Consider the following 136629-nt stretch of genomic DNA (forward strand, 5'->3'; position numbering starts at 1 on the left):
CTGTTGCCTCCCCAGGACCCCACCCTACAGATGGTTGGTTGCCTCACTTTACCAGAGTCTGTTAGCCTGTCAGTGTGGCTCTGTCTCTCCATCCTGGGAAGGCTGGGGCCCCCTTGTCACATGACCAGGATTTGCCAGTTGGGGGAGCATACTCAGCAGAGGCTCATAGATCCTTCCCTCGGCTTCTCCTCAGCCTGTCTCTTTCTCTGCCCTCCATACCTCTGATTCAGTTTCTACCATCACCAGTGACCTCTCCGTGGCTAAACACAATGGACACCTTTTCTCAGCCTGACTTTCTTTTCCTTGACCTCAGGCTCCCTTTGGACGCGGTTTCTTCCCTGGCTCGCTCAGCCTCCTGCTGGGTGTCGTCGTCCCCCCCCCCCCCCCCCCCCCCCCCGCTGTGAGCTCTCTTCTCCTGGCAGACAGCCTTCTCTGCTCCCTGACATGCAGGTGCTTATCTGCAGGGCTCCCAGGAGCTGACGGAGGCCATGACTGTTTCCTTATCACCCATCCTTCCTTTGTTTTTGTTTTTTAATTATTTATTTTTATTTTATGTGCATTGGTGTTCTGCCCTGGGTGTCGGGGTCCCCTGGAAATGGAGTTACAGACAGTTATGAACTGCCATGTGGGTGCTGGAAAATTGAACCAGGGTCTTCTGGAAGAGCAGTCAGTGCTCTTAACCACTGAGCCATCTCTCCAGCCCCGTCCTTCCTTTGTTTTACATTTGGTCTCAGATATGCTACCTGATGTCCCAGGTGCCCTTTACACCATCTTGCCCAGAATCGAAATCCTTGCCCATCCTTCCCCAACATCTCTCAGGGAACCTTCTTGTCACTCAGGCCCCAAGCCTGAGCTTAGAAGAGGTGTGGTGTCCTTCCTGCTTTCACATCTGCTCAGTCTGCAGGCCAGTTTCCTTTTTCTCCAAAGCATAGAACGCTTGCTCTTGGCCTTCTCACACCTTTGGCCCCAGTTCTCCTTCGGGGACCGTGGGGCTAGCTTGGGGTTATCTGTCTTCTTTAATGCCACCTTTGCTGGCTTCCTAAATCACACCGAAGACTCCTTGTCAACCCCAGCCAGACAAGTAGCTTGAGCTGCAGAGTCATGTGGGATCACAATACTGGGGCCTTTATGTCTTTCTGGTTTTGTTGCCACCAGCCATCCTCCTGGGAATAGCTTCTGTCATTGGGTACCTAGCTCACTGGCTTTGGGTGCATTGCCTTAGAGAACCCTCTTTGCCCCTGGGAGGCAGACTGCCTTAGGTATCCCAAGCTGACTCAGTACCATCTGTGGACCTGCTTGCCCAGGTCCCCGCTTGAATGGGTGGGCACCTCCAACACTGGCTATACGAAGATCCGATTCACCTGGAGTCAGGGACAAACTGTTGTCTGGGAAGCCTGTGGGTCGGAGGAATAGCCTGGAAGGATCGGAGAGGCACAGCCAACCAACCACTCAGGCTACCCAGTATGGGATTTTAGCAGAACTCCAGGTTAGGGACAGCTTCTGTCCCCCTTTTGCTAGGCTGATTGCCCTAACCTCAGCTCCACAGACACTCTAAGCCTGTCACACCTTGGCTGGGAAGGGGTGGGGGGCATTCTCCCCTGGTTACATGTTCTGGCTGCCCCCACCCCCAATAACATCCATAGGCAGTGGGTACCCTCTCTGAGCCCTGAGTAGCACCTGTAACATGGTCCTGATGTTTGTTAGATGCCCAAATGCCACTTGCAGAGCCTGTCCCCTGTTCTTGGTCTGAGACCCAGAGGAGATGGACTATGGCCCAGGCAGCTCAGCCGAGATCCCAGGATTTCCAGACACCTCCCTCTTGGTGTTTGTTCCCGTGTCCCTGCCCTGCTGTAGCCCCGGGAGGCTGGAGGGTGTGTGGAGCCACGAGATCTGTACACACTGTATGTCTGGGGAAACTCTTGTGTTGCTGTGTCTGGCAGAAAAGCCTCAGGGTTACTTGGCACCTTGTCCATCTTTGGCTCCAAAGGACCTCACACCTCACCATATCTGCTTCTTTCATGTGGACAGTCCTAGCTGTGGGGGACAGAGGCCTGGTCCTCCCACACATCATCTGGTGTGAGTGCGTGCGTGCGTGTGTGTGTGTGTGTGTGTGTGTGTGTGTGTGTGAACGCACACTCGTGCACCTAACATACTGCTTCTGAACTTGCAGCCTTTATCCTCAGCCTTCTTGGGCTCTGAGATGAGCCTCTCAGGTTGTGGAAGTTTCTGGAGCTAGGCAGGTTCATCTTCTTTCTCTGAACCATTGCTCACCATTGTACCTCCTGGGGGATCCTTTCTTCCCCAAGTGAAGGAGGTTTTTCACCACCAGAGCCAGAAGGGCTTTTGGGAAGTACCTTTAGGGTGGGCAGTTGATGGGGCTTTGCGGTGGGCAGCTGGCTCCCACTGATAGGTGGTGTTGGTGCCTCCACAGAGCGTGGAACATGATGAAGCTGGTGATCTCGAGGGCAGACGAGCTTCGAACTCATGCATCATGGAGAATGGACACCAGCTGGGTACAGGTAGGAACCTATGGAAGAAGGGAGGTGGCTGGGTAGGTTCAGGGCTCAGCCAGGCATCTGTGCCAGCCATCTCTTGGCTGTGGGGATGGGTGTTTGAGACTGAACCCCACCAGGCGGAGAGACTGAAGGGGAGAACTTTTAAAATAGAGAGAGCTAGGCATAGTGGCGCACGCCTCTAATCTCAGCACTGGGGAGGCAGAGCCAGGCGGATCTCTGTGAGTTTGAACCAGCCTGGTCTACGTAGCGAGTTCCAGGACATCTAGGACAGGCCCTATCTCAAAAAACCAAACCAAAACAAAACAAAATAAATAAAATACTCTGAGAAGTAGGAGTTCAAGGGAATGAGCTTCCCTATTTCTGGAAGAAAGTAAGCCCAGGTTGAGAAATCGTCCATTCATAGAAGTGGGTGGACTGACAGGCAATTTAGTTATTTCCTGAGTTGGCAATCTGGGGAAGTGGAGGAGAATCAGGTCTGAGTGGTGCAGTAAGACTTACGTGGTAATGGAGGTAAGGGAGGTTGGGATGGTCAGGGAGGCTTCCTGAAGGAGCTGGGAGGAAGGCTCTGGGAGCTAAAAGCCCTGCTTGCCAGAATGTGGGGCAATCAGGCTTCTGTGGCTGCCACAGCTGACTTATCCTGGTTGGTTACATGTTACAGGTTCAGCCAACGGATCCTCTGAGGTCCAAACCTCCTCGGCCCCGGAGGTCCCCAGGCCACGCCCTGTGAGCCTCTCCCTGCGGCTGCCCCACCAGCCTGTCACCGCGGTCACCCGAGTCTCTGAAAAATTCTCTGGGGAGACCTCAGCTTCAGCTCTCTCACCCACATCTGCAGCCATTCTGGGGGGCTTCAGCCCAAGCCCTAGCGAAGCCCTCAGCCCCTGGACTCCTAGTCCCACTGGTATGACGAGAGAGTGGTATGGGGGCCAACCCCACCTCAGGGGGGGTGAGAGAGGACAGGGCCTGGGTGGGGGTTGGCAGGAGACTTAGGACACCCAGGTCAGACCCCAGCCCTCCTCTGTCACCACATTTCCTGTTTCTGTCTTTCCTTGGTCCTGTAGAGAAGAATTCCTCTTTTGTGCGGTCTTTGTCTGGCTCTGGGTATGGAGCGGTGACAGCAGGCAGGAACAAGGACAGGTGAGTCCGCTCTGCCTGGGACCTGAGCTGCCGGGGTCTCTCTGGGCTGACTGTCTAGGGACACTCTGCCGAACTGGGGCTGTGGGCTGGCAGGCGGGGTTGGAGCTGGGGAGGGAGGTGACCAGGGTTAGTATGTAGAGGCTTGGTTGCAGCTCGGTCAACTTCTCTGACCTTCAAAGCAAGTCCATTAAAAAGTTGCAGGTGTGTGTGTGGGGGGGGGGGGTAGGGGGGATGGGATGGGGTGGGGTGGAGTGGGGGTGGGTGTCTCAGCCTCTGTGGGAGGAAGCGGGGGGGGGGGGGGGCAGGATGACATTTGACTTTTTGTTCTCCGTTCTGGCTGGGGGACCTCTGAGTGAGGTGCTTTCTGCCATAGGAAGAGCAGGTGCCTAGGGGGAGGCCCAGGGTTAGGCAGACAGCAGGGCCTTCCCTTGGGGTAAGCCTAACTTCAGTTGACTGACTGGGCGTGAGAATGGGGGCGGGGTAGCAAGATGGATTTTTTTTTTTTTTAAATGATAAAAGGAGAATTGTGACTTCCTGGCAGATTATTCCAGGGGGAGAACAAAGAGGGTCCTATCTAGTTGTGGTGGAGGAGGGGGCCTGGGTCTGGCTCTGGGTATACCCCTTGCCCTTCCTAGGCATTGACACCTACTAAGGGGCGGTGGTTGTGCCTTGAGAGGGGCCCACTCTACCTCCCTAGTTGGGCCCGCTGGCCAGGCATGCCACCAACTAACTGCAGCTCAGTTCAGAAAACCTGCAAAACCAGTTGGGACCTGAGCAGGTGGGACCTGCTCCCCCACAACCCCTCCAAGGTCTAGGGGTCTGTCATAGGTATAGGCTGTCTTATGCACACTCAGTATGTATGCATACTCTACCTGGGGCCCAGGGGAGTGCCTAGTGAGGGCCGGTTCTGTATTCCTGACTTCATGAATCTCTCCTCAGCCCTCCATTGGTGACCCCACCACAGTCACCCCCATCCTCGCAGCCTCCAGCTATGACGCAGGCCCCTCGCCAGGGAGAGCGTCGCCGGGAATTGGTGAGGTCGCAGACGCTGCCTCGTACCTCAGGGGCCCAGGCTCGGAAGGCATTGTTCGAGAAGTGGGAGCAGGATACAGCAAGCAAGTATGGATATTCACCCCCAAACTAGCTTGATGGGCTCCCAGAGCAAGCCCAACCACAGCCGTGCTCATGCAGGCATGGCATTAGCAAGGCTTGCTGGGACCCTGGCTGTTTCCCAGTGGGGTGTTCCCAAGATCAGCTCTCTCAGGCAGAGCTCAAGGTCAGGGCTGCTTTATAGAGGTGACTGAGGTTGAGGAGTTCCTTTTGTAGGGGAGAAGAGGGCGGTGGGGCTTGGGACCAGGCCAGGCTAGTGAGAGATGCTCCCCTCCATTTGCAGGTAGCCCAGTCTTCTGCTCTGCCAGTGTTCCTAGGCCATCCTTGCACTTGAATTATTGCTTCTTCATTTTCTGGGCATGGCCGGGGAGTCTGGCCGGGGAGTCTGACGGGGGAGGCCTAGCTGTGGGGGCTGGCTTTTCTTGAGGACTGAAGAGATGCCACAGTGGGACCCAGGGGCTCACCAGCCACTCCTTATTAGAGAGGAGGTCCTTGGACCACAGCCTCCTTTGCAGATGTATCCAGTGCTCTTGCCAGTGCGTTGATGCCTGCTGAGTGCAGGTTGCTGCTCATGCTTCTGTGATGATCCAGGAGGCTCCCACTGCCCCAGCAACCTGCCCTTGGGTCCTATGGGAGCCAAGAAGGAAGCAGGATGAAAGGGATGGAAAAGGATGGTCAGGAAGAGGGCAAGAGGTCCATGCCATTCACATCCTCTGTCTCAGGATTACCCAGTGATCCCTGCTTCATGTAGGGACGATTCACAGGGGTCCTAGAAAGCTGGGTGTGGATAGGAGGCTGCATGGCTGGTGTGTGGCACTGTGCTGTGGCTGTAGCATGTGGGTTGAGTACTGACCAGAAGATACAGGAATGTTCTCTCCATTGGCTCCCACAGCAGGCTTGTCCTCTCTCCACAGGGGCAAAGGTGAGACCAGGGCCAAACTGAAGAGGTCGCAGAGTTTCGGCGTGGCCAGTGCCAGCAGCATCAAGCAGATCCTGCTAGAGTGGTGCCGCAGCAAGACTGTGGGCTACCAGGTGAGCGGGCCGAGGCAAGCCAGGCGTCTCGCCTGCCCTGGACTTGCTGGCAGGGCAAAATCCTGCCAGGCTGGGGAGGGACGGGAACCAGGAGGTTCATGCTTTCCCCGAGAGGTACCCAAGCCACCCACAACAGGTGCTTAGAAATTCTACCTGAGCAGACTGGTGTAGCGCCCCTCCAAGGGCGAGGTCCAGCAACAGCGCTGTTCTTTGCTCGGTGGGTTGGGGCTGGAGAATCCTGCTCGGAGTTGAATTGGGCGCCAGGAGTGGGGGGGTCCCTGCTGACCCCCACTTTCTCTGCTGCAGCACGTGGACCTGCAGAACTTCTCCACCAGCTGGAGTGACGGGATGGCCTTCTGCGCCCTGGTGCACTCCTTCTTCCCTGACGCCTTCGACTATAATGCTCTGAGCCCCACACAGCGGCAGAAGAACTTTGAACTGGCCTTCACCATGGCTGAGTAAGTATGGCAGGTCCCACTGGCTGTTGGTCCCAGCCCAGACCCCCCCTGAGCGCAACTTCTGCCCAGGGTAGGAAGGTCAGGACACACGGGACACACAGGACAGCACTTGACAGTGAGCTGAGGGGCCTTGAGGCCATCCAGTCCGTCTGGCTTTCCTTACATGAATGGGGAGACTGCAGCTGGTGAGGATGTGCTCAGGGTCACACGTTACTCAGTGCTGGAGCTGTTTCTGCTGTTCCTGCTGGGTGTTTAGCCTCTGCTGTACAGTTTGGGAAACCAGCCACAGACAGAGCCCGAGGGGCAGTGGGGCAGGGGCACTGTGTACATCCCTCAGGCTGGTGTCTTCGAGGTCCTCAGCAGGAAACTGGGATTGCTTGGTGTATTATAAAAAGTGGATGGTATTTCCCTAAATACTGTCATAGCATGGACTGTGAAATTACCTCTGGACTTAGGCTTATTTTTTTTGTTGTTGTAACAGAACATTAGAGGCTAAGTGATTCATAAAGAGGTTTATTTCAGTACCTGGTTCTTTTGTTTTTTTGTTTTTTGTTTTTTTTGAGACAGGGTTTCTCTGTGTAGCTTTGGAGCCTGTCCTGGAACTCGCTCTGTAGACCAGGCTGGCCTCGAACTCACAGAGATCCGCCTGGCTCTGCCTCCTGAGTACTGGGATTAAAGGCATACGCCACCACCTTGTATGATGTATGATGTTGTATGATGCTTCAGTTCGTGATGGAAAGCCGAAGGCCAGGTGTCACTCATGTCAGAGAGGTGGGACAAAGGGAGCATGGCACTTTATAACAACCTCTACTTGAGATAACTAACCCACTCTTGTGAGAACCACATTAATCCTTGCATAAGGGTGGCTTCCTGATGTCTAAATGACTCCTAAGAGCCCCACTACCTTTCAACACCATCATAGCAGGGATCAGGCCTCAACATGCGCTTGGGTGGGGGCAAGCCGTATTCAAACCATGACACTTGTATGTCCCACTTACAGGGAGAGGATCCGGGGAAAGGGAGTGCAGTTCTGGGATCAGGATGTGCTTGGAAAACCCGTTTGGGATCTGGTTCTCGGCTAAGAGCCACCCTTGGAGCATGAGAGCTGTCAGGACCCTGTGGGTCACAGGCGTGTATTCCAGCTGGGTAGGGCGTGTATTCCAGGTGGGCAGGGTGTGTATTAGTTCCTTTTTTATTGCTATGACAATAAAATCTGATAAAATCATCTGAGGAAAGAAGGTTTTAAAGGGACTTTTTTTTTTTTAAATGTATTTATTTATTTATTCATCTATCTTGATTTTGTGGCTCACAGTTTGAGGGAGTCAAGGCAACAGGAGTAGGAGGCAGCTGGTTACATTGTGTCCCCAGGTAGGAAGCAGAGAGAGGAGGTGGATGCTGGTGCAGGAGGCAGCTGGTTACATTGTATCCCCAGGTAGGAAGCAGAGAGAGGAGGTGGATGCTGGTGCTCCGCGCATTTTCTTTTTCTCACTTGGTCCAGGGACCCCGGCCCATGAGGCTGAGCCACTCACCTTCAGGATGGGTCCTCCCTTCTCAGTTATACCTGTGTGGAAACGCTCTCACAGACACACCCAGAGGGGTGCCCCCATGGGGCTTCTAAATCCAGTCCAGTTAACAACAGAAAAGAGCAGTCTCGGGTGTGTGTGTGTGTGTGTCTTATGAAGGCTCTGAGGGTGTGGGCAGGGATAGGAGACCGGGCAGGTGCGGTGGGGCAGCACCCTCTCTGGAGCCGCACTACCTCTCAACACCGTTACGTGAAGCACTGTGCCTCAGCACGGTTTGGGTGAGCACAAGCCAGATCCAAACCCTGGCATTGCCTTGTGTCTATGACTTACTCCTAGGGGGGCAGTGGAGGGAGAGTGCTGTAAGCCCTGGGCCTGCTGTTGCTGGTGCTGAGGCTACCTGAGATGATCCAAGCTGCGGACATGAGGATGCATCCCGCTCACTCTGACCTGGCTGGGAGGGGCCTGCCCAGATGAACCTTTGACCTCCTTGTTCCAAGGCCTCTTGTTGGTTAACCCCAGTCAGAAGGCACGAGGGTCAGGGCATCATCACAGGCTCCCGAGGCCGAGAGAAGGACACAGAATGGCACTACTTGGGGCTCCCTGATGCTTTCTGAAGCGTCGAGAGAAGGAAGGGCAGCTCCAGAGATACTGTTCATTATGCCTTTGTGCCTCATGCTGCAGCCTCTGAGGGACAGTGTTTGTCCTGGTTGAGTCCTGGAGTCCCCCATCTTCACTTGTCCTCGAGGGATTGGGTTGAAGGAGGCCCCACCCCAGGTTTTCCTTGCTATCTTTAGTCTATGTCCAGCCCCAGCACCCAGTCCTGACCCTCCACGCTAGGACCTGAGCCTGGACAGGGAAGGAGGGGATGACAAAGGGTCTCATAACCCATGCTTGGTGTTGGAAGCTCTTGGGGAGCCATAGCCACTGTCCCTCTCTAGGATGGAAGTGCTTACTCTAGGGGCAGAGTGGGAGCCCTGGTTAGGAGCTCCTCAACCTGGAGGCTTGGGGATAGGGGCCCATGCCTGTGGTGTTGATTTGGATTCTAGGTCCCTCTGGGGTCAGAGGAATGCCTTGTGTACTTTCAAAGCCTTCCCTTTCTTGGCTGCTTGGGATTAGCTGTCATCCTAATAGCAGAAACAGCTTGGACGAGTGTGTTATGCAACTGGATCCAGACGATGGTGGACCCCAGCCAAGTGTCGCGGCATGATGTCGGGAGGGGTGGATCATAGGAAGAGGCCCAGCTGCTTGAAACTCAGGAATGGCGGCTGTCAAAAAGCAGACTAGAATGTGTGGGATCAGGGCTCCCACTCAGGTACCCCCAAACTCACCCCAGTCTGAGAGGCCAGGCTGGCTTACAGAATTCTTGAAGCCTAGAGGGCTGAGCAATGCCAGCTTATGCCCTGGCCACCTTTGGCCACCTGGATCCAACTGGCTTGTAGCAGGAAGAGGGACAGTCTTGGGCAATGTGATGGTGGCCCTGTGCCCCGGGTTCTAAGGAACACAGCTTCCCTGGGCAGTTAGGACAGAGTGCCTCCAGGATGTGCTTTCCCAGCAGGAGGTTTGCGAGCACAGTCTCCAGACACCACACAGATGTTTCTTCTATTCTCAACCTGGGGGGAGGGTGGTGACCGGGCCAGGCTTTGGCTCCCTTCTCTCCCCAAGCAAACAGCAGGATAGGACCTTGGCCCTCCCTCCCTGTGGCCTGAGTCTGCTCCCAGTTGGGGAGGGGATCAGAGTGTGATGGGGCCTCTGAGATGAGTACTGGCTTTTTTTTTCTGACTGCAAAGGGTGGGGAGGGCCATCAGAGGCAGGTCTGTGTGGGGAGCTTACTCAGAGCCTGGGAAGGTACCTCCCCTTATGAGTCATTTGTGAGATTATCTCTCAGGTACAAGGAGGAGAGGGCTGTGGAGGTGGGCTTGCTCCCAGGGCCTCCTGGGAAGGCAGCTGCTTGGATCCCTGGTTTCTTGGACAACAGCCGGCTAGAAAAATCTGCATGGGACACCTGCCTGAGGATATTGGAGCCAATGTCAGCGTCTTAGGTTAGCCAGCAACATCTGGGTGGATACATGGTATCCTTGAAAGCCATCAGGAGCAGCTAGTACCGAGGGAGGCACAGAAAGACAGTTTTGAGAGCAAACAGCCTGAGCTGAGAGGAGCCGGATGTTCAACCAAGGCTTGACCTTCAGAAGAGAGAGAACCTCAAAGCTATTCATCCAGGAAAGGAATGTTTCCAGAACCTTCCATGAGCAAGTCTCTTCAGGGCAACAAATGCACCAGGAACCTTGGGTGAATGTGTATGCTGCCCCTCCCCTCCGTAATTTCTGGGCCCAGAGGTTCCTTGTGTCCTAATCTGTGTGAGTGATGCCTTGCTGACAGCAGGAACATCCTTTGCCTGACAGGTGTTTAGGGCCTGGAACAGGGGCAGAGCCGCTCCTTTTATGGAAGGGGCAAAGTAGGGCGGGTGCCTGACCCTTCTGCACCTTTCCTTCTCACCCCTGCTCCTAGCACAGGAAGCTGCAGGAAGCCGCAGGACGCGCAGCCCAAGGCGTCCCACTTGCCCTGCGCGGAATGCGCCTGCTCTCCAGTTACACCCAGCAGAAGGGGCTTGAGCGCTATTTGTAGTGCCCATGTGTCTCTGTCTAAAACAAGACAGGAGGCAGCAGTCCCACCCCTGGTCTGCATTTAGGACAGTCTTAAACGTTACCCCCAGCCCCTCCTCCATGGCCTGGGGTAGCTGAAGATACAATAAAGAGTAAGAGAAATCCTTCAAGGTACGTCTTCATAAGCCAATGTAATCCTTGCTTCAGGCTGTGGGATGACATTTGAAGTTATCCCTAGTTCTGTGGACTTCTCCATGTAGTTTAGATTATTTAAAACAAGCCTGGATCATTTTAACAAAGACACCTTTAAAAAAGATAAAATGTAAAGGCCAACTGGGGCCTCTAATATTTTGAGACTTACATCTTTTGGTAAAGTCAGCAGTAGCCACCGCTATCTTGTATTCCGTCTCCCGAGAGAGAGATTTGCAACACACTCAAGCAAGTGTCCCCATGCTTTCCTATTTGGCAGTTTGAGGAGTATTGTTGCCACTGAGGCTGGCACCACAGTGTCTCTGAAGGAGCATGCTCTTTTTTTTTTTTTTTTTTTTTTTTTTTTGGTTTTTCAAGAGTTTCTCTGTGTAGTCCTGGCTGTCCTGGAACTCGCTTTGTAGACCAGGCTGGCCTCGAACTCAGAAAGATCCACCTGCCTCTGTGTCCCTAGTGCTGGGATCAAAGGCATGCGGCACCCCCCCCACCCAGCCGTAGGAACATGTTCTATCTGCAGGGACAAGTTGGGGTGAAAGGGAAGTGTCAGCTGTAGGTCGGACAGTGGCATCAAAGACAGGGATGGTGTTGGATCTGGAAGCTGAAGAATTTGGAGCTCCTCAGAGAAGGAAGGGAGTGAAGGGCAGAGGTGGTCTAGGAAAGAAAGTGCCGAGAGATGGTGGCTGCATGTTGCGTGCAGAGATTCTCTGCTTAGAAACTGCACCCACCGCCATCTGCTCAACTCAGAAGCAACAGGGGGATGGGCTGGGGACCGGTTCTCCGTTTGCCTGCAGGGAAGACCAGCATCTTGTCCACGTCTTGCCATCAGGGCGGTAGAACATGGTACCAGGATGAGGCCTTCCCTTCCATCTTTGTGGCTACCCTTATTTGGAAGACTTGCTTCCTGGGCAGGGACATGGGGGTGTTGGCTGGAGCGTGTTTGAAGCCTCTCGAAGGAAGGAGGGGATTGCTTGATGTCTTTTTGATGTCACAGGTCAGGAACATCTGGAACAAGCCAGCAACTCTGAATAACCATGAGGTGGGCTAGAGAGGAGTAAGAAGGCACTCAGAGTGTCTTCTGTGCCCTGTGAGGGACAATTAGGGACACTCAGTTGAGTTCAGGGAAAGACACGGGTGCCAAGGTTCTAGTCCGGCATGTGAAAGGCTTTCTTGTGGTGGGGGAGAGTTAGCCAAGAACCATCTTGTGGGAATAAGCGGCGAAATGTACAAGGAAGCAAAGGAGCATCTGTGCCTTAGGGACAAGTTCCTGGTGGCCTCCTGCAGAGGGGTCAGAACAGTCCCTGGACCTGGGGGAGGGGGAACATGTGGAGGGAGAACCTTTGTGGGGAAAAGGTAACGTGTGAGTTTTCTTCCAAAGCTAAGGTCCTGGGCTTCCAGGGCTGTCCTCACTTAACATGAGAGACCATCAAAGTGGCCGTCGAAGCTACCAGCGACAGTGATGACCCTCTGGTTGCATCTGGGGGTGGTTTGAATGCACCTGGCTGTTTCTGAATAGCAGGCCTGAGAGAGAGTATGTGGGAAGCTGAGGTTCTCCCTCCAATATGGGGTTGGGGTACCAGATGGCAAGTGATAGGGTTGGAAGGTGAACTCAGGTCCCCAGCCTCTGAAGAATCCAAGAATTTTTAATTATTGGCCACAGAACACCCTTGCATGCCGACATCTCTGACACCAAGGCCTGCCTTTGTCTGTCTTGGGGAGAAAGAGTGCCAGACTCACTTGTCACCTCCATGTAACCTCTGGGTTCCCATACAAGTCACCCTCTGCGGCTCCAGGGGGAGGCGAGGCGAGAGGCGGGGATGGGATCCGGGACAGATGTCTCCATTTCACCTTGACATTTGGTCTCTGGCCAGCTCTCCAGAGCAGAGCCCAGCAGTGCTAATGTTACAGTCTTTGTCTGGGGGCACGCAGCTCAGGGATCTGTCCTGGAACAGTGTGGCATGAATTGTGTTGAGCTGGCTGCAAGTTCTGGGATGGGTCTGAGGATCCCTGGCTTGCTGGGCTTTGGAAGGCAAGGTACATAAAGACAATATGAAATCGTAGTCTTCCAACAAGCCTGCCTGGAGTCAGATGAGCGGAGGTGGATCCTGACTACCTGTTCAGGGAATGGATTGTCAGCGTTGACATCTGAGTTGGCAGTGTGTAGTTCATATCCAGGTCTCTTTTTTCCCGTTATCTGCTCTGCAGAGAGGAGGGGGTATGCACATGAATGTATGGTTGTGTGTACCCAGGTGTGTGTATGCAGATGCCAGAGGTAGATGATGGTGTCTTCCTCTATTGCTTTCTGTCTTAGGGACTCGAGACAGGGTCTCTCACTGGACCGGCAGCTCACCATTTCAGCTAGTCAGGTTAGCCAGTGAACTCCTGGGATCTGCCTGTCTTTACTCCTGCAGTGCTGGGGTTAAAGGCATGTGCATCCATGCTCAGCTTTTTATGTGGATGCTGGGGATTTGAACTCAGGTCTTTGTGCTCTCATAGAAAACACTTTGACCCACTGAGCCATCTCCCCGGGAGCTATTCTAATGAGTTTACATTTTTAGTACTGATACACTTTTTTTAAAAAAAAAATATGTATTTAAGATTTATTTTATTTTTATTTATATGTGTGTATGTGTCTTTGTGTGTGCACGCTCACATATGTGCAGGTGCCTAAAGACGACTAAGAGGGCATCAGGTCTTTAGTATTTTTGGTATAAGGTGTGTTGTATCCTTGAATGCAGAGCCTGTGGTTACAGAGGGTCATTGGCATTGTGTGTTTGCTGAGTCATGGTTAAAATCACCTTCCTTACTGTGGGTCGTGTGTGTGTGTGTGTGTGTGTGTGTGTGTGTGTGTGTGTGTGCGCACGCATGTGTGTAGGCCAAAGGACAACTTAGATGTCATTCCTCAGGTGCCTGGAGCTCATCAAGCAGGCTAGGCTGGCTGGCCAGTGAGCCCCAGGCACTTGCTTGTCTCTGATGGCCTCTCCCATCCCCCCAGTGCTGGGAATACACGTGTGCACCACCACGCCTAGCATTTTTTTTTTTTTTTTTAAACATGGGTTTGGGGGATTTTTACCAAGTCCTTGTGTTTGCAAGGCAAGCCCCGTGAGTTTTGTTTTGTTTTTAAGACAGGGTCTCATTGTGTTACTCTGGATGGCCTAGAACTCACTGTGTAGACCAAGCTGGCCTCAAACTTAGAGATCCATCTGCATCAGCCTTCCAAGTGCTAGGATTAAAGTTGTGGGCCACAATGCCTGACTGGATCAAGATTTTTTTTTTCAATTTCTTATTTATTTATTTATGTATTTATTTATTTATTTATTGTATACGCAGTATTCTGCCTGCATGTATGCCTACAGGCCATTACAGATGGTTGTGAGCCACCGTGTGGTTGCTGGGAATTGAACCTTGGACCTCTGGAAGAGCAGCCAGTGCTCTTAACCACTGAGCCATCTCTCAACGCCCCCCCTTTTTTTCCAAATTTTAAAAATTATGTGTAGAAGTGTTGGTCTACATGTCTGCATGTGGTTATATGCCCATGAGTGCAGGTGCCCCAGGAGACCAGAAGTAGTCAGATACCCTGGAGTTACAGGCGGTTGTGAGTCATTTGATGTGGGCACTAGGAACTGAACTCAGATCCTCTGGAAGAGCGGTAAGTGTTCTTAAGCCCTGAGCCATCTCTCCATACCCTGGGTCATGTTTTTTTTTTTTTTTTTTTTAACTTTATGTCAGAGCTGGGCATGAAGGCACATGACCATAATCCTATCATTTAGGAGATTGAGACAGGAGGATCATGAATTTAGGGCTAGGCTGGGCTACTCGGCAAGCTCTCATCTCAAAAACTCTCAACTAACTAATTAACTAACCAACTAAAGAAATAGTTCTGTTGGAGGAAGCAGATGGGTGAATTTATCATTTTGCTTTAATTTTACCTTGACTTTCACAGTCCTTGCTGACTTGCCCCGTGAGAACATGTGTGATATCTTTACTTCTATATGCACTCCATAGGTGGTTTGTGGCTGTGGGAGTCTGGGAAATGAACGTCACAGCTCCCAAGGTTCTCTTGGAGTACTCATATTCTCTTTTGGTGTGCACTTGAACACCTCAGGCCCCTGGAGAATTGGGGGACACCGACACTAGCCCAGTTGTGGGGCTGGTTGTTCGCTGGGACCAGTGCTCTGATGGGGCTTTTGTGTTTCAGGAATCTGGCCAACTGTGAGCGCCTCATCGAAGTGGAGGACATGATGGTGATGGGCCGCAAGCCGGACCCCATGTGTGTCTTCACCTACGTTCAGTCACTCTACAACCACCTGCGTCGCTTTGAGTGAAGCTGGCAGCCTGGAGAGGCCAGGAAGAAACGACTGTGGGGGTCACTCAGGTCCCCCCAGGCAGCATGACCCCCAGGGGGCCTCTGTGGTGTGAGCTGCTGTTTTGTCCTATGGCGTGTGACCACGTGCCCCTCACACTCAGTTACTGATTAAAAGTATTGATGAGGCTAAGCTGAGCCCCACAGCCTCTCACAGCCCAGGGCTGGAAGGCAAAGGAAAAACCTCTAGAGTCAGAGAAATTGGTGCTAAGTGATGATCTTCCTGCAGGGAATTCCTCATGTTCTTCCCTCTGGTGAATTTGATACATTGGCTTGACAGGGTTCCACTGATTACCAAGTTTTCTTCTTCTTTTTTTAATCAAAACACTCAGATTTTTTTACTTCCTCACACTATTTTGGGTCCCCTTTCCCTCTTCCTCTGGGCCACTGCTGGGAAACAGACTCCAGTTCTTGGGAAGAAACAGTTTATCACACCCAGATCCTGGGTAGCAGATGACCTTCACATCACCTCTCCTCTATGGGGAGGTGGCGAGGTTCCTACCTAGGTCTAGAGGGACTTCTGGCATTCCCAGGAGACCCCACAAGTGTTCAGTTAGGAGAAGGTTACCTGGACAGTACAAGGGAGGAAGGCTAGGACCCTTCGAGCTGAGAGAGTTCCCATTCGCTCCAGGTATTTTTGAAAAGGATTTCATCTGTACCACTAAGCTGTTTGTACATAAAAGATGTGTCAACCTTTGCTTGGGTTTGTTATTTCTGTTTGGGAAATGGGGAGGAGGGTTGGACAATAAGAGACTGGATGGATTTAAACAAGGATCTACTGAAATCATGCCTTAATAGTGTATGTACTTAAAGCCACTTGCCTGAGAGGCTGAAAAATGAACTATGCTGTCTACCAATGTGCTTGTCCCTCAGCCATCTATGTTGTTGAAGGATTGTGAACAGAAAATTTACCTCCTGCAGATCTGTCCCTTAGATATTAGCAAATATATTATGATAAAAAGTGGCCCAGGGTTGACGGTTTTGAGTGATCATTGTTTTTGTGTGTGTTTCTTTCATTTTTTACCATGCAAGGGGTTGAGGGTGGGGTGGGGTAGAACCTAGGTCCTTGACTATGCAGGCAAGTTCTCGCCACAGAGCCCCACCTCTTACCCCTGGGGTGGTCCCTTTCATGGGACCATCGAGGAGTGCTGGCTTCATTTCACAGATGTTTGGCAGTGGAATTTGAATAGGAAAACCATTAGATTCCACAAAGCTGCAGCCCTTAGCTTATTCTTCCCCAAGACTGGAGGTTCATTTTATAATTGAGTTGGATTTTAGCCACAGACTTTTAAAACCTCCCTTGAAGGACCTAATACGAGCCTTCATCTCATGGAACTCCCTCTAAGTGTCAGTGCACGTTTGTGGGGTCACCCCGTGTCCCATGTGTTGGGTATTTAGGACAGAACGTCCTCAGGGACCCCTGGGGCTCTACGGCAGAACTTGCTCATGACTTGAATAGTATCTTCAGTGGATCTGCTTGCTCAGACTGCAGCCTTGCTCCATCTTTTGAGTTTTCCCACAGTGGGAACCGTTCCCTTCCTGGCTCTCTTAGCATTTGTAGGCTTGGAGAGCCCTATTCTTAGCAGAGGCACATACTGGGGCTTAGGGTTTCAAACTTAAAGCCAACGAGGGCACACTAGGGCTCTATAAACAGCATGCCTATATGTCACTGACTACTCACACACGGCCAACCAAGCTCTCCTGAGTGGCAGACATGGCCTTGTGCCTCTCTGCACATAAAATACAGCAGGTCTTACTGGGGCAAGGAACTGCTTCTCAGGATAGGTGTCCCACCTTCAGAATATTACAGACTAGATCTATTCGTGATGATTGTTGGTTTGTTGATTATGGTTGTTTCTTGTTTGCAGCCTCTCTCTCTCTCTCTCTCTCTCTCTCTCTCTCTCTCTCTCTCTCTCTCTCTCTCTCTCTCTCTCTCTCTGTGTGTGTGTGTGTGTAGGGTTATAGTCTAATGTTTTGGACCAGGGGTGGTGGTGCACACTTGTAATCCCAGCACTCAGGAGGTGGAGAAAGGGGATTCTGAGTTTCAGTCTAGCTTGGGCTACAGAGTAAGACTGCGCCTCAGAGAAGGGGAGGGGGACTTTAAAGTTGATTACATCTAAGACAAAGCATGAAGCTTCAAGGCTTGGAGGGAGATAGAAAAGTCCTCTCAACCTCAAGACATTCTGAGATGTCTGTGTTTTGAAAATATTTTTCTGTGTTGTGTGTTGAGTATGATCCTCCCTTCCTCCTTATCCTCCCTTTCCCCCTCCCTCTCCCACCGATTCCCTTGGTAGTTTCATTTCTATCCCATTTAATGTGTACATACATGGTTTTATGTGACTACATAAAATCCGGTAACCACACATGAGAGAAAACAGGACACTTGAGACGGGCATCTTCAGTTGGGGGGACACGAATGTCCTCTATTTGTGGAGACTGATTCTTGGTTGCCTTTTCCTGTGGTGACGCAGGGCTTTGCATCCTTTTTCCCTTCCCGAGTCATTTCCTGGAGCTGTTCGTAAGAGTCGTCTGTTTTTTTCCAGAGAGAGCCCCTCACCTGGATTTTGTTAAAGCTTATTAAATCTGATCAAATAGTCTTACGCGTTTCCCTGGCGGGACCATTTCTCCAGAGCCAAGATGGGGTTTCACTTTTCCGTCAGCTGCTGGTGTTTTTCCACTGCAAGTGGAAGCCTATAAGCACTTTCTGGATATGATAGAGCGTGCTCTGGTCAGAGGAGACCACGCAGGCCAGGTGTGTGGGGAACAGCTTGTTAAAGCCAATGAGTTTCGCAAATGTGTTCGATGATGAAAAGTTCTCGGCTTTCTCATTGGCGGTGGTCAGACTCTGTAACTGGAGGAGACCAGAGTGAGAGAACACTTCATTTCTGCCCTTATGATCCATTGATGTGTCTGCAGAGGAACTTGATAGATGGACGAAAATGCTGACTTGGTAGGTCTGTTCAGGGTGGTGCAGCTACCAGTGGTGTAGAACCACTGTAGTTTGGGTTTCTCCAGTTGGTGACAATCTGGCTTCGTCCTGGTGACATCATACCCATTTGGGCTGCACCTCGATTCCCACTTTCCCTTTCCCAGCTGTACTCTCCTATCTTTGAGATCAGCATCTGCTCAGTGATGGATGTCTCTGATGTGGTCATTTCTGATCTTTCTTGCTTTTACTGTTAGGTTTGGACTTGCCTTTGGAGCCTTTGATGGCTTATCTCTTGCTGTTTAGACACCAAGTGGCTCTTGACCTTCTTTGAAAGAGCATGCTAAAAATCCTAAGGCCCGCCTTCTCCCTGGAAAGCCCCAGTTGGGGAAGAACATCTGGGAAGAAGGAATCTTAGGGGTGCTCCCATCTGTGTTCCCCAGGGCATCTGAGGGGAGGTCCAAACAGTTAAGAGTGGGGACTGGTGGGGCCACTGCTGTGGCCCACAGCACCAGAGACATTTCAGACACATCCTGGCCTTTGTGTCCATGCTGGAGTCTTGGAGATTCCTTCTCTCCTGGGCATCTTGGTCCTGCTCCCAAGGCAGTTCATATTCTCTCTTCCCTCCCGTAAGTCAAGCTAGCTTTGCACTACCACATAGGTGGAGCTACTACAGTTCTCACAAACCCCATAGTTTTGTACATTTCTCTCTCTCTGACTTCTCTCTCTCTCTCTTTTAATTATGTCTGTGGGGGAGGGTCAGAGGACAGCCATGGGAGTTCTCTTCTTCCACCATGTGGGTCCCAGGGATCAAACCTTTACCCACCGAGTTGTCTTGCTGCCCACCCGAAGCTTGTGTTTCTCCTACATCAGGAGTTTATAACTTGCTCACTGTGTGGACTTTGGGGAGACTGTTAGTATCTGACTTGAATATTTTGCTTCCTCCTCCCCGCCACCTTACCTAAAACCTGGCTTCTTCAAGGGGTCATCATTTCAGCCAGTGGCAGCACCAGCACTGCCTGGGTGTCCATGATGGAGCCTTGGGGGTTCCTTGTCACCTGGGTATTTCGGCCCTGCTCCCAAAGCAGTTCACACATTTGCCTCTGCGCACTATGAAGTGGGTGTCTGCAGTCCTGAAGCATCCGAGCCAACTGCATTTTTCAAGACTTCATTGTGACATTTCTAATTTGCAGAACTGTTGAATCATGTCACAGACATCTCTACCCCACAGCTCACATTCTGCTGACTGTATTCTGTTTCTCAATATACAGCTGTTTTATCTGTTTTTACTGAGCTGTTTGAAAGTAAAATACAGACATCACGAAATTCACCTCTGGACTGGAGAGATGGTTAAGAGCACTGGCTGCTCTTCCAGAGGACCTGGGTTGAATTCCCAGCACCCATATAGCAGCTCACAACTGTCTGTAACTCCAGTTCCAGGGGATCTGACACCGTCACACCAATGTACATAAAATAAAGTTAAATAAATTATATATAAAAAAAGAAATTTACCTCTGGTTGTGTCCACAAAGATAATCAGCATTCTCAGGGATGGAGCTACAGCTCAATGATACAGTGCTTACCTTGCATGTACAAGGCTCTGGCTCTAATCCCTAGCAACATACACACGCACACATGCACATGCATGGACGCATCTCATGCAAGCAGTGTATCCTTGTATTAAAGAAACTGAACATTTGTTCTTTTTTTTTTAAACCAAGGTTTCTTTTCAATTTAAACAGTTTAATTTTTAGTTAGGTATATATGTGTGCGTGAATATGCTTGTATGTGTAGTGCCTCTGGAGGCCAGAAGAGGATGTAGGACCCCTTGGTTGTGAGCCACCTGACATGGGTGCTGGGATCTGAACTCAGGTCCTCTGATAGGACAGTAAGCATTCTTAACTGCTGAGCCATCTCTCTAGCCCCAAACATTCTTTAAATTTAATTCTTTAAATTAAAAAAAAATTGAAAAAATTTCTCTCTCTCTCTCTCTCTCTCTCTCTCTCTCTCTCTCTCTCTCTCTCTCTCTCTCTCTTTTTCTTTCTTTTTGAAACAAGGTTTCTCTATATAACAGCCCAGGCTGTCCTGGAACCCACTCTGTAGACCAGGCTGGCCTCAAACTCACAGAGATTTGCCTGCCTCTGCCTCCTGAGTGCTGGAATTAAAGGCGTGCGCCACTGCCATCCTGCTCAATCTTGAAATTAAAAAAAAAATGTATACTATGTGTGTGGATGGTGTGTGTGTGTGTGTGTGTGTGTGTGTGTGTGTGTGTGTGTGTGTGTTTTCACCACATGCATGCAGTGTCCATAGAGAGCAGAAGAGGGTGTTACAGATGTTTATGAACCACTACATGAATGCTAGGGATGGAACCTGGGTTCCCTGGAAGAGAAACCAGTGCTCTTAACCACTGACCCTCTCTTCAGCCCCAACACTCTGTCTTTTAATGTGCCAACTTCTCAAGTTATTCCTACACACACCTCTGGCTATTAGAATGCCCAGGATCCAAGCAGATCCAATGAATTGACTGTGATAACTCTTAGTTTCTTTGAATCTGGATTAGATCCTCTTTTTTTTTTTTTTTTAATACATTCTCACTATGTAACCCTGGCTGTCTTTGAACTCAGAGTGCTGGGAGTAACTCCTGGCCTCATCAAACTCTTCTGTAGAACCCTAGCCGGGTGCCCTGTAGACTGTCCCACATTGTTCTGTCTGTTTCCTCCAGATTAGATGGATTTGCGTGACCATGTTGGACCACCCAGGCCCTGGGTATTTCTTTGGTAGCACATGAGGCACAGACAGGGTAGATTCGCCTGCTGCTGCCTGTTCACTGGACTGTGTTCAGTCCTGCTTCTCTGCACCCTTTCCACTGTGATTAGAACTCTGACCCTGTGAGTCCTGAGACCCAATAACCTTTCACCCAGTACCTTTAGTTTATTTGCCGGAGTCTATAGTTATACTGGGGGTTAAAAATTATGATTTAAAGAGCGGGCATGGTGGTGCACACCTTTTATCCCAACACTCGGGAGGCAGAGGCAGGTAGATCTCTGCAAGTTCGAAGCCAGCCTGGTCTACAAAGCTAGTTCCAGGACAGCGAGAGATGTTACACAGAGAAATCCTGACTTGAAAAACAAAGCAAACAAACAAAGATAGATAGATAGATAGAATTGTGATTTTAAAATTCTGTACTTTTTCTAGTGGATTTTTTATTATTTATTATTGTGAGGGTGTTCGTGTGTGTCATGACATGCATGTGGAGGTCAGAGGTCAACTTTGTAGCGTTGGTTCTCTTCTGCTTTACATGGGTTCTGGGCTTGGTCAGATCATCAGGCCTTTACACAGAATGATCCTTTTTTTTTCTTTTTTTTTGTTTCTGTTTTTGATTTTTCGAGACAGGGTTTCTCTGTGTAGTTTTGGTGCCTGTCCTGGATCACACTCTGTAGACCAGGCTGGCCTCAAACTCACAGAGATCTGCCTGGCTCTGCCTCCAGAGTGCTGGGATTAAAGGTGTGCACCACTGCCTGGCAAAAGGTCCTTTTTTTTTTTTTTTTTTTTGGTCTTTTGAGACAGGGTTTCTCTGTGTAGCTTTGCGCCTTTCCTGGAACTCACTTGGTAGCCCAGGCTGGCCTCGAACTCACAGAGATCCGCCTGGCTCTGCCTCCCGAGTGCTGGGATTAAAGGCGTGCGCCACCACCGCCCGGCCAAAAGGTCCTTTCTTTACACGAGAGCCATTTTGCTGGCCCTGTGGACTTATTTTTCATTTTGTACTGTAATCACCTAGTGTCAATTCTTTTTGATGCTCAAACATGTCCAAAGTTTGTCCAGTGAGAGAAGACAGCTCTTGTGTCTTTCCCCATGTTCTCTTGACTCTATGAGCTCTTCTAAGATGTTCCAGAGCCGGGCGGTGGTGGCGCATGCCTTTAATCCCAGCACTCGGGAGGCAGAGGCCGGCGGATCTCTGTGAGTTCGAGGCCAGCCTGGGCTACCAAGTGAGTTCCAGGAAAAGGCGCAAAGCTACACAGAGAAACCCTGTCTCGAAAAACCAAAAAAAAAAAAAAAAAAAAAAAAAGATGTTCCAGGTTGACCCTTTCCTCAACCCTCCCCAGAACCAGCCATTTTGCCAAGTAGTCCGAGTGTCATATGCTGGGGAATTAAGACCCAGATCTAAGTGGGCTCATTCCCACTGCATTTCATGCTCTCGTGAGAATAGAGCTAAGATATTTTATATAGAGAGGCTTCAAGTGTAGGTACCAATGGCAACAACCCCAGTACTTCATCTGTATCTTATTCAGTTTACTATTCTTCTTCTACGATAATTTGGATTTACCCCAATTTCAATCTATTTATGAAATTCTGCTATAATATGCAACAATGGTATCGGAATTTTTTTTTTTTTTTTTGGTTTTTTCGAGACAGGGTTTCTCTGTGTAGCTTTGCGCCTTTCCTGGATCTCGCGCTGTAGACCAGGCTGGCCTCGAACTCACAGAGATCCGCCTGGCTCTGCCTCCCGAGTGCTGGGATTAAAGGCGTGCGCCACCACCGCCCGGCGGTATCGGAATTTTTATTTAGTGGAATTAGGGTATGGAACCTCGGGCTTTGCACTTACCAGGTAAATACTCTCTCACTGAGCCACACAGTCAGCCCTTTAAAATGTTTCTTTTTTGCATTTATGTGTGTGTGTGTGTGTGTGTGTGTGTGTGCGCGTGTGTGTGTGTGTGCGTGTGTGTGTGTGTGCGTGTGTGTGTGCGTGTGTGTGCGTGTGTGTGTGTGCGCGTGTGCGTGTGTGTGTGTGTGTGCGCGTGTGTGTGCGTGTGTGTGTGCGTGTGTGTGTGTGCGTGTGCGTGTGTGTGTGCGTGTGCGTGTGTGTGTGTGTGTGTGTGTGCACATGCACCAGCCACAGCGCATATGTGGAAGGTCAGAGGACAGCTTGCAAGAGCTGCTTTTCTCCTTCCACTATGAGGTTCTAGGGATCGAACTCAGGTGGTTAAGCTTGGTGGCAAGCACCGTTACCTTCTGAAACTTCTCAGTGGTCTAAAATTGTCTTAAAATTTGAGATAGGGTGTTGATAAAATGACCCAGATGTAGTGGGTAAGCCATTCCAGCTTTGATCTGGAAGTTCCAACCCCCATCGAGGCTTCAGTAACTGTCACGCCTACAAGGCGGGCCTGAGAGAGGACCCTGAAGACCCGAGATCTGGGTCTTGGACCCTGGACGCTGGAGGTAGACCAAGCAGAGTTCTCCAGAGAACACCACCAGACTGCGCTACACCCTTCCCAGACCCTGTAACCTACCTATCCCTTCATTTGTAAGTTATGCCACTAAATAAACCTCCCTTTTAACTATGTGGAGTAGCCTTAATAATTTCACCAATACCCAGACTGGCTTTGAACTTATTTGTTAGCCCAGGCAAGACTCGAACTCATGGCCTTCCTGCCTGAGTCTCCCAAGCCTCTGGGATTATAGGCCTGCATCGGTTTAGTGTCAGAACTTTGAAACAGAGCCAGCTAACAACATCCCCACTATGTGAGGTTTGGTTGGTTGGCTGGCTGGTTGGTTTTGCCTCCCCGCTCCCTTAGACTGTTTGCCTAAGGATGCACAGGATAGTGGATTCAAAACTTCTTTTTCTTTCTCTTGGAAGTCATGAGTCTGGTATGTAGTTAAGTGCATTTGTGTCTATTTATTCTACTGATGTATTGCCTCTGTCATTTATTTTGTGTATGTGCAAATTCTTTACCACCTCCAAAGTCAAAGTGTTATCAGAAGGTGCACTGCCTTCACATTCCTCCATCTGTTTCCGCCCTCTGATTTTTCTCTGACGTATCCTGAGCTTTTCTCTTCCTTTCTTCTACTTTAAAAAAAAAAAAAAAAAAAAAAAAAAAAGCCGGGCGGTGGTGGCGCACGCCTTTAATCCCAGCACTTGGGAGGCAGAGCCAGGCGGATCTCTGTGAGTTCGAGGCCAGCCTGGGCTACCAAGTGAGTTTCGGGAAAGGCGCAAAGCTACACAGAGAAACCCTGTCTCGAAAAAACCAAAAAAAAAAAAAAAAAAAAAAAAAAAAAAAAAAAAAACCTTATAAAAGAACAGCATAGCATATACAGGTGGCCACACCTGTAAATCGTACATCCATGTATTTAAGTAAACATAGGTGGAACATACTTTCAAAAGTTCCATCTGTATGGAACATATTTAAGCATTTATTGTACAACTATTTGCATAACATTTACATGCTATTAGGTAGTATAAAGAATCTAGAGATAATTTAAAGTATGTGGGACTGTGTGTAGGCAAATACTACCCAATATTATATAAGGAATTTGTGGATCTGTGGGTTTTGAGGATCTGAAGAGAGCAAATCCAATGGCACAGGGTACTAAGATAGGACTGAATTCTTTGTTTTATTTTGAATTGTATGTGTATGCATGTATCTGCATGTGAGTAGATGCTCATTAGAGCAATTGTCCTAGACAACCAGAATAAGTCATTGGATCCCACAGAGCCTGAGTTACAGGTAGTTGTAAGCTCCCTGATGTAGGTGCTGGGAACTAAACCTTGGTCCTCTGGCAGAGCAGTCCATGCTCTTAAACATGAGCCATTTCTGTAGCCCTGACAACAGAATTCTTATAGCTGTATTCATCAGCTTTCTGTTACCTGAATAAATCCACTTATAAAGTGAAAGGGATTCTTTTGGCTCACAGTTTTGGAGGTTTTATTTAGGCCATGGTTAATGCCCCTGGCCAATGGGCCCCACTGCTTTTGAGTCTGGGGAGGCAGCAGATCATGGCAGGGATGACCGGGAGGAGAAGAGAGCCCTTCATCTCAGAGACTGCAAGAGCCAGAGCTGCATGGTCCTCTTCCAGAGATACAACCCAGTGACTGAAGGATCTGCTAGGCCCCATTTTGTAAAGGCTCTGTCACCTCCCACTAGTGTCACAGGGTGGGGACCAAGCCTTTAACAGGGACATGTGGATCCAAACCATAGCAACTGCCCTTTTATGCTTATTCACCAGTGAGATCATGTCAACGGCATCTCATCTCTATTCAATACCCATATAGTACTGTGGTGTGTGACCGCCATACAGTTTATCCACCCAGTCCCCTGTCGAAAGTCTCTAGGTTGGTTGATTCCAATCTTTGTTTTCTTTTAATTTTTAAAAACGTGTGTGGGTGTTATAGCTGTGCATCACATGTGTGCTTACAGAGATCAGCAGAAGGTATCAGACCCCCTGGAATTGTAGTTCAGACAGTTTTGAGTCACCATATAGGTGCTGGGTATTAAACCCAGGTCCTCTGGAAGAGCAGCCCATGCTCTTAACCACTGAGCCATCTCTCCAGCCCGTTTCCAGTGTTTTACCAGATGAACAGTGCTGAGGTGAGCAGCAGCCTGCATTTGTTGCATTTGTGGGAGGGGCCTTCAGGTTTAACTTCCAAAATTGAGTGTTTTGTTAGATATTGTTCCTCCCCACAGGAGTTGAACCGTTTTGGACCTCACCACTAATACAGGAGAGTCTGCTTCTGTCTGTGATGGGTTTCTCCAGGCCTGTTGCGAGTGGGTGGGTCATCATAGTCATTTGGATTATGTTTTCATATCTATGGGATATTTGCTTTTTTTTCTTTTGTTTTCCTTTTTTTTGTTTGTTTGGTTTTTGTTTTGTTTTATTTTGAAAATGAATCATTTGCTCTTGTCCATTATTTTGATTTTCAAAGCTCTTTTATGTTTGGCGAGTTCTATACTTCCCAGCTCAGCTCCCTCCCTCCATGCTGCCTGTCCTTGTTAGCTTGGACCTTGACCTGGAGTCATCAGGGAAGAGGGAATCTTTTTTTTTTTTTTTTTTTTTTTGGTTTTTCGAGACAGGGTTTCTCTGTGTAGCTTTGCGCCTTTCCTGGAACTCACTTGGTAGCCCAGGCTGGCCTCGAACTCACAGAGATCCGCCTGACTCTGCCTCCCGAGTGCTGGGATTAAAGGCGTGCGCCACCACCGCCCGGCGGGAAGAGGGAATCTTAAGTGAAGAGTTACCTCTATCAGACTGGCCATTGGGCATGTCTAAGGGGGCATTTTTCTGATTGCTGTTGATGTGGGAGGGCCCAGCCCGCTGTGGGTGGTACCATCTCCAGGCAGATAGGCCTGGGCTGTACAAGATGGTGTAAGCATGGAAGCAAGCTAGTAAGCAGTGTTCCCCCCGGTCTCTACTTCAGTCACTGCCTCCACATCATTCCCACCTTAAGTTCCTGCCTTGCCTTGCCTAGATGATGGTCTGTAAGCCACAGAAGCCTTTCCCTCCCTCAACTTATTTTTGGTCAGTGCTTTATCACAGCAACAGAAACCAACTAGGACACGGGCTGTCACTGAGCTGGCCCCTGCCACCCCTCAGATGGGTCAGAACAATGATCTCCTCCTGGTCTCCTGTCCCTTGCTTGACCTTGACCCTTGGTCTGTGTTGGGGTTAAAGCGAGTGGTTTTATTATTATTTATAATTTTTTTTTTTTTTTTTTTTTTTTTTTTTTTTTTTTGGTTTTTCGAGACAGGGTTTCTCTGTGTAGCTTTGCGCCTGTCCTGGGACTCACTTGGTAGCCCAGGCTGGCCTCGAACTCACAGAGATCCACCTGGCTCTGCCTCCCGAGTGCTGGGATTAAAGGCGTGCGCCACCACCGCCCGGCTATTATTTATAATTTTTAACATTTCATTCATTTGGGAGGGGGTGCTCGTGCCATGCCCCGTGTGTGACAGTTAGAGGGCAGCCTGTGGGAGTGGGTCGCACCCTTCTGCTGCGTGGGTCCCTGGGGTTGAAGTTAGGTTGTCAGGCTTGAGGACAAGTGCTGTTACCTGCTCCTCCATCTCAGTAGCACAAGAATAACCTTCAAACGCTGATCCATGTATCCATTGTTCCTGGGATAAGGAATTCCTTAACAGGGTGTTGAAAGTTCCCTCACTAAACCAGGTGTCTCCAACCCCAGCTCTGACCCGCCCCCCTTTCTTGAATCCTTTGGTTCTCAGAGCTCAGTTGAAACATCATGTCCTGGAGGAGGCTGTGTTGACTGTGTTGACATTCTCTTCCATCACTCTCCAGGTGCCATGGGCTCTGTCAGTCCATGGCTTTGTTTCATCCCAAGACTCGAAGCTTGATGAGGGCAGGATGTATCACAACTAGGCCAGACATGGTGGTGTAGCCCTTTAATCCCAACACCTGGGAGGCAGAGATAGGATCTCTGTGAGTTTGAGGTCAGCTTGGTCTACAGAGTGAGCTCCAGGACGGGCAGGACTACATAGAGAGGCTGTCTTAACAAAACAAACCAGGGGCTGGAGAGATGGCTCGGCCACTAAGAGCGCTGACTGTTCTTCCAGAGGTTCGATTCCCAGCTCCCACATGGCAGCTCACAACCATCTGTAACTCCAGTTCCAGAAGATCTGACACCTTCTTCTGGCCAGGCATGTACAGACATATATGCAGACAAAACATAAAATAAATAAATCTTAAGAAGAGAGACCATTTGAAAAAGGGGCGTTGAGTTATTTGTGTTTGCACATGTGTGTGTCTGTGCTTGTGTGTGCACCACAATGCGCGTGTGGCGGCCAGAGGATAACCCAAGGGAGTCAGTTTCCCCTCTACCATGTGGGTTCTAGGAATCTGAGCGCATCAGACTCAGCAGCAGCCTCTACCCACTGAGCCATCTTGCTAGCCTGTTAAGCACTTTTCATTCATGTGTGTGTGTGTGTGTGTGTGTGTGTGTGTGTGTGTGTGTGTGTGTGTGTGTGTTTGTGTGTGTGTGTGTACTCACATGTGTGAGTACTCCACTGCTCATGTGGAGGTCAGAGGACAACTGGTGGGGGTCGGTCCTTCCTTCTACCATGTGGGTCCTGGGATCGAATTTAGGTCAGCAGGCTTGTTGGCAAGCACCTTTTCTTGCTTAGTTCTCTAAACCTGTGTAGTGGATGACCAGCTCTTTCCCCTCAGCAGATTGCTGGGTGCCAGGCCACAGCAGGAGTGGGTGAATGAATGGGGTGTTCTGACCATCCTAGGACCCAGCTGGAGTTTCTGAAAGATAAATGCTCATGTTCAGAATTGGTCAGGTGCCACCTAGTTTCTTTCTAATGGGACTGTCTTGTTCAGTATTGCTTCCTTCCCGGTCACCAGAGAGTTTTGAGAGACGAGAGGAGGCTCCTGGGACCTGAGCGATGGTCCCAGCAGCACATATCCACGAGTGGAGTTGAGGGTGAGTAGCGGTAACTTAGCTGCTGGAGCCTTGAGCAGAACCCCCACTGGCTAACCGGCTCAGATTTCAGCTCCAAAGGGCAGCATCACTGCTGTGGACAGGAGGTACAATTAGTGTCGCCACAGAAACCACCAGCCCTCCTCTCATCAATCATTATTATGAGGTTGGAGTGGGGGAGTGAGAATCAAGTTCAGTTCAGAACAGAAGGGTGATGAGAGACCTTACAGAAAGCTGCCACAGTCTGCCAGGAAACAGACCCTCCCCTGTGCTCCCCCCGACCCCCACCCCCGGGAGAGGGTGGGCAGGACAGGCTCCCACCTCTTAGGGAACCGCAGAACGCTCACAAGGGCAGCACTTTCTTTTCTTTCTTTAAAATTTTTTGAGGCTTGATTTTAATTTTGTATGTATGCATGTTTGCCTGAATGTGTGCATCTGAATACATTGTGCACCACCTGGCTATAGTGTCCGAGAAGACCAGAAAATAGCATCAGATCCAGAGACTGGACTTACGATGACTGGGTGCTGGAAATTGAACCAAGGTCCTCTTGGAAGAGCAGCCAGCACTCTTAACCTCCGAGCCATCCTCTCCAAACCCCGGCATTTTCTCATGAACAGAACATTGCCCAGCCCAGTAAACAAGAGGGTCCCATGCTGAGTCACATGACAGACATCCAACCTGGGGCTGCCGCTGCCACGTGGATGGCGCCTCGTTCTATGGTGTCCACAGTGTGTGGCGAGGGCATGGACTTCGCTCATGTCTGCCCACTGGGGCCTGGGACACAAGTTTGTTCAGGGCCGCTGTTTGCAGATCCCGGGCCTGTACTATAGTATCGTTGTCTCATCCACTGTAAGACTGCCCCACCCTAAGGCAACAGTGAGACACCGTCTGCCAGGCCACGGAAGTCACGTTAAGTGGGCTTTGTCAGAACCAGAACAGGATTTGGGACGCAACTAATCACAAATTGAGAGTTAGTTGGCACAGTGGTGTGGTTCCCGGTCTGCAAAGGGTTAACAGCGCTGGGTATTCTTGCCTCGGCCACAGGTTTCCCTTTTGCCCTCCCAGGCTACCCACCAGTAGCATCTGGTTCTTTAGGTCCCAGAGCTGTGTCACTCGGAGAGCAAGAGAAGAAGCCCATGAGGCTCTGCTCAGAGCCCACCCCCTTGCACCCTGCCCCTCCCCAAAGTCCCCCTCAGCCAAGGCGTTTCATTCCACGGGCCATCTGTTGGGTTCTGTCTGTTACTTTATCCGGCTCACACTGCTTGGAGAGGGTGACTAAGGGAAACCGGGTATTTTCAGCCAGGGGCCATCATCGTTGCTGGATCAAGTGTCTTTTTGGTGCCCTGGATTTCAGGACAGGTGTGTTTTTATTCAGGAAAAACAGAGCCCTGAAATTAGAAGGCTAGATTTCCCTTCCAAAACATCTCCCTCCCCCATCCTCCCAGCCTGTCCTACTGGTGATGGCAGCCACTGTTTTGGTTGTAGAAGAACCACAGAAGCCTAAACCAGGAGGCTGGGCTTCCGATCTCTACCTCAGCATGGACGCGTAAACTCACAGAGCCTTGGTTCCCTCCTGTCTGTGTCGAGCCTCAGCCTCTCCAGCCTCCAGGGACTGGCTGGAGGGCCTTAGTGAGATGCTCCAGGGACTTGGAAGGGCAGAGGTCCTCCCAGGGAGACCACAAAGTACTTGGGTCCCTGATGTGTGCAGGGTGGCCTCCCTGTGGTCAGAGCCCTCTTTTAGGCCGGAGATACAAAAGAGAGAGTACAGAGCTGGAAAGAAGGTCAGGCTGAGCTGTTTTCCAAAATCACACCTGTCGTGTGGGCGGGGCACTCTCTTAACTTTTGTTTTTGTTTTCAGAGCTGGGAATCAAGTCCTAGGCCTCACACAGGCTGGGCAAGCGCTCCACCACTGGGAAGCATTCCTAAAACTCTCACCCATCTATAGCATCAATGCATGGACATCAAATTCACATCTTTTCAAAAACTAATTATTTGGGGGCTGGAGAGATGATTCAGTGGCTAAGAGCACTGGCTGCTTTTCTAGAGGTCTGGGGTTCAATTCCCAGCACCCACACAATGTCTCACAAGCATCTGTAACTCCAGTTCCCGGGGATCTGACACTGTCTCTGACCCCCTTGGGCATCAGGCATGCACATAGCGCACAGATGTACATACAGGAAGAAAAAAAAAACATACACATAAAATAAAGTTTTTTTTTAAATCAAAGTCATAATGCACATAGATGAAATCAAATAGTGATGGAAGATATTAAACAATACCACTTTATTCTCCTTCACTTACCTGGGTCCTAGAAAGAGCTGATCTCACCTTTTCTGTGTTTTCTCTTTGTAGTTAATCTTGTGTCCAACTGATGTTATTTTATTCATGTTTCTCAGTTTTTCCTTTGTAGACGCCCATTGGTTTCCTGCTGTGGGGGATGAGAGCTTGGCTCTCCTACACTGTGACCCCATCACTTCCTTCCGCTCAGCTCCCGCACCGTGGCCCTATCAGGACACCGGTTCATTTGATAGTGTTTGCTTTATTATGAGTTTGCAAAATGTCCTACAACTGAACTCTTATCTTCTCCCCCAAACCCTGCCATGGCTGGTTTAAAAACACGTCCTGTTCTCCATCTGGAGGGGGAATCTGGTCCCCTCCTTTCAACATGCCCACTGGATTCTGAGGGACAGAATCTTGCTGAAGTAACACTGTTCTGATGGACACCAGGTCATAAAGGGCTGGTTTGGAATTCTGAGCCCCTGGGAAGAGGTCTGGCTCTCTGGAAGCCATCAGACTGGAGATGTCTTAGGTGGAGATCACACAAAGATGCTCCAGGATCCCCACTGGCCTGCCTGTGGCTCCCAGACTCGCCAGTGGTGGCATCAGATAGGGAAATGGGAAATGCTCTGAGAAGATCCAGCCTTACTTTCCTTGACAACTGCCTAGCACGTGCCATGACCATATGAACTAATAGCCACCGCGGATTCCATCTTAGGCCACTCAGACTAGATTGGTTCATCCACAGGTAACAGGAGCAACAGCTCGAACCATGGCCTTCCCGTCTCACTAGACTGTGGCATCATCCTTTTGGCTCATGCCATTTTTGATCTTTCTCTTTCATACTCTCCCTCATTTCTCTCCATTTTTCATACTCTTCCCTCATTTGATATGTTAAAAACACACTTTGGCTCTGCCTTTAAAGTCAGTTGATAATCTATTGTTCTCACTCTCTCTAATGCTAGCAACGTTGTACAAGCTGCCATCATCCGACTGAGATAGCATTATCACTTTTCATCTAACTGTAGCATCCTGCTGCACCCCAGTCTCTCTTAGAGTTTATTCTAAACATATCCGGAATAGCTACTCTGGTCATGTTACTCCTCTGCACCCAACTGCAGCGGCTCCCTTCTCAGAGAGAATGCCTCATGGTGGTCTCTTCTGCACTCAACTGCAGCGGCTCCCATCTCAGAATACCTCACTGTGGTCTGCACACATCTGGCCCCTCAAATCTCCGACTTTACTGCCTCCCCTTCCCTCTCCAGTTAGCCCCAGCCCCTTCCCCTTGACAGTCCTTGATTGCATTCAGCTTGTTTCATTAGGTCCTATGTATAAGTCAATCTCAACCTGTATTTCCCAAATGATTGATTGCTTTAAAAAAATTACCTAGAAATCTATTGTCAGTTGCTCCTTCTACCCCCAGGTTATTTAAACATTTCTGGATACTACTTTCTACACTTTAAACAGATCATTTTCTTAAATCCCTCGGGCACTTTCCTTCTGGTATTTGCTATTTTCTTGTCCCTCTGGCTGCTTTCTATCTGCTGTCATCCTAGGAGTTCGCTGCTCTCCAGTGTGATGGTCCAGCAACCCTTAATCATGCAGTCTCTCTTAGATCACTTTCTCATTTTGTTGGTGCACGTCCTGCAGTGGCTTTTTTGATGAAATTACTTTTATTTATTTTTATAAATAGGTGTGTGTATGCTTCTTTGTATGTACCACATGTGCATGTAGTGCCTGTGAAGGCCAGAAGAGGGCATCAGATCCCCTGGAAATAGAGTTACCAGGAGTCGTGAGCTGCCTAATGGTGCTGGGAAATTGAACCTGGGTCTTCTGCTAGAGCAGCAGTTTTCATTAGCCACCAAGCCATTTCTTAGCTTCCTGAAATGCCTTCCTTATTCCACCTTCATATTATGTTAGAAAACCCCTATGCTTATCACTCTGCTATAGGTGCACACTTCACATTACACTGATCATTTAGTTACAAGTATTCTAGTCTGGAAACAAATTTCACACTTGAGTATCTTAAAAGGATAATTTTCTAACTCCTGTGTGGCTACTGAGAAGTCCAGCACCACCCAATTCCCAATTGTTTGTATACGGTCTCTCTCTGGATGCTTTAAAAACTTTTCTTCATTCTGGGTATTCTGAAGTTTGTGCTGATGCCTCTTGGTCTTTATCTGGGTCTTCGTTTAAGTGTGCCAGGCACATAGTAGGGCCTTTCAATCTGGAGGTGTCTGGATATTTTTAATTTTAGGGAAATGATACTTAACAGGCCTCCAGAACTTAGCACAACTGATGATGTGTTGGAGGCACTATTCAGATCTTAGACCCCAGTGCCTGGTAAGGCTCAGGATGGCATGGTTTGGGCAAGTTCCCCATGTAGCCACCGGCCAGCAATACAGACTTTCTATTCAGCTTTAGGAGTGTCTCTGTGTGTCCTCTGGTAGAATTGCGTCACATAAATACTATTTACAATACTGTCTTTATTATAATTTCCTTCCTTAGTTTTTTTCTCTGTTCTCTATTAAAATATTTTTAGTTGAAATTGGACTTTCTGGGCAGTTTTTTATTTTTATTTTTATTTTGTAAATTTTTTCCCAGACAGGATTTCTCTGTGTAGCCTTGGCTGTCCTGGAACTCAGTCTGTAGATCAGGGTGGCCTGGAACTCAGAGATTAACCTCCATAGTGCTGGGATTAAATGTGTGTGCCATCACCTACCTCTTGGTGGGTTCTTTATTATTGTTTGTTTTGCTTTATTTTTAAAGATTTATTTATTTATTATGTATACAGTGTTCTGTCTGCATGTATGTCTGTACACTAGAAGAGGGCATCAGATCTCATTACGGATGGTTGTGAGCCACTATGTGGTTCTGGGAATTGAACTCAGGACCTCTTGAAGGGCAGCCATTGCTCTTAACCTCTGAGCCATCTCTCCAGCCTCCTTGTTTGTTTGTTTGTTTGTTTAAGACAGGGTTTCTCTGTGTAGCCCTGGCTGTCCTCGAACTTGCTCTGCAAACCAGGCTGGCCTTGAATTCATAGAGATCCACCTGCCTCTGCCCCCTGAGTGCTGGGATTAAAGGTGTGCGCCACCACCTGGCTAGTTCTTTATTCTTCTCTTTCCTTGGTTGTAACAAGTTGAACATTCCTAACCTGAAAGTCCGAAATCTGGCATTAGAGCTCCCATGACACTCAAAATGATTCTGACATTGGAGAATTTTCTGTTTTAGGAATTTAGATTAGGGATGTTTAGTCAACAAATCAATGCAAATATTCCAAAATATGAAAGCCCCCCAACATTTTCAGTCTAAGCATTTTGGATAAGGCATACTCAACCTGAATATTAATATCTCCACCACAAGATGTAGACTGTGTTGGCCAGCTCTCTGTCATTGTGACAAGACACCCGAAATAATTAACTAATAATAAATAAAAGTCTCTTTTGACTCACAGTATCAAAAGTTTCAGTTCTTGGTCATTGGGCCCTGTTACTTTGGACCTGGAGCAATACAATGCATTATGGCAGTGGTTCGTGGTGGGGTGCATGGAGGTGTGATACAATGCATTATTGCAGTGGTGCATGGAGGTGTGATACAAGGCATTATGGCAGTGGTGCATGTGGAGGTGCATGGAGGTGTGATACAATGCATTATGGCAGAGGTGCATGTGGAAGTACATGGAGGTGTGATACAAGGCATTATGGCAGAGGTGCATGTGGAGGTGCATGGAGGTGTGATACAAGGCATTATGGCAGAGGTGCATGGAGGTGTGATACAAGGCATTATGGCAGAGGTGCATGGAGGTGTGATACAAGGCATTATGGCAGAGGTGCATGTGGAGGTGCATGGAGGTGTGAAGCGAAGAGAGAGAGGAAGGATCCAGGGCTCTAATATCACCTTCAAGGGCATGTCCTCAGTGACTTGTTTTCTTCCACTAAGTGCTGCCTCCTAAAGGTTCCACTGCCTCTCAGCAGTGCCACAGATTAGAGACCATGTCTTTACAGACAGGCCTTTGGGGGAACATTAGGAACCACACTCTGGGTAGAAAATGGGCTTTTCAAAAAAATTTTTTAGATGAAATATAATTACATCATTTCCTCCTTCCCTTTCCTCCCTTCAACCCCTCCCATTTCAAATTCATGGCGTCTTTTTCTTTGTTTTTACAAATGTGTATGAATCATTTCAGTTTGTATAATGCTTCTTGTATGTATAATTTCAGGGATGACCATTTGGTAGGATCTTCCAGGGGGAGGACATTATAATGTGTGTGTGCATACAACATACACACACATTTGTAAACATACACACATTTGTAAACACACACACACACACACAAATGCAGTGCCTGCAGAGGCTCGGGAGCTGGAGTTGCAGGCTCTTGGCCAAACTCATCATTTTCCTCATTTTATTCTCTCATGGGTTCATATAGCTTTTATGTCTTTATTTGCCACTTGTCAGGGTTGTAGAAGGATTCTAGAAGGTAAGCAGCCCACCAGGCTAAGTCAGACGGAGTTGCATTTTAAAAACAGAATTGACTGTCGTACTCAAAGAAGGATGGGCAAGATATGCCTTTCCACTCGTTTGCACATGGTGAAGCTCCCAGGAGATGAGCCAACCCATGGCATTCCCATGGCATTCCCAGCAGTAGGCACTGCACCCACTACATAGAGTTATCGTAAGCTAATCCAAGTGAAACGCTTTGCATAGCACCTGGCATCTGACTGTTCGAGTGACAGTAATGATAATGAGTTTTAAAATGCTGGGATGACCTTAAGAACTCTGGAGACTTGGGGGAAATTCTGTATATCCTAGACTCAGGCCCCAAGCCAGAGGTAGCCCTTTACAGGCATTTTTTTTTTTTTTTTTTGCCCACCAGTCACTGACCTCGAGGCTCTGAGGATTCCTCCTTGAGAGAAAAGATCCATTCTCCCTGGGAGTTGGCTGCTAACATATTGTTTCACTTGCTAATTGGCTTAAGCACCACCTGAAATGCTCTTGTTTTTGACATGAACCTGTGTCTTTGCAAATCATCACTTCGTTTCTTCCTGTTCTTTCCCTCCCTACAGATTTCTCCCACTCATCCCAGCTCTCTTCTTACAACGTGAAAAATCACGCTAACTGCCGGGCGGTGGTGGCGCACGCCTTTAATCCCAGCACTCGGGAGGCAGAGCCAGGCGGATCTCTGTGAGTTCGAGGCCAGCCTGGACTACCAAGTGAGTTCCAGGAAAGGCGCAAAGCTACACAGAGAAACCCTGTTTCGGAAGAAAAAAAAAATCACGCTAACTTGTAACAAAGGTAATTGGGCTATTCAGTCCTTATTACAATTGCCTAGAAATTTCTACAGTCTGTCCATCCAGGTTCTTCCCACACCCCAGACAAGGTTTCTTTGTGTAGCCCTGGCTGTCCTGGAACTCACTAGGTAGAACAGCTGGCCTCAAACCCAGAGATCCCCTGCCTCAGTCTCCTGAATGCTAGGATTAAAGGTGTGTGCCACCACACCTGGCTTCATCATACTGGTTTTTTAAAAAAAACATTTTATTAAAAGAATTGTTTTTGTGTGTGGGTATATGCATACCTGTGTGGGTGCCCAGAGAGATCAGAGGGGGCACTGGCTCTCCTGGAACTGAAGTTACAGGAGGCTGTGAGCTGCCTGATGAAGGTACTTGGAACTGAATTCTGGTGTTTTCCAAGAATAGTATGTGCTCTTAACGGCTGAGCCATTTCTTCAGCTCCCAACAGACCAGTTTAAATCTCAACCCTGCCACCAAAGATCTCTCTGTCCAGTGGGCAAAGAGTCCTGTAGGGACTCAGTTTCCTCATCTGTCAAATGAAGATGACACTAATAACATCTAGCCCCCTGAGCTGCCCTGAGGATTGAAGAGGTAACCAGCCCTGTGCAGAGTTCAAGGAAGCTGACCACCACCATCGTCCTCTTTCCCAATTTAACCGCCCTGCAAAGCTTGGAGATCCAGGCACCACAGGAGAGGAGGCTCCCTACGTGTGGGAAGCTTTTCCAAGGGCTGAGGCAGAGGAAATGTGATCTTGATTTTGTTTGTAGCTTCTCCGACACTGCATAGCAACAGAGCAACAACCAAATAGAGCTGGCCCACCTCCCGAGGCTGGCAGCTTACTTTTTAAAAATATATGGTCAAGACTTAAGAACCAACCCGGAAGCTTCTAGTTTCACATCACATCGACACAGATGTTATAGAAAGGACAGTATTTGATGTTTGTTTTTCTCACAGTGGCTCTCATCACAAAAATACTGATCACAAATTCCCTTCCTCTGTGCTCCTGAAACGAGGTTAGAAGCTAGTCACCATACTGCCCTCTAGCGAATTGTAGTGATTTCCTTGCGTTTGGGAGAGGTGTCCCCTCATTCTTTCCTGGACAGCCAGCTGCAAAGAAGCAAGCTTGGCCCGAAAGGATGGTTTGGGACATTTTTGTTGGTAATAACAGTAACCCTTGAGGGGCTGCTGTCTTCACTCTGAACCGCTGGAGACTAATGAGGAAGCTTGTGAATGCCCAGGAGTCATTTATTACTTGTTATTCATAGTATTGGACTCATTGGAAGATACGGCTTTGCTACATATCAAGACTCTTTAAAAATGATCTCATTTTCAGTCATTTGAACTGTGAGGTCTGAGTTTCACTAATATTCTGTTCTTGCAGAACTAGCTCTTCCATCCAGTGGGTCCAGAGGCTCTGTTACTCTAGTTTCCTGCATATTCTCAAGCTTCTCCATTAGTCCCAGTACTGAAGGACTGAAGAGGGCAGCCTCTCCAAGAGTTAGTTAGCACCAACAAAAATGTTCCCCAACATCCTTTTGGGTTAGTCCAGTCTCTTTCTGGCTGGATTTGCTAATGGCCCAGAAGACAATCAGGATACACCCTCACCCCGATAAGTTACCAAGGTGGACCGTTTTAAGCCATAAACTGCAGAGCAGCTGTAGCACAGGGAACTCCTCTGTCTCTCTTCTTCTCTGCTGGGTAACAGGAAGATGTCACCTGACCAGCCAGGCAGGACTCTTCCCCCTGGTGCACGGAAGTCATCCTGAGATGTGGCTGCATAAACACATGACAGTTCTTGTCTTCCATGCTTTCCCCGGTATGTGTCCCAGGCACTTCCCAGTGGTCCCAACCTCCTTCCCTATGTGTAGTCACTTCATAACAATGTCGTCTGTCAAAAAGATACGTAAGTCCCTCCACGCTCGGCCTGAGTCTAATTGCTTTCTGCCATCTCTTTGTGTGTGTATGACAGAGCGGGTCAGGGGCTTGAGTCACTGATTTTATTTAGTTTTGAGACAAGTATCACTATGTGGCTTAGACTGGATGATAACTTGCTATGTAGCCCATGGAGGCCCTGAACTCGGGATTCTCCTGCCTCAGCCTCCTGAGGGCTGAGACTCATGTCTGGCTTTTGACTTGGTGTGTGTGTGAAGCTTCCAGGAATGTTAATATTCTATAATTCTAATATTCAATAAGTTGTATGCTTTCTCCTTTTACTAATTTAGTTTTCAGGTTCCTAGTCACTGCATAGAAGAGAGGATGAGGAGGAGATGGACTTCCTTCTCCACGATTCCACATGCAGACTGACCATGAGAAGGGCAGGTGCTGGGCCAGTGGCCTCCACTCTCCGGGAAAGCATCTCTCAGTGGGTTCTGCTCTTGGCTGTTGGTCCTTCATCAGCCTCGGCTGCTGTGCCCCAAAATGGCAAAAGGCAAACCAACCAACCACCAAGCAGTCCAGCGCGTCCTTACTCTGCCTCCTCTTGACTTTCAGGCAGCTTCAGGTGCCTCTGAGATGTTAATCCCTGAGGCAGAAACCCAAGCCGCTTTCCCCTCAGAGCTGCTAAGGACAACAGCGGTGATGGCGACCAGGCACCTTTCTTCTAGAACACAAGGGGTCTATTCACCAGGCACACAGTCGCAGCACAAGACACCATTCTTGAATCCCGCTAGCAAGGGAAATGGGTCCAAGTGCAAAGACAGTCTCAGACTCCGGTTGTTTCCTGCTGAAAAGTGAAACCCCAGGGAGGGAAGGCCACCGGAAGGAGAGAGCAAGCACCCATTCTGCAGCCCGACTGGGCAGGTGTGCAGAATGGTGGGATGCACCTTTCACAAGCGGCCTGCGGTTGTGATGTAGGTTGCTCGCCTCCTTTCAGAGAGGTGCTGCCAGGGTTCAGCAGCAGGCCCGTCAATGCCGTCAGGAAATGTGAGGCCATGCCAAACAGGGAACATATTTGTGTTTTCCATGGTCTGGACCACGGATTTTGCCTGACCCATATGAGTGCCAGGAGACAAGTATTTACGAAGAGCATGTGTTCAGCATTCTGAGCTGTGCTTTAAAATAGAACATGGACAAACAGCCTTGATTTGTGAAGCCAGTAAGGCTGTAGTTAGAGTTTAAGATGATTAGCAGGAATCAGTATGTAACTTTTTTTTTTTTTTTTTTGGTTTTTTCCAGACAGGGTTTCTCTGTGTAGCTTTGCGCCTTTCCTGGATTTCGCTCTGTAGACCAGGCTGGCCTCAAACTCACAAAGATCCACCTGCCTCTGCCTCCCGAGTGTTGGGATTAAAGGTGTGCGCCACCACTGCCCGGCAGTATGTAACTTTTACTATGCAGTTCTGATTTCAAAACACCTCTCACAATTCTAGAGACCACACTGCGGTTCAGGCTTGGGAGAAAAGCTGGGCCCATGCCAGGATTCATTACCATCTTGATCTGTTGGAAACCTGGCCTTTGGGTACAGTCGGTGTGCCAGAGAATTTTTTTCACTAAGAATGTCGACAACTCTATCTCCAGACACACTCCTTTGAGTGTGGAATTCTTCTTCTAAGACTTGTTAGGCACAAACTTTATGTGAAAAAAAAGTTTTTTTTTTTTTGGTTTTTCCGAGACAGGGTTTCACTGTGTAGCTTTGAGCCTTTCCTGGATCTCGCTCAGTAGACCAGGCTGGCCTCGAGCTCACAGAGATCTGCCTGGCTCTGCCTCCCGAGTGCTGGGATTAAAGGCATGCGCTACCACCCGCCTGGTGAAAAAAAGTTCTTTAAGGGGGAAAAAAAGCCCTTAAATTTTCTTTTCCTGGAAGATCCAGGTATCCTCATAAAATATAGCCCAGAGCTGGGTGTGGTAGCACATACCTGGAATTCTTGTACTTGAGAGACAGAGTCAGGTGGATCTCTGTGATTTCAAGACCACATAAACTGACATAAACTGCAAGTTCTAGGCCAGTCAGGGAAGCATAATGAGATCTTATCACAAAAAAAAAAAAAAAAAAAAGGGCTGGAGAGATGGATCGGTGCTTAAGAGCACTTACTGTTTTTGCAGAGGTCTTGTGGTTCATTTCCAGGACCCATATCAAGCAGCTTACAACTGCTTGTAACTCTAGTTCTAGGGGATCTCTGGTGCCCTCTTCTGGCCTCCAAGGGTACCTTCATACACATGGTACACATAAACTCATGGAGGCACACACACATGTACATATAAAAACATCTTTTAAAAATTTCTAATTAATAGTTTTTTTGTGTGTGTATAAAATTTAATTTAAACATGTCTATTTTATGCCAGGTGTTCTCAGTGTTGGCCTAACCCTGTCTCTAAGTCAATGTTCAGCGAGTATAATATATTGAGTGTATGTGTTATCATTCTTTATGACTAATAGAAGAATTAATTTCAGAAGGAATTTTCTTTCTTTTTCTTCCTCCATAGAACTGAAATTTCTTTGTCTCAGGCTGGAGAGCTGGCTCAGTGGTTAAGCACACTTACTGCTTTTGCGAAAAACTTGGGTTCAATTCCCAGCACCGACATGGTGATTCACAACCATCTCTAACTCCAGTTCCAGGGGTTCTGACTTCCATGGGCACCAGACATGTACATGGTGCACACACACATATATACTCAGGCACAAATAATAAACAAAATATTTTTAAACATTTCTTAGTTAAGGAGATAAGAATTACATATAAAGGAAAATATGTTTATAATGAATGAACAAATAGGGGATTTCATCACAGAAATAAAAACTTAAAATATATTTAAAAATATATTAGAGATCAAACCATTCATAGACTTATAATACAATGGCAACAGCAACAGCAATAACAAAACAGTGTAGCTCAAGATAGATCAATAGAAATTATTCATTTTGAAGGATACAGAGAAAAACATTTGTTAAAAAAAGGGCAGGAGGAGCCTGGTGGTGGTGGTACACACCTTTAATCCCAGCACTCAGGAGGCAGAGGCAAGTGGATCTCTGAGTTCAAGGCTAGCCTGGTCTACAGAGCAAGTTCCAGGACAGCCAGGGCTACACAGAGAAACTCTGTCTTGAAAAAGAAAAAAAAAAAGACAAAAGCAAAAGAAGAAGAAAGAGAAAAAGTGTGTGTGTGGGACTGGGGCCCTGGTTCAGTCAGTGAAGAGTTTGTAGTGTAAGCATTAGGATCTATCTGAGTTTGCATTCCCAGCAGCTACCAAAACACTGGGCAACGTAGTGCTGGGAAGGCAGTGACTGGCCCCCTAGTCTGGCTGAGTCAGTGAGCTCCAGGTTCAGAGAGAGACTCTGTACTGAGAGAGAGACTCTCAGTAAGGTGAGGTTCTCAACTGCACTACATGGAGCCAGCTAGAGCTAGAGGGAACTTAACCTTTCCACTCAGCACAGAGGTGGTAGCAATTTAGGAAGGATTCTCTGTATTTGTTTCCTATTATTTATTTCCCACTCTTGCATGTATGTGTCATGATGGTTTTGCTTTTGTTTATTTCTCAGTTAGGTGTTAGGATTGTTAGGTTTCTTTCCACAGTTCACTGTACAGCATTCTTCACTATACTTGACCCCATCTCACACACACCCCACATCTTATTTAACTTTTTTAAACTTTCATTATGTGTATAGGTGTTTGGCCTGTATGTATGTGTGTGGGGGCCAGGGACAGCATCAGATCCCCTGCGACTGCAGTTACAGTGGTGAGCCACCATGTGGGGGCTGGGGATTGAACCTGGGTCCTCTGGAAGAACGGCCAGTGCTCTCAACCACCGAACCTCTTTTCTAGCTCCACTTCTCATTACTGTGTCTTCTCTTTCTCTCATTCACATCCCCTCCTATTTTGAGTTCTTCGTTATAAATTTCCATAGCTTTAATAACCTCTGAATTCTGTGACCCATACCAGCGTCCCAACTCCCCCTCCGAGCTATGTTATCACCTCAGTTGTTTGCCTTTCAGAGTTGATCTGGTCCTTCACATCTCTTCCTCCCACCCCTGACCTTATTAACTAAAATCTGAGCATAAACCATATTGTCCTTGTTGTTTATCCTCTAACAGTTACTGAAAAGGTTGGAGTTGTGAACTGGCCAGTGCTGCATTAGCAGTTGCTCTTACAACTAATATCCTACCTAGGGAACAGATGTAGAGTTTACAACAGGCACCCCAAGCTTCCAGGTCTATTCGAGGAACTGTTTTCTGAGCTATACATCCAACTCTACCATATTCAAGTCCCATTTGCACACTGCAAATACTTCAACTGAGAGACAACAGCTGATTAAAAAGTAAACCACATGTAAAAATAACACTAGAATTTTCCTTCTTTTTTCGAGACAGGGTTTCTCTGTGTAACAGTCCCGGCTGTTCTGGAACTCACTTTGTGGAGCAGGCTGGCCTCAAACTCTCAGAGATCCATTTGCCTCTGCCTCCCAAGTGCTGAGATTAAGGGCATGTGCCACCACCACATGCAGAATTTTCTTTCTTATTGCTTTTGAGTTTAGGGATATTGCCTGAGAGTGAGTAGTCATCTTGGGTCATTGTCCCTGAGTGTTCCTGGCCCATTTTCCGGCATAGTTTTTCAGGAGATTAAGACAAGCAAAAACTACCAGCATGGTGTGTAGTATTTATGGCTGTCCCTGACACCAAGAACCTGTTCAGCAGTTTTGATGTTAGTTTAAGCAAAACCATGTACCTTGCAGCTTGGATGAAAGTCACTTTGTCTTGACCCTGACCCTCTCTCTAACTTCCACCAATCTTACCACCATCCTTCCCCGTCCCTCTGTCAGCAAGTCCCCCAGTAAGCTTTACTGTGCATGGTTCCGAATCCACCACCCTTCCCCTCCCCCTGTCAGCAAGTCCCCTGTAAGCTTTATGGTGCATGGTTCCGAATCTGTCTGCTGCTTCTTCAGTCAAATGGCATGTCAAAAGTTTTACACAAGGTTTTCCAGAAACAAAGCTCAAGAAAGAATGAGAAATAACCATGATTACTCTTCAACTCAAAGGTAGATGCCTCTCCCGAAGGGTTAATGTTCAGGTGCAATACTGGTCTATTGGGAAAACTTAAAAAGAAAGGGCTCCCTTCACTTTCCACACTTCTGACTCAAGTTATGAAATGCATAAAGAACCAACAGCTGAGAAATACTTAGCTGAGCATTTGGGAAGCAAGTGTTTCACGTTGTCATGGATTCCAGGGGACCCTTGCGATGACTTCAGCGGTCTTAGCATTCAGTTACAAAGAAAGCCATTCCAATTTCTTATTTTCCCTTTTGGCTGAGAGGATCACTTAGGAATTCAAGTGAATTAGAGTGGGAGGAAAGAAAAATAGGAATATCCCCCCACATCCCGCCATGTGTGAGTGTTTATGCACATGCGTGAGTGTGTGTGTGTGTGTGTGTGTGTGTGTGTGTGTGTGTGTGTGTGTGTGCATGTGGAGGCCTGGTCTCTTCCTTCGTGGAGGTGGGGTCTCAGCTGAACCCAGATCTTTCTGACTGGGCTAGTCTAGCCAGCCAGCTTGCTCTGGTGATCTCCCGTCTTCACTTTTGGAGAGCTGGAATTACAAGTTTACTTCTACTGCCTACCATGCATGTCTTTATGTGGGTTCTAGGGATCTGAACTCAGGTCCTCATGCTTGTATGGGAAGTACTTTATCCATGGAGCCATCTCCTCAGCCCAGGAATGTTTCTTAATCTTCTGAAGATGAAGGGCTATGCAGTGTAAGAGCAACAGACTTCAGTGGGACTGATCCAGTCTTTCAGTGGATTTAGATCACTTAAATGCCGCTCAATAGCCATCCCAGTATTTCTCACTAAACTCATGTAATCAACTGTTTTGAAGTCTTCCTTGAACATCAGAAGATGTGAGGTCCATTGGCTCAGTACCACGCTGCTTGTGAGACTGTGTACAAACACAGTACTATGTCAGCCTTCACTTTCCTCCATAAACCGGCAGAGTTGAATGATGTGGTCTTCAAGCCTTATTTTTCTTTCCCCCTTTTCATTTCTGAACAGAATTCAGTGTGGCCACTCCTAGGGCTAAAAGGAATTTCTTCTAATAGAAAAACAACATCCCAGCTCAGGCAGCCAAAAGACTCCCAGTGGGCAGCCTGGGTCCTTATGGTCCGGTCTGGCCTGCCTGAAGCATCCACAGGCCTGCCTGGTGCTTTGTGGCTCCAGTTGGGTGGGTGTCAATATGATGAGCAAGTATATGGTGGTGAAATGGGAGAGAAAGAGAGGCGGAATGGTTCATATGCTGTGGAAGAGGCGGTTCTGAAGAGGCGGGGGCTGTGAGGAATGGGCAGATGTGGGTGGTCTGCTTGCCACCCAGGATCACGGTGACATCCAGGCCTGGGCTGCTACCTATGGCCATGTCAGGGTCCGAAACAACCGGAGTCTGTGTTAACATCCATGACCCATGTTGCCACCAAGGTCACAGGGATACCCAGGGTGTGGGCCACCACCTGTGGCTGTTTCGGTGTCCAAGAGCTGTGCCGCCACCAAGACCATGTTGGTCTGAGTGGCCTGTGCTGCCACTGGGGACATGATGACATCTGGGTCTGGGCTGCTAATGGAGGCTAAGTCCTGGTCCATGGCCCTGCAGCAGCCAAGGTCTGTGTGTTGATGTCCATGGCTTCAGTAACCACTGAAGGCCATGTGGATAACCAAGGTCTGGTTAATCACCTGAGTACATGTTGGTGCCCAAGGGCCATGCTGCTGCTGGGGCCATTGCTAATCTGGATGGCCTGTGCTGTCACCTGGGGTCAAGGTGACATCGGAGCCCAGGCTGTGGCATAGGGCCACATCTGGGTCCATGGCCCTACTGCAGCCAGGGTCTGTGTTGACGTCTATGGCTCCTGATATTTTTGAGGGCAATGCCAATGCCAGGGGTCCAGGCTGCCACCTGGGGCCATGTTGGTGTCCGAGGGCCACACTGCCACTGGAGCCATACCAATCGGAGTAGCCTGTGCTGCCACCTAGGGCCAAGGTGACATCCAAGTGCGGGCTGCTGATGAGGACCATGCCTGGGTCAGTGTTCCTACCACAGCCAGGGTCTATGTTGATGTTCGTGGCCTGTGGTGCCACCAAAGGCCACATGGCTGCTTGGGATCTAGGCCACAAGCTGTGGCCATGTTGGTGTCTGAGGGCTGTGCCGCCCCCAGAGCCATGCCTATCTGGGTGGTCTGTGCAGCCATACGGGGCCATGGTGTCATCCAGGCCTTAGGTGCTGCCGTGGGCCATGTCTAGGTCCGTGGTCCAACAGCAGCCAGGGTCTGGGCTGATGTCCATGGCTCGTGTTACCTCAGGGGTCATAGGAACCATGGGTGTTGAAATCGTGCTGAGCCAGCCCCGCCCCTCACTGGCCCCGGGATAGCTCACCCTGACCCTTGCTGTACACTGCAGCAGGAGAGCGGACCCCCCCCCCCCCCCCCCCCCCCGCAACACACCCAGGAGTGATGGCCCCACCCCTCACCACAGGTGTGGGAGAACTGCCCCCCATGGCATTGGCCTAGGAGAGCTGGCTCTGCCCCTTGCCTGAGGGGACAGTCCTAGTGACCTGGACCAACCAGCTCAGCTGCCACCCAGACCCACATCCTGGGCCTTGGGTTGGCCCACCCTAACATCTGCCCCATCTATGACCTGCTGGAGTGCACTAAGGGACTGGTCCTGCTGAACGATGGCTGTGGGAGCTCCATGACATTGTGTGTGATATCCGAGAGGTGTTTCGCTGAGGGCCCAGTGATGATGGTGTGTCAGGGGCCTTGAACCAGACCGATGACTCATTGCAGTGAACATTCCGTGAGTGCGGCTGACCGGACAAAAGGATGACTGCCGCTAGGATGAATGAAGAGGTGAGTTTTTTGTTTGTTTTGTTTTTATTAACTTTGGGGGCAGGCTGCAGGGCTAGGGGGCAGATATGGAGTGACTGGGAGGTGAGCAGAATTGGGGTGCATGATGTGACATTTCCAAAGAGTCAATTAAGAATTATGAAAAAACCCAAACAAACAAACAAACAAACAAAAACTATCCCCTTACTAGCTGCATCAGTTCTGAACAGGACCATGGGGCTTTGGAAACCCAGCATTCTAAGCCCTGGAGAGTTCCTCTCAGAACTGAGCCTCAGATACTCCTCCATGTGGGGTGGGTGTGGGGGAGTTGCTAACTACAGGTTGTAGGGCCCATCCAAGCTTTCTGATGCAGTAGGCCTGGGCAGGGCCCAGCAGTGTGCATTCCCAACAAGCTGGAGGGATGCCAAGTTGCTAGCAGTGGTGGGCTTGGACACACACAGATGCAGGTGCCTCTCAGCTTACTCAGGCTACACTCACCTGGACAGAAAGGAGTGGCGGTGTCCTGGAATGAGAGCAGGCAGGAAATTTGGATGTCAAATTGATCGTTTTTCTGCTCCCCCCAACCCTGATTTTGGTTATTATTATTTTAGCAAAGGAACCTTTTCAGTTTTACATTATTATTATTATTATTAATGTCTCTCCTCCCTGCCTCTCCCCTCCCCACTTTCTCTCTGTACAACTTTTGGCCGTCAGTTCTTTCCTCCTACAACGTGGGTCCTGGAGAAGCACTTTTTGCTCACGGAGCCATCTTGCTCATCTCAGTTTTGCTTTTTTAAATAAATCAAAGCCCACGGCTGGAGAGAAGACTCAGTAGTTAAGAGCAAGTACTGCCCTTGCGGAGGACTTGAGTTTGGTTCCCTGCAACCCACCTTGGAGGTCTCATAACGGCCTGTAATTACAGCTCCGGGTTATCTGACGCCCTCTTCTGGCCTCTACAGACACTGCACTCATGTAATAAAAGCTTTAAAAAGTGAAATCCTGTGAAGTACCTCAACATACAAAAAGATGAAAGTGATCCGAGCTATTTATTACATGAATTCACATATATAATATGTACAGACAAGAAAGCTTTATAGCAAATATTTAAACAACAATTGCAGACAATAGTAACTTTTGGTTTATATCAATGTCATATACTCGCACTTTACACGTACTAATTTATAAATATCCACTGTTTCACAACAAATACTGTTATCCCTATTATATATCTTCCACCAGCCACACAGGGGGCATATGTTCTAGAGACACGTTCTTAGACTATTTTGCCTTTGTGTGGACATCCAAGAGTTTACTTACAGACTGGATGGGAAACCCAGCACAGCGCTGGGCTCCATGGTACACACACACACACACACACACACACACACACACACACACACACACACACACACAGCACACTATGGCTCCTAGGGCCATGATGGACAGAAAAGCAGGAGACTGAACCAAATGCCAGAGAAAAGGTGCAACCAGGAGAGCGAGAAGCATGAGGCAAGAGGTGAGCAGCCCCAGGCTTGCAGTTTTTACGCTGAGGTTCTGTTTTCATTAAGTAGGGGTGCACCGTAAGACAATGACCGCAGAACAGCACAGTAAACACACCCGAAACAGCCGTTTATGCTGTGCAGTTCCACAGCGATGGCCCTGAGGTTTCTTACCACAAATCTGAGTTGGTCCCCCTGCTTCCTTTATCTCCTGACTTTCTGAGATTTTTACCTTTGCTTTAGTGATTTTTCCCCCCAAAATGTGCAATGTTAGTACCAGCACATTCCCCAAAGTATTCTGCTCTCATAAGATAGGTTTTGGCTAGGTATATAATTTCAGATTTCAAATAATTTTTTTCTCTAAAAAATTTTTCTAAACATTGTTCTAAATTAACAACTTGTACTGGATATGAAAAACTTGTTACCATTTCAAAATTCCTTTCTGTACCTTGGAATTAAGACATTCTACCAGAATTAAGAGTATACATATATGAAAGGAGTTAATTTCAAATAGGTCTTTCAGATTTGAGTCCTCAGTTTAAGGGTCTTTCTCTGGTGAGCTGAGATGACGGGCGTGAGCCGCCACACCCAGCTCGCTGCTGCTTTTACATCGTTTTTAAATTTTATGCCTTTCTTCCATCTTATTCACCTTTGTGGTTGCTTTCTACCACACAGACAGCTCTAATCTCCCATTTCCAGTAGTAGTCAAAGTCTTTTAAAATAAATATGCTTCCTGTAAAGTAAACATGCTTGAAGGGTGCGTAGGTGTGTTAAAACTCAAGACCGTGGCACTGAAAGGCTGACGTTCCAAACCACACAGTTTCAAGATCACTTAGTAGTGCTGTCTTGACTGAGGAAAAGCTCATTTCTTGGTGAATTTTACGCCTTGGGGGAAGATACCTGACTGAAACTCCACTCTTGCCTCTCTCTATCTGGAGACACGCGTGCACCGCGTGTGTCGCCGGGCTTGCAGGTCCCGCCCTCCTCAAAGCTCCTTCCGGTCGTCTTGGCGCATTGACCACCCGCAGAGCCCAGTGTGTAGCTCGGTGGTCCCGGGCCATCTGCAGCTGGAGCATCGCCAAGCCCAACCCCGCAGTACACCTGCAGAATCAGACTCTGGGACCAGGAACCCCGAGTGACCCGGCCTCCTGCTCGGTGTTTGACGTTTTCCGGGCAGGATCAGACTTCGGAGCATCCACCGTCACAGCTTCAAGTTTGAGCGGGTCTCCCTTTCGCAAAGCGCCCGTTTGCGCTTGCGCAGTCTTCCAACCAGAGGAGGCTTCCGCGTCCGGTTACCATAGAGACAGCAGTTTTCCCTCCTGGTTCTTTCAGAGCCAGGATCTCCAGTTGGGGTAAGGAGATCCCCGGCTTAGATTGTGCTCTTTAAGGCATTGAGGTAAGTGAACCCCGATCTACTTCACTGACCCATTCTCCCTACCCACAGTCATGTGTCTTTTGGGATCAGCCATCCGCCCTGATTTAGGTCCCCTCTCTGAGACTACTCACGCTTGTCCAAAGTTAAATCTTAGGAAGCCATGCTGAGACAGACTCGGGAGAGACCATAGGAGGCACTGGATTGGGGAGCTCAGGAGTGTCTGAGAGGGCTGCGTGGGCCCTGGTGCTCAGCCTAGTCAAGATCTGACTTCATCTTTGGTTGTGAAGGCTTCAGCGGCCCCTAGGATAGATGCTAGGGTTGTAGGGCCCAGAGGAGGAGCCCCTCAGGATTCAGCTTTGTCTATGGAAGGCAGATACGATGGTTGTTCAGAGCCAGGGGACCACATTTTCTTCTTTCCATGATTGCCCACCTCCACCAGCTGATTTCTCCTATGTTCTCCTTTGTAACACAGTCACAATGCCCAGATGTTGGCTTACAGATGTTACAGCTGTTTGTTCCTTAGATAACATGTCTGGGTTCATGTATTTGGAAGAACACTGCTTGTCTTAGAGTTTCTATCTCTGTGATGAAACACCATGACCAAAAAGCAAGTTGGGGAGGAATGGGTTTGTTTAGCTTATCCTTCCATATGGCTGGTCATCATCAAAGGAAGTCAGGACAGGAACTCAAATATGGCAGAAACCTGGAGGCAGGAGCTGATGCAGAGGCCATGGAAGGGTGCTGCTTACTGGCTTGCTTCCCATGGCTTGCTCAGCCTGCTTTCTTATAGAACCCAGGACCAGCAGCCCAGGGATGGCACCACCTACCATGGGCTGGGCCCTGCCCCATCAATCACTAATTTAAGAAAATGTCCTACAGCTGGATATTATGGGGACATTTTCTCAATCGAGGTTCCCCCCCTTTCAGATAACTCTAGCTTTGTGTCAAGTTGAAATAAATAAGACTAGCCAGTACACTGCTCTGGGTCCAGCAAGCCCTATGAAAACTCGTTGTTCTCCAAAAGACATACAGGGGAATATTAATAGCATTCTTGTGATAGCCCTAAGTGAGAAGAGTCCACACATTCATCAGCAATAGAAACAGGCTGATTTTTTTATAGTCACTTGGCACACTACACAGCAGTGAGAATGGACGAGCTACATTATAAGCAGCCCGACCACTGTTATGGACACGATGTCAAATAAAAGGTCCCAGGTGCAAAAGAATACGCTGTGTGTGGTTCAAAACCAAAGGAACTTATATGTAGCATCAAGATCAAGTTAGTGGTCACCCTGTGTGTTTGGAGTGGCAACTAGGGACTAGAAAGGTTTGACATGTTGGTAACATTGATTTCTTGATCTGGGAGCTGGCTACACAGATATGCTTGGTTCAGATTATGATCTGTGCACATTCCAGTGTGAGTGTCACATTTCGATGATGGTGACGACAGCAGAAAAAGACCCTGTTGCTTTCATTTAATGCGAAATTGTCTGTGTTTGATCAGGACTTTGGAAATCTCAAATGGCCAAGCTACTGCAATCTCCACCCAAGTTCCTTCCTGCCGAGTGGTATATTGCTAACAAAAGCCAATACCACAGAGCAGAGGCCCAAAGGTCCCGATCTGAACGCCTGGTGGCAGAGAGCCAGAGGCTTGTGGATGAAATCGAGAAGACCACCAAGAAGTCTCAGAGTGATGTGAACAAGAAACTTGGTAAGACAATGTGCTTCGTATGTTTGTGACTGCATCCTGATGAGGTTATTGGGGGCTAGCTCGAGTGCCATTGTTTGGTGTGGCAATGTGTCATTCTTGAAGTATGGGGGTGGACAGAACATTTTCTGCAGGTTCTGTGTTAAAGACCGGTGCCATAAGACAGACACAGTAACACCATCTGATTTTCAGCCATCCATCATTCATTTGATTCCCATTCATTGATAGCGTGTATGGACCACACATTGGGAGCACCACAGGGGTTGAGCAGAGCCTGTGCTTTCATGGGTTCCCACCTTGAAAGGTGAAAGGTATGAAAGTCATTGATCAATATAGAGCCAGATAAATGCTGAGTAAAGAGAGTTAAGCTGGGGGCGGGGCAGGAACTGGAGAACTGGGCAAATTCCTAGAGATAAACACTTGAGCTGCATCTTACAGGGAGAACAACTCAATCTTAACAATTCCATGCTGAAAAACAGCACGTAAAGAATGGTGATCTTGCCAGGCAGTGGTGGCACATGCCTTTAATCTCAGCACTTGGGAGGCACAGGCAGGTGGATCTTTGTGAGTTCGAGGCCAGCCTGGTCTACAGAGTGAGTTTCTGGACAGCCAGGGCTACAAAGAGAAACCTTGTCTCAAACAAACAAACAAACAAACAAACAAACAAACAAACAAACAAAAAACAAAACCCAAAACCAAAAACCAAAACCAAAAAACAAAACTTAAGTTCAAGACCAGCCTGGTCTACACAGTGAGTTCCAGGACAGCCAGGGCTATATAGAGAGACTATGTATTAAAGAAAAGAAAAGAAAAAACAACAACAACAAATAAATTAAAACCATCAAGGGGCTAGCAAGATGGCCTGGCTGGCAACCTGAGTTTGATGTCCAGAACCTGGGTAAAAGTGGAGGGAAAGAGCCAATTTTAAGAACTCGTCCTCTGGCATCCACATGTATGCAGTGGCACATGTGCCCAGATGCACACATCATGTATCCATGCAAATAACAGCAACACAACACAACACAAAATAAACCAAAGGGTTGGGGTGTGGCTCAGTGATAGAATGTTCGTCAGGCCCTAGGTTCTACCCCAGCACTGAAACCTAACAAAGCCTACAGAACGCCTCAGAATAACGCTAACAAAAGATGTGCAGAAGTTCTCCACCGAAAACTACGACCCGTTACTGCAACCAGTCAAAGAGGTCATAAACAAATGCAGGATTTGGAAATGAGTGCATAGACAAATTCAGTATTTTAGTCACCCCACAGGGTGACCACTAACCCGATTTTTAATGCTACAAATTGACCTACAGATTCGACACAGTGCCAATTAAAAACACCTCCGGGCTTCCCGACGAAACTGGCTAGCTGCTCGTAAAAAGGTAGAGAGGCGTGGCTGACTCCAAGGACAAGCCACACCCCAACCCCTGCCTCATCACACATCTACAAAAGCGAATCTAGGTGTGTGCATAGCTAAACAGGAAAGGTAAACCCATGAAACCTTCAGAGGAGGGCTTTTCTTTTCCCCTGACAAATTCTCACTCTGTAGACTAGGCTAGCCTTGAACACTCAGTGGTTCTCCTGCCTCAGCCTTTTGAGTCCTGAGATTATAAGAAGGAGCTGCAATTGAGAGGGTATCCCCCACCCGTGAGGAAGAGGGGAAGAAAAAAGAAAGGAAAAGTGCCCAGTGTTGGGGAGGAAGTGGGACGGTGGGCGGCAGGCACAGTTAGAACCCTTTCGTCGCCAGCGGAAGGATCGGTGGTACAATCACTTTAGAAAGTGCTGCCCGTACCTGCTGAAGCTGGGTGTGTCTAAACTTTCACACTGCTGTTGCACTTTTAGCTATGAAACCTAATGTCTATTTGCAGATCTATGCTGCAGTGTTCCTTAACACTGGAGTGGGTAAATAGCACCTCCCCTAGGCAGCGAAGAGGCTAGCAGATCTGCAGTTTAATGCACCACCACAGAGGAATCTCACAAACCCAAGAAGATGTTGAGTGAAAAAAAAAATAAAATGCACAAATGGATCTCTCTCTCTCTCTTGGTTTTTCAAGACAGGGTTTCTCTGTGTAGCCCTGGCTATCCTGGAACTCCCTCTGTAGACCAGACTGGCCTCAAATTCAGAGATCTACCTTTCTCTGCCTCCCAAGTTCTGGGATTAAAGGTGTGTGCCACCACCGCCTGGCCACATTATTTCATTTTTAGAAATCAAAGAAAAAGTAACTTATACTATGAGAACTCAAGAGCGGTGTGTGAGGAACAAGGATGAGAAAGAGCCAAGCGAGGCCTTTCTGGATGCTGATAATGTTTCCTGAGTCAGGTATTTGGTCCTTAGTGCCCTCACTCATTACATTTTATAATATACTTTTCTAAAGATGCAGTTTTCAATAAAAGGATAAAATAACTTTAAAGTTTCTGTGCTGGTTTTGGTGGTACGGACATACCAGACTGATGTCTGTCCTTGCAGGGTTTCCGTCTGAAAGTTGAGATGAGTCCAGCACACAGAGCCCTGGGGTGTGGGTTGACCCATAAGGGTCTGTCAGACAGGAGGAGAGACAAACCGCCTCGGCCTTGTTTAGTGACCCTTTGACTTCCTGATCCACGGAGCACTAAGTCTTCCTCCCTTTTGGCCTTTCTCCAGGACGGGAAGCCAGGGGGTGCCTCTCACCTGGTTCACCGGCCTTCTTTCTGGCCATTTCTTCCCCTTCCTGACTGTTGACCCTTCTCTTTCCATTCCCCTCTTTTTTTTTGGTTTTTCGAGACAGGGTTTCTCTGTGTAGCTTTACGCCTTTCCTGGAACTCACTTTGTAGCCCAGGCTGGCCTCGAACTCACAGAGATCCTCCTGCCTCTGCCTCCTGAGTGCTGGGATTAAAGGCGTGCGCCACCACCGCCCGGCCCGTTCCCCTCTTATTGGGACATCTCACTGTTCTGCTCTTGGCCCCCTTAGTCTTTTCTCCTCTTCCCTCTCCTTCTTTTTAAAAAAGATTCATCTTTTATTGTTGTGTGTATGCCTGTGTGTCTGAGTTTATGTATACTATGTGTGTGCAAGAACCCACAGAGGCCAGAAGAGGGCGTCAGACACCCCAATCTGGAGTGACAAGCAGTTGTGAGTTACCATGTGGTTGCTGGGAACTGAACCCAGGTCCTTTGCAAGAGCAGCCAGAGCTCTTTATTGCTGAGCTGTCTCTCCAGACCCAGCCCTTTCTGTACTCTTTAGAAACTGCATCACAATCCTCTTTGTTTTACAAATAGAAATTGTCCCTACCAGAATTCTTTTATGGAAGCCATACTGCTTGCCATATATTTTTACCTACATTGCTTTATGCACCTCAAAATAAATAGACTCCAAGATGAATGCAACAGTGTCCCCCAAAACTTGATTGTATGACTCCTTAGCTTGCTGAGTGTATCCAGGCTATCCTTTCATCGACTTAATCCTCCCCCCATTAAATATGGCCAGTATTGTACAAGATGGTTCCAAGGATAAAGTTGATGAAGACACACTCATTCTAGTACAAAAGAGCAATAAAAAGACCACTAAAGTTATTCCGGACTAAGACAATGGCAGCGCACACTAATTAGCGACAATAATTTATGGATGAATTTTAACAACAGAAGCCATGGACAAGCCGACAAGGCAGGATGTGGGAGTTGATGCACAGAGTACTGAAGTGGGAGCAGCGAATGCCAGGCGAGTGAGCCGAAGCTGTGGCAAGCCTGAGGGACCTTGAATTTGGACGGCTCTGTCCAGTGAGTAGCCCATGAGAAATCAGGAGGAAGCGAGAGGAATCAGGGAGTCATTGCATGTCGCAGGGGAGCAGCTGTGTGGATGGCGCTGGTCAGAGAACGTGCTGAGGGAGAAAAAAAGGGGAAGGGGACAGAGAGGGTCAAGGGCGGGGAACAAGAGGATGAGGCCTCGAGGTCGTAGAATTCAGGAAGTGAGGGTGTTGTGGGTGAGGATGCCTTCCATTGTATGGTGCTTGTCTAAGCCTAGAAGAGGCTGAAAGGCAGGTGGAAAATGGATTTGAACTGGTGACTTGAAGACCACTGGTGGCTTCTGAGGTAGCAGGTCTAGTAGGGCAGTGAAAAATGCACAGGATGGAGGCCAGTTTCAGAGCAAGGAGACTTCGGTTTATGTGACGGATGCAGGCCCTCTATAAAACTCCAGCCAAAAGTTCTTGAAAGCTTTGCCCCTAGGACAAGGATGGGTGGGGATGAAGCCGCAGCAGAAAGTGATGGACAGTTAATGCTGGAAACCGGAAAGCAAAAAGCAGCTACACACACAGGGACACTGGACTAATTGATTCATGGTGTAGGAACCTTGAAATACACAAAGCTGGGTGCATCCAGCTCCTGCTGAGGCTGGAGATTCAAGACAGAGCTGGGAACGCAATGTTGAACATCTTTAGAAAGAGCCCCTTTTCCGTTCCAGCTTGCCCTCACACCAGCAGAGCACCAGAAGTCAAAAGACTCAGTGAAGGGCTGGTTTACAGGACACTGGTAGCCTGGCTCCAACATGTCCCCCTCCTGACAAGGGATTTCTATGGAGAAATTAACTGCCTTGAAAAAGAAGGCTCTGCAGATAAGCGTGTTTGGAGAGTCTCCAGGGAAATGCCTGGGGCCCTGCTTCATGGCTCTGTTCAAAAAGCATTCTCATAGGCAAGCATTGTCCTCACAGACAGGGCTTCCAAGCAGCATTTCAGCACGACATCTGTCACATACCTAAAGAAGATTTCCAGCCTGGCGCACGCGCGTATACACACACACACACACACACACACACACACACACACACACACACACACGGACACTCTGGAGGCAGTACTTTGTTCAAGCAGTGAACAGATCTTCCAGACCCCTAATCTTCTGCAGCAGCCTTGGAAAAGAGACATCGAGGGAATGGAGGGCCTTGGAAATGAAAAACAGAAAAGCAGGAGAACATTAAATATCCAAAGAAGCTTTAAAAGATAAAATTGAATAATTCTCCAAGAATAACTAAAAAGGAGAAAGGGGAAAAAAGATAGGAAACTGGAGGCTCAGTCTGGGAGGCTCAGTGATCAGTGGGGACTCTGGAGTGCCAATGGAAACAATAGAGATGAGAAGGAATTATCCATGAACAATTATATATATGTTTGAGCAAGTTGATGTCTGTTATCTGGCACAGGAAGATTGACACCGGTGTGAGGTTTCAAAGCACCAGGAGAAAGAGACATAAAGTTCACATACAAAGAATCCTCCGGGGTCAGAATCATTTCATTCTTGTCCACAAAACTCTGAAAACCAAAAGGAGGCAGAGAGACATCAGAAATCTGAGTGAAAAGGTTTATGTACTACAAGCCAGTACGGAACTGAGCACCATACAATGCAATAGTCGTGGTAGAAGAAAGGGGTGCTCAGGCTTACAGCTTTTCAAAGGTTTCAGCTCCTACACACGCATGTCTTAGGAAGTTCCTGGAGGGTGTGCTCCTGTGTGTTGAAGGGGTGAATTTGAGGAGGAAGAAACACAACTCAGGAAATGGGACTCCAGTACCTGAGAAATACCCAGGGGGTTCCTGGAAGCAAGACCAAAGGGTGATGGGCTGATGCAGTGGTGCAGAGCAGGTCACCTGGTCACAGCAGGAGGAGAAAGGGCCCTGTGAGCGATATTCCCAGAAGGGAACCATCATCAGTTCCCTAAGTACTAGACTAGCTGGGGTTGATTGACAGGAAACTAACTAGCAGTTCTGTCTGAAAGTTTGAGGAAGCATTAGTAATTAATTAAAAAAAAAAGTGAAGGGGTTACTTTAAAAAAAGATTTTATTTTTATGTGTGTCCATGTGTCTGTGTATGCACACGTGAGTGCAGATGCCTGTGGAGACCAGAAGAGAGCAGTAGATCCTCAAAACTGGAGTTACAGGCGGTTTTGAGCCACCTAATGCCAGTTCTGGGAGCTGAACTCTGGTTCTTTGCAAGAGTGGTGCTGAGCCATCCCTCCAGCCCCTGAAGTGGTTGCTATAGTAACCATCTTACCATCTGCATGTTTCCTATAACTCATCCTCTCTGAGAAAGAAGTCATCCGGGCTGGGGAGATGGATTATTGTGTAAGACTGCTTGCTGTGTGAGCATGAAGACATGAGTTCAGATCCCCAGCACCTGCATAGAACGTTGACTACTGTTGGTAACCCCAGCACTGTGGGGGAGGTAAAGAAAGGAGAATTATTAGGCCTTGCTGGCCACCAGGTTCAGTAAGAGAACCTGTCTCAGAGGAATAAGGCAGAGATTCATAAGGACACTCAGCATTCTTCTCTGGCTTCTGTGTACACATGATATATGCACACATCCACACACGTGTACAAATACACAGCACGATACAGCACACACACACACACACACACACACAGACACACAGACACACACATGCTGACTCATATTGTTTTCAGTAGAGGACATTGGTAATTACACAATCCATAACTAATAAGTTTAAGATTCAAATGTGAAGCTACTCATTCTGAATTCGTTAGCTCTTACGCAGCTTGCTTTATAATCGGCCCTCTTTTATGTTGCATGAATCTTAAAGAGTCTTATTAATAAAATCAAACCTGAGCCAGGTATTGGGGTGAACTGGAAGATCAGAGAACCAGAACAAGCCACAGCTAACCTCACCTGGCCAACTTCTCAGCTGGTCTTGTTTCCTCAGACTGGAAGCCTCTGTGTCCTCATATCCGAATGGCTCTCAGCTGAACTGTGCTGCTCAAAACCTAAAAGTTTAACCAGCCAAATGCTTCTAGTTTCTGGTCCTCACGCCTTATATACCTTTTTGCTTTCTACCATCACTCCCTGGGATTAAAGGCTCGCTTTTTGGGATTAAAGGCGTGAGTCACCATGCTTGGCTGTATCCTTGAAACATGGATTTCTGCCTCTGGAATGCTAGGATTAAAGGCGTGTGCTACCACTGCCTAACCTTTATGTTTAATATTGTGGCTGTTCTGTCTCTGACCCCAGATAAGTTTATTAGGGTGCACAATATTTTGGGGAACACAATACCACCACACTTTTACTTGTACTGTTTAATGAATTTGCCTCTAGTCAGGTGTGGTGGCATAGCTCATAATCCCAGGACCTGGGAGGCTGAAATGAAAAGATTGAAAATTCAAGGCCATGAGCTGGGTGTAGTGGCATGCACCTTTAATCCCAGCACTCAGGAAGCAGAGGCAGGCAGATCTCTGTGAATTCAAGGCCAGTCTGGTCTACAGAGTGAGTTCTAGCACAGCCAGGGCTGCACAGAGCAACCCTGTCTTGAAAAACCAAAATCAAAAAAAAAAAAAAAAAAAAAAAAGGAAATTAAAGGTCAGCCTGAGTTACAGAGTGAGATACTCTCTAAACAAACAAGCAAGCAAACAAACTTACTTCTTTGGCTTACCATAAAAATGAAAATGAAGTGGGCTGGAGAGATGGCTCAGAGGTTAAGAGCACTGGCTGTTCTTCCAGAGGTCCTGAGTTCAATTCCCAACAATCACATGTTGGTTCACAACCATCTGTAATGAGATCTGGTGCCCTCTTCTGGCAGATAGGCATATATGTAGGCAGAACACTGTATACACAATAAATAAATAAATCTTTAAAAAAATGAAAATGAAGCAATAATGCAATTATAATTGTATCAAAAAAGAAAGTTATGCAAGAAGTTTATCATAATATACTACTGGACTCGTGTAAACAATGTTATATATTCAGTAGACAGTAGGCTAGTGTTTGATAAAATGTTGATATAAATAAATTGGGGTCTGGAAGGACCAGAAGGCTGTTGTTTTGAGTTGGTTAAAAGGCAATCCAGGGGTGGAGGACACAGTTCAGTGTTAAAGAGCTTGCCTAGCATGCTCAAGGACCTGGGTTCAATTCTTAGCTCTGAAAAAAATGCAAATCATTATCTTTTATCATGAAAAATCAACAGTAGTATTAAACTAATGGTGAACGGACACTGATATGAGCAAGTGCCAGAAAAAAAATGATGGGAGTGTTGAAATCAGCACTCTAAGAGGTGGCCGAGGGGAGGAGGGAGGCAGACGCAGACTGGGTCATGCTGTTTCCAAACAACAAATGCATTTACATCTTTGATACAATTTCAAAGTTACAGGATTAGAGCGATGGCCCAACAGTTAAGAGTGCATACTGCTCTTTTAGAGAACCATGTCGGTGACTCCCAACCACCTATGACTCCAGCTCTGAGAGAGCAGACCCCTCTGGCCTCTGCAGGCACCTGAACTCATGTGTGCCCATGCACACGCGCGAGCACGCACACACACACACACACAGAGTTATCAGCTAAAGGTGGTGGTGCATACCTGTTTTTCCAGCACTCATAGGCCGAGGCAAGAGGAAGGAAAGTTCAAAGGCAACTTGGGTTACATAGCAAGAGTGTATCATGAATAAATAAATATATATAAATAAATGAATTATTAAAAATAGAGATTAGTCGAAGAATTAGGGTTTTTAGAGTGTTAAGTATTCTGTTGAGTGTAAGAAGAAATATCTTGCTTCCCTTTTGCTAATAAACATGTGTTTATTTATTTTTATGTATGTCTTTTTAGACATATCTTTGAGACAGTGTCTCAATGTTGCCCAGGCTGGTTTGCATTTACTGTGTAGCAGAGAGAGAGAGTGACCTTGAATTTCTGATTCTCCTGCCTCTAGCTCCCATGTACTGGGATCACAGCCTCGTGCTACCATGCCCAGTCTGTGTGGGTGCTGGAAATTGAACCCAGGGCCTCCTGTGTGTTAGGCAAGCTCTTTACCAACTGAGCTACGTTGTAGCTACATATGTACTGATCAACATGTATAAAAATGTCAAAAGAACTGGGGGTGGTGAAGTATATCTTTAATCCCAATACATAGGAGGCAGAGGCAGGTGGATTTCTTTGAGTTCCAGGCCACCCTGGTCTACAGAGTGAATCCCAGGCCATCCAGGGCTACATAGTGAGACCCTGTTCCAGAAAACAAAAACAAAAACAAAAAAAGATGATGGTGGTGTCCCTAGAAGTCCAGCTCTAAGAAAAGAGAAAATCTCAGGTAGTGTCATGAAAGTCTCCACAAGGTGTCTAGGGTAGGGGTGGAGCTCGGTGAGCAAGCGAGAGGTCTGGGTTCCATTGCCAGCACCACCGCAAACGTGCACACACGGTTGGCTCCACCAAGAGCCGGCACACTCAGGCGTGACTTCTGTGTGCCTCAGAGCAGAGACAGGAGGAGGTCAAATTCTGGAAGAAGGAGTTAGATGACAAGCTTGAACAGCTCGTCCACCAGACAGATGATCTGCTCATCTACAAGATTCGCCTGGAGAAATCCCTGGAGAGCTTTAAGGAGCCCCTGCACATCACAGAGACATGCCTGGCCTACAGGTTAGTGACCTGATGCAGGGGACTCGGCGCCAGGTAGCCAAAGCCGACTGTGCTAGACGGTGGGTGGAGTAGGCAAACCGGCAGGCAGGTGTTCTGTGGGAGCTGAGATGGAGCCTGTCTTGCCCATGGTGTCTGTGGAGGGAACACCACATGTGGTTCATGCCAGACTCTGCTGTCCTCTAACTAAAAATATAGGTGAGTGTCAAAGAATTACAAAAACGCCGGGCGGTGGTGGTGCACGCCTTTAATCCCAGCATTTGGGAGGCAGAGGCAGGAGGATCTCTGTGAGTTCGAGGCCAGCCTGTCTCACAGACTGAGTTTCAGGAAAGGCGCAAAGCTACACAGAGAAACCTTGTCTCGAAAAACCAAAAAAAAAAATTACAAAAACCACAAAATTAATCTTAAAATAGTTTCTCTTTCTGTCACCTAAGAATGTTTTGAGATTTATTTTTAGTGTGTATGTGTGTTTTTAAAGTCTGCATGTATGTCTGTGTACCAGGTGTGTGCAGTGTCAGAAGAGTCCAGAAGAGGGTGCTAGATCCCCTTGGAACCAGAGTTACAGACATTTTTAGCCATCATGTGGTTGCTGGGAATTGAACCCAGGAAAAGCAGCCAGTGCTCTTAACTGCTGAGCCATCTCTCCAGCCCTACAGTGGCCATTTTTAAACGCTTAAAAGTCATGGGAAAGGGGGCTAGTGAGATGGCTCAGCAGTTAAGAGCACTGGCTGCTCTTCCAGAGGTCTTGAGTTCAATTCCCAGCAACCACATGGTGGCTCACAACCATCTCTAGTGGGATCTGTTGCCCTATAGTATTAGAGTCCCAGGCTTTTTGTGTTTTGTTGCCTCAAGAACATGAGTTTTAATCCCTAGGCTACCTCATGATTTGAGATGGCAACCTAAGCTCCAGACAGTCTTTTTTCCAGCAAGTAGGAGTAAGTAGAGTTTGACATTCACCATTTCTCTGTACTTGTGTCCCATTGGCCAGAATATAACCACATAACTGGGCCAGTAGAAGCTGGGAAATGGTTGTCTTCAGTTGGGGCAGCCAAGTGCTCCGCTAAAGTATCAGGGGTTCCATTTCCAGGGAAGAGGGTGAGAAAGACACCCCCACAGCTGCTGGGAGGCGCAAGCCTGCTGGGATGCACAGGGCACCCTGCTGTCTAGAAAGTACGGACACACTTCTGATGATCAGTAAATCCAGGAATAGGATTATTCTCTTATTTTCTTAGGCAATGCCAATTTCTAGACCTGTTTCCTAGTCTAGTTGGAGAGTTATGATGAACTGATGAGTCTGTGGTGTTTTGTTTGTTTTGGCAGGCTCTCATTTTGTTGCCCAGGCTGACCTAGAACAACTTACATGCAATTTAGAAAAGTCTAGAACTCCACATCTTCAGTGTTGTCTCACTATGCCTGGCTCTTATTGGTGGTTTGCTCTAGCAGAGGCCCTTTCAACCCAGGATATTGTCCATTCTGATTTTTTTCATTTTCATTTTTGACATAGAGGCATGTGTAGCTCAGGTGGGCCTCACGTTCACTATGTAGCTGAGGATGATTTTGTATTCTCTTAACCACACTTTCTCAGCGCTGGGGTTACCAGCAAGTACCATTTATCTAGTTTACATGAACTAGCCATCAAAAGCAGTACTTCATGAGCACCAGGGCAAGCGTTCTACTGTATCCCCAGCCCCATACTGACGTTGGAGTGAACGTGACCAAATCTTGAGTCTTACAGGCCTCTCCAAGCTTCAAACCTTGTAATTGCAGCCCTGAGTCTCAACAGCTTCAAGGTAGAGTTCAACGTCCTTAGCTTAGCAGAGTTTGTCATAACTGGGCCCCAGTGAATTCTCCAGGCCCTGAAAGAGAGGAACTTGGGAGCACTGAGGCCTCGGCAGGTTCCCAAACACACGGTGTTCTTTCTCAGTAGAAGCCTGGTTCCCCCATGACCTTAGCCCTGATCCTGTGCAGCAAGCAGTCAGTGGTTCCCAGATGGATTTAGAGGGCATGCGAAGGCAAGGGTGGGCAGAGACGCCCCACCCTCAGCAAGCTCCTAAGCCCAAGGCTAACTATAAATGCAGAGGGTGCTGAATAAGTGAGCATGTACTATGTACCAGGGGCAGGAACACTGCTTTCTATCATGTCCATTCCTTGGCACACCCTATGAAGTACTAATAGTTATCCCCACTTACAGAAGACACTTCAAGACACAAATGTTACATAATACACCTCAGGCTCCACAGCACGTGGTTAGGGGATTCCCCTAACCCAAGTATTACCAAGCAGAATTGAAATAACAAAGTACCCGGCGTGGGGTGGTTTGGGGGAGTGGTGTATCGTGGTGCTTCTGATCAGAAGTATGTGACATTGAATGAGTTCCTTCACTCCTCTGAGACTCAGTGTCCCATACGTATTTTAAAAGGCTGAGTGGAAGGGTTGGGGGTGTAGTTCAGTGGTAGCACAGTTGGCTAGTATGCTCCAGGGCCCGGGGTCCATTAAGAGGGAATTAAACCGATCAAGAGGGAATATTTACATTAAAACAAAACAAAACAGCCCAGGGTTGTCACATAGCCAGGGCTCAGTGGTGGAATACCAGCATTGATATTACTTGTTACTAACACTCTAGCAGAACCTTTTTTTCTTTCTGGATTCAATTTCTTGTCTAAAAACAAGACTAGGACCAAGGAAAGACACACCTGTCTTTGAAATTCTAGGTCAAAAGAGAGTTGTTTGCAATGAGTACGTAGGCAGGAGAAGACTTCAGAGCAGATGGCCAGATTGAGCAGGAAGAGGCAGCAAGCAGGAGTCCCAGCACTCAAGGGGACCGGCCTGGGATACATAGGGAGACCCTGTCTTAAAAGCCAACCAACCAGGCAGCCAGCAAGCCATCAAACAAAAATCAACAAATCCAAGGGTCCGGGTGGGGGTAGTGAGGCGCGGTCGCTCATGTGTGGTTTTCAGGCCAGGTTTCTGCACGCGTTTCGGATATTTTGAAGAGGCACAGGCACAAAGTAGTGTCCCACGCTCCTGCCCCTCCCCACCAGGGAGAAGCGAGTGGGCATCGATCTGGTGCAAGATGTCGTGGAGCAGGAGCTGCTGAAGGAGGCCGAGATCATCCGCGGCGTCATGGCCCTGCTGAAGCGCACGCTGGAGGAGACGACAGAGCAGATCAGGTACCGCAGACCGCACCCGAGTTCGGGGGGACCGATGTATCGCACCCCACAGACGGTTTGCACCCCGAAGTGGAAACGCTAGTGTGGAGTCCGGGTTCCTGCCTCCCTCACTGGCGCCCCCCGGTGGCGGGCGGATTGTGGCGGCACCTCACCAGAGTGACTCACTGGGGTCCTTTGTGGCCACGCTGACCAAGCATCAAATGGCACGTGTGCGCATTGGGGACGTAGAAGTGGGGCGCAAGGAGAGGCCATGCTGAAAAGAGACAGTTTCAGCTTCGTTTTCCAGGGCCTCCCGTGATCCTGCAGGTGTCACAGGCCCTTCCCAAGGGAGAAACCCGCTTTACCTTCTTCCTTCAGGCTGAACCGCTCTGCCAAGTACAATTTGGAAAAGGATTTGAAGGATAAGTTTGTGGCTCTAACTATCGACGACATCTGCTTCTCACTCAACAATAACTCACCAAATATCAAATATTCTGAGAATGTTGTGAGAATCGAGCCCAAGTGAGTGGGGCCCTGCGGCTGGTATAGGTGAAGCTGGGAATACCCAGGTCCTCTCTCAGTCTGACAGGGCCAGGGGATGCCTCCTGTAGCCCCTTGGAGCTGGGAGGCTTGGGGAAAGGCATCTGCTGAGCAGTTTTACCCTGCCCCTGCCCAGAACCTTCTCTCACTTTAAGAAAGACTGGTAGAGCATGTCCAAAGACTTATAATGTATTCCTGTTGTTGGTTGCTTTTGTTCTTTTGGGGGGCCCGCCACCCAGCTCCCAAGTAAATCACACACGAGGCTTATTCTTATAAATGTCCAGCCTTAGCTTGGCTTGTTTCTTGCCAGCTTTTCTTAACTTTAAATTCGCCTGTCTACCTTTTGCCTTTGGGCTTCTATCTTTCTCTATTTCTGTATACCTCTCATTGTTTCTTACTCTGTGGCTTGCTGTGTAGCTGTGTGGCTGGCCCCTGATGTCTTCCTCCTTCCTCTCTAGTTACTTTCAGATTTCTCCTTCTATTAGTTCTTTCTGCCCGCCAGCCCCGCCTGTCCTTTCTCCTGCCTCGTTATTGGCCATTCAGCTCTTTATTAGACCATCAGGTGTTTTAGACAGACACAGTAACACAGCTTCACAGAGTTAAACAAATGCAACATAAACAAAAGTAACACACCTAAAAATAATATTCCCCAACATACTCCTTCATCTATTTATAGTTTAACAAGTGGAAAATTGTAAAAACTATAGTAATGGGTGAATAATAACTTCCCACATCAGTCCTTTGCCAAGATTACCACAGAAACACAGGCACATCCAACACTCAGGCCCATTTTGTTTACTTTGCAAAAACTGTGTGTGTCTTTTATGTAATATCCAATTTGTATTTTAAAAAACTATGTGTGTGGATGGCTGGGTACACTTGTGCCCATGTGGAGGTCAGAGGACAACTTATGGGATTGGTTCTTTCCTTCTACCTGTGGGTCTCAGGGATCCCACTCAGGTCGGTAGACTTGGTGGCAGACAGTTTTGCCTGTTGAGCCAGCTTACTGGACCCTTAACTTGTAATAAGTATTGTATTGTAGAGCTAACTCATTCATATTTGATTTTTTATTAAATATACACACATAGAGTACATACAGCAAATACCTAATACAAAATTGAATGATTATCATTGTATCAGTATTTTTTAATGTATGAAAAATAGAAAGATAAAGTACCCCCGGACTTAGCTTCTCAGAATAATAAATGTTTAGTATCTCACGATCTTGGGTAGGTTGAGAGGTCAGACATGGCTTAACTGGTGGCCCGGCTCAAGGTGTCCTTAGGCAGAAGTCCAGCTGGAGGCTGGGGCTGCACCCATCTGAAGGCTGGACTGGGGAGGGCTTGGCTTCCAAGGTGACTCATGTGATGATGTGGGCCTCAGCTCCTGGCTTTGTGAACTTCTCCAAGGACAGTTCATGGCATGGAAGCTGGCGTCTCCCATCCCAAGTGATGGAAGAGAAAGAGAGGCGAAGGGTGGGAGGGAGACGGTCTCAGAAAAGCCGTGGCGCTTTTTATTATCCCAGCCTCAGAAGCGGCATCTCATCTTTGGACTTGTGAGAAACAAGTCGGCAAATTTGTTCTCATCCTTAAGGCAAGGGAGACAGGGACTTCCGGGGACTGCCTGTAGTCACCAAGTGGAGAATCCTCAGGCAGTCCACTGGGATGCAGGGAAATAACACCTGCCACCCTGTTACCATAGAAACCTTTTGGCCCACCCTCCTCTTCCCTCTCCTCCTCCTCCTTCTCCTCTCCTTCTCCTTCTCCTCCTCCTTCTTGAGACAAAACTTTTGATGTAACCCAAGCTGGCCTCAAACTTGAGATCCTCCTGCCTCAGCCTCCCTCAGTTTCCTTCTGCCTAATTCTTTTTTTCTATGCCCCCAAAGTAGACACTCTCTTGACTTCTTCTAATAGAGTTGTTTGCCTGCTTTTTTACTAAATAACATCATGCATTCTGTGGTGTGTGCTTATGAATAACAGTTTTTAGGAAACTAGAGAGATGGCTTAGTAGTTAAGAGTGCTTACTACTCTCACAGAGGACTCAGGTTCTATTCCCAGCATCCACACGGTGGCTCACCACCATCTGTAACTCCAGTTCCAGGGGATCTGATGGCCTCTTCTTGCCTCTGTGGGCACCAGGCATGCACGTGGTGCAGACATATACACAGGCAAAATAATCATACACATAAAATAAAAGTAAACCTTCAGATAACATTTACTAAAATACTTATCAAGGTTACTAACAGTTCCTCATCAAACTAGCGACCTGTTCACCTCCTGGCTTCCCTCACTCAGTGTGCTAGGTTCTAACTATTGTCGCTCTTGTACTTTGTATTGAAGCTTAGTGTCTCCAGCTCTGTGATCTCGACTAAGTTCATTCATTTCTCTGAGCTTGTTTTCTCCTCTGTGAAGCTGGGGTCATAAAAGTAGCTTAGTAGGCTTCCTGGGGATGAAATGAGGTGACGTCTTTAGGTGCCAGCTCAGTGTCTGGCACCGACATGGGAGGCTTCCAAAGATACCGCCGTTGGTGGACTGCCATCGGCTCTGCCCAGTGGTGGAAAAACATCCTGGGTACTTGTGGGGTGGCGGTAGCTTGGTTTCCAGTAATTCTCAGAAGTTGCCCCTGCTACCCCAGCCTGAGTGAGGAACTTGTGTTGCAGCTCCGTGAGTCTGGAGGACTGGCTGGACTTCTCCAATGCCAACGTGGAGAGGGCGGACAAGCAGTGGAACAACTCCATAACGCTGAAGACTCTGGTGGACCGCATCCTGTCCCAGACGGCCAATGACCTGCGCAGACAGTGCGATGTGGTAGACACGGCCTTCGTAAACGGGCTGAAGGAGACCAAGGATGCCAGGAACAAACTGGCTGAACATCTGGCCAAGGTGGGGTCCCTGGGGACACACTGGATTCATGAGGTCTTCTCGTGGACCCATGAAGGTCTGTGTGTGCTGAGCCTCTGCTGACACTCACCCTGCCGATTGGCAAGGAGACAGAGCCCAGAAGCAGGAGAGTGGAGGCTGGGATCTGGGCACAGCCTTATATCCTCCTTATATAACGTGCAGAGAAGGGTCCTGAACTCATGTGCTCAAGTACCCCGTTTCTCCAAATCTAGCTCCAATTCTCTGGTCAACTGTTCCTGCTAGTTGCTCAGTGTCATATTGACAAACGTCTTCTAGGAGTCAACAGTAAAATGTCTCTGAGGCGTAGAACTTGCAGATTCCCACGGTGTAAATATTCCCACCATGGTCCATTTCAGACTCCCCGTTTAACAAAGAGCTGGCAGAGTCGCTGAGAATTTAACCGTCAGGGCACACAGGATCCAGCTCCCACACACCTTCCTTGCTTCAGGACCTGCGTCCTGACCACAGAGGGTCAGTCTGAGCTCAGAGACATGGAGAAGTAGAGTCTAGTGGGAATGGGCTTTACTTTGAACTTAAAAGATGGAGACCCTGAGAATCTGGCAACAGTGAGCTGAAGGACTTAAGCAGATCCTTCTAGCTCTCTGCATCCTTTAGCCAAGCTGTAACATGGGGGGCATGCCAGGGCTTCTGCATGGAAGGGTGAGGTGAGGTGGAATACAATGCAAGCACATTCCTCACTTGTGTCTTCTAGTAGCTGCTTCTAAGACACTAAAAAGAAGTAGGTGAAATTGATTATATATAACATTTTACTTAACTTCCAATACAAAAATTATTTTAGCACATCATCAGGTACTTTGTATTTTTATGATTAACTCTTTGGGGCTGGGGAGGTGGCTGAGTAGGTAAAGTACTTGATGTGCAAGCATAAGGGAGTGCCTGAGTTTGGATCCCCAGTGCCCACGTTAAAGGCGGGCACAGAGGCACACACTGTGGTGGATGCTAGTGCTGGGGCAGGGAGTAGGGTGGCGTGGTGACCTCCCTGGTCAGTTTTACAGGCTGAAAGGACAACATTCAGCTCTCATTTTGTTTACAATGAGACAACAGCAAAGCATATTTAATCCTCTGAAAGATTTACAATTAAGTAATAATATTTAAAATAATCAAATGCATAGGTTGGCAAATATTTTTCTATAAAAAGGTCAAATAGTAAATATTGTAGGCATTATGGGCCAAGAGGCATCATTCAGTGGTATTAGGTTGGTATTTATACAACAAGGAAAACAACAAATTTCCAAAAAGTCTTCATTGACAGAAATTCAGTAGTAACAGTAATCATAGTGATGGAGTGTAGTTTTTAAACAATGGTCTACTTCTAAGAAGAGAGGGATTCTGTTGGGAGGAGAATAGCTTCTTGCTTTGTTCTGATGCAAAGTTAGCGTTTCCTAGGAAATCCCTTGCAAAGCATTCCCTTGCCAATGCTGATTTGTAACAAGCTGTTACATAATTCATCTAAAAATATCATTTCATTCAGATCTGTACTGCCAGATGATGTCAAAACGTCTGAGCAAATGATTTTAATTGGCTCTGTTCATTTCTTGGGGAACGCTGGTGGATTTCTGTCAGCTGCTTCCCCTGATACTTGCCTTTTAGCATGTAAATCCCTCAAGGCTGAGGGTGAGGTCACCGCTCCTTCACCATGCTGTTAAGTGAACTCTAAAATGTGAGCAATTCCTTTGGCTTTGAGGTCAGAACCCACTGCTGGGAGTTGGAAAATGTCATTGCAAATCTATGCAGGAAAGGAAATTTTCCTTCCTGCTTTAACTTTGATAGCAAGGAGGTGTGGAGAGCAGCTTGACACCAGGTGCCTGAGAGGTGACTGCGTCCTAAGCTGTGTCCCTTGGGGCTGTCTTGCTTCAAAATTTTAGGTCAGGCTCAAGGAGGACTGTTTTTGAGGCTGTATGGAAAGCTAATTTCCAAAAGCATTTGTTAGCAATGGTTGAGGGTTCTTCTTCTTATTCAGGAAAATTCCAATCTTAGCCCTGGGCTAAAATAAACCATAAGAAAATGTAAGCACGGTGAAATCACTGAACTGCGGAGCCGTGGAGCACACAGAACCACTGAGCTGCTGTTTCTAAAGAAATGGTGTCAGTCAAATCCGAGAGCTAATGAAGTTCACTGTTGACGAAGCTAGCGCAGCAGCACATGACAGCCAAATGTTTGTGCAAAGCACATTTAAAAATTACTGTGTGTATACGTGTGTGTAGCATATGTGTGCTTGTGTGTGTGTGTGTGTGTGTGTGTGTGAGTGCGTATGTGGAGGTCAGAGGTTGACTTTGAGTGTCTTCTTCCATTCCTTTCTACTTAACTTTTTGAGACCAAGTCTCTCATAGATCCCACTGACTAGCAAGCTCTGGGGATCCTCTTGTCTCTGACCCCCAAACCTCAGTGCTGGGGCTGCATGTGCGCCCGGCCACATCCGGCTTTCACAAAGGTGAGCAATGGGGCTCTGAACTCAGTTCCTCAAGCTGGTGTGTAGGCACTTCAACTGAGCCAACCGTCTCCCCAGCCATCTCCCCAGCCTCGACAAAGCACTTCTTGATGGACAGTTCAGTGACTAACCATAGGCTTTCGATAATTGCGTCCTCACAGCCTCTGTAAACTTGTTCGGCCCAGTCCATTTCTGCTCAACATGTATTAGGACCACGACATCTTAACATATTCTACTTTAGGTTGTGTTGATAGCAATTTCTGAAGTGTATGTGTGTGTGTATGTGCACAAGTATGTGTGTGTGAGTGTGTGTGTACGAGTGTGTATGAGTGTGTGTGTGAGTGTATGTGTGTGTGTTTGTGTGTCCAGAGGTTAATGACAGATGCCTCCCTCTATTACTCTTCCCCTTATGTGTTTTTTAAATTTAATTTTTTAAAAATTCATCTATTTATTTTACATCTGGTCTCTTACTGACTGCACCTTGACCTTGCCAATTCGGCCAGACTGGCTGGATGGCCAGTGAGATCCAGGGAACTTCCAGTCTCTGTGACCGTTCCCCAGGATTGGGGTTATAGAAGAGCGCCACTGCTCCCAGCTTTTATGTGGGTGCTGTGGATCTGACTTCGGGTCCTCCTGCTTGCCAGCAGGCGCCTTACCACCGAGGCCAGGCACATTTTCTCATCTTTTTGGAAGTGGTCATATCGTGTAGAGTCCTTGTAGAGGCTAACTCTTCAGTCCCATCCAACACAGCATCGACACTTCCCCGATAAGCAATATTGAACGGTGTTAGACCACCTGACAACTCATTACAAGAAAAAGGAAACCGTATGAAATTGACTGTTAGTTATAAAAAAAAAAAGCGCGTATTGGTTTTACTCTGGTCCCTGGTCTATTTTTCGAGCAACTGTTTTGCATAATGAACAATCTTGAACAAATTTCTGTTCTTTGGACGCGTTTCCTTTAGCTGCTGCCATCAAACATGATGCAGTGAGCTGGGAACGGCTTCCCTGCTTGGCGACGAAACAAAATTGGAACCCTTGATTGCGGCCTCCTTTTCACTTTGAGACACCGCAAATGATGAGATTTTCTGTCTGTCTGTTTCCTGATCGTTGCTTTCCTGGGAGTTGAGAACATTGTGACTAATGCAGTGTCTAACGATGCCAGTGTCCAGTGTTGCCATCCTGCGTCACTGTGTAACAGATGCATTGATCAGACTCCTAACCCATCAACCCTGAAAGCTCCACTGGGCCTTTAGCACGCAACACTCGGGTTTCTTGTTTTAACATGATGTGTACACAGCGGGCCTTAGTTTGAAAAGTTGTGTCTCTTTCAAAATTTATACTGAAACCCATTCTCCAAGAGGTAAGTCCTCTAGCAGGCGTTCCTCGGGACCATCACAGAAGGGATGGATGGAAGTGGGCAGACCCTTGCCCTCCGCCTTCATGGGTGGACACAGCAGCAGGGCGCTGTCTCAGGGCAGAGAGAGCTGCCTCTGCAGACACGGTACCTGCGAACTGTGAGAAATCAATTCCTATTTCTTATCTGTTCCCCAGCTCTTGGTATTTTGAAATACCAACAGGAGGGGACTGAGACACCGGTAATGGAACAATGAAATAAGATGTCACTGGTGAGAAGGTGGCTGGAAAACCATGGCCCTCTAACTGCCTGGCTGTGATTGACAGTGCCCTGGGCAACACTGCAATGCAATGAGAGCATCACACACAGTCTGTCAACACCCCTTGACTCTGTCCTTGTTCAGAAGTGGCCATAAATAAACCAACAAGCCTGACTGCGTCTCAATGGGACTTTATATAGGGACGCTAAGAATGGTGCTTTCTATAATTTACCTGGTGCAAGGCATTCTGCTTTGGATTTTTTTTCAGTCCATTAAAATATAAAACATTTCATAGAATGCAAGTTCATCATGAGGTGTAGGAGGAAAGATTTCAGAACATCCATCTGATAAATCAGAGAGGGATCTGGGCAGACACCCCACTAATAACTCTCTCCTGGTCTGACTAAGCACATACTAAGACGCTCATCCTCTTATGGCATCAAGAATATCAGATTAAAACAAAGAGAAGACCCCATGCACCTGCAGGAAACCCAAGACGACAGTATCAGATGCTGCTGAGGTTGTCGGCCCAAGCCTCTCTCTTACTCATGGCCTGTGGGAATGCAAAATGGCCTGGTTCCTCACAAAACTCTTCACCCCTTTACACGATCAGTCTCATTCCTTGATTTTTGCCCCAGTGAGGTGAGAGCTTCTGTCCACGTAGCTGGTGTCTATGTGGTAACTACTCCGCAGAAGGAATAATTGTCACGAACGAGTTTATATCCTCTGGACATACTTCCTTTCCTTGCTACAGACAAATGATTTAATTAGTTGGTGAATGACTTTCCTTGCTCAGCTCTCCTTCCTGGAGACTTAATTTTCTTGCAGTCTCATTTTCAGTTTTTGTCTCAAAATAAAATATATATATATATATATATATATATATATATATATGCAATTAAGTAATTGATTTAGCCGCAATCTTAAAATGAAATTTTAACATTTTATTTACTTATCATTTACTCACTTTGTGTGTGTGTGTGTGTGTGTGTGTGTGTGTGTGTGTGTGTGTGTGTGTGCGCATGGAGGCCAGAGGATGAGATGTGGGAAGCCAGTTCTCTCCTTCTGATTTTCTCTGAAAATTGAACTCAGGTTGGCGGGCTTGACGGCAAACGCCTTAACCCCCTGAGCTGCCTCACTGGCCCTGAAATTCTATTTTGGAGACAATATTAGGACGTTTAAGAGAACATATGACTCATCTTTTTTTACTAATTAGATGGGAAGAAGGTTTCTCTCATTACGCTATTTGAAGTATCCAAATATGCATCAGTTTATAAATGGAGCTGTAAACAGACAAAGGGTTTTAGCTAAGTTTGAAGTCAAAGAAACTATTAATCACAACCAAGTAAAAGAGATTAACATTTGCCAAATTCAAACTAATCATTTATTTATTTTATGTGTATGAGTATCTTGCCTGAATATATGTCTATACTTAGTGCCCACAGAGGCCAGAAGAGGGCATTGGATCTCTAGGAACTGGAGTTACAGAGGTTGTAAATGGTCATGTGGGTGCTGGGAACTGAACCCAGGTCCTTTGAGAGAGCAGCAAGTCTTTTTAATCGCCGGGCTACCCTCACCTTTGCTAAATTTCAAATAGTATTAAAAAAAAGTGAACTTTAGAAATCCTTTTTAAAGATCGCTTTTATTTTTATTTATGAGCATGTGTGCCACATGCACGTGAGTTCCCTGAGGAGGCCGGAAGAGGGCATTGGACCAACTGGAGCTGGAGTCCCAGGGTTGTGAGCCATCTGATGTGGGAGCTGGGAATCAACTCCAGTCCTCTGTAGAACCAGCAAGTGCTCTTAACCACTTAGCCACCTCTCTGGCCCTGAACTTAGGGAGAGTTAAGCAATTTAAGAAAACCTAAGTATGGTGTACGGAATTCATCTGAGTTCTAATCTTCATAAGTCAGCCTTTAAAACACAGATGAGTGGGAATCAGGATAGGCAGCTATGCTAGTAAGGAACTGTGGAAATCAGAAGGTTAGGCAGCCACGATAGTAAGCGACCATGCTCTTGGTGTGATAAACATACTGTGGATGTGCTACATGAAAAGCAGAATCCTTTTATTTTAGAAACATAGACTCAAATATTTGACATGGAAATGATACAATACCCAAGGTTTACTTTAAAATAATTAGGTTGCAGCCGGGTGGTGGTGTCGCACACCTTTAATCCCAGCACTCGGGAGGCAGAGGCAGGTGGATCTCTGAGTTTGAGACCAGCTTGATCTACAGAGTGAGTTCCAGGACAGCCAGGACTACACAGAGAAACCCTGTCTCAGAAAGAACAAAATAAAAACAAGTAGAATAAAATAAAACAAGTAGGCTGATGGGTAGGGGTGGGTAGAGAGACGTGAATGAAATAAGATTGGGTATCTTTTTTTGGTCAGTTTTTGTTTTTTGAGACAGGGTCTTACTGTGTAGTCCTGGCTGTCCTGGAACTTACCACATAGACCAGGCTGGCCTCAGACTCACAGAGAACTGCCTGCCTCTGCCTCCTGAGTGCTGGGATCAAAGGCATGTGCTACCATGCTGAGCTAGGCTATCTATAGCCTGCCTATCTATCTATCTATCTATCTATCTATCTATCTATCTATCTATCTATAGATGTAAAAGAGGTTCATTAGCCTGCCTACCCTTCAGTATGTGTGGAATTTTTCATGATGCCAAGTTGAAAAAAAAAAGAAAACTCAAGGAGAAAATTTTTTTTTTGGCAGTGTTAGGGATTGAACCCAGGGCCTGTGTGCATGGCAGGCAGGTCTTCTGTACCGGTCTATCCTCATAACCCTAATGAAATTCTAATTTAAGAAAACAGAATAATGTACAAGTTTCTTTCAGTGCACAAAGCAAAATATTCGTATAGGCACTGGGGAGATGAACTTTGTAACCGTGTAGGCAAGAGGCCCTGAGCGTGTGTTCATAACTGGCTGTATTAGCTACCTTTCTGTTGCTGTCATGAAACACCCCTACAAAAGCAACTCAGGGAAGAAAAGTGTTTATTGTTGCTGGCAGTTTTAGAGGGGTGGAGGGTAGAGCCCTCTTGTCAGGGACATCTTGGCTTGATGACAAGATCAGGAGACTGGTGGCTCACAACTTCATCCACACACAGGAAGGAGAAAGAGAGAAAGCAGGAAGTGGGGTGAGACCATAAACCCTCAAAGGCTGCCTCTAGCAAGGCTCTACCTATTAAAAGTTCCATAACTACCCAAACACTACCACCATCCAGGGACCAAATGTTCACATACACGAGTCTATGAGGGACATTTCTCATTCAAACCACTACAATGGCCAAGCCCTTGCTGAGGGCATTCTCCGGGGAACTCACACCATCTGTGTGGGTGAACTGGTAATGGGGGCCAGTCAGATGCGCTTGGTGCCTGGGGCTCCACAGTTGGACGAGCATCTCTGCTTTGGCGACAAGTGATCAGACTGTCTAGGGTTCTGCTTAGGTGGGAATGTGAGGTCGGGTCTTCTTGATGTGCATGGTCACGACAGTTCCAAGGGGCACAGCCTCATCCACTCCAATCCTTTCCGTCAGGTTATGGAAGAGATTGCTTCCCAGGAGAAAAACATTGCCGCTCTTGAGAACGCCATCTTGGACCAAGAAGGGCCGGCTAAGGTAGCGCACACACGCCTGGAAACCAGGACGCACCGGCCTAATGTGGAGCTGTGTCGCGATGTCGCTCAGTATCGGCTGATCAAGGAGATTCAGGAGATCAACCATAATGTTGCCAGGTGGGCCAGCCCCTGCTGGGATCTGACGTCAGACGGATGTGACGTCAGACTGTGTTGTAAATGGCAGGGAGGGGCCCAGCTGAGGGTGCTGCTGGCTCTGTATGGTTGGAAGGATGCACTTCCTAGACACCAGGTTGGATAACTCCAGCCAAAGCAGCTGTTATCCGTGACGCAGATCTCAACCCCAAGACATTTTGTTACAAAGTCCAAATCCAGATGTTTAGATAGTAGCTGCCATTTTAAACATTGGCTTTTCTTTTCCCGTGGTGAAAATAAAGCCCAGGGCTTACCACTGAGCAGTGTCCCCTAACTCTTGTTTTGAGACCAGTTCTTGCTAAGTAGTTCGGGCTAGTCTCGAACTTTCTACGTAGCCCAGGCTGGGTTTTTAAGTCATCATCCATCCCTTGAGTGCTGGGTTTACAGGTGTATACCACTATATCCAGCAAATCTGTGTCATAAGCCTGCCTGCCTGTGGCCACCAGCCAGAAAGCACTCCCTTGAGAAGCAAGCAAGGGGATGAGCACTGTCAACTTAACTGAGCATCCAAGCACATCCCCCTGCACCCCCCGCCCCCCGGAAAAAGCGGTGCAGAGCAAGTGATGCTTCCCCACACTCCTCTTCTTCTCCCAGGTTAAAGGAGACCGTGGCTCAGGCTCAGATGGAGCTGAAGGCGCTGTACCGCAGGCAGCTGGCTCTGCAGGAGGAGATCCAGGTTAAGGAGAACACCATCTATATCGACGAGGTGCTGTGTATGTCGATGAGGAAGTCCATCCCGCCTCGCGATGGCGATGACCACGGGTCCTGGGAGGGGGGCATCCGAGCAGAGGCCATCTGCTGTTAGGTGCCGTTCAGATCCTCATTAAACCACATCTTACAACAACAGTAGCGAAGAACTCTTACTTCAGGTGGGCAGAACTTTGGGCAGCCTGCCACAGCCTCTTGGGCAGGACATCTCAGGCTCTCCGGGGTCTGCGACTTAGGGACAAGGTTCTGTCCTACCATGGTTGTCGATGAGATGAATATTTTATAATTCAATGCTATGTATCAGCACCAGCCATGGGGATCTCACAGGACTTGGGGCCAGGGGAGAGAGCCATTAGATCCATTTGACTCACACGCGCAGGCTGGGTTTTCTATCCAAGGCATGCCCTTCTTTCTCTTAGAATGGGATGCAAACATTTCTCAGGGGTTCCACATCCATTTATCCTAGGAAGCAATGTGAAGACTCCTGGCTTAGATGCCCCCTCCCACCTCCTGGCAGTTCACCAAAAGTCTATGCGAATGTCACAGAAACAGATGTAGGAGAAGGTGGTTAGGGGCTCCCTTCTCCCAGTAAGTAGAAGACAGGCTAAGGCCAAGGGGATTCTCAGTTGTCTAAAGTTCAATCTGGGGGCAGGGAGGGGTAGTGGTGAGCACAATCGCCGATGTCTGTGGCTGTGAGGGCAGAGAGGAAATGTCCTTGGCTCAAAGGCTAGGGGAAGTTCCCCAGAGTAGCAGTGGTGATGCGTGTTTGCTGTAGGGCTGTAGGATTCCTACACTAGAGCTGCAGTTTCTGATGGACAGCTGTGAAAGAGCAGCCTAGGCTGGTTTGGGAAGGCAGGTCCCTGTCCAGCCTGCATCCTTCAGCGCCCCCATGTGGTGGCAAGAAGTTTTACCCTTTTTTTTTTCCTCCATGCAAGGAAACTCATAGTTTTGTGTTCCATTCTAGATTATTTAGTACTCACTGTATGTTTTTTGTTTTGTTACATTTTTCATTTTAAAAATGAGTAGCAGTAAAGAAAAAGAAAACTCTAATTTATGCTACAGATTCGAATCTCTTAGCAGTGGTTAAGAGTATAGCCGTCTGGGGGCAGGCAAGATGGCTCTGGAGCAGGGGTGGGGTGGGTGGTGGGTGGGTGGGGGGTGGTATAGGCACTTGTGGCCAAGCCCGAAGACCTGAGTTTGACACCCGGGACCCTCATGGTGGGAGAAGAGAACTGACTAGCACAAGTCTTCTAGCTTCCACTCTTGCTCTATAGCATCCTTGTGCCACCCCACCCCCACCCCAAGTAGTGGGTATAGCTGTAATAAAAAACCAATTCATTTTAGAGAATAGGTGTTGGGAGGGGAGAGCGTTGGGAAGATCGCTCAGTGGGTAAAGTGTGAGTACAAGGACCTGAGTTTGGATCCCCAACACCCATGTTAAACAAACAAAGAAACAAAACCCAGACACGGCAGTGTGTGTGTGTGTCTGTAATCCCAGTGCTGGGAGATGGAGACGAGTGATTCTGGGGCTCACTGGTGAGTCAGTCTAGCTACATCAGCGAACTCCAGGTTCAGCACCACCCACACCCCTCAAACGTCTGACTCTGGAGGTATCTCTCAGTAGTGGAGCTCTTGTTTAACACACGTGAATCCGTGTCATTCACTCAAACCTGCATGCATGCATATACACATGTAAGTTCCGGAGTCAGGCATCCCTGACTGGAGGTCTCCTATGGTAGATGGAATGAGATAGCGTGTGTATGGGGCCCCATGCCCAACCTGTCTCAGAAGGAAGCGGATTCTCAGTAACTACAACCATTCGGAACACCACTGTTAGGCTGCCACAATTCCGACTGCACAGAGGTAGTCTCGACTTTTAAAAGAATCGTTTTCTTCCCGATGGTGTGTTGCATCCATGTCCCAAATTGCTGCATTCTTACTGCAGTGATTATACACACTCTTAAAAGTTCTGATTAAGGCGCTTTCCACATGGTCACCAATTCTTTTCCAATGAGCCCTGTAGACAGCTGCCTCTCCTGAGACACAGCAGCTCAGGAGCCGGTCTGTGTGGCTGTCAGAGGAAGAGCGTTGGCCAAGGGAAGCTGCTCACTCATTCATTCACCTGTCAACTAGGAAGGACTCACCTTCTCAGTGCCCTTCCCCACAGTGGGCTGCCTCTGCCCTCCGTGGTGACTTGTGGTATCCTGACACCTCCTGGACAGCAGGCAGTGAGCACGCAGCACCAGCCAGAAAACCAGGAGACCTGGATTCCAGGCCTGACTTTGCCACAAATGTCTCTCTCCTTCTTAGGGCCACCTGTAGAATGAAATGATTGGGGTAGACAGCCTACAGCTCTTCCCATCTCTGATATGTGGTGTCACGGGGCACGAGGCGATCTCAGGCTATGGGCCTAACTCCCAGGAGTTAAGGAGTCTTTGTTCTCTGCTAGCAGCAAGTGCCTGAGCTGAGATGGAAAAACCCTTTCTGAAGCCTAGTGCCTGTCTTGTGTTCTGTGACTCAACCACTCAGGGTCTGAGCACCACCCTTCAGAGAGCCTTTTCACACCCCCAAGGAAGGTGTGAACTCCCTGCCCCAGGGGCCAGCGGGAAGTTTATGGGTGCTCTGCTGGTCTGACAAAAATATCTCCTTTTCCAGCTTGGAGGGCAGACTTCAGAATTTCTGCCGGTTCAACATTGGGATGGGGCCTGACACAGCCAGCAACGTGGTAGAAAAACCATTCCTGAGCACACGGCTCCCAAGCTCAGAATTTGTTAGTGCCAGGTGCTGCATTTAGGCATAACTCAGAGAGGATCCATCGGCCAGCCTGCGGAGGACCCAGAGCAAGTTTCACAGCTTCCTGGGCCTCAGTTTCCCCATTTATAAAATAAGCCTTGTTCTTGCCAGGTGCAGTGGGATACATCTTGTAAGGTAGAGGCAGGAGGTTCAGGAGTCCACAGTTAGTCTGGGATAGGGAGTGAGTCTAAGGCCAGCCTGGGCTACATAGTGAGACACCGTATAAACAAATAAACAAGAATTTTATTCATAAGGCAATAAAAATTACTCTTAAACGCCATCCTTCAAATCAGGGGTCATTTAAATTTGAACCTTTGTTAATGGAACTGAAGTTGAACTTGTCTGTAATCAACATGAAATACAGACAGTGTTCAAGTTTCACCTTTCAATGGTTCAGTTAGCAGCGGCACGGAGTGGAACAGGGTAGGAAGGGGCGCTTTGGGAGGTGACAGGGTTGAGCTGACATCATGAAGGCAGAGATTGCCTGCATGGAATTTAAGTGTCCTGAGAGTGTGCTGCCCTGTGTGGACATCCCCTAGGAACCGGAAGTGGGCTTTCATCATTGGCCACATCACTGGCTCCTCAGTCTTGCACTTCACATTTGCCCAAAGTAGGAGAAATTAATGCTTATTCTTAATTGTTGTTGTTGTTGTTTTTGGTTTCTCAAGACAGGGTTTCTCTGCATAGCCCTGGCTGCCCTGGAACTCACGGAATGGCTGACACTTTCAAATTGCCAGCCATTCAGTGCCAAGGTCTTGAGTTTTAACACAGCCATGCACTACCTTGAAACGCGTTCATTGTACAGGCAACATATTTATTTTAAAAGACTTTGCACTACTACTGGAAATGGGAAGTCAGAGCTGTGTGGTAGAAAGCAACCATAAAGGTGAATAAAAGGAAAAAAAGGCATAAAATTTAATGTCGATTGGAAACAATATAAAAGCAGCGAGGAGCTGGGTGTGGCAGCTCACACCTGTCAGCTCAGCTCGCCAGAGAAAGAACCTTAAGCTGAGGACTCAAATCTGAAAGACCTATTCAAGAGCTTGTTTGGAGGCTCCAGCAGGGGAGCATGCCTACTCCTATACCCTTAACTGAAGACTGGTCCTCCTCTGTTCCAGGAAGGTTGTCCTCTTTGAAGAGTGCACAGCTTCGGGAGGGATGAACCTGGAGCAGTGAGGGAGGAAGGGAACACCTGCCTAGCCAAACAGATCAGCCGAATCAACCCTGACAATCAATAGAGTGATAGTGTTGCAACCAGGTCGCCCTCACAGCCAGAAAGACCTATTTGGAATTAACGCCCACTTTTTACGTATCTACATTCTTTTGTTGTTGTTGTTTTGAGACAGGGTTTCTTTTTGTAGCCCTGTAGTCCTGGAACTTGCTCTTTAGATCAGGCTGGCCTCGAACTCAGAGATCCGCCTGACTCTGCCTAACTCAGAGTGCATGTGCCACTGCTGCCTGGTTATACATGTTTATTTTTAAGCTATTCAGTCAGGATATTCTTAGCTTGAGCTAAAGATAGAGGTTTCGAGAGGAATGGGGGAAAGAAAGCTTCAAAACCCAGGTTGCCCCGGAGTTTCCAGACAGCTCCCTCTGTGGTCACTTTCCAGCTCCCACTGATTTCTTCTCTGAGAACCGTGCAGTGCACACAGAAGGCTCCACAATCACGTCTGTAAGACAAAGTCTGCCTTCCCTGGCAGCTCAGCTGTTCATGGTCTGTGTACCAGGAGTCCGGAATTTGAAACATAGAGATGAGGAGTACCTAAAGGACTCTGAAGCCCAGGTCCTCTCATGCAGACTCGAACAACAGTCCTTTCTGTGAGATGCTCTTTCTTATTTGAAGCTTCTAGAAGTTTCTATTATTTGCTCCTTTAACCAATATGTGTTGACAGGAACACCCTGAATGGCCCTGCTGAGATCAGACAGTGTGCGGACATTGCAGGGCCCCTGTGAGAGCAGCAGGGGGTCATCTTGCTGTGTTTTCTGCTGTGGGGAGTTCCCTCCCCCTCCTCCCCCTCCCCCTCCTCCTCCACACAACCCAGCAGCCTCCAGCCCTCTTCCCTTTGCTTCTCACCACAGTTGACTGGGCCAGGAGTGGCTGCTAATGGAAGCCGGGTCAAGAAGTCCCTCTCCTGAGGAATTTAGACTTGGGAAAGAAAGCCTCCGTTCCATGTGGCTGCTCTCTCGGGTGGAGGTTTTGGAGCGTGGATGGCAGCTGTTGTGTTATGTGAACCGGAAACAGAAAGCCAGCTAACAGAGAGAGAGAGAGAGGCAGCCAGCGTACCAAGACCAAGTGACAAGAGCAGACCCACTGCCCCACCTCTAGGGCCCCTCTTCCGCTGCAGGCAGTGTCTGAAGACCCTGCGTTCTGAGAGACCCCCCAGTCACCTCATGTTGAGTGCCCCTATCCCCCTATGATTGACTTCCAGGGAGTTTTCATGGCTCTGACACAAAGTGCTGTCACAGGCCATGGCTGCCTGACTAGAGGGGCAGGTTGGGGGTGGGGAGGCCACTCTGAGTCAGATCTCAATAAGTAGATGTAACTTGGTGGAAATGGAGGGGAGGGACATTCGATATAGTAGTATAGCATATGCAAAGTCAAAGGGTTAAAAGGTGCTGAAACTGTTTTTAAAATAGTGAAAAAATGGGTATATGCCGGTCCCTGGGAGGTATTTTATAATCTCAAACCAAGCAGGGCTTCTGATAGGATTACAAGTATATTGTTGGTAATGCAGCCACTAACACCCATGGGAGGCTTGTTATGTGTGGTAGTGCAATCTGTGAATTCCATTTTATAGGTGGGAAAACTGAGACCTGGGAGGGTACCAAACATAGGATTCACACTCAAGTAGGCTGCTGGCCCTTTAGAACCATAGCAGAATTTAGTAGCAAGGAGTGACGCTGGGTGGAAACACTGTGGTGTGGTGGTAATTGGCTCATTGTGACTCAGGTGTCAGATTTAGAGTCTGAGTTTAAAGTTTCCAGATCCGACCTGAGACTCTAATACCTTAATCCCGGGGCGTGACCTGATGCTTTAAGGTCTTAATCCTGGGGAGTCTGTTTCCCAAGATGACTCACACCCCCTAAATTTAAATTTGCCTTAAGTTTGGAAAGGGGATGGGTAACCACAGGTCCCAGGTGAGTACAAAACAGGTCTTTTGTGTGGAGAAGCCACAATCAGCTTTCCCACCCCAGAGGACATGGGTTAAGGGAAATGACCAACTCTGCTCTGTGAGCTGGCTGCTGTGTGGATTTTCTCATCACCTCAAATCTTGATGCACCTGACTGCGGCTTGGCGCACACACCCTACCAGCGTAATTCCTCCCCTGCTTTGGATGAACAGCTGCGCACAGAGCCCAGAGAGAGGAGACAGATCCCATCCTTGGCTGACTAGCCCAGCCGTCGTGAATACTCACAGGTCTCCCTGAGCAAAATGTGTGCTCCCCCTCGTGGGCAGTGGCGCTATGAGACTCGGTTCTGACAGGGGCGGAGGGGCGGCAGAGGAAGCTGGCTTGGGATTCTGGAGAAGACTCCTCTTCATGCCTCTGCATTGCCTTGACAATGGCTGCTGAAGCCTCCAGAAGCCGCAGGGCAAGGTCAGAAGCATAGACTAGAAGTCCTAATGGGAGCCCCAAAGCAAAGGAGCAGCTAACTCTGGCCTACATGCCTAGAGCAGAGCTGAGTCTGTTCACCCTCAGGGAGTGTGACCACACTCGTCACCCCATCTCAGATGCAAGGTGTGGACCCCCTAACCAACCATCGATGCCAGTTATCCCAGAAATATTTGACAAGCGAGAGGTTATGGGGCAAGAGTGTTGAAGCCAAATTCGTCAAGTTTGAGGGAGACTCCTTGAGTCTGAAGCAGAGTGTCTGGGAAGAGAGGCCACCTGAGGTCTCATCCAATTTCCACGTGGTCTAGAGGGGAAACTCAAGGACAGGAGTGTGCGTGCAGGACTTGGGGCAGCCAAAGGAGGGAAGGCCAGCTCATCTCCTCTGGAGAGCTCCAATCTATAGCCTTACACTTCGTGACGCATTTTATGAACATCACAAACGAGGAACCTACAACGGGAACACAGATGCCAAAGTCCTGTGGCTAACGGGTTGTCGGGAGTGGGTTGGGTCTTGGGCCTTCAGACCCTGAAATCAACATCCCTGGCCCCAAAGTATTTTCCACTTGAAATTCCTTTATAAATATTGGTATGCGTTTTTAAAAAAATGTCAACATTAGGAAGATGCTCCTTGATGCTCTTGAAGCTTGGGAGAGGGTGTGTGGTGTATATGTGTGATGTTTATGTATATGTTTGTGTGTGTATGTGCGATATGTGTAGTGTGTGTGATGTGTATATATGTGAGTATGTATGTGTGATGTGTGTGTATGTGCGATGTATGTGGTGTGTGTGTGTATGTGTGTGTCATGTGATGTATGTGTACATGTGTGATGTGTGTGGTATGTGTGATGTGTATATGTGTGTTGTGATGTGTGTGTGTGTGTATGTGTTGTGATGTGTGTGCGTGTGTGTGCGGTGTGTGTGTGTGATGTGTGTGTGTGTGTGTGTGTGTGTGTGGTATGTATGAGATGAATACACAGAGAGAATAACTTTGTAGATTCATTTCTCTTCTTCCATCCTTTCACAGATTCCAGGGACTGAACTCAGGTTGTTGGGCTTGTGTGGTAGGTACTGTTACCTGCTGAGCAATCCTGCTTGGTTCCTAGATAATGTATTTTGAACACATTCATCCCCATATATCTTTGTCCCTTCCTGCTCCCACTGATCTTGTTTCTCTTTGCAACTACCCGCTCCCTTCCTCTGGTGGCCCAGTGAGTTCCATTATGGTTGCTTACAGAAGCGTGGATGACGGGTTAATTTAGCAGTGACTATACCATGGGAGAAAATGTTTCTCCCTCCCCTAGCAACCATTAACTGGATCTCAGGGTGAGGTGTGGCCTCACGAACTCCTTCCCCTTTCCATGACAGGGTGCTGGTAGGCTTAAATCTTGTGTAGGTAATCACAGTGCTAAGAGTTCAAGGATGCAATAGTCACGTCATGCCCAGAAGACAGTGTCCATAATGTTCACCCCATTCTTTGGCTTTTACATTCTTTACAGTTCCTCTTCATGGTGCTTCTGAGCCTTGGAGGGAGAGATACAGGTCTCTCATTTAGGGCTCAGCTTTCAATAGTCATTTATTCTTAGCCCTTTGACTAGTCCTGGGTCTCGGTTGCCATTCCAAAAAGAAGTTTCTCAACTGAAAGTGAAAGCTGCACTCATCTCTAGACATGAACATACTTACTCAGAAGGCAATTTGATGGGCACACCGCTCAGGAAACAACAACAGTAGCTTTCCTGATAGGGCCTGTGATATCCCCAGCCAAGGAGTTTTAACCAGGTTTATAGTACTAGCTGTGATTCCCCTCCAGGGGAGCGGGCTGCTAATCCAATCAGAAAACAATTGGTTGCCCCATAACAGACTTGCCTCTGGTGTACCAGTGAGTACGTGTTGCCTGCCTGGCTGGTAGTGTCACCTACAGGAATGTAGCTGAAGCTTGTTGATGGCAGTTTTCCTTCAGCAGCTTTCATGGTACTTTCAGGTACCATGAGGGCTAGCCAGCAGGGAGTCTAGGAGGTATCTCACTAGCCAGCAGGGAGTCTAGGAGGTATCTCACTAGCCAGCAGGGAGTCTAGGAGGTATCTCACCTCTCAAAGGCCCACGAGTTAAAGGGCTTGATCCCACTATTGGGAAGTGTTAGAAACTTCAAAAGGAAGGGTTTAGTGGGAGGTCTTTAGGTCACTAGGGGTGTGCCTTGGAACAGGTTGTGTGACCTAGCTTTTCTTGCTCTTTTGCTTCCTGATCATGAGACGAATGATCCCATGTGCTGTCTCACCCAATACAAGACCGTTAACTGCTTATGGGCTGTGTGGACCAACACAAACCCTTTCTCTCTATAAGCTGATAAAAGTCAGGTACTATAGGAACAGGAAGCTAACAAAATGACTGCGAGTGGGGTCTTTTGCTTATTCACTCACACAACAAACATCTGCTGGGCTATTTCAGACTCTGAGTCTATGCTGAGTGCTATTATCAAGGATGAACAAGATGTCCTTTGGAACTCAGCCCAGAGGCAGACAATATATGAAAAGCCATTTCAGGCAGTGGAAGGTGCTGTGAGGGATCAGGAAACATGACTGTGGCTCTCTGAAAACAGCTGGAGAGGTGCACTGGGAGAGGCTTTTGGAAAAAAGGAGGCTCCGACAGAGGGAGAGGAGCAAGCGTCTTAGCAGGCAGAATTGCCCATATGGTGGGGCCCCAAAGGGCACAGCAGGGAGATGTCCACGTGGTGGGGCCCCAAAGGATGTAGCAGACTCCAGGTGCCAGACAGAGGACACTTACTGACTAGGTGAGAATAGATGGGTCGTTAATTAAGGTTAGTTAAGGGAAGAAATGGCTGAAGAGGAGGACTCTGGAATCAAATTTGGCAGGTGGCAAAAGCCAGAAGAAACAAATGATCCACACATACCTTAGAAGAGTCAGGTCAGCAGCTTGGTTCAGAGCAGCTGGGTTTCCCAGGAGGGAACTCACCTATGCTACTCCCAGGTTTTGACATCAGATGAATGAAAAAAAAGAAATGGAAAATAAAGGACATGACTGCTCCTAGGTATGCTGGAGGAGAAAGTTTATTGTAGATAAAAGGGAGAGCGTAGGCAGAGGCAGAGACATCTGGGTGAGTCCAGAGTGAACATGACCCTGAGCCACGTGAGGAGATGGGGAGGGGAAAGAAGAGGAGAGAGAGAGGAACCAGGTGCAGTAGCCAGGAGGCCAAATGTATAAAAGGAGCGGGTAACCAAAATGGCTGGATTATATAGGGAAGAACCTCCAGGGGCGGGAGGTGGGGGGCAGCCCCTGGGCTGGAGAGCTCAAGGTAAAGAGGAGGGTATATCAGCCCTATACTGTAACTGGTAGGGACTGAGGAATTCTGGGAGAACCTGGCAGCCAGGTCTGCTTTGATATGTTAAATAGGCACCTCCGCCATTTGTCCCAGAGTAAGTGACTTAACTCAGAGAAAGGCTGATGCTGGAGCTGGGAAAGGCAAACACTAACGTATCTCGTGAGTGCCTGGGGAAACAGCTCCTCTGGATTTCTTAGCGGACAGCCAGCATCTAGAGAAAGGGACAAGGGTGATACAAATCAAGATTGAGGAGGAGGAGGAGGACTGGTATCAAACTGCGTAGACCTCAGTGAAGTTCAAGTTAGGTTCTGGTGAGAGACATGGATTGAGCAAGGTTGACCAGGGTTGGAGGTTTTGGAAGGTAGGCTGAGAGAAGTGTGGGGTTTTCAAACTGTTACCCCTGAGGGTGATGAGCTGTAGCCTATCAGAAATTGTGGGTGGGTCCAGAGGCCAGGCCAGGTCCTCTGCCTCTATAGCCTCTCACTTCTGTTCATGCCGTCTTCCACCTGCTCAGCAAGGGAGAGCTATGAAGTTCAGGAATTTCTTTCTGGTGTCCTCAACAGCCAAGAAAGGAAACTTGTCTTTCAGGGTCCAGTCCCCTTGTTTTTAGGGAAAGGGAGGCATGACCGCTAAGTCTGCAGTACTGCTTATCACTCATTAAGATCGTGTTCGCTTGTGGTATCTTGGCTTGAAGAATGGCAGAGATGGCCAGAAGGTAGGATGGAGGTCACGGCACAGAGTAGCAAGCCCTAAGAGTCTGAAGGGCTGAAGGAGCCCTGAGTGGCCGATTTTGCCGGGAAGGTCAAATATTGAAAACGACTCTGACCTCATGAATAGTCAACAATGCTGAATGATGTAGCCAGCTCAGGTGGCACTGACCTCTGGACTCTTGGCTTAGTCAAGGCCCTATACACCCAGAGCTCCATAGAGTTTTCAAAAAATAGACTCACTGCAGGTGTTTGGGCTGGAAGTTTGCTGTTCTCACTTAGGGTCTTGAAGGATGTGCATGTCAAGACATGAAGCTTAGCCCTAGTCATTAAATTGCCAACATGACTGGAAACTACTAGTGCTGACGTCACCCATTATCCAACTAATGGACATTTTCGTTGGAGATAATTTTCTATTTGTGATAGCCCTTCAGTTCTCAGCTTTGTCCTGCCTTTCTGAGTTTGTTTCTGTGAGGTTGTTTTATTCTTCAACCACAGGCAGCCCCTGATGGACTTGTGGACACCCGGCAAGTTTTGGGGACAGAGGGAGAGAAGGGATTGGATACACTCTCTAGGGATGGTGCTGGCTGACAAAGCATGCGCACTTGAGGTCATCTCTGGTTTTTAGTAACTTCTCAAGGGGAGGTAGGTGAGTCCCCCACTGAAGCTGGCTTTCATTCACTCGTGTGTGAAGAGAGGAACATTGAGTAAATATGGGAGGTGATTTGTGAGGCCTCGTCTCACTGAAATGCCTTCCTTACATTACCAGCCCCTGGTGGCATCCTACAGAACACTCTCGTTGAAATCGATCACACTATCACGTCAGGCTCATAAACTCTGCGCTCTGACTATCTGCTTTCAAAGGGTGCATTTGTCTTAATACTCAGGAAGGTGGCTCAGAACACAACACTTTGAAATATTTGTTTACTATCAACTAAGTTGGAACGATCTCCAAACTAGACCTGATTTTATTCATTCAAGACCAGCTAGGACAGGTTCTGATTCTAGCGTGGCTCTACGCACTGGGGATTCACAGTGTGCGAAGCAAACGTGCGTGTTCTCAAGAACCTCACACACCCCTGAACATTTAGGCCGTGTGTGTGTGTGTGTGTGTGTGTGTGTGTGTGTGTGTGTGTGTGTGCGCACATGCGTATGACTATGTTTTAAAAGTATGTGCATTTGTAAGTGCAGAGAAACATGAACCGGATTGATTCAATGACTTATTTTTCCAGGAGCCACCCGTAGGAAGTTGCACAGGGTGGATGGTCTCTGTGTGTCATTCAGTCGGTGAGTCCACAGGTTCTGTGGCTTCAGATTGCAAACCATAAGGACCATCTGAAAGCATGTCTATGTGTCTCTCTCTGGAATGGCTGTTTGAGTAATATGTACAAAAGGGTGTTCATCTATTGCAAAAGAGGGATATGTTATGTGTACAAAAGATCGCTTCTTTGGGAAGGAATGTTTTTTTAAGTTTCTTTTTTTCCCATTAGTCTATAAAACAATGGGTTTCATGATCACATTTTCATGTCTACATATGATTGTACTTTGCTCAAATTGACCCTCCACTAACCCCCTTGTCCCTCCCACCTCCTGCTGATTCCTCTCCTCCTCTCTAATGGTTCCCTTTCCACTTTGTCATATCTATGTATGTCATTTCTCTGTATATTTGCATATGATATATTTTGTCTTGCTTCTTTTGAGTTAGTGGCGACCTTCCCCTCCCCCTCAAAACAGTGACATCCATAATTCTAAAAGCATCAGAATTGTCAGCAAAAAATGTTGGGAATGGAGGATATAGTGTTAAGGGAAAGAAGCCAGACACCGAAAGATAAATATTGCATGCTTTTATTTAAATATGGAAGCTGGAAAAATTGTTCTTAAAGAGAAAGGGAGTGTAATAGAAATTGTTAGAGGCTGGGAAACGTGGAAGCAAATAGAGGCTGGATAGTGGGTACCGAAATACGGTGAGGTAAGATATAGATGCCTCACATGATCTTTTACAAATAGATGGTGAGGAGCTTGTGGTCTGTAGCAACTGATCAGATATTTGTTGGAAGAATGAGAAACAAAGGCATGCCAATGCTTTGGGTCCTGATGTGGTTGTCACATACTCTGTGTCTCATAAACATGGATGATGGTAAGTCAGCTAAGGAAGAAAAGAATGTAAGTAAGCAGTAAAATATCATAAAGATACAGTCCTATCTTTGACTTTACTCCAAATATTTGGCTTGAAAGAGTTTCATTGCTTAAACCAAAGGTCTTTGAGACCAAGGGTTTGTTTCACAATTACAGACCCCACAGGTAAAGAACTAGGTTCTTGGGTAAGTTCCTGCAGCTAGTGGCAGCAGAGAATAAAACATGACAGGAAAAGAAGCCCACTGGACTTGGAGGTAAGAACTTCATGTTGTGTTTGTTTTTGAAACTCACTGTAGTACTCCATCTGGCCTTGAACTCCTGAAAACCTCCTGTCTTAGCCTCTCGAGGGCCGGATAACAGGAGTTCACCACCTGTTATCTTGTTTTGTCTTTTCCTGTGCTGAGGATGGAACCCAGGACCTCATGCCAAGCGAGTGCTTTCCCCCTGAGCTGCATCCCCAGCCCAAGCTAAGAGCATTTTAATCACAAGACTTTGGAGAAGCAAAGCGTGAACTGTTTGCATTGGGATTCCACTGGCTAGGGACAGGATAACCTGAAGAGAGGTGGAATTGGGATAGGAGGTCAGCATATAGGGAGAAGCATTTTTTTTTTTTCTAGGAACCACTTGATGGGGGTTTGGCAGCTTGGGTTGTTTTTTGTTTTGTTTTGTTTTTGTTTTTCAAGACAGCTCTGACTGTCCTAGAACTCACTCTGTAGACCAGGCTAGCCTCGAACTCAGAGAGATCTGCCTACCTTTGCCTCCCTGAGTGCTGGGATGAAAGGCGTGTGCCACCACTGCCCAGCTTGGGGTTTTAAAGCCAAGCCTTTAACATACATTCTAGCATGTGAAACTGTCTCTACTGCTTTAGACACAGATACTCATGGAATAATCCTCCTTAACTCCCTTCCGTTTTTCAGCCCTTGTAATGAAGACATTCTAACATCAAAAAAAATGTAGGGTGTTTTGCTTGAATGCATGTCTGGGTACTACATGTGTGCCTGGCATTTAAAGAGGCCAGAAGATGGCACCAGATGGAGCCATGGAGCAGAGTTGCTGTGTAGCTGCTGGGAACTGAACCTGGGTCCTCTGGAAGAACCACCAGTACTCTTAACTGCTGAGCCATCTCTCCAGTCCCAGTATCCTAACATCTCAGCAATGTTTTGTATCTTACACAGTAGCATTTTGGAGCTAAGCAAAGCACCACAGAAATTTCCATTGATCCCTTCTTCATTAATTGAATGACAGAATAATGGTTTCCAAATCTTCAGGGTGTGGGAGCATTGCTCTGGAGTTGGTTTAGGTTTGACATTTCCAGCACTTTCTAAGTGATTTGGCTAGTTTCTCCCTTCTGGGGTTGTAGTGAGGGAGGGACTGTGTGAATTCATTCTTCACAGGTAATCACTGTCGTCTCTCCATCATGAGCTGTGTTGGGGGAAGGAAGAGGGGATGGAGCCTTCCTATTTTATTACTTACCTGGAAGACAGAGATCTGAGCTCTAAATCCGGAAACTAGGGCATTGGGTCTGCCACCAACAAGCTGGTGACGGTGGGTAGGGCGCCTTCTTTTCATGAATCTATTTCCGCATTGACCGAACAATAGAAAAGCGAGCATTTATTGAAAATCTCTGAGCCAGGTTCATGTATTATATTTGTTTAATCTGAGAAGTTAACACACAATGATTGGCGGGCCAGATCTCACACCCATGTTCCTTGACTTCCAAGGCCAGGTGTTTTGGGGCAATGTGGCCACTCGTGTCCATGCTCAGCACCACAGATCTGAGTCGCAAGGTTTGCATCCTAAGAAACTTAGGGATGTGGGATTTCTCAGCTCCTATCACTTAAAAAATACCTAAAACTAAGGCTTAAACAGTGTGAGCAGCTTATTCAGGGTCTCATAAATCAGTGGCCTAAATAGTCTCAGAACCCAGGCCTTGGGGACCCTGGAGCTCCAGCCCTGGAGTCTTCCCCAAAGAAAATCTGCTTTGTCTGAAGGTGATGGCTTGCATTTTACCTTAAGTCTCTGCAGCACTACTTTATGTCCTTGTGTGTTAGTCAAGGCTGAATAACAAGACACCATAGGGCAAGGGGCCTACAGACAGTAGAATGTCATCATTAGAAAAGATACTCACTTAAAAACATGTGCATTTGGGAACCTCTCTGGCTCTGATTTTCCCACCACAGTTCTCCTGATCCTGATTGCTTTTCAATTTCCAGGGGAGTCAGAATATTTTTGCAGTAGCTCTCCTTGTGGTTGGAGGATTTGGTGAGGCCATTCTTTCAAGGGGTCCATGAGTTGAGAATTACTTTAACAATCACACCAAGATGTTACGGATCTTTCTCACTCTCATTGCCCCTGCAGGTCTTCGGGGGTGGCATGGTGTGAGATGTGGTATTAGGTCAATGCAGAGACAGGGACGGGAACTGGAGCATCTACTATCCAGCTGGATGTGACCGAGTAGTACAGACCTGTAAAGTGAATCTATTCTTTTGTAGAAAACATATTCATGCTGTGTGTGACTCTGAAGTTATCTATGCTTGTATCGGTGGTTCTCAATCCGTGGGTCGAGATCCCCTTGGGGTCATAAGACTCTTTCACAGGGGTTGCCCAAGACTACAAGTAAATATTAGGTCTGTCTACCAAATGGTCAGATTTCTAGCTGAGGGGTCCTTCTAATCCCTGAGCCACACAGGACTGACTGGCTTGCTCTCCAGGGCACTTCAGTTTCATCATATTATGATGCTGTAAGGTATCTTTTCCCATCAGACCTGGGTGCTTCCTACAGGTGGGAGCCCCCTTGCCTTCACCAGAACGATCTCTTCTGAAGGGCAGGCAAACATTAACTGTCTCTTCCAATCAGCATCTAGGGATAGTCCCATAGAGTGGCTGTGAAAGCACTTTAAAAAAAAAGTTAGCTGTTAACTTCAACAAAGGTCTGACAAGCATAAGTATATCTTATCAAAAGTAAGACAGGGAAAAACTGACTCTGAAATGAACCAACCATTTTGTTTCCCCCAAGATAGTGTTTCCCTGTGTGATAGTCCTGGCTGTCCTGGAACTCACGCTGTAGACCAGGCTGGTCTCGAACTCACAGAGATCTGCTTGCCTCTGGCCACCACTGCCTGGCTACTGTAGCCATCTTACAGCTACTGAAAAAGAGAACAGAATCCAACTTTGTCTCAAAGGAATAGACAAATGGGCCAGTGGAATAAATAGTTCCCAAAGAAGAAATGCAAATGGCCAATAGTGTTTTAAAAAGTATCTAACACCTCTAGCCATCAGGGAGATGCAAATTAAAACTACTTTGGAATACCACTACATCTCAGTCAGAACAGCTATCATCAAAGAATCTGACAACAGATGCTGGTGAGGATGCAGAGAAAGAGGAACCCTTATTCACTACTGGTAGGGAGTGCAGACTAGTACAGTTGTTACGAAAATTAGTATAGAGATGGCTCAAAAAACTGAAAATAAAATTACCATGTAACCCAGCTGTACCACTGCTGGGCATAAGCCCCAAGGACTCACTGTCCTTCCATAGAGACACTTGCACGTCCGTGTTTATTGCTACTCTTACTCATGGTGTCTAGGCAATGGAACCCATCTCTACGCCCATCAACAGGTGAATGGATAATAAACATGTGGCTGTGTCTTAGTCAGGGTTACTATTGTTGTGATGAAACACCATGACCAAAATCAACTTGGGGAGGGAAGGGCTTATTTTGCTCAGAGTTCCACATCACTGTTCATCATCAAAGAAAGTCAGGATAGTAACTCAAACAGGGCAGGAACCTGGAGGCAGGAATGTGGCAGAGGCCATAGAGGAGTGCTACTTACTGGCTTGCTCTCTATGGCTTGCTCAGCCTGCTTTCTTTTTACTAATTTTTTAACTAATTTTTTTTCATTTATTTTACATATCAACCACAGTTTCCCTTTCCTCCTCTCTTCCCTTTCCCCACCTCTCATGTATTCCTCCCCCCCAATCCACTCCTCCTCTGTTCAGAAAGGGGCAGGTCTCCCATGAGAGTCAACAAAGCATGCCATATCACACTGAGGCAGGACCAAGCTCCTCCCCCTGCAACAAGGCTGGGCGAGGCATCCCTGCATGGGGAATAGATTCCAAAAAGCCAGCTCGTGTGCCAGGGACAGGACCTGATCCTAATGCTAGGGACCCCACAAACAGACCAAGCCTCACAACTGTCATTCACATGCAGAGGGCCTAGGTCGGTCTCATGCTTTCTTCTATAACCCAGGACCACCAGCCTGGGATGACACCACTCACAATGGCCTGGGCCCTCCCCGTTACAGCCCGCGATCTTATGGCATTTTCTCAGTTGAGGTTCCCGCCTCTCTAATGACTCTAGCTTGTGTCAAGTTAACATAAAACTAGCCAATACAGGTTCATATACACAAAACAACTTTATTTAGCTATAATGACAATGAAATGAAACTATGAAATTTGCAGGAAAGCAAGTGAATCTGGAAAGTATAATATTATATAAGGTGACCCAAACTTAGAAAGACTGAAGACACATGCTCTCTCATATGGGGATCCTAGCTGGTAATGTATGCATGTATATATGTAAATGAAGGTAAATGTGGGTAAAACTTAAGGTATTTGAAAAGAGACCAAGAGAGAGTAAAAAACGGATAAAGGAGGATGTGTGATGATCAGCGTGAGGGGTAGGTTGGGGCCAAATGAACACATGATTTAAGAAAAGAGACTCGAGGGATTTACAAGGGGGATAGTGAACAGGGGAGGGAGAAGAAGAGGAGAATTATCACTTTGTTTGATAATGCTATAATGATATCTCACATTTGATAGGTCAATTTAAAAAAATGAAGAAGCAGCCTGGGCGGTGGTGGCACATGCCTTTGATCCCAGCACTCGGGAGGCAGAGGCAGGCGGAATAGAGTGAGTACCAGAATAGCCAAAGCTACAGAGAAACCCTGTTTCAAAAAACCATAAACAAATAAACAAACAAATAAAAAAATGAAGAAGCTTTAAAAGACATCAAAGGAACAAAAGAAACATCTGTGAGCCAGCCTCAGGACCCAGTGGTCACTCATGTTCAGAGACATCCTAGTTCATGTTCTTAGTTACCAAAAATGGTGTTGTCATTGTAGAAAAGTTGAAAAATAAAGGAAAACATAAAAAAGACAAAAAATATCCGCCAAAATTCTACCTCCAATCAACTTTTGTTACATCTCTTATAGATTTTAAAAATATCTTTAGATGTGTTTTATGTCATCGACATTATTCTAAATAAAGAGTTTTGGTTTTTTTCCTCTTACCATAGCATTAGGACAGGATACATTACAGATTCATTATAGACATGGGTGTAACTGCCACTTCTAGTCTGTCTTCCCACCTGGGGACTTGAGGGTCCACAGCAGGCTGAACATGATGCCACCTGAATAGAAAACTAAAAGGAGACATGGGCCAAGCTGAGGCAGGAGCCTTTCACAGGGCCGATAACCCAGCGCCCGAGTTCCTCTGTGAGCAGTGGTATCTTAAGTGGGAGTGGTCCTGCTTCATCCAAGGACATACTGGTGGGTTCTGTGTGTGTGTGATCAGTCCCAGACCACCTCAAGGTCAGGAGGCTCTGACATGAAGGTCAGTCAGGATACAAAGCATTTCTTTTTGTTGTTGTTGTTTTGTTTTTCCAGGGTTTCTCTGTGTAGCCCTGGCTGTCCTGGAACTTGCTCTGTAGACCAGGCTGGCATTGAACTTAGACATTCAACTGCCTCTGCCTCCCAAGTGTTAAGATTAAAGGTGTGCACCACCATCGCCCAGCTACAAAGCATTTCCAAATGGGTACAGTCGGTTGGTAGAAGGTTTGTTCACTGGCTGGTCACATCAATTCAGGTAAGCAGGAGTCAGACTCCCTTGGCAGAAAAATACTTTGAGTTTGCTCTGTGGCTGAGTGGGAATGTCTAAAACCAAACTAAACCAACCAACCAAAACAAAACAAAACAAAAACTACACCAAACTGCACTTTGGTGACAAAAAGCAATCAGCCGGGATTGTTGGCAAAGATAGCACTTTAAAGACGCTTGGGGACCTTGCCGTCACCAGCAGTCCAGCCATTGCCAGGCTGTTCATGATGGTGTAGAACTGGCAAAAAGGAGAGAGAAGAAAAGGGATGAGGGCATGCGAGTCCCAAATGTAATTCACCGAGAACCAGGTTTTCAGGTCCCAAGTGCGTCTAGATGTCTTCCTCTGGAGAGCACTCTTTACATCATGGGGTAGGCGATGACAAAATAGTTAAGTTCTGAATTGATCAGCTTTCTGTATTTCCTGTAAATTTCCCGTAGGGTCCTATCCTCTTCATTTGTCTCATATCGGTTTGTATAAATTCTCACCTGTGCCGATAAAGAAACAGCACACACACACACACACACACACACACACACACACACACACAGAGATGACTATATCACTTAAGACCTGACAACCATCCAAATGCATCTACACACACAATTAATGGATGAATCGGAAAAAGCCTAAGCACAATTTCCCTTGGTATCCATGAGGGATTGATTCCAGGACCCCCCCCCCCTTGGAATCTAAGGTGCATGCGTGGATGCTCAAGTCCCTTATGTAAAATGGAACAGTGTGTGCAAATTATCTCTGGGTTGCTGATGCTACCTACTATAATGTGAATGCTATGCTTAGGCAGTAACATCAAAAAAATATACATCTTCGGTAAAGACAAAGTTGGCTGGCTTCGTGGACATAGAGCCCCCGGGAGACCGAGCAGAAGAGATGTCCAGATCCTGTCTGTGGGGCTGGACGTCTCCCACAGACAGAATCAAGGGCAGTGCTTGTCTCGGGTCTGTCTCCTGTCCCAATTTCCAACCTGCGTCAGAGCGGAAGTGCCGAGTCTAGATGTCCCCCGCTTCCACCCCTGCAAACAGCTGAGGGTGCTCACCTTTAGTGTGCGCAGGGAGCACTGCCCCTCCTCCTGGCTCTTCAGGATTCGCTCCACAAACTTAACGTCCAGGAAAGCCCAGATTTTGAAGTAAAACAGCTTTCGGCAAGCCAGGATGAGGAGATGTAGCTGCTCATCTAATGACTCGTGATTGTTGTTGAACTCAAATGTTAACTTCTAGAAAAGCACCGGAGAAGGAGGGTGGGGGGAAGGGGTCAGAGGTGCCGGGACTGCCTGGACTCTTGGAGGTCTCCAGGGACTTAAGTCAAATTTGGCTTTTTGTCAAGTTTGGTTCTTCTCATCCCCAGCTTATTGCTGACCACAGGAACGAACCATGGGGATGACTGTTTACTGCTGTGAGCCAGCGGGAAGAGGCTGCCTGTCGCCGGCAAGGCACCTCCTGGCTCAGGCTTCACAGCTCTCCAATAAGGATAAGGGAGGTTTTCTTGGTTGACAGCCAGCCCAGAAGTTCCCTGAACCCCATGTGCAAGGAGTGAACAGTGGTCTTGTGAGGAGTGTGTGGGAGGCCTGCGAGTGTGCTTGGTAGCATCTAGAACTTTGACAAAGAATTAATTGAGCATGGAGAAGCCTAGCAGAGAACAGATAGCAGGCTTTCCTGTGAGCAATAGCTCCTCACCAGCTCCTGGGGGGCCTCACTTGCCAATTACCTGCAGGGTGTTCCGGAAGGAGGGCAGAATGTCTGTCAGAGTGGGCCGCATGGACCAGTCTGGGTCACTGAAATAGCAACTTCTTAGGCTGATGCTTCTGACTGGAATCTCCTGCAGCAAGATCCGGGCCAGGCGCTCATACTTCATGACTCGCTCGAAGAAGAAGTTCACCTTTAGGTTGCTGGCCTGCCTGGCCAGCTTGGCCCAGGACATGCCCCAAACTACCTGGCCGTGGGGGTCGTGAACGTGGCATTTGATATTCATGGTCCGGAGGGTGCCAGCATTGTTGTCACTCAAGGTCTCGAGCAGCTCGTCAGAGATACAGTTGTAGTTGAGTGTTAGGAACGCCAGGTTGTGGAATGTAGCCATGGCCTTGTTGAACTGGGAGCTGCCATAGACGGCCAGGTGATGGCTGAAGAAGTCCTCAATGTTGAGCTCTGAGGCCAAGTTCTCATTCCGAAGGTAGCTCAAGGAGTTGAGGATGTGGCAGCCTTGCTCCACTGTCAGCCGGGCCCCTTTCAGGCTGAGATGGTCCAGGTGTTTGCCCATTTTCTTTAAGAAAAAACTCAAGCTCTTGATGAGCGACCCCCTGATGCTGTTTCTCCACACCAGGCGGTCCAGCTCCAGGTGTTGGATAGAGAGTGACTTTAGGCGGTTGTTACTCTTGCCGAGGCACGACAGGAGGCCTCTCATGGTGACTTGGAACTTCTTGGTCAAGACAGCATTGTAAGGGTTCAGGAACTTGATTTCCAAGTGTTCCAGGTAGCGGCCAAATTTCTTAACGTACCAGAGCGCTGACTCGAATTCAGATGCATGTACTCTAGATGGCCTCCCGCTGAACGTGATGGTCCTGTATCGCCAGAGGTCAGCTGAGTACATCATCTGGTTCCACTTTCTGCAGACCAGGGCAGCTCTGGACCTGTCCCTGTCTCCTAGCCACCAGAAAATACGTCGCAGGCACACATCTGGCAGAGTGGCCCAGCAGCTCTGCTCTTGGGGCTGGATCACTTCACCTTCTTCGTCCATCAATGGACCCAGATGTACAGTGTAGTAGTGTGGTGAGCAGGGCTTCCCAAAATGGGGAAAGAAATACAATCACGTGTTTTCTGTGAGGGGTAAAAAAGGAAGATTGTTACCTGCCAAGCAGAAATCAAACTCAATTGAACAAACCTTCTCTGTGCTTCTACTGTACTGTATCAGACCCTGGGCCAGACATAGGTGGTGCATTAGTGAATCCAGGACACACCCCACACCTGTGAAGACTGCATGTTCATCCAGGGTCACAGACCAGCACCCAACTTCAGCACAGTGAGAAGCTGCCTGTGGTGGCATATTCCTGTAATCCCAGGACTCAGGAGGCTAAGGCAGAAGGAACATAAGCTCAAGGCTAGCCTGGGCTACACATCGAGTCCCAGTTGCCCTGGACTATGTAGCAAGACCCTGTCTCCAAGAAAACAAAACATCCAGTGAGTGTTAACACAGCAAGAGAAGTGGGGAGACCCAGGCATGCTCACGATACAGGGGGGATAGCACAGATAAGAAGTAGTTTCTGTGTAAGGAGGGCTGCTCAGAAGAGGTGATATCCGTGATAAGTTTTGAAGGACGAGTAGCCTATGCAAGGCAGACCAGGCTGGCCTCGTGGCAGAGGAAAAGCTGACTGTATTACAGGCAGAAGGAACAGTAGGTGTGAAGCCACAGAAGCGTGAAGGCATGTGATGTGCTCACACTGAGGGGTAACAATGGCTTTCATATCACGAACTTGCAAAGTCTATTTAACAAAACAAACGAGCAAACAAAACTTTGCTTGTAAACGAACTGTCCAAGGTTATGAGCCTCTACCAGGGACAGTGTGGATCAAGAGGCCAAAAGGGAATATGGAAAAATGAAGACAAAAACAAAAACAAAAAATCAAACCAAAAGCTGGGGTGTTGCTTGGTAATAGAGTACTTGTCTAGCACACTTGAAGTTCAGGGTTGATCCCTAGCACTGCATAAACTGGGCATGTGGTGCTTCCCAGAATGGTGTGTGTGTGTGTGTGTGTGTGTGTGTGTGTGTGTGTGTGTGTGTGTATGCTGGGTGGGCAGGGGTGTCACATAATCAAACCCAGGCAAAGTCACAGGCTAGAAGAATATGTCAGTGGGCTACAGAGCTATAGATGTGTGTGTGTGCACATGTGCTGTGGTGTATATGTGGAGGCCAGAGGACAGCCTCTGGTATAGGTTTCCACCTTTCCCCTTTTTTGAAACAGAGTCTTTTTTACAACTTCTCTCTTGCTGTAGATAGCCTAGATTACAACTACAGCTTTATATGGGTCCTGGGGATAGATTCGAACTCTTGTCCCCACACCTGCATGGCCAGTGCTTTACGCACTGAGCCTTTTCCTGTTCCTGAGTTAAATACTTCTTTTTTTCAAGGCTCCCCCAAGTAATAAATGACACTCCCACTGGCAGAAGGTAATGGGACTTAGTGGCCTATCAATTGCTACCGTGATCTTAGTAAATTTCTTCGTGTCTCAATGTCTAGTCTGTTAATAGGAGTAGTCATTCCTTTTTCCTAGTTTTGGGAAACTTGAACGAACTGATGCAGAGAATACAGCTGGGAGGTAGAAGGAGCTGCTGTAAACTCTGGCTGCCATTAGTAAGTTGGGGCCAAGGTACTTCCGCATTTTTTTTTCTGTGAAGATGGGAACACGCCCATTTTGCAAATAGAGAATCGGAGGGTGTTGGGAGGTCAAGAAAGTTTCCTAGTGAGATGGTGTTCTAAGTGTATGGGTGTGGGATTCGAACCTACGCTAGTATTCCCAAACCTCGGCTTGGTCCACTACAATATGACACAGCTGCCAAGCAGCGAGGAAAACTTAAGGCTGTCCCATCACCAGGGCAGCCCGCCCCTCCCACGCGGGCCTCGCGGCTGCGCCGCCGGGGCCACAAGCTGCCGGCCGCCGGGTGCGTGCGTGCCTTGGGCCTCCCGTTACCGACTCACTGCGCCCCGCTTGGGCTGCAGGGACGCCGAGCGCGCCTGCCCCTCCGCCCGCGCTGCTGCTCCCACGCCGACTCTGAGAGCAACCCGGGCAGCGCCCTGCCCTCGCAGCGGCCAAGGCCACCGCCGCCTTTGTGACGCGCCGTCACCCACTGGCTCTGCTGGAGCCCGCCGGTCGGTGGGTCCCAAACCGGGAGTTGCCAGATCCACTGCTGGGGAGGGCGCTGCACAGACCCACCAGGAAAGCGCCAGGAGGAGGCAGGAGGCTGGAGGGAGGCGCACCTTGGGAAGCTCGCCAGGCTCCCTGCTCTTAACCTCTGCAGCAGGGAAGAGGTCTGATCCCAACACTGTGCTCAGGTCCGTTCCTTCCAGTTTTGACCTCCAGAAGCTCTGGGCCTCCATTGCTGTCCTCAGATGAGGACTTCTTCCACCCCCACGCTAGCCGTTAGCTGTGGGCCTCCACTCTCCTATTCTCAGATAAGGTAGCTCCTCACCCTCAAAGGGTAGGTTTCAGATCGGGTCTGCAAGCAGATCTGACTTGAACCTAACAAAGCCTGAGCTCGGTTCCCCTTCCCAGCTTCCAGAAGGTGGTGCACATCTAACCCACCCATCTTGCTTGGTGAGTAAGTAACCTTTTTGCTGAAGCCCAGGGCTGAAGGTTGAGCATTCTGTCAGTCCCCAGAAAAGCTGCCTCAACCACTTATCCCTTACTTTACTGCTAAAGCCCCCCCCCCCCCCAACGCTCCAACCCCACCTAGGGCTTCACCTTGTCACCCTCCTCCTCTCCGACATGAAAGACATGGCTCCCACTTCAAAGGAGATGAAGAAATAGTTTATTCTGGAGCCAAATATGAGTGATCATGCCCCAGAAATACAGATTCAGTTTGCCCCAAATAACCACGTTAAAGCAGGGAGACCTTGCTATGGGCCCCAGGTGCCTGCCGTACGATGACTTTCTTAGCAGTAGGAATCTGCTCATATGTTCCAAAACCTTTACCTAAGAGTCACAGGATATTAGGTCACACACAGATGTGGACGACAAGTGCCTATTTAAGGAGCTGAGATAGCTCAAGATACTTGGTGCTGGACTGGCAATGAGCTAACCTCTCCACAGCCCTGGAAGTTGTAGTCAGTCAGCCTTTGTAGAATGCTCAGTGTGTGGTGGCTGCTTTCTGGAACTTGAATTCTCCATGCTCTGCCCTTCCCTACCCCTCCCTCTTCCTTTCTCCTACTGTATCACCCCCCTCGAGCCCACACACTCCTAACACGTTTTGTTCTGAAAACCTATGAGGAAGGCCAAGAAAGAGGACAGGAGGAAACTCAGGACAAAGCTGGGGTCTCTCGGGCAACCCAGCAGTTGAGTCGAGGTGCTTAGTCAGGAGCTGAGTGGCAGCACACAAGGCCTTTTCTCCCGGTCATCTGTAGCTCCTGGGCCAACAAGGTCTGGCTCAGAAGAAGGAAAAGGCCTAAGGTCATCTTCTGAAGCCCAACGATTAAAGGCTGACTCTTTTCCTAAATAAAGACCACCCAAAGTGCTGAGATCCAGCGTGGCCATGGCTGTTGTAAACATGAGCACATGTCAGCTGTGGTTACCTGCACTAGACCTGCATATGCATGTGTGTGTCAGCATGCGCGCGCGCGCGCACACACACACACACACACACACACACACACAGACACGCGCGCGTGAAAGCACTCATGCACGCAGGCTGAAGACATGAAGGAAGGGGAACTGTTGGGAAGAAAGGGGGTTCACAGGAGTGGGATGGGGATGAGGGAAGGCAATGGAGATAAGTATGATTACAGTACATTGTTAACATGTATGAAACTGCCAAGAATTAAAGGGAAAAAAATTCAATTACAGGGATTGGTAAAGAAAACAAAGTTGTGACCACCATGAGAGGAAGCTGGGAAGCCAGTGTGAACTGGGAAGCCAGTGTGAACTCGAGCTCTTCTGAATCCTAGGACCTCTTTCCTCTGGGGCTAGCTGGTTCTTCTCACTTGATTTTTCTTTTGATGAGCTAACTTCAGGCACTTCTCCTAAAGAAACGAAAATAGATGTTAAAACGCTTCAAGTGAGAGACAAGTTGCTAAGTATTTACTAGCTTTTCTGTTGCTGGTCCTCCCCACCAACAGGGACTGTCAAAGCCAGGGCTTTGCGAGTGCTAGACCAACCCTCGACCTCACAGCTAGCTACATCTTAGTCCCCTCCAATGCTGCTGGTTTCTGGTCTCTGGGCGTTGCTGTCCCTTGTTCTGAAGCATGCCTGACTGAGACTGGGATGAGATGGCATGGAAGAGACTTGGGGTAGTGGTTAATGGAGGCGGACATCACACATGTAGGGCGTCTTTGTAGCCACTGAAATCAGTGAGCAACATTGTTACTTGGTTAGTGCCAAGTCATAGAACAGAAGCATAGAAGGATGTGTATAACAACACTCCCAGATGTTCATGTTTGCCAACGGGTATATCATAGGGCTGTCGAGTAAAATACAGGGTGACCCATTAACTTTCAGTTTCAGAGACTCAAAGAATCACTGTATGAGAGACAATGATTCTCCCTTTATGAGAGTCCGGGAGACTCAAAAGTGTCGAAACAGAGGCAGTTGAAGCAGTTTTACGACCTTGCAAAGTCTCGAGAGAAAAGGTAAAAATGGCTAGTGCTCCCATTTGGTGCAGAACAGTGATTTTCATAGTTCTCAGGTGGGAAAAATTGCTGCCCAACTTTCCCCATAGGTTGGCCCTCGAGTTAGATTTTCTAGAGTAGCCTCCCAACCCTGGGGGTGGGGGTGGTGTGTTGAGATTCACTTCTATCCTAGTCCAGAGGCTCAGTCATGTAGCAGACTAACTTTTCAACCCTGACGTAAACTAAGAAGCACCCAGGCAAATGGGTGCCAGCTGCTAGCCAGAGAAGGCTTGGGGCTTCCTGTTTGCTTGCAATTCCATAGCGAGCTCTAAAGGCACTTTTATACTGAAATGCATTTGCAGACGGGAAATGGACCATAATGGTGGATTTCTTACAATTTCTCAGGTCATACTTAGATTAAAACCAGTCTCCATTTCTTTGAAATTCAAATTTGATTGGGCATATCGTATTTCTACTTGCTAAGTCTGGCAAGGATGGAGAAAAGTGGGGAAGGAAATACTCCACTAAGGATGAAATTAGTTCATTTTTTATAAAACTTATACATGCATAAATAAATTAGAAAAAAATGGCCTCGCTTTTTGAAGGACTGCTCATCTTATAAAGTAAAAAAAAGGTAAATGGCAGAGTAAGGAATATACTAAGATAATGTGGGTGGCAGACAGTTCAACCCTGTGGTTCATGTTAGAGAAGATAAGGCTTTGAAAGGACGCCCGCGGGCTGCTGGAATTGCTTCCTCAGTGATGTGACTGCGGACATGGAGTGGGGAGGGGGGAAGAATTAGCTTGTGTGTGTATGTGTGGTGTTGAGGAATGAATCCAAGGCCTTATGCATGATGGACAAATGTTTTGCCACTAACCTATATACCTAGTCCTCTCTCCTACTATTTATTTATGTATTTATTTTTCAACATAGGGGATCACTATATAACTTAGTTGGTCTTGAATTCACTATAAAGCCTAGGCTGTCCTCAGACTCGGGGTCCTTCTGTCTCAGCCTTCCTTTTTAAAAAAATTGTGATATTTGCACGTATGTGCAGATATGTGTGTGAAGGTCCATCCTCCCACGGGTAAAGGTCAGAGTTTGCTATCTTGGTATCTTTTCTTGATTGCATCTCTGCTTTGTTTTGGGACAGGGTCTCTCACTGAACCTCAACATCACTATTTCAGCTAAACTGGCTGGCCAGCGAGTGCCTGGGACCCACCTGTCTCTGTTCCCCTAGCACAGAGGTTTCAGGCATGAGTCACTGTGCCTGGCTTTTGCGTGGGCTCTGCAGATTTGAGCTCACATTCTCATGCTTACACAGCAAGCACTCTAACCATTGAGCCATCTCCCCAGCCCCCCGTCTCAACTTCCCAAGTGCTGGGATTACAGGAATCCACCTTTAACCCTAACTGAATCAGCTGCTTTGTTTTTTTGTTAACTTGACACAGCCTAGAGTCATCTGGGAAGAGGGACCTCAATCGAGAAAAATGCCACCATCACATTGGCCTGTAGGCAAGTCTGTGGGATTATTTTCTTGATTAATAATTGCTGTGGGATTTTGGGTAGTACCATGGGTGCTATAAGCAAGGAGGCTGAGGTCGGGCGGAGGTGGCACACGCCTTTAATCCCAGCACTCGGGAGGCAGAGCCAGGCGGATCTCTGTGAGTTCAAGGCCAGCCTGGTCTACAGAGCGAGATCCAGGACAGACAGCAAAACTACACAGAGAGCCGGGCGGTGGTGTCGCACGCCTTTAATCCCAGCACTCAGGAGGCAGAGCCAGGCGGATTTCTGTGAGTTCGAGGCCAGCCTGGGCTACCAAGTGAGTTCCAGGAAAAGGCGCAAAGCTACACAGAGAAACCCTGTCTCGAAAAAACCAAAAAAAAAGAAAAAAAAAGAAAAAAAAAAAAGAAAAAAAAACTACACAGAGAAACCCTGTCTCTAAAAAAAACAGAAAAAAAAAAAAAAAAAGGAGGCTGAGTAAGTCATGAGAGAGCAAGCCAGTGAGCAGCATTCCTTCATGGCTTCTGCATCAGTTCCTGCTGTGGGTTCCTGCCCTGACTTCCCTGAGTGATGGACTACAAGCAGCAAGGTGAAACAAAACCCCTTTCCAAATTGCTTTTGGTCATAGTGTTTTATCATAGCAATAGAAAGCAAATGAAGACACTGAGCTAGTTTGAAAATCAGCTTTCAGTTGATATGATACCAAATAATGTCTATTATAACAAAATTCAGTGTTTTTTTTTTTTTTAAGACAGGTTTTCTATGTAGTCCTGGCTATCTAAGAATTCTCTATGTAGAGCAGGATGGCCTGGAACTCATAGAAATCCACCTGCCTCTGCCTCTGCCTCCTATGTGCTAGGATGGTGTGGGATGTCCTGTATTCTGTGAATATATGTTGCTATGATTGATTGATAAATAAAACGCTGATTGGCCAGTAGCCAGGCAGGAAGGATAGTGTAGGCAGGATGAGGAGGAGGAGAATTCTGGGAGGTAGAAGGCTGAGGGAGGGAGACACGGCCAGCCGCCACGAGGAGAAGCATGATGTAAGATACTGGTAAGTCATGAGCCATGTGGTAAGGTATAGATTTATAGAAATGGGTTAATTTAAGATATAAGAACAGATAGCAAGCAGCCTGCCATGGCCATACAGTTTACAAGTAATATAAGTCTCTGTGTGTTTACTTGGGGGACACAAGTGGGAGAGATTTATCCCAACTGCTGGCAGGCCAGGACACAGGAAAACTTCAAACTTCAGCTACACTAGGATTTAAGGCATGCACCGCCACGCCTGTCCATATTTTGTGTTTTTTTAAAGTATCAAATAACTAAGGCCTCTAGCCAAGAACTTAAGAGCATAGACTTTGGAGCCTTACATTGTAAAGTTCCTCAAATGGTTCTGCACCCCCCCCCAGTTTTCTCATCTGTAGAATGGGGGTAAATTAACCTGTCTTGTCTATAAGGAAGGTCAGCCATAGCCAAGCACTGCAACATTGTACAATGTTTGTAACATGCACAGTGGCTGACTACTAATGACAACTCTTATTAATACAAGAAATAGTCTTGGGGGCCCAGAAGATGGCTCAGTGGCTAAAAACGTTTACTATACAAACCTGGCAACTCCTGGAACTCTTATAGAGGCAGAAGGAGAAAAGTGACCCCACAGAGTTGTCCCCTGACCTCCACATGCTTACCAGTGTGACTCTCCTCCCAATAATAACATTGAAAGAGTAAAGCTTTCTTTAAAAAGAAGATAGTCTTGGATGGAAAACTCAGGACGAGGGAGCCAGCTATAAACCTGGGTGTGCTGGAGGCAAGCCACCAACTGCCTTCACATCTGGAGCCAGACCCTTCTGCTCTTAGGCCTAAGCTGCCTGTCTCCACCCAGAAAGAGCTCACCGACAGCCCTGGGCTTCGCTCATTCACTCCACAGCATTGGATCGTTGCCATGTGTCCGGGCCTGGTACAGCTGCAGACACAGACAGGAGAGAGCCAGTTCTACCCTCCAAGGGGACCCAGTGACTGGAAAGTGACACAAACCAGGTAGCAAGTGTTGGAGAGAATGTGCATGGGCACATGGAAGCAGGAAGAAGCATGGGAGGAACTGTCCAGCCACCACACTGGTCCACCACCCCCATCCCCCTACTTCCATCCCCAATCCCCCCATTCCCTCCCACCTCTGGGTAAACACTGTGCAGCTGGTTCCCAGCCAGGTGAGGAGGCAGCAGGGTGGAGGGGAGAGGAAGGTACCTGGTGCTGATTTAGAACAGGCAAGGGAAGTAAGATGCCACACTGAGAACACCTCTGAAAGATGTCATAGGCTGCTTCATCTCCTCCCGTAGCAAGAGCAGCCCTCTGCTGGAGCACAGACCTCAAAGACAGATCCAGGGTGCCATTTTGGTCCTTTGCCTCTTGCTTTGTTGAACTGTTTCTATTTTTTGCCTTTGGGCGAACATCTTTGTTCACTGTGGGTGTTTGATTTCCGGTCACCTGACTTGTAAAGGATGGAGGAAGGAGTTTTGGCTTTCCATCCTGAAGATATTTCACAGTCCTTGAGGCTGGACATTGTTTCTGCAAATGTGAGTTACATATGAATTAAAATAAATTACTTCAGCTGTAATAGTTGCACAATACAGCTGAGAGAACCTGCAAGGCTTCTCCCTATAAACACTTAGAGATGATGAAGGGTCAGCAGCATGGCTCTGTGGGTAAGAGTGCTTGCTGTCAAGCCGGAAGACCTGAGTCTGATACCTGAACTCACATAGTGGAATGAGAGAACCTAGCTCCACAAGACCTTCACTCAGTGTGTGTGCGTGCACGTGCGCCTACTTGTCTGTATGTGCGCGCGCGCACACACACACACACACACAGAGTAAATAATTGTAAAAAAAAAAATTGATCCTGAATAATATAAGGCAGACATTCGATGTTACAGCTGACTTTGTTGGAAGAAAAAAGACTCAGGTTGCAGGAATGGAGGTTTGGATGTGTCCTTCGAAAATCCAGGGGGCTGGAGAAATGGCTCAATCATGAAGGGGACTGGCTGCTCTTGCAGAGGACCCAGATTTGGTCGGCCCTCAGCACCCATGTCAGGCAGCCCACAACCACCTGTCACTTCAGTTCTAGGGGATCTCATACCTTCTCCTGGCCTCCACGAACACTGCACGTGTGTGGTGCACATACAGACAAGTAGGCACACACACGTATATAAACACAAATAAAAATAAATCCATCATGATGGTGCACGCCTTTAATCCCAGCACTCAGGAGGTAGAGGCAGGCAGATCTCTGTGAAGTCAAGGCCAGCCTGGTCCACAGAGTGAGTGCCAGGACAGCCAGGGCTCTGTAGAGAAACCTTGTCTCCCCGAAGTCCCTAAAAAAAATATACTAAAATCCAAATGTTACCCGTATTGTCATAGGCAGCTGCACCTTTGGGAGGTGAAGGTCGCAAAGGCTCCTGCCACACCAATGGGATTATAAAAGATGCTTCAAACAGCCTAGCCAGCTGCTCGCTTGCTCTTTGCCTTCTGCCATTCAAGGCAGCAGCAAGGCCCTCCCTAGACGCCAAATGACTACACTCCGAACTTGGATTGTGAGGCTTCAGAACGTTGAGAAACATTTCTGTCACGTAGAAATTGCCTAGCCTGTGGTCTTTTGTTATAGCAGTGCAAATGGACCAAGACACTGCAAGAGATGTGGAATTCGTCCTGTAACCAGGGGCTTGGATGAGAGGAAAATCCCAGCTGTGAAAGATGAGGAGAGGGAAGGAAAAGCCCCTCCCCTGCACGGCACTGCCAGGAATGGCAGGTTTCAGCTGCTGCAATAAAAAAGAGCCAGCTCATCCCTAAGTTCCCCTAGTCCTGATGTTCCATGGTGGGTGGTTTTTTTTTTTTTTTTTTTTTTTTTTTTTTAAGACAGTGTCTCACTATGTAGCCCTGGCTGTCCTGGAACTCACCATGTAGACCAGGCTGGCCTAGAACTCAGAGATCTGCCTGCCTCTGCCTCCCGAGTGCTGGGATATTCTATTTTTCTCTTTTTTTCTTTTCTTTCTTTCTTTCTTTCTTTCTTTCTTTCTTTCTTTCTTTTTTAAAGAAAGATAAACAGCTCTCTGTTCCAGGGGCGGGGTGGGGTAGGAGGGAGGAGATGAGTTCCTGGGAGAGAAGCTGTGGTGTTTCCCAGGAGGAAGAGCTCTAAGACAAGAGTGCAGCTTGGCTCAGCAACGCACTAAAAAGCATCCAAGGCTATGGAGGGCTAAGTCTGGCAGCGCTCTTCCATAAAACCGGTCAGTCAACCAGCTACAACATCGGACATCTCCAGAGTCCCCTTTTAATATTCAGTATGCTGTCGGTTTATTATGGAAACATGGAAAAGTCCCTTTTTGTCTCATCGGGGAGTTCACAGCTAAGTACCATGTGGACAGAAAGCCTAAAAGGGCAGGGCCTGTTGAGGCCCACATTGCAAAGTCTAGGTCCTGAAGGTTGGTGATGGTCGGAGGTGATCAGGGCCATCAGGAGTTGTCAGGGCTGCTGCTTGAAGGGATAGGCACAAATGAAAACCAACTATGCATGCCAAATTTGCCCAGAGAACCTTGAAACATAGCAAAACAAAACAAAGTGAAATAACAAACATCAGAACCTTTGATAACTGAGCCGTGCAAAATTGGTCTGGAATCTGCTGTTCATACCTTGCTTGTTGGAGTATGAACTGGCTATTGCACAGCTAGAAAGTGGGATGTTGCTACTCACCATATGGGAGACATCCTTATTTTCTGGAATCACTTGTTTGCAGTAATTGCAATGGGTTTTCCTTCCAGGAGATACAGTTCTCTTCCCTGAGTAATCACAGAAACATCACAAATGACTGTTCTTGACGATGGCTAGCCCACGTCTCCCCAAGATGCTCCTAAGGCCTGTATTCATGAACATTGACCATCCTTAGGCTAGCCTAGTCCAGGAGAGAACTGGCTGGACAGCCATTTTTATTACAGTGGCACTGTTCAAGAGACCTTTTCCTAGAGCAGAACTGGTTTTTCGGCAATTGAAAGGGCTTATATACATAGCTGCCCCAAAAGGACACTAGCCTACTGGAGCGTGTGGCTCTGACAGGCCTTGCCCTTCTCCCCCATTCCCTCTGCTTTGCTAAAAACCATTAGATTACATTCCTAAAGCTAGCCACCAAGGTCTAGTCCCTTAGTTGGCCACTTCCTCTTCCTGAGGCTGACTACCAAAGTCCAGCTGTCAAAGTATTGAAGTCCAGCCATCAAAAACCACCTTTGACACCTAATTAACATGCCCAATTAAAATTAAACACCTCATCCTAACATGGGCTTTCCCCTTTTACCTTTATAAACTGCCATTTTCCTATGGACTATGTCTGCTTCCTTTTTATCCAGAGGCATTCCTTTGTCCCTCCAGGACACATACCCCTGCCCCCTTTCCCTTGTTCCCTTCCCCTTCTTCCTCTTCCTCTATCTCCTGTCATTGTCTCTTATTCCCGTCCTCTGCCCCTCTGAGGCAAATAAATCTTTGTTCTGAGAACTTGGTCTTGGGGTCCTGAGCCAATACATTTCCTTTCATGCCCAGACTGCCTAATTGAGCTATTCTCAATTAATTTCCAAGCTCTGTGATGCAACCAGGTGTTGGTTGAGGTTGTGTTGTATTGAAGATGTCAATGAACTTTGTGTTGGGAACTGTTGGGTGGGTGGGAGGCCAGGCACAACAGAGTGAAGGAAAAGTACATGAATCTCATACTTCCTGGCTTTCTATTGGCCAATTTTGATCTTGGGTAGAGTGTTGCCCTGGTGGGACTTACTAAGGGGTTTCACAGTTTCTCCACATGCCATCACATTGTCAAAACAACCAATGGAGTCAACAAAAGATGTGAAACATCGGCAACTGTGTTCTTTGCAAACACTCCTATAACAAGGTCATTGAATTGGGTCAACAGTCTACAGAGAGATCAGTGGTAGAGCACTTGCCTAGCATGTATGAGACTCTAGGTTCAAATCCCCCAGCACTGGAACTGGAGAGAGAGGTGGGGGGAGAATCTGAAGTGATACTGGAAAGCTGATATACAAAGCTACAGTCTGGAGCTGTAGCAGCCTCCCATCCGCCCATTGCTAATTGCTGTGGTTTGACATAAACACCCCACTCTCTTGGTGAGCTGATGTGTTTGAACATTTGGTTCTTAGCTACTAATGCTGTTTTGGCAAGTTGTGGCACCCTTATGAGGTAGAGCCTCACGGGAAGAAGTGGGGTGCTGGGTGCAGGCCTTGAGGTTTCATAGCCCAGCTCTAGGTCTTGTGCTTTCTGCTTCCCACTGTGGGTTCAGAGTGACTGACCAGTGCAGTGTCTCATGTTCCCGCCATCATGCCTTCCCCAATGTAACAAGACTGTTCTCTCTCAAACTATAAGCCTCAGTAAACCCTTTCTGCCTGAAGCTTTTCTGCTTCTTACCATTTTTTTTAAAATCACAGAATGGTAAAAATAGGCAATACACTCAGGTGGAAAAGGAGGATCTAGGCTTAGTGCTGGAAGCTGGACTGTCCATTCTTATTTGTTCCCTGATCTCTTTGTGTGTTTTTCATCTATAGGATGATTTGGGTGGCCTTACCAGGCTAAGATTATGTCTTTAGAATGTGAAGAAAGTCCTTCATATTTAGGATTGCCCATGACTTTCTTTCCCTCTTCTCTGTGGCTCTTACGCCCCACCCCTGGCTTCTTGTCTTCCCTGGATAAGTCACTGAAGGGCACTACAGACCCACGAGAAGACTACTCCAGTCCAATACAGACTTGGACACCCTCTTCTCTCCTGTGCTGTTAAGAGTTCCTGTCCTTGCATCCTGCCCAGGAGACTGTCTGGCCCTGGAAACTATCCTCCTTCTTTCCAGCTTCTCTCTGATGCTCACCTTCTTCAGACCTGGCCTTTGCACTCAGACACACTTCTTTGTGCTGGGCCAACACTCCGAGTATGATGGGTTGGTTGCAGTGTGGACAACGCTCTATCCGGCTGCCACAGTGGGACTCGTGGACATCCAGCTTGCTGAGGTGCACAGCCAGGTCACAGAATTTGCACTTGGCAGGATGCTGTTGGATGTCCTTGGTCTGTGGGAAGATGGAGGACATGGGACCAACTGCACATACTGATGACATAGTGCAGACTACCCAAACTGTGCTGGCTAGTTTTATGTCAACTTGACACAAACCAGAGTTATCTGAAAGGAGGTAATCTTAATTGAGAAAATGTCCCCATAAGATCCAGCTGCAGGACATTTTCTTAATTAGTGACTGATGGGGGAGAGCCCAGCCCATGGTGGATGGTGCCATCCCTGGGCTGGTGGTCCTGGGTTGTATAAGAAAGCAGGCTGAGCCAGCCATAGGAAGCAAGGCAGTGAGCAGCACCCCTCCACGATCTCTGCATCAGCTCCTGCCTCCAGATTCCTGCCATGCTTGAGTTCCTGTCCTGACTTCCTTAAGCCAAATAAACCTTTTCCTCCCCAAGTTGCTTTGGTCATGGAGTTTCATCAAAGCAGTAACCCTGACTAGGATACAAACACATGTACACAGAGATGCGGGTTCTAGCCTCGGCCCCTGGCCTCTCCTTACATCACTCGGGCTAGCCATGCTTCACACTTGGGTCCGTGAGATCCTAGAGGATGGAGACCTCTCTTTCCTCTAGCACCTAACCTAGGCCTCAAAAGGTGTTTGTTTGTTGGACCAGTTTGAATCTAAATGGTTGCCTGAGCTTGATTCTCAGATAAAGCCACAGGAGAAATTGATTTGGAAAGGTAGGAAAGAAGACTGAGCTGGGCCCATCTGCCTCCTCCTTACAATTCTCTAAAAGGATGTTTAGCCTTTCTTAAAATGGACCCCTTGCCTTGCCAGGCCGGGAGTCCCACAGCAGAGAGTAGAAAGGGAAGCAAATGGGGCAGCCTCAATGTAGCACACACACAAAAACCTTTTCTCTTCCCAAACTGAGGTCAGACACGGAGGGGCGAAATGACTTTCCCACAGGGCCAGGGAGGACTGGGCTCCAGCTACTGACCCCAGGCCTCTGTCCAGACTGCCACCTGCTCACCTGCTGGTGCACAGCTTCTGCATGCTCCTTCATCTTTGACTTTGGGATGGGCTCCTCACATTCCGGGCAAAGGACCAGGAAGCGCAGGCAGTGGGCCTCGTGGAGGGTGAAGTGGACAGAGGCCACATTTCTTTTGCTTCAGGATAAAGTGGGGGAGAAAGAAAGGCTCATTGTTTCAGTATAAAGCATGAAGCCTTGTTGCATACCTAGGGACAGCTCTTCCCAGACCTTCAAGCATGGAAAATACTGTGACGCCGATGATGCTCTCCTGCCCTGCTTGTGCTGGTGAAAAGGCAGAAAAAAATTGCCATCATAGAATAATTGTGAGGGCAGTCTACAAAGTACTGCACTGCCCAGGAGAGTGGACAGGAAGGAATGGTAGAAAGGGGTTACCAGGGCAACAGGGCAACTTTCGAGAGTGATGAGAGATTCATTTCCTAGGTTGTGGGATGGTTTCACAGGTAAGTAATGTATGCCAAAATGTGTACTTTAAACATGTACAAGTCAGCTGTGCCTGTTGGCACAGGTTTGTCATCCCAGCTGTTCATGAGACTGAGACAGGAGGATGGCTAGTTCAAGGCCTACCTACGCAATAGAGTGAGTTCAAGATCAGCCTGGGTAAGTTAGTGAGACTTGTCTCAAAATGCAAAGTAATAATAGAGCTGGGATACAACTCAGTAGAGTGATCGGCTGCTCTGTAATACCCTAGACTTAGTGCCAAGGACTCTCCATTCTCAGAGATGGGGGAAGGAGGGAGGTGAAGTTTATTCTTTTCCATTTATCTCTCAGTAAAGCCATCATGAAAACAAAATAACGTCAGTTGGCATTGCAGCCCTGCCGTGACCACACTTTCTACAAGGGTGGAAACAACTTTCAGAATATCCAAGGGTTTCGCAACTCTCCAAGAGCGAAAGTCCACCCAGCTGTCTCCTGTCCCTGGGCTCTCCTGGGACAGCTACTCAGAGAGATGCTGAGACCCCGGGGGAGTCTGCTAGGGCAGGGTGTTCTCACTGGAAATGTGTAGGGGATAGTTGTTCTATGACCTTGCTGCTCCTTTTACCCACTCAGGCTGATGGCCCTAAAGGGCCAGCTGTCCATGGGAGGTGCCCCAGGGCCTAGCACCTGGGCCATGGCCACAAAGGGACCATGAAAAGTCTCACTGCTGTTAGCCTGATCAGGCTGTCCCCACAGCTGCACAGGGTGATGTCTCCTTGCTCAGCTTCCCCTCTCTCTGTTCTGCCTACCTATATACTCAGCACTTTTTCCAGAGTCTGGAGATCCTGGGGAGGCTTAACCCAGTAACTGCAGCAGGTAGGTTCTGCTGAGAGACAGGCTCGCTTTACTTGGAGATGCGGTCACTGCTCCCTGCTCTGTCCTCCAAGTTCTACCGCCCAGCTCCTTTGTCAGGTGGAGGGTGGGAATAACCCTGGAGCAATTTCCAGGTCCCTCTCACAGATGGGTGGGAAGACTATGTTGCCAGGGCCGCACTCTAGGACCTAAGCTTCAACAGGAATGAATAGCCTGCTAGGGACAAGTCCCTGGCTACTTGACTTCGTGGCTGACCAGCCAGCCTGAAACGCCCATGCTGAGGGAGTGTAGTGACGTTGAGGTATCACTGACCACTCTGTCCAGAGATCTAGTTTTGGCTTCCTCACCCCAGGAGTTCCAGTCCCTTCTGGCTTGCCCTCTGGTGTGTCCCTCATCCCGTTCACTTCAGAAATAGCTTTCTCTGCTCTGCCCCCCCACCCCCTCTGGCCAGCCCTGGAAAAAGTGCTTTCTTACCAGTTCCTGCACACCTGGAAGTCAGCCTCCATGCTCTGCTCCTCGGAGGACTTCTGTGGAGTTTCCTTTATTGCATACAAGAAAACAAAACTGAAAGTGTTTCCCCAGCCTGGCTCACAGCAGCAGGGAGGAGGGGACTTGGAGAATTCTCAGCCCAGGGCGGTTCCCAGGTCCCTGTAACTGAACACTCCCAGAAGGTCACTCTGCAGCATGATCTAGTCCCCTGCCATGCCCCTCATCCTGAGCTACTGTGACTGTGACCTCCAGGGTGGGGGTGAGCGGGCAGGTCTCCTCTGGGCAGCACAATGGCTCCTTCCTCCCTCCCCCCCCCCCCTTCTGGTTTCACTCTATCTGGATCCCCACCCCTTTCTCAACCTGTGACATCACTCCTCCACGCTGCCTCTGTCTGGTCTATCCTCCGGTGTTAAGCTCCCCGAAGAAGCAGCCCCGGCACCTGCACCCTGCTTGGGTTCCAGTTTATAGTGACTGAAAACAAGGTCTGTGAGGAACTGGGCACGGGGTACAGGGTGCTGGATGCTCAGCCTATAGACTTTGGGGCAAGTCTTGGGAGTGGCCATGCATAACTCCCGAGTTCGTCCTCTGCTGCAAAAAACAGTGATGACGAAGTCATTTAAGTCCAAGGTGACAGGCACCACAAGGAGCCCTTGTCATTCCACCCTCAAATGGTAAAACTGAGGCACCGAGGGGCTGAATAACCTATACAAGTTCCCAGGTGACATGGCCCATGGTGTGATTCCTCTGCCGTAGGTGCAGGGCTGAGGGATCTGCACTCGGATCTGGTCAAGATAATTCACTGGGAGCTTGAGTCGTCTCAGCCTTCTGGAGGCTGTTTCATGGCTGACTGGGTTACACTGGGACTCCTGGGGGACTTTAGGGTCCAGGTGCTCCTAGAAATTGCATGCAAAATCGATGCCATGTCAGGATACGTTTGTTCTCAAGGAGGTGCCCACAGCCCCAGGCAGCTGACTAACGAGACTAGCTAACCTCATGTCTTTGAACCTTGGAGGCTCAGAGAAACCAAATTCTATTAATGACAGCCCATGTCCAAAGTTATTATATTGCATAATGGAATCAAGTGGAGATAGAACTATTGCTGGTTTCTTGTGTTCATTTTCTCCCCCCTTCCCCCCAGGAAGAAACAGTCATTAGTTACGTGAATAAAGATGACAAAAGAGGTTTTGGGGATAGACAGTGGTATGGCACTTGCCTACCATGCGTGAGACTTTGGGGCTGGTCTCTACTACACACACACACACACACACACACACACACACACACACACACACCACTATCACAAAATAGTATATCTCAGTGACAACTGATACATTCACAAACACAGCTACGCACCAAACAATGACATTTCTGACAACAGTGGGACCGTACACAGAACAGTAGCCACCTAAGATGGTAGAGAACCGAAGAAATCCTGTCACCCAGTGACGAAGCAGCTCTTGAATGTCCCAGTGCGGAGTCACTTGTGTTTGTACTGCCCTTGGCATGAATGCAGAGTGCAGGAGAGCAGAGGGCTGCGTGAATGTGGTCAAGTTGCATTACACACATGCCCTAAAATGCCAAATAATAAACAAAAAAAAATACAGCGCACAGAATTATACATAGGACAGGTTCGGTGGGAAAAGCACCCGCCACTAAACCTGAGTTTAAACCCTGAGTTCAGGTCCCAGGACCTACATGGTGGGAGGAGAGAACCAACTCCCTGGAGTTCTTCTCTGACCTCCACACACACAAAATGCATGTTTTGAATATTATGTATAGTACTTGATAATCATAACAGGCAGCTATATTACTGGCTTGAGGATTTACTATGCTATACTTCCTGTTGTCATTATAGAATATATTCTCTTTATCTATAAGCAAACTGTTTAGGGCTAGTCAAGTAGCCCAGTAGTACATCACGTGCTTAGCATGCACGAGGCCCTAGATTCCACTAGATTCCATTCTTAGCATGTTTAAAAGAGAAGAAATAATCAAGAAATCACAATGTTTACTTTTGACATTAAAAACAATGATGCGGGACTGGAGAGATGGCTCAGAGGTTAAGAGCACTGGCTGTTCTTCCAAAGGTCCTGAGTTCAATTCCCAGCAACCACATGGTGACTCACAACCATCTGTAATGAGATCTGGTGCCCTCTTCTGGCCTGCAGGGACACATGCAGGCAGAGCACTGTATACATAAACAAATCTTTAAAAAAAAATGACAATTCAGAATGAAGAGTTGGCTTGTTCTGAGCCAATTTGAATGACCGTGCCCCAGAACTATAAACAAATTAACACCCTGGTTCCCCAAGAACATGGTCCTCCAAGGACATGTGTTAACCTTTGAATGTAATATGTCTGCTGCAGACTGTTGTGTTTGAATACTTGTCCACCCCGGTTCCCCAAGAACATGGTCCTCCAAGGACCTGTGACACCCTTTGAATGGAACAGGTCTGCTACAGACTGTTGTGTTTGAATACTTGTCCCCTAGCTGACCGTGCTGTTTTAGGAGCTTGTGAAACTTTCAGGGAGTGGGGCCTGGCTAGAGGAAACAGGTCAATGAGAGGTGGGTCTTGTGGGGATAGGCCAGCCTTGCTTCCTGTCTAAGCACTTTCTGCTCTCTGTACTGGGTATCAAGCGGCTGTTGCATGCCCACTGCCATGCCTGCTCACCACGACGGATTAATGCCCCTTTGTATGAGTTACCTTCTCCTTGTGAGAGAACACTTGACAACTTCAAAGAGGAAAGGATAATTTGGGCTCGCAGTTTGAGGGTACCGTCCGTCATAGTGGTGAAGGCTTGGCAGTAGGAGCATGAGATGTGGGTCATGTTGAATCTGAGTCAGGAAGCAGAGCAATGAGTGCTGGTGCTCAACGCTCTTTCTTCTTTTTATCAGTTCATCACATCCACCATTCATGGATGCTCTTTCCACCTCAGTCAATCCTCTGGAAACACCCTGAACAAAGCCCGAGGTTTGTCTCCTGGGTGACTCTAAATCCAGTCTCAATGGCAAGGTAACCATCCTACCCTTCAAACTAGGGGCCAACAGGAGTCCTTCCTCCCTTCCGTTACGTTTCACAGGTATGTGCCACACCGAGGAAAGTATCCAGCTCTCTGTGGTCCTGTGCAGAACTACTTACAGAAACCTGCCACAGTGGGCAAGTCTTACACAGATCTATACGTTGATTAAATCAGGCAAGACGCCCCCAGCAGGCCTCGGTTGCTGCCTCAACCTTAAGGTGAATAGAGTCCAGAGGTCTGTCAACCTGCCATACGTTATAAGATTTTGTTCAATAACCACAGAAATTGTAGGTAACAGAAGTCAATGTGAATGGCTGCCACAGGGGCCTGAAACAGAACAGCTCAGCCCAGCCCAGCCCAGGCTTCATGACTCACAGCACTTCATGTATCAACAAGGTCACAATGTGGCTGTGATCCTGTGCTGACAGGAGATGTTCCAAAGAGACACTGTGACCCTCCCTTTAGCCATGAGACTGCCATCCTCCCCACCCCCACTCACAAAATTAGTGTACTTAACAGGCATACAGGAGCTGACCTTCAGGGAAAGTTGTGCAAGGCCTCAACATACACCTATTATAGGAAGGGACCTAGGGGACAAAGACCCTGGGAGGGGAAATACCCAGACTACTTCCTCTTTAAAAATGGACTTAATAAAAAACTGTCTCTGTAACACAGAATGGAGGCAGTCTGGAACCCAGGTCTCCTCCTTCCCAGGAAAAAACCTAACCAGTATTGTATTTAAATTTACATCTGTTCTAGACTTTTTCTCATGACTTTCTGTAAATTATGAGGTGGCCTCAGACATGGAACAGGATTCTCAGTTCTCATTGGCTAAACTGTGAACAAATCCAGATTCTTCTATCAACTTCTGTTAATTAATTAATAATTAATTAATTAATTAATAATTAAGTCTGGGTCTCTTGTAGTCCAAGCTGAGCTCCAGCATGCTCTGGGGTTGAGGGCGGCCTTGAACTCCTGATCCTCCTCCCCCCACCTCCTGAGTGTGGAGACTAACAGGTGTGCATCATCACACCAGGCTCCTAACAAGGAAACTGGGTGTGTCCATTGTCCTCTCACTGTTGAAACAAAGTCTGTGGTGAAAGGAATTTCAGCGAGGATGGGTGTGCTTTGTTTGGTTCACTGTCCTGGGGGACACAGCCCACTGTGGCCAGGCAGGACGGAGGCAGGAGCGGAGGTGACTGTTCAGCTCTTCACACATTATTTGCAGTCAGGAAGCAGAGATCAGAGAGTGATAAACGCTTGAGCTTAACTGGATTTCATATTTAAAAACTCCGTCTAGCGCCCCCCTCTCCCCCCACTTGACCCTTCCCCCTCCCCCACTTAGTATGGGTCATCCCACCTCATTTTAATCCAGACACACTCACAGATTTGTTTCCGTGGTGATTCTAAGTCCCACCAGGTGAACCAAGCCTGAACAGTTTGTGGATCTGAGTGCCTCTGGTAACAAGAATGTTCCAGTTGGTGAGATTTAAACCTGCTAGAAGCTCTTGACTCTGGAGGGGATCTCTCCGAGATGCTTCTGTTCACACCAGAAAGAGGTTCCTCTGGGAGCAGCCTCCCTTCCATTTCCTACCATGTGTCTCTTGATTGTATGAAGAGTCCGTTGAGTGATTGACTTACACTGGTCTGATACTGTTAAACCCTCTCCGATGTTCACAGATTGACCGAGTCCCATAAGGACACCTTTCTCCAGGTGCCTTCCTGTCCTGAAGTGCCGATGACTGTGATCGTCAGTCCATCCAAAACCCAGGTGACAGAGTTGTGCTGCTGTAAAGGAGAGAGGAAGGTGTCCTAGGAACCTCCTGCCATGCTTCTGGACAAAGTTGGGCATGGAGGCATTGAGATGAAGCAAACACCCAGTCTGAATGTGAGTGTTCCAATGGGTGAACTCTGAAGAGCTCACTTGAGCTGAAGAGCATCAGACAAGCTCACACTGAGCTGGTCCAGGGCAGTGCCTGGGAAGAGACAAGGGGGTGGCCAGCAGGGCTGGATGCCATGTGGATGTGAGAACAAGATCTGGGAGCTGCTCATCCCCAGCACTTCTCCCATCCTCCCATTCCCCACCCCTTACTCTCCTGTCCCCATTCCCCACCCCTTACCACCCCTCTCAGCTCAAGGAACCTATTCTAACGTGTATTACCCACCCCATCCTCAGGTTTGTAAACTGAAGTTTAGTGGGGAGGGGGGACCCGCATCTGCGTTAAAGATTTATAAGACCTGATGACTGATCAGCTATTTATGAGTGCAGAAAGAATGTTGCCTATACAGAGTCAAATTACTTTGAGTTATTATTTGTCCCCATAATAGCCACTTATTAGCCACCCTTATGCCCCGACATCCTTTTGACTTTCAGGTAAAACCTTTAAACTTTATTTATTTGTTTGTTTGTTTGTTTTGAGATAGGGTTTCTCTCTGTAATAGCCTTGACTGTCCTGGAACTCACTCTGTAGGTCAGGCTGGCCTCAAAGTCACAGAGATCCACCTGCCTCTGTCTCCCAAGTGCTGGGATTAAAAGTGTGCGCCACCACCACTGTCCGGCTAAAATATAAGCATGTAAGATCTATAGCATGGTTTCCCCCCTTTGCTGTAACTCTCCTACCTGTGGTCCCACTTGGTGCATTTGACTAATGCCTTGATTATATACGACCGCTTTGTTCTGAATTGAATAAGCTCTCATGTGATTGCTTCCACACTGGAGTATGTTGTTCCAGGCAATCTGAATCTGTGCTCCTGGGCTGTGGCCACTTATGTTTGGCTCAGAGAGCTGTGTTTTGCACTGACCACTTCTTAGAGTTTTCCCAGGAGACAGAATCAGTTGCACTAAGAAAAGCTTCACACTGCCATCTGGAGCCATGATGAACAGACCCTGAGAATTCTTGTGGGGTCTGTCTGTGGGATGGAAGCACCTCTCTGAGAAGGAAAATGGGGTTGGATAGATAGCCCAGCCTGGGCCCCAGTCTCCAGGCAGAGTCTACAATTCAGGAGCCGAAGGAGAGAGAGACAGTGCATGGGAATAATAACAATCAGTGTTAGGATTTTAGGGAATGACTACATTGGTGGCTCTGTGTCTCAGGCATTGCCCCATGTTACTCTGCCCAACAGCTCTAGTTGTAAGCATTATCACCCCTCATTACATCGCTAGGAAAGGAGACCCAGAGAGGTTAAGTTTCTCAAGGTCATGGACCTACACCAGTGAGTATCAGAGTTGGGATTGAAACTGGGTTGATCTGACTCAGGTGACCCTGTTTGAGTCCTCTGCCGTCCCTAATACAAGACCTGTTTCTTTTTTTTTTTCTTTTCTTTTCAATATTTATTCTTCTCTCACACATTACATCCCAACTGAGTTTCCCCTCCCTTCACCCCTTCCCCTCCCTCTCCCCACCTCCCCTCTCCCCAGATCAACTTCTCTGTTTAAAAAAAAAAAACGAACAGGCTTTCCAGGGAAGGCCCATATGTTGAAGGCTTGGTTCCCCAGCTCAGGGCACTACTGGGAGGTGATATTTGGATGTTATTTAAGATATAGGGCCTACTGGGAGGAAGTTAGGTCATTTGAGGTGTGCCCTTAAAGGGGGAATTGGAATCCTGGCCCCTTCTTGTCTTCCCCCATGCCTCCTGGTATCATGAAAAGAACAGTCCTCCTGTGTCGTGTGCTACCACAGGCCCAAGCAGAGGTACCAAAGGATTATTTCAGGGGCCTGAAACTTCTGAAAACCTGAGCCAAGTGAACCTTTACTGCTAAAATGTTGTTGACCTCAGGCATTTTATCACAGCGATGGAAAACTGACTAGCTCCAAGTCCTTTCTGGTTTATCCCCTGCATTTCTGAAGGGGCCCATGTGCCCTGGGCCTGGAAGGCAGTGACTTCACTGTGGTTTGCAATGGTGGCAGTCACATGTTGGCTGACCTGGATGGATGTGGATGGTTGTGTGTTTGAGATAATTAAATAGTATGTCAGGAATCTCCTCCACCCACACAACACCCTAGAACTCAAGGTTTCTCAAAGCGGCAACAAAAGCCATTTTTCTTTTGATTTTTAAAGAAAACTTATAATTATGAAAGTATGCATGACTACATGTTCTTTTTAAAGAACAGGGAATGTTACAGATAAACCAAAATTTCTTTCTGCCCACCATGCCTGCTTCTGAGCCATTACTATTTTTAACCAGAGTGTAGATGATGGCATAATCTGGTTGGCACAAAACCCTGTCCCCATTCCCGCTGCAACTTGAAGCCTGGCTGGGGGTTTGCATAACTGCATTATTCCATCGTCCATCTCCAGCCAGTCACCGACCCTCCCCAATCCAGTCCCATAAAAACCCTGTAGAATCTCTCTGTTGTGGACTTAGAATTCCTTTCTAGGACGCTGCGGCTACCCGCTCGGCAGCTTGTCAGTCATCTGGAGTTTCCTGCAGTTGCTTTGTCTTTGACCTGTGGGTCAGGGGAAGGGAGGGGGATTGTGAAGGTTTGCACAGGGAACCAACCTCTGAGATATGATCTGGACAGGCTGCTATGTGGTACCATTCCCTGGGACCCAGAACTCTGGGTTGGCATGAAGAAATAATAATACATACTTTAGCCAGGTGGTGGTGGTGCACACCTTTAATCCCAGCACTCAGGAGGCAGAGGCAGGAGGATCCCTGTGAGTTCGAGGCCTGCCTGGGCTACAGAGTCAGTTCCAGGAAAGGTGCAAAGCTACACAGATAAACCCTGTCTCGAAAAACAAAAACAAAAACAAAAAATAATACTTCAACACGTTGATTTGACAATGAAAAGAGAGATTTTATGTGAAAACTGTCTGAGATCATGAAGGACAGAAGTACACAGTCAAAGAACATTACTGTGGCTGGCTTGAGGGAAGTCTTGTTAAGGCTTAATCCTTTCAAGGGATTGCTAGGCTAAGGGAAATCCTGTAAGGACAGAGAAGCTCCAATTCCCAGACAAAAATTACACGTTGGAATTGCACACGCTCCTGTCGGCTGTGTGGAAGGGCCGTGTGGTCAGAGTGGGCCCGTGTTCTGGGAGACATGATCATAGCGATTGCAGTCTCCCTGAGTACAGCACATTTGAGTGGGAGTTTGTTTTTCAAACCACATGCAATTGCATCAAATGACTAGTCTCTCAGAAGAATCCAAGCCTGGGGATATCTGTGATTGTGTTTGAGGCAGGCTTCAGGCCTGGCTGGTTCTTGAAGTCAGAGAATGTCCTGGCAGTTCCTGCACAGTTGGCAAGCACAGGAGAGGAACCTGGTCGTTAGCCCCATGGGCTGGACACAGAAGCTCCACCACTCAGTGCTTTTCCATCCACTCTTGCACATTCCCAGTCCTTTTCCTAGTTAAAACATTGTCACGCATCCCCACCCATTCCAGATAATCTGCAATCCCAATCGAGAGTCAAGGACATTTCAAGGTCAATTGGAAGACCCTTCGACCTCTCCATGTAAGGTTCTTGTTTTGTTTTGTTATTTACTCATTTATCTGTTTGGTTTTGTTCGGGGCCTTACACACACTGGTTGACGATGAAGGGCACTACCACTGAGCCGCAACCTTACCCCGGTGATGCTTTCAGAGCGCCTTCATTGAGGCCATCCTGGCGGTGGCAGATCTGCACTCGAATCCTGACAGTGTAATTAACTAGGAGCTTGGGAGGCCTCAGCCCTTCTAGGCTGCTGTGTTTCCTTATTCATTGAATGTCACTAGGGCCCTGGGGCACTCGAGGAGTCTAGGTGCTCCCAGAATATGTGTGCAGGATTTGCCATCATATCAGCGTGTGCCTGTTCTTGAGGGAGCACCCACAGCCCCAGACATTTAGGGATGACTAAATCAGTTGACTCAAGTCTTTGAATCTTGGAGACCAAAAGAAACCAAGTTCTAATAAAGGCATTGTGTGCCCAGAATTAGTAAAAGGTGCAACAGAATCAGGAGACTAGAGGATGCTTGCTGGTTTCTTTGTATTTGCTCTTTAAGAGGAAGAAGCAGGCTGTGGTCAGCTGGAGGAATAAAAATGACAGAAGGGTTTGGGGTTTGGGTTAGTGGTTTGGCACTTGCCTAGCATATACTAGACTCTGGCGTCAATATGCCTGAAAAACACATATAACTGAAAAAATATGACAAAATCTGGTCAGGCATGGCGATATATTCCTTTAATGCCAGTACTCAGGAGGCAGAGGCAGAAGGATGTCTGTGGGTTCAAGGCCAAACTGGTCTACATCGTGAGACCCTGTCTCAAAAAAAAAAAAAGGGGTGGGGAGTTTTACAAAGTCCTGTAGCTACATTTTCAAACACAGTGATACCTTGTATAGTAACATTTGGTCTGCAGAGGACTGTTCATAGCAAGATGGTGGGCCCATAGATTACAATAAAGCTAAAATTGGAGTGAAAACACACAAAAATTATTAAGGAAATTCCTCAGAACTAAAGGAACTACAGATTGAATGGGCCTACAGTGCTCAGCATGAATTGAACAAAATCCAAAGTCCAGCATAAAGGCACTCATTCCTCCAAACTAATGGTTTAAAGAAAATATCCTCAAAGCTTCCTGAGAGAAAAATCAGGACGTAGCAGCAGTCACAGTGACACTAGAACAAAGCAGAGGACTGAACGCTATGAAAAGTGCAAATGGGGCTGGAGAGGTGGCTCAGAGGTTAAGAGCACCGACCGCTCTTCCAGAGGTCCTGAGTTCAATTCCCAGCACCCACATGGCGGCTCACAACCATCTGTAATGAGATCTGGCGCCCTCTTCTGGCCTGCAAAGACACATGCAGGCAGAACACTATACATAAAATAAATCTTAAAAAAAAAAAAGTGCAAATGGATGTGTTACATTTGGATCTCAGATGTCACTCAAAGGCTTGCGTATGAGGCTTGGTCTCCAGCTGACAGCACCATTGAGAAGTGACGGGACCTTTAGGAGGTGGGATGCAATGGGAGAAAGTTAGGCTATTTGTAGGGGACAGCATGCCCTTTGAAGGGTCTATTGACACCCTGGCTCCTCCGCCCTCTGTCTTTGCTTCTTGGATACTGTATGGTGAGCAGCTTTGCCCTGCCACATGCTCCCTGCCACAATGATCTATCTTGTCATATGCCCACAAGCAACAGAACCCACTGGCCATGAATTGAAGTCTCTGAAACTGTGAGCCAAAATCTATCTTCCCTATAAGTTGAATATCTTAGGTATTGATTCCCAATCTAGAATCCTATATTAAATCAAGGCATTCACACCTGCCTCACAAACTCTCCTGGGAAGCCACTCTCGGATACATCCCAACAAGATGAGCAAATAAACCGAGAAGGAATATGGCATAGGATCAAGAAATAAGAAATCCCACAGGGGAGGCAAAGGGAAATTTTGGGTTGCCAGGAAAGAGAAGTCCCACATGCCACTTGTGCAAGTAGGTCTAGAGGACAGGTGGGTCAGACTGGAGCAGAACAGACGGTTCAAGGACTTATTTACTTTTTTTTTTTTTTTTTTTTTTTTTTTTTTTTTGGTTTTTCGAGACAGGGTTTCTCTGTGTAGCTTTGCGCCTTTCCTGGTACTCGCTTTGGAGACCAGGCTGGCCTCGAACTCACAGAGATCCACCTGGCTCTGCCTCCCGAGTGCTGGGATTAAAGGCGTGCACCACCACCGCCCGGCGACTTATTTACTTTTAGTTCCAAAGGGACAGTGATAGATTACCTCATGTTAGACCATGTGGGAAATCATAGTCAGAGGCTGTTTGAGATGCAGGAAGAGTTGAAACACGTAGTAGAAAGTTCAGTGAGTAGAAGACAGGCACTAGCCCTAAGGAAAAAATGTAAAAGGCTGGGGAAGTACTCAACATTACAAGTGCTTGGCTCAACGGGCCATCATTCTAATAATTTAAACCAAAACAGTGATAATATATATTGAGATGATGCAGGGGGAGGGGAGGGGAGAGATGCAAGGACCAGACACTCTGAATTTACCAGAGGAAGTCAGCAAACAGCTTCTAAACTTGACACGTTGCAAAATCATAGTTTGTTTTGTTTTGAAGCGTGCAGGTAAATAAGCACTGGAAGAGCCTTCTGGAAAGTCCTGTTGCAAGTGTTTGCTTTCGGAGATGAGTAGGAAGAGGTGGGGGTAGGAGGGCGAGTCATCTGTTGTTATAATAATCTGCTTTGTAGCATTAAACATCTTCCTCTGGGTCCTTCCTAGGGTCATCTCAACTGTCATAGGCCATCTCGGTTCTCTCAAGCGGCACGGAGAGCACAGGCTGCCTGGGGGACAGCCTTGACCCGTCGGATGGGACCACCATCTTCCCTTCCGGGGACATGGCGTGTAAGGATGCTGACGGCAACAGAAGAGTCAGTGCAGTCCACACTGGCCTATTTTACCTCAGCAGTCGCCGAGCGGGCAGGAAGAACCACCACACAATCCTGGAGAGTTCTCGGATGGGTGGTCCTAAACTCCTCCACACTGCCTCCCTTCCTGCCTCCAGTCATGCTCCGGAGCCATCTCCACGATGCCCAGAGAGATGGTGTGTACCGTACCTGCCAGTTTCCAAATCAGTCCAATAGCATCCGTGTGGATTAGGATAAGAGAAGTCATTTTAGCCACCTAGGAAGTCCCGCCTCCTGCTTGTGTAATGCCTCGCTGCTGCAATTCCTTCTTGACTGTTTTTTCCTCGTATAGTCGTGTACAGGACACGGTTCTCTTTGGTTAAAATTAAGCAAAACTAGACTGTTTCCTGATATCTTGTAATGGCGGCTGGGTTTTGGTGGTACTTTCTCCTGTCGCCTTATATTTTTATTCTGATGTATCTTAGTAGAGCCCCGATTTTCACAGATTCCTCTCTGTTTTAAATAAAACGTGATCTTCCTACCATTCTTCTCATTTATTCCAAGTAAAAATATCATTATGAAAAATATAAGAATACCCACCTGTAGCTTGAGAAACAAAATATTAGAAATAACAGCTTCTTAAACTTTTTATTTCAGCATCCTTGCCTCCCCAACTATAATTATTTTCCTGAGTCTGGAGTTTATTATTCCTTTCATGTGGTTCAAAATATTTTCTACATATGTGTGGACCCATTAACAATATGATACTGTTTTTCGAATATGGTCCAACCTTTTGTAAATGAAATGAAAACATTTGTATCTCTTCACAGTCTTCTTCCTTTGGCTTTAAGGTTTTTTTTGGTTTTTCGAGACAGGGTTTCTCTGTGTAGCTTTGCGCCTTTCCTGGAACTCGCTTTGGAGACCAGGCTGGCCTCGAACTCACAGAGATCCGCCTGGCTCTGCCTCCCGAGTGCTGGGATTAAAGGCGTGCGCCACCACCGCCCGGCTTGGCTTTAAGTTTTTGAGGTCTGTCCACATTTGGACCTAAAGTTCTATTTTATTCATTTTAATTTCTGTCAGATTTCTGTTTAGGGGCTGGAGAGAAGGCTTGGTGATTAAAAGCATTGCCTGCTCTTGCAGAGGACCTGGATTGATTCCCAGCCCCCGCATGGTGACTCACAACTATCTGTATCTCCAGTTCCAGAGGTCCAACACCCTCTTCTGGTTTCCACGGGCACTGCATGCATGTAGTGCATAGACATACATGCAGGCAAAAGACACATACACATAGTACTTTTTTTTTTAACTTAAAAAATTTTTAAAAGATATACATTTATACAACCTGTGTACCCAGTCATTAATTCATTCTTCTGTGAATTAGGATTTGGACTTCCCATGCTTTTTGATCATTAATAATGATACCATAAAAAAAAAAAGTCTAGGGCTGGTGAGGTGGCTCAACTCTTAAAAGTGCTTGTCATGCAAGCCTGATAACCTGAATTTAATTCCCTGGTGCCACAATGGAAGGAAAGAACTGACTACTAGAAGTTGTCCTCTGACCTCCACTCATGGGCTGTGATGTATGTGTGCATGCACACACAGTAAAATGAATAAATACTTTTTAAAACAACTGACAGTAACAAATTCAAGACTTTTAAAATGATTTATTTTTAATGATGTGTATGCATGTGTCTGGGTGTGGGTGTGTGCATTTATCTTCTGCACATATTCTCTGTAGCCTAGCAAAAGATTTTACACCTCCCACCCCCACCCCAAGTATTCAAATGCCTGAGACTATGGGGGACATTTATCATTCATTCAAACCACCACAACATGCAGGCCGCAAAGAGGCAGGCAATGAAAAGGCCAGCAGAGTGAGCATTTTAGTGCATTTCCACGTATTTGTCTGAGGAGAGGAAGGACGAGGGCTTCGTTGGTATCTTTGGCAGTGATGTGCCATGTTCCGTGAAATGTGCACTCCTCATTGATGAAAAGGAATCCTGCATGCAAGTAGATATTTTCATTCTGTCTGTTAACATGTATATTTAGAAAAGGGGGATCTCTTTTTAAGGCAGCGTTCATTTTACACTTGAAAAGGGTTAATGAGACTCAAGGCATAAAAGAAATGAAAAATACTTCAGACAGAAAGAGAACAGCTAACGCCTCACTTGCTGCAGTGTTGGAGAACCACATTCCACTCAGCCCAAAGGAATTCAGGATTTGAAACCTCAGTCAGCCCAAAGGAACGTGGCTTCAGAATTACTCATCAAGACCACCATTACTACTTGGTGATACAAAGCTCTGGGCTCAGCATTAATTTAGGGAAGAAATGAAAGTTCTCATTTTGACTAGGTCATCATCATATACTAGTGATAAAAAGAAACTTGTTCGACTTAAAAACATCCAGAATGACCTTTTCATCTCCACATTGCTCTTTCTCTTATTTGCTTGTCTATTTGTTGAAATGGGCTGACCTCAAGCTTGTTATGTTACTAGGCTGACCTTGAGCTCCTGATGGTCTTGCCTCTGCCTCTCAAGTGCTAGGATTACAGGTGTGGCATCTTGCTCAACCTATTTTGTTCTTTGAGACAGAATCTTTCTATGTAGTCAGGCTGGCCCCGAACTTGTGCCCCATGTTCCCCAAATGCTGGGCTTGCAGCCTTGTGCCTACCTCTCCTTCTCATTTAAGCCTCTTCTTAACAAAAGGCTGGAGGTTCTGGGAATAACTAAGTTTATAGTAAGTGGGGCATTAGATGTATTTTTTAAAATTAATCTTATGTGTGTGGGTGTTTTGTCTGCATGCATGTTTGTGTAGTATATGGATACAGTGCCCAAGGAAACTAGAACAGGGCATCAGATCCCCTGGAACTGGAGTTACAGACAATTGTGAACCACCATGTGGGTGATGGAATTGAACCTGGGTCCTCTGGAAGAATAGACAGTGCTCTTAACCACTGAGTCATCTCTCCAGCCCCATTAGATATTATTTTTGTCAAAAATACTTTCCCTTTATTCTACCTTGAGCCTCATTTATACTTTTTTTAGTTTAGAATAGATGCAATCCCCTTTTAAAATGTTGCACACATTTATTGTTTAACATTTAAAATAAAGTTAAAGGTGGTAAATGATCATCTGATATACATCTCTATCCAACTAAAAATAATAAAACATCTTAGACACTATTGAAACATCCATTCTGCTCACATGACCCTACCAGGTTAAAACTAGGTTGAGTTTGGTGTTTATGTGTCTTTGTATTCTTTATACTTTACTTTTGTTTATCTTCCAAAGCGAAATTATAGTAATATGTTGCATAATTTAAGCTTTAAAGGGGTACCACACTAAAAGCTCTCACCAAGTATTTGTAAGCTTCAAATGTGTTCATGGACCCTTGATTCCATTATTTTTACTGCTGTACACAAACAGTCTAAAAATACACTATTTTGACACCAGTCATTGCATATTTCAAAATTATTTACTCTTGCAAAAGACTATTACCAATTTTCTTTCTTTTCTCTTCCTAGTTGAGAAAGGGTCTCTTTATGTAGCCCTGGTTGTCCTGGAACTTGCTCTGCAGACCAGGGTTGGCTTTGAACTTACAGAGATCCACCTGCCAGGATTAGAGACATGGACCGTCATGCCCAATTTTCTTTTTTAATAAACCAACTTTCTGTTCAGTGCTAGGGACTTGACCTAGGGCCTTGTGTGTACTAGACAAGCAGGCCACCACTAGGTTGCATCTGAAGCCCAAAAACTTTCTCTCTTTTCTTTGTTTGACAATGCCTTGTTATGCAGCCCAGCTGTCTTCAAACTCTTAGACCTCCCACCAGTCTCCTGAGTGCTGGGGTTCCAGGCACAGGACACAGCTGTGCATGTCTTACAGGCATGGAGTATTCCTGGCTTCTATCAACTTTCTTTTGTGTGTCTCTTTGTGTGTGAGTTCGAGAAGTCACTCCCCTTGTAGGAGTCTTGGGACTTCTTCATGTATGGCCGAAGATAATTTTAGAAAAAAGTTACGTACCTCTTCAGTGTTTTTTCGACAGCATCTGAAGTGCTTTCTGTTTCTAAAATGTTATTTTATTTTAAAGTATAAGTGTAAGCATATGAAATTTATAGATTGAAATTGACAGTTTTATATGGTTTGGATTAATACTGTAGTGACTTTCTTGTCCTATCACTGTAAATACTCAAATGTAAAGCTGAGAGGGATGAAGCTGTTCATTCATGGCACGAAGGCACAGTTAGCAGCCACCTTCTGGTGTGTTGTTGGCACAGACGGTGTCTAGATATGGGCAATGTGGATTCCAAAAAGCTAGAAGAGTCTTAGAAGCTTTTCCCAGAAAGAAATGTTTGAGGAGGTAAATGTTTCACTGTGATGAAATATGCACACAAGGAAACATCACATTGCATTCCAGGGATGTTGTGATGGTTGGTCTCAATGTCAGTTTGCCACAAATTAGAATCGCCTGTGTAGGGAGCCTCCCCTGAAGAACTGTCCCGACTGCCTTGACTGGGCTGGAAGCCACAGCCCAAGTTTGTGGGCAGCACCTTCTGATAGAGACCCAGGTGAAAAGGGGGCGTGGCAGGAGGAAGATCATTCACCTTTTGCTCAGTTGGCATTCTGTCTTGCCTCCAAGTGGTTCTTACTATGGTGGCTGCTGATTCCTTCACTGCTATCAGAACCAGCATGTCTAGGACTAAGGACTAGTGGCCGTCCAGGGAAACTTTCATGATTTCAGCACCAGATTGGGACTACTGAGACACACTGCCTCGTGAACCAAGAAACGGCCAGGTTGTCAACCACTTCAGTGTGGGACAGCCTCTGTGGGACTCCTCCTACTGCTGAGGTACCCAGCCTCAGGGACTGAGCATCCACCAGGTTCTCTGTCTCTCAGACATGAGACAACTGTTTTTCTAACGTAGACCTATTTTATAAATTCTTTATATTCTATATCCTATTGATTCAAACAGAGAATCCTGACTAATACAGCAGACATTTTTTTTAATGTTTTTATCCAACGGTTAAAAAAAACTTAAAAGGGCCTACAAGATGGCTTAGCTTAACAACCTGAGTTCAATTCCCCAGGACCCATATGGTGAAAGGAGAGAGCTGGCTCCTGAAAGCTGTCCTCTGACCTCCACACGTGCGCTTGAACACACGTGCTCACACATGCAATTACACAAAGGAAACAATGCAGTGAGAATTTTTTTTTTTTTTGAGATAGGGTCTCACGATGTAGCCTCAACTGGGCATGGTGGTGCAAACCTTTAACCCAGGCACTTGGGAGGAGTGGCAGGCAGATCTTTGTGAGTTCTAGGCCAGCCTGGTTTACAAGAGCAAGTTCTAGGACAGCCAGGGCTACACAAAGAAGCCCTGTCTAGGGAAAACCAAAAAGAAAAGAAAAGAAATAAAAGAAAAAGAAAAAAATTTAAATAAAAAAAGTGAACATAAATTGGATATTTTACTTTTCAAAATGAATCCAAAGGACTCTAAAGAGCACAGTGATTTAATTTTTTTTTCTCATTGTTTTGCATTTCTAGTCTACTTAACTCATAAAACTTCTGTTAATGGCTGGGACGACATCTCAGAGCATGCGGCCTGGAATTTGAACCCTCGAACTCCAACAAACACAAGCCCCATTAACATATTTTATTAAAATCTTCCACTGTCACACCATTCATATCATCTCACAGGAAAAGTATGTAGATAAACTGAATATTAGTGTCTTCAAACTTCTGTGACAGTAAAGACCTAAGTTTTGAACATTTTTCTTGCTTTGAGTTGCCACAACATTAAGTATCATAAGCATGTCTTTGATCAAAGAGACACAGATGTAGCAGCACATATTTGGACAAATAATTGTTACATATCAAAAGAAAGCTTTGCTCAGGAAGGGAGCTTAGGCTGGGCTGGGGGCTTGGCATCTCCACCAGGTCCTGGGTGGTGTTTCCTGCCATGAATTGGAAGCAGGACCAGCCGTATGTCACCGCGTGAACGTGCCCTTTGAGAAATATTTCTATGTAAATGAAAACGGTAGATGGTACCTTCTAAGTGGGTCTTCTTCACGTGAGGGAAGGGGCAAGCTTGCTTGCTAGGGTCTCTTATATAAAGCTGCCAACCCTATCCAGAGGGGTGCCACCCTCGTGATCACCTCCTATGGCTCCACCTCCTAAGTTCATCACCTCAGGGGGTAGGATCTTAGTGTAGAAAGTTTGGAAATAATAACCCCATAGAAGAGGGCTTGCCTAGCATTCATTAAGTACCGAGACCCATCTTCCACACTTCAAACAAACAATAAATGAAATTCGGGAGAGAGTCATTCAGATCATTATACACGCCAAAAAGGTTTTGCTAAGATCTTTAAATTGGGCTGGAGGGAGTTGGTGAGATGGCTCAGTGGATAGACACTTGCTGCCAGCCAGTGCAAGCCTGAAGACCTGAGTTCAATCCCCACAACCAAAGTTAAGTTGGAAGGAAAGAACCGACTCCACGAAATTGTCCCCTGACCTCCACATATGTGGTGGTTCGAATAAGAATGATCCCCATGGGGCTGGAGAGATGGCTCATGGGGCTGGAGAGATGGCTCAGAGGTTAAGAGCACGGGCTGCTCTTCCAGAGGTCCTGAGTTCAATTCCCAGCAACCACATGGTGGCTCACAACCACCTGTAATGAGATCTGGTGCCCTCTTCTGGCCTGCAGTCACATATGCTGTACACATAATAAATAGATAAATAAATCTTTAAAAAAAAAAAAAAAGAATGATCCCCATATAGGTTCATATATTTGAATGCTTGGTCATTAGGGAGTGGTGCTACTTGAGAGGGTTTAGGAGGTATGGCCTTGTTGGATTAGGTGTGCCTTAGAGGAAGTGTGTCACTAGGGGTGCTCTTTGGGGTTCCAAAAGCTCAAGCCATGCCCAATGTCTCTTTGCCTGCTACCTGCAGATCCAGTTGTAGAACTCTCAGCTCCTTCTCCAGAACCATGTCTGTCTGTATGCCACCATGCTTCCTGCCATGGTGATAATGAACTAAACCTCTGAAACTTTAAACCAGCCCCAGTTAAATGGTCATGGCGTCTCTTCACAGCAATAGAACACTAAGACAACATGTGTGTTGTGACATACCCACACAGATATACACACAGAAACACACAAAAATAAATTTAAAAAAAGATCATTAAATCAGAGACTGGGTGATAGGATAGCAATGGTTTTCTGCCACACTGTGCTTCAAATACACTTTTGTCAAAACTTTGAAGCTAAAAAACAGTTCAATTTATGCGAAGCATCGGCTAAAACCTAATTGGCAAGTTAGTCTTAATTGCCAGCCTAGTTATCTGAATCAGGCTATCAAAAAAGTAGCGTAGTTTCATTTCCATTTTGGATAGGTATGGATTTGCATCCCTGAGACAACTGTCTGAATCCAAACCACTCATGTAAGTTGGCCCCAATTCTGTACACATCACTCAGGAGAGAAGCACGTAGGCCTGTCTGAACTAGTATCTGTTCACAGATGGTAGACGGCGCCGTTGATTCACATTGGTTAATTCCCCCACCTTTTCCTGTAGATGGTGTTTTCCCTAGTGTGTTGATTTGGAACTTGGCCGGGTGACTAGATGGGCTTAAGAGAAGATGAGGGATGAGAAGTGTGTACAGTGCCTGCCAGCAGCCTAGGCTTTTAAAGGTCTGTGAGTTCCCACAAGCCCCCTCTGCACCTGCCCTCTGCATCCTTCCTTAACCGAGGTAATCCCCAGCCATTGTCCAGGACAAGAAGAATCTGGTGCTGCTCGACATCCATCCCCAGGGGGAGCAGATCCCACCTGACTTACAACAACTCAAGTAACATTTTCTGTTGTAGGTCTAGCCTTGGGAAAAACTGACTGATACTCTCTTTGAATCCAATGTATGGGTTTTTAAGCAACCAGAGTTTGTTTACAAATAAGAGCATTCCCAAGTTAAAGCCCAGGGGTAGTAAGATGGCCAGTCATTGTAGTAGCCCCTCCATGGAAGTACTCAAGCCGTCATGCCCAAATAAGCATACACTAGCACCAACAGAACATCCAAAGCCAAGGAGGCTCCTCCGCTCACCAGCTACGTTCCCAGATGTGTCTTTGCAGGCCACCGTCTCATCAATGTTAACATTTTCTTGGGCTCAGGTGTCAACACAAACTATAAACTGAGAGGATTCATCATGCAGAACCTTATTCATTCCTCAAGATATAGAAACATTCTTTATTTGACCTTTTCATTTCAGTTTGACCTACAAAGAGTTAAAAAAAAAGAATACACTGAATTCCATACACCTTTCTCCAGATCCCCCTTTACTAACAGCCCATTTGCCCATAGTGAAGAAGTGACCATGAATGAAGTTTCGGGAGCAATTTGTCAAGAAATTCAATAAATACACTGATTTTACTATAGAAGATATTTTAGATTTTAAAAAGTTTGTCAGATTTTAGTAAGGCTATTTTTGGTCCCCCATTAAGAGGAAATAAAAACTTAAAAAAAAAAAAACAGCCCAGACATATGCAGCTTTATTTAAACATCATACAATGTATACATGCATAGGAACTTTATATGACACTCCAGAAGTATACACGATTTTTATGTTTTCATGTATCAGTTATTAATTTAAAAGTAAAGTGGAAATTGACATTGATAAAATACGACCAACTCAACAACTAAGGGTCATGCTTAGATTTGATGGTTTTTACACAGGCAGTCTGTGAGTGTGTGTGGTATTTTAGAATTCCATCACACATATAGATTTGGGTGTTGGTCACCACAATGAGGCCACAATACTGAGTGGTCACCACAGAGCCACTCTCTAGTTGTTTTTCATAAAAAAGAAGAAAAAAAAAAAACACCTAGTAATATTCTCCTCCAAACCTCACCTCTAGCAAACACTGGTCTGTTTTGCCTCTCTTTAATTTTGTCACTTGTGGCATATTCTATAAATGGAAGGACACCACATGTGACCCTTTGAGACTGGCCTTTTCACTCAGCCCAGTGCTCTTCGGTGTTGCTGCAGTCCACACACACACACACACACACACACACACACACACACACACACACGCCCCTTTCGTGGCTGGGAGTTCCCTGCGTGGATATGCCTGTTTATGTCCTGGTTAGGACCTGCGGGCTGCTTCCACTCTGGGACTGTCATAAATAAGCTGCCCAAAACACTCATACAGAGGTTTGTGTGGGAATGCAGGCTTGCATCTCTTGAGGATAATCACCTCAGAGAAGAATGGCTGGGTTCATGGTAAATGTATGCTTAACCTCCTAAGAAACCCACCAAGTTGACTTTTGACTTTCAGCACACTGGTTATATTTTACGTTCCTGGCAGCGAGGTCTGAGAGAGCCAGAGATTGGCCAAGTGTTCCCTTGACAGTGCAGAGACTTTTTTTTTTAAAAAGCAATTTATGTATTATGTATACCGTGTTCTGCCTGCCAGGAGAGGGCGCCAGATCTCATTACAAATGGTTGTGAGTCACTATGTGGTTGCTGGGAATTGAACTCAGGACCTCTGGAAGAACAGCCAGTGCTCTTAACTGCTGAGCCATCTCTCCAGCTCAAAGTACAGAGACTTTTTAATTCCATGTAGTCTCATTTGTCAATAGTTGCTATTGTTTCCTGAGCTGTTGGAGTCCTTCTCAGAAAGTCTTTGCCCGTGCCTATATCTTAGAATGTCTACCCTGTGTTTTCCTCTGCTGAATCCTGCAGGGCTCCATGCAGGGCAGACATGACCGGGGCTGTGGGAGAATGAAGAAAAGACAGCCACATGATGGACACACAGAAAAGCTGGCATTAGGTGGACTGGGTTCTCTGATAGAGAAGCCTCAGCACTCTGAAAGTTCAGTATGTTTATTATATAAATTTGAAGAGAGAGGAGGTGGGGTTATTGGGTATAGCTGGATGAGGTGGCAGGGCTATTACATACAGATAAACAAGGAGGCAGCATTTCTGGGTCAAGGAGACAGGTTTAGTGTCGCAGCGCAGCCGTAGGTATGTGGGTTCATGCGTGTCCATTGAATGAAGACTCAGAGGCACCTTGAAAATGAATCTAGCCTTTCAAGGTGGCAGGGAATCCAGCCTCTAGGGACTGAAGCTCTTTCCCTTCACCTAGGGCATTTTAATTTTTTTTTCCATATTTACACTTTAGCCAGTTGATTTCCCTATGTTCAAAACAACCTGAGAGAAGCTCCCAAAAATACAATGCCAAGTGCAGATTTCATCAGGTACCACAGTTTTCTGGGTTTCTGAAGCAAGTTTTGCATAGGCCTTTGTATCTTTGGAAAACTCTTAGACAAGATTCACATAGGATGACAAGAAAAACAAAGGGTATCTGCTAAACAAAAGATGGATTAGGGCTAGGTGCTACTCTCTGGAGCCAGGCCAGGTGTAGCCCATCAGGAATGCTGCCACAGTTTAGTTGATCTAGGTAGGAGCAGCATCTGCGGGGAGCAGATTTCAGGTCATAAACATCTAGGGGTAGAAAGCTATGGTGAACATTTTCTGCACACACTATCAACACCCACACTTGGACCGCCAAAGGAAGGCTTTGCCATTTCTCTGAACCTCATCTCAGGGTGGTGTGTGGATGTTTGGCCACTTTCCCATGGGTCTAAGGCTATAGTCCTTTGATATGGCTGTCCGCTGTTGGCAGCACACATTCACTCATGACGTCAGCCACTCAGGGCTTCCTCCACTGTAGCACAGTGAGTGGTTCTCAACCTTCCTAAAAATACAACTCTTCAATACAGTTCCTCACGTTAATTTGTGAGGTTTCCCAAGTAGGCTTCGATTGCCGCGTGGAAACACTAGGCTTTCTTAGCTCTCTTAACACTCTCAATTTTCCTCTTGTAAAAATCAACGGGTGTAGTGTAGAGGCAGCTTTCTCAGTTGATGCTTCTGGTCAGCAGATGGGTTCTGAGGCAGCGATTTGGTTAGTGGGGTGGCAGACTGTCAGTGTTTGGTTTGCCTGTGTTTTAGAATCTTGTGGCATTGAAAGCTTTCACTGGATGTGTTTCTAGTCTGGAGATTGCCTTTGGAGAAGTTGCATCTGCTGCCTTACTGTGTCCAAGAGCATTCTTGTCCTTATTTTCTTCACCGTCCGTTTGTAAGAAAGCCACCCTTAGGCTGGTGCATTTTCAAAAATTCAATGTTGATTTTGTTTTGAACATAGAGTAAAAACTACGCATTGAAGCTGACACCAAACAGATGAAACACTTTATTCTAAAGCTCTTGTACAAATAGCAGACTTCCAATATCTTAGTTTTAAGATTAAAACTGTATGAGATTATTCGGGTGGGGGTGAAAATTATAATACTGTATAACCATTATCAATTAAATATCCCTAAACAATTTTATGAGCATCATGAACATTATTTTTAGTTGACAATTTGTGAGTACAATAAATGCATCCTAATGTTTATTTGGATTCATATTTGAGGGATTTTTTTCTTTTTCTTCTCTCTCTTTTGTTTGAATTTTTTTGTTTTTGTTTTTTTGAGACAGGGTTTCTCTGTGTAGCTTTGGAGCCTGTCCTGGAATTCACTCTGTAGACCAGGCTGGCCTCAAATTCACAGAGATCAGTGTGCCTCTGCCTCCTGAGTGCTGAGATTAAAGGTATGTGCCACCTAGCCGGGCAGCGGTGTAAATACACACATACATATATAATTTAAATCTGAACTCTATGTATGAGGGAACACTTGGTGGTGGTTTTGACTAGCTCACCCTGATGTCCGGCAAATTCTTTGCCTTGAAGTCTCCACTCAAATGCCGCCTCGTCTGTGAAGCCTTAGGTAATCTTGGAGGACCTTTCGCCCACGGACACCCACAGTGTGTCACATATTATTGAAAGAGCAAATACTATTGATTGCTGATTGTAGACCGCCTCACCTTGTTAAATACTCAGAGCGTTTTACTCGTGGTCTCCAAACAGCTATTGGTAATCAAAGTTGGTCCGATTCTCTATATTTGTGAGAAGATGAATCAGAACAGAAACCTCAGCACTAAGACAACACAGGAACGGAATAAGGATTCAGGCATCTAGATGCAGAGCACAAATTATACCCTCTTTAAAGCACCTGAATTTTAACAGAATAGTTGACTTGCATCATATATCCCAGAGAGAAAGCTTTGAGTGCACAACCAAAGCTCAGTAAAGGGTGTTGAGTGGGCACACAGTGACAAATAAAACCAAGATTAAATAAAAACTCACAGGAGCTGGAGAGATGGCTCAGTGGTAAAGAGCAACACTTGTTGCTCTTGCAGAGGACCTGAGTTCAGCTCCCAGGACCCACATGGTGGTTCCCAACCATCCATAACCACCGCTCCAGGGGCTCTGACACCCTCTTCTGACTCTGGGGTCATCAGGCACACAGATGGTACAGATGCACACATGCATGCAAAATACTCATACACATAAAATCTTGAAATAAACAATCAAAAAAAGAAACAAAGCAAGAAATCTAGTGTTAAGTGCTCTGAGGGGAAGAAGGTGGGGCCCACGGCCACATAGAAAATAAAAATAGAAAATGAAAAAAAAAAAAAAGAGAGCCTGAAGAAGGCAGTTGCAGACTCGAGAGAACGATGACAGGTCACAGGAATAGAGTCAAGATCTTGATACAAACACGTGCTGAGTTTTAGGGCTTCGGACATACACAGTCTGAGAAAGGTGAATACAGTAGTTCCTTCCTGGTGGTGGTGGCAGGGTTGGGGGTGGAGACGTGAGAGGAAAGGTTGGGTCTTCTCATATAATGTGTAGTAATTGCATATAACCTGTTCTTTAGTTCATCTCCAGATTGTTCGCAACACCTAACACAATGTAAATGCTATGGTCATAGTTGGTGTCTGTATGGTTTAGAGTGTACTGATGGTTTTCATGTTTAGAATAGAAGCAGCGGTCCTAGTCCTAAACACTCTAACCATGTCAGCAACAAAGTAGCATTTGGATCTGTCCTGAGAGCCAACTGTACAGGAATCTGGACTCAGCCATGTGTCCTGTAATGTCTAAGAAGCAGCCTGTGGTGCATGGGTAAGACTTCCCCAAAGAAGCTGAGAATGAGGGACTGGAGAGATGGCTCAGTGGTTAAGAGCACTGACTGCTCTTCCAGAGGACCCTGGTTTGATTCCCAGCAGCCACATGGCAGCTCACAATTGTCTAATTCCAGTTCCAAAGGACCCTACACCCATGTCAAAACCAATGCACATAAAATTAAAAAAAAAAAAAACCTCAGAATGAGAGGCAAGCAGAAGAGAAAAGAGGAAGAAGTCACCTAGGTGCCAATGTCTTGGTGCCCCAAACAGGATTTAGCATAGCAGATTGTAAGCATAGTTCTATTGAGGGCAGGACGAAAGAATAAATTAATGAACGAACGCCTTTCTCACAACTGGCAGGCTTATGTCCCTTCTTCTTTACCCCATCTCCCCATCTTCCTCCCTAAAATGGCTCTAGCGGTGTCCCTCGCATGGGCAGAAGCAGCTGCCGGCGCCTAGAGCTGAGACCACCGGCTGCGCACGCGCGTCCGCTGGAGGGCGAAAGTCGTTCAGACTGCGAGGACAGTGACCGCCTTCCTTAGCGGTTCCTGTAGAGCGCCCAGGTGCGAGAGGGCACGAGGAGTGAAA

The 136629-nt window shown here is 47.3% G+C and overlaps 4 protein-coding genes across 6 annotated transcripts in view; 2 read left to right on the forward strand and 2 right to left on the reverse strand.

Annotated features, from left to right (window-relative positions):
• Smtnl2 (smoothelin like 2) overlaps positions 1-15916 on the forward strand; it is a 21690-nt gene extending 5774 nt beyond the window's left edge. The window contains exons 2-8 of the mRNA XM_052759000.1: positions 2432-2519; positions 3175-3414; positions 3575-3650; positions 4590-4769; positions 5675-5792; positions 6099-6250; positions 14776-15916. Coding sequence (XP_052614960.1) covers positions 2432-2519; positions 3175-3414; positions 3575-3650; positions 4590-4769; positions 5675-5792; positions 6099-6250; positions 14776-14902 — 981 coding nt within the window. The 3' untranslated portion in view covers positions 14903-15916. The remainder of the gene's footprint in view (positions 1-2431; positions 2520-3174; positions 3415-3574; positions 3651-4589; positions 4770-5674; positions 5793-6098; positions 6251-14775) is intronic.
• Positions 15917-47996: 32080 nt separating this feature from the next.
• Positions 47997-74639, forward strand: Tekt1 (tektin 1). 2 transcript variants are annotated; one of them, XM_052756998.1, is made up of 8 exons: positions 47998-48313; positions 49797-50003; positions 59206-59371; positions 62410-62538; positions 62896-63039; positions 65717-65939; positions 73561-73757; positions 74388-74639. In XM_052756998.1, the coding sequence occupies exons 2-8, from the start codon at positions 49814-49816 to the stop codon at positions 74596-74598; spliced, it is 1260 nt and encodes a 419-aa protein (XP_052612958.1). In that variant the 5' UTR covers positions 47998-48313; positions 49797-49813; the 3' UTR covers positions 74599-74639. The 2 variants fall into 2 exon arrangements, with proteins under 2 accessions (XP_052612959.1, XP_052612958.1); XM_052756999.1 differs by lacking the exon at positions 62896-63039 and having other exon boundaries at positions 47997-48313.
• Positions 74640-91566: 16927 nt separating this feature from the next.
• Fbxo39 (F-box protein 39) lies at positions 91567-95873 on the reverse strand. The gene is made up of 3 exons (XM_052757940.1): positions 94683-95873; positions 94015-94191; positions 91567-93445 (listed from the first exon to the last, which is right to left on the reverse strand). The coding sequence occupies exons 1-3, from the start codon at positions 95706-95708 to the stop codon at positions 93317-93319; spliced, it is 1332 nt and encodes a 443-aa protein (XP_052613900.1). The 5' UTR covers positions 95709-95873; the 3' UTR covers positions 91567-93316.
• Positions 95874-98505: 2632 nt separating this feature from the next.
• On the reverse strand, positions 98506-111939 carry Xaf1 (XIAP associated factor 1). 2 transcript variants are annotated; one of them, XM_052756821.1, is made up of 7 exons: positions 111645-111939; positions 109863-109998; positions 108694-108889; positions 106532-106617; positions 104037-104357; positions 103686-103755; positions 98506-99701 (listed from the first exon to the last, which is right to left on the reverse strand). In XM_052756821.1, the coding sequence occupies exons 1-6, from the start codon at positions 111674-111676 to the stop codon at positions 103705-103707; spliced, it is 822 nt and encodes a 273-aa protein (XP_052612781.1). In that variant the 5' UTR covers positions 111677-111939; the 3' UTR covers positions 98506-99701; positions 103686-103704. The 2 variants fall into 2 exon arrangements, with proteins under 2 accessions (XP_052612781.1, XP_052612780.1); XM_052756820.1 differs by lacking the exon at positions 103686-103755.
• Positions 111940-136629: the final 24690 nt, after the last annotated feature.

This window comes from Peromyscus californicus, unplaced genomic scaffold (assembly GCF_007827085.1).
Source record: "Peromyscus californicus insignis strain IS unplaced genomic scaffold, ASM782708v3 Scaffold_3__1_contigs__length_106647218, whole genome shotgun sequence".
NCBI classification, from domain to species: domain Eukaryota; kingdom Metazoa; phylum Chordata; class Mammalia; order Rodentia; family Cricetidae; genus Peromyscus; species Peromyscus californicus.

Excerpts from the sequence above, each read along its gene's own strand:
- Xaf1 (XM_052756820.1), bottom strand. The coding sequence starts at position 111,676 with ATGGAGGCTGACTTCCAGGTGTGCAGGAACTG. Across the intron at positions 109,999-111,644 it reads TTCCAGGTGTGCAGGAACTG|CAAAAGAAATGTGGCCTCTG; the intron begins GTAAGAAAGCAC and ends TTTATCCTGAAG. Across the intron at positions 99,702-104,036 it reads CTGTTCTAAATCAGCACCAG|GAGAAGTGCCTGAAGTTAGC; the intron begins GTACCTTCCTCT and ends TCGTTTCTTTAG.
- Tekt1 (XM_052756998.1), top strand. The coding sequence starts at position 49,814 with ATGGCCAAGCTACTGCAATCTCCACCCAAGTTCCTTCCTGCCGAGTGG. Across the intron at positions 65,940-73,560 it reads TGGCTGAACATCTGGCCAAG|GTTATGGAAGAGATTGCTTC; the intron begins GTGGGGTCCCTG and ends CCTTTCCGTCAG. Across the intron at positions 73,758-74,387 it reads ATCAACCATAATGTTGCCAG|GTTAAAGGAGACCGTGGCTC; the intron begins GTGGGCCAGCCC and ends TTCTTCTCCCAG.
- Fbxo39 (XM_052757940.1), bottom strand. The coding sequence starts at position 95,708 with ATGGACGAAGAAGGTGAAGTGATCCAGCCCCAAGAGCAGAGCTGCTGG. Across the intron at positions 94,192-94,682 it reads CCTTCCGGAACACCCTGCAG|AAGTTAACATTTGAGTTCAA; the intron begins GTAATTGGCAAG and ends GTGCTTTTCTAG. Across the intron at positions 93,446-94,014 it reads GCTCCCTGCGCACACTAAAG|GTGAGAATTTATACAAACCG; the intron begins GTGAGCACCCTC and ends TTATCGGCACAG.